Source organism: Neomonachus schauinslandi, chromosome 6 (genome assembly GCF_002201575.2).
Source record: "Neomonachus schauinslandi chromosome 6, ASM220157v2, whole genome shotgun sequence".
Taxonomy (NCBI): domain Eukaryota; kingdom Metazoa; phylum Chordata; class Mammalia; order Carnivora; family Phocidae; genus Neomonachus; species Neomonachus schauinslandi.
The window spans coordinates 125,974,342-126,118,520 of record NC_058408.1 but is presented as its reverse complement, the minus strand read 5'-3'; the positions used below and the strand labels follow the sequence as shown (position 1 = coordinate 126,118,520).

The 144,179-nt window shown below is 41.6% G+C and overlaps 4 protein-coding genes and 1 pseudogene across 12 annotated transcripts in view; 2 read left to right on the top strand and 3 right to left on the bottom strand.

Annotated features, from left to right (window-relative positions):
- The window catches only part of LOC110589166 (dynamin binding protein), a 95,908-nt gene extending 85,372 nt beyond the window's left edge, over positions 1-10,536 (top strand). For all 3 annotated transcript variants that reach the window (XM_044916126.1, XM_021699616.1, XM_021699617.1), the window contains 6 exons: positions 94-222; positions 1,481-1,813; positions 2,474-2,653; positions 4,223-4,421; positions 6,481-7,028; positions 8,895-10,536. In XM_044916126.1, the coding sequence (XP_044772061.1) occupies positions 94-222; positions 1,481-1,813; positions 2,474-2,653; positions 4,223-4,421; positions 6,481-7,028; positions 8,895-9,080 (1,575 nt within the window). In that variant the 3' untranslated portion in view covers positions 9,081-10,536. The remainder of the gene's footprint in view (positions 1-93; positions 223-1,480; positions 1,814-2,473; positions 2,654-4,222; positions 4,422-6,480; positions 7,029-8,894) is intronic.
- An 18,403-nt stretch (positions 10,537-28,939) lies between these two features.
- ABCC2 (ATP binding cassette subfamily C member 2) lies at positions 28,940-89,328 on the bottom strand. The gene is made up of 32 exons (XM_021699979.2): positions 89,182-89,328; positions 87,172-87,345; positions 74,558-74,683; positions 72,355-72,489; positions 72,033-72,140; positions 71,532-71,587; positions 70,166-70,400; positions 67,699-67,862; positions 66,698-66,875; positions 63,095-63,349; positions 61,591-61,656; positions 59,595-59,732; positions 58,899-59,045; positions 57,224-57,311; positions 56,453-56,519; positions 54,487-54,613; positions 52,296-52,472; positions 51,177-51,344; positions 48,104-48,284; positions 42,954-43,077; positions 42,529-42,664; positions 41,612-41,831; positions 41,316-41,470; positions 39,957-40,112; positions 38,296-38,495; positions 36,793-36,919; positions 34,843-34,944; positions 34,267-34,410; positions 33,210-33,368; positions 32,038-32,204; positions 30,061-30,255; positions 28,940-29,410 (listed from the first exon to the last, which is right to left on the bottom strand). Exons 1-32 carry the CDS (start codon positions 89,212-89,214, stop codon positions 29,281-29,283), a joined length of 4,638 nt encoding a protein of 1,545 aa, XP_021555654.1. The 5' UTR covers positions 89,215-89,328; the 3' UTR covers positions 28,940-29,280.
- Positions 73,527-74,205, bottom strand: LOC110589371 (annotated as a pseudogene).
- Positions 89,329-101,111: 11,783 nt separating the features above from the next.
- On the bottom strand, positions 101,112-130,592 carry CUTC (cutC copper transporter). Of its 5 annotated transcripts, XM_021699743.1 has the most exons (10): positions 130,400-130,537; positions 127,552-127,623; positions 124,700-124,759; positions 119,728-119,937; positions 118,988-119,023; positions 116,392-116,525; positions 108,618-108,645; positions 106,626-106,731; positions 105,789-105,843; positions 101,112-101,152 (listed from the first exon to the last, which is right to left on the bottom strand). In XM_021699743.1, the coding sequence occupies exons 1-10, from the start codon at positions 130,458-130,460 to the stop codon at positions 101,138-101,140; spliced, it is 777 nt and encodes a 258-aa protein (XP_021555418.1). In that variant the 5' UTR covers positions 130,461-130,537; the 3' UTR covers positions 101,112-101,137. The 5 variants fall into 5 exon arrangements, with proteins under 5 accessions (XP_021555418.1, XP_021555417.1, XP_021555421.1 ...); XM_021699742.1 differs by lacking the exon at positions 101,112-101,152 and having other exon boundaries at positions 105,313-105,843; positions 130,400-130,592; XM_021699746.1 differs by lacking the exon at positions 101,112-101,152 and having other exon boundaries at positions 105,348-105,843; positions 119,728-119,853.
- A 59-nt stretch (positions 130,593-130,651) lies between these two features.
- LOC110589237 (cytochrome c oxidase assembly protein COX15 homolog) lies at positions 130,652-143,967 on the top strand. 3 transcript variants are annotated; one of them, XM_044916578.1, is made up of 9 exons: positions 130,652-130,846; positions 132,056-132,246; positions 133,922-134,044; positions 134,525-134,711; positions 136,501-136,668; positions 138,881-138,935; positions 140,724-140,878; positions 142,413-142,526; positions 143,535-143,967. In XM_044916578.1, exons 1-9 carry the CDS (start codon positions 130,757-130,759, stop codon positions 143,664-143,666), a joined length of 1,215 nt encoding a protein of 404 aa, XP_044772513.1. In that variant the 5' UTR covers positions 130,652-130,756; the 3' UTR covers positions 143,667-143,967. The 3 variants fall into 3 exon arrangements, with proteins under 3 accessions (XP_044772513.1, XP_021555423.1, XP_044772512.1); XM_021699748.1 differs by having other exon boundaries at positions 138,881-138,962; XM_044916577.1 differs by having other exon boundaries at positions 138,881-138,962; positions 142,395-142,526.
- The last annotated feature ends 212 nt before the right edge of the window (positions 143,968-144,179 follow it).

Genomic DNA, 144,179 nt, shown 5'->3' with positions numbered 1-144,179 from the left:
TTATGGACCCCTTTTGTCCCATTCTGCTGTCCAGGATGAATGGTGACGGCTAGAAAGTTCTGTCTGACTGCATTTGTTTCTAACCGGCTCTAGGAATCGGCGTGTGTGAAAGTGGTGGCTGCCGTGAGCATGTGGGATGTGTGCATGGAGAAGGGACACAGAGACTTGGAGCAGTTCGAGAAGGTGCATCGCTACATCAGTGACCAGCTCTTCACACATTTCGTAAGTGACTCTTTCTTCCACCCTCTTTTCATAGGGTGGCCTTCTTCCTGGGGTTCTCGGACATCCAGGTTGTGGAAAAGTTAATTCCACAGAAGACATGCCATGTGCATCAGGAATACCAGTCATCCTCTAGCTCTATCCATATCGGGGTTTTATATTCAGAACAATGGCTTTTAATTGGTTAAAAGGACAGGTTGGGCCTCTGTTATTCAAAGAGATTTTTTATAGCTTGTGATCAGTCTAGTTTGAAGAGACAGAGGAAAACTGGGAAATTTCATCTGGTATCACTGTTGACAACTCTGATGAAAGAAAACAACTATAGGAGTACTAACTTAGAAAGGAATATTTAGTAGTTTCGAAGTTAACCAATGGATCTTTGAGATGGCATGTGCTTCCTTATAAAAACAGTACTAAAGGTCAAATTGTTCTGGCAATTCTAAACATAGATGTGGAATTGTTTGATGATGAGAAAGAGATGAGTGAGGTTTGAAGGTTTCTTGGAAATTTTTGGATGGCTTGAGGCTGAAGAAAGCCTTTATTCACACTTGGGGAACTTACAGGTGTTCTAACAACAGCATCTTACTAAAAGTAATGTACCAAGTACCTATTTATGTTCTTTATGTGGCAATATCCTGCCCCTCAATGTCTGTCCTTCTAAACAAAGAGAAAAATCTTTTGAAAAGTAGAAACAGGTGTTAACAAGTAGTTATGATTAGAAAAGGTATTATGGGTGTACAAAAGCTTCTCTACCTCAGACCTATGTAACAACTACATCTTCAGTTAAATTCAAGCCATGTAGACCTGTGCACATAAGAGGTGATACTGGACAAACTGTCCCATTATCAACTATGGAGCTCAGGTGAGCCCAGCATATTTTGCAGACTCTTTGGCATGTGCATATGATTGGTGAAGGTTTTAAATTGAGAAGTTTTGTAAGATGTGTGAGTCCATCTGGTGCTGGATAAGTAGAACGCCGTTGGATCTGCATGGGTTTAGCTTGTGCGCTGGGAGCAAAGCAGGTGGTACAGGGTATCACAAATCAGCCTGAAGGGTATTTCAGAGAAGGACAAATATATGTGGTGACGGGTGCGGGTGTTCACTGGACTTACCGTGATGATGGTTCTGCAATATATACAAATACTGAATCATTATGTTGTATGTACACCTGAACCTGATGTTATGTCTGTTATTTCTCAATTAAAAACCATAAATATGGGATACGGGACAACTGAGCCACGTGATTTTCTTGTCCCCACAGAAAGAGAGGACAGAGCGGCTTGTCATCTCTCCCCTCAATCAGCTGCTGAGCATGTTCACAGGGCCCCACAAGCTGGTGCAGAAACGCTTCGATAAGCTTCTGGACTTCTACAACTGCACGGAACGGGCAGAGAAGCTAAAGGACAAGAAGACTCTGGAGGAGCTGCAGTCGGCCCGGAACAACTACGAGGCCCTGAATGCGCAGCTGCTGGACGAGCTGCCCAAGTTCCAGCAGTTCGCCCAGGGGCTCTTCACCAACTGCGTACACGGCTACGCCGAGGCCCACTGCGACTTCGTGCGCCGGGCGCTGGAGCAGCTGAAGCCGCTGCTGTCGGTGCGTGTGCGGCGCCGGCGGGCCGGCTGTCCCTCCGTCCGGCCGTCCCTCTGTTCGTCCATCCCTCCATCTGCCCCTCTGCCCGTCTCTCCGCCCGTCTGTCCCTCCGTGCATCCCTCCGTCCATCCCTCCGGCCGACCCTCCGTCTTCCCCTCCGCGCGTCCGTCCCTCCGTCTGTCAGTCCGTCTGTCCATCGTCCCTCTGGCCGACCCTCCGTGTGTCCCTCCACCCGTCCGGCTGACCTTCCGCCTGACCCTCCGTCTGTCCCTCTGCCCGTCCATCCCTCCATCTGTCCCTCCGCCCCTCCCTCCGGCCGACCCTTCGCCCCCCGCCCCCGCGGAGGAGTCTCTGAGGCTCTCCTGGTGTCTTTCTGGGAATGCGCATTTGGGTTGCTTGAGGAATTCTTCGCACTAGAGATTAAATGGGTCCTTGGTCAAGCCCCTCCGAATTCTCCCTTGCCGGTGCCTGTGGCTTCTAAGCCCAGCCCTAACCCCCCCCCCCCCCGCCCCCGCTGGCTGGCCCGCCTGCGGTCGTGCACCAGTAACCCGCCCAGTAACGGGGAGCTGGGTAACAGGGAGCTGAGCCCGAGCCGCCCGTCAGGCCTGCGGGCTTGCGTCATCTCTCTCCCCTCTCTCTCTCTGCCCTGCCCGCCGACTCCAGTCACTTAAAGTCGCCGGCAGAGAGGGGAACCTTACCACCGTCTTCCATGAGGAGCACAGCAGGGTCCTGCAGCAGCTCCAGGTTTTCACCTTCTTCCCAGAGTCGCTTCCGGCTGCCAGGAAGCCATTTGAGAGGAAGACCACGGACCGTCCGGCGGCCCGGAAGCCGCTGCTGGGGCTGGTGAGTGGGGGGCCGCACGGGGGGCTTGGGGAAAGTGGGGACTGTGGGCGGCTCAGGCCCGGCCCGGAGGGGGACTTGCCCCGTGTCCCGGGCAGGCCGCTTAGCCTCGTGCCGTCTCCAGGACCCGGTATCGTGCTTAACATCATCGAGCTCTTACCAGGTTCAAATGAGTTCATATGCGTGAAGCACTTAGAAATTACCTGGCACATGGTGAGCACTGTACAGATAAGCTATCATCGCTACCAATGATGCACCCAGCTCTGTCCACAGATGAGCAGCTTCACAGGAGTTTTAATATCTTATAATAATGCCGAATAAAGGTCATGGAGTTCCCTCATCTGTCCCGGGCTCCGTCTCTCAGTATTCCCGCGCATCACGGCTGCTAAGGCTAGGGACTGCCAGTAGCTTTTTCACACTCGATATGCACCTCAAAATACCTTCTGAAAAGCCTTCTCAGATTTTAGTCTGTACAGTGAATGCAGTTCCTGAAGGATTCATATTAATACTTTGACCAGTTAATTAAGGAAACTGATTTAAGGGTATGTCAATTTTGCCAGGCTTCCCTGTGTTGGATCATGTATTGGAAAAGGTAATTATCTGGGGTGCCAGGGTGGCTCAGTCTGCTGGGCATCTGCCTTTGGCTTGGGTTATGAACCCGGGGTCCTAGGATCAGACCCCGAGTCGGGCTCCCCGCTCAGTGGGAATCTGCTTCTCCCTCTCCCTCTGTCTGCCGCTCCCCCTGCTTGTGTGCTCTCACTCGCTCGCTCTCTGTCAAATAAATAAAATCTTTAAAAAAAAAAAAAAAAGGAGAAAGAAAAGGTAGTTATCTGATACATGGCCAAACCGTTCATGGCTGACTGCTTTCTTACCTGGAGTTACATTCTTTTAGAACTCAATTTTTCCGTATTTTGAAAAGTCGAAAAGGTTATTGATCTCTGTTTACAACATTTTGCTCCATATAATCTCATAGACATTAATTTATATTAGCTTGAAAGGGAGAATCAAATTTATTATTACTTTTATTTTTTATAATTTTTACGAATAGTAATTGTTTTTATAGATGGGGAAGTCAAGATAAAGAAAGTCTCAGTTTTTTCAATTCATATAGCAAAATAGAAGAAGATCTTGTAACATTACTTAGATATTTTGACTCTTTTGGTGGTTCTTTTTTTGGAAGATTTTATTTTTAAGTAATCTCTACACCCAGTGTGGGGCTTGAACTCACAACCCCGAGATAAGGAGTCGCGCACTTTACCATCTGGGCCAGCCAGGTGCCCCACGTGGCACTTTAATCACATTTTTTGGTCACAAGATAAGCAGATGTGAAACTAAGTGTGTGTTAAATTTTCTTAATAGCTACCAAGGCACTAAAACATGAACTAAGATCATGATTTTTACCCAGCTACATGGACTGACTCAGGCACAAAAACATCCAACGGGAGTAGCGAGTGGCTGGCTGTCATTGCCCCCATTTCTGAGACTCAGACTGTGAGTTGGGATTATATATGGCCGCTGGGCTGGTGGCCAGGGAGGGCTTTTGTTGATTGCATCTCTTGTGTTGCCTTTCAGCCAAGTTACATGCTACAGTCGGAAGAACTCCGGGCCTCCCTTCTGGCAAGGTATCCCCCTGAAAAACTCTTCCAAGCAGAACGGAACTTCAATGCAGCTCAAGACTTAGATGTCTCACTTCTGGAAGGTGACCTGGTGGGCGTAATCAAAAAAAAGGACCCCATGGGCAGTCAGAACCGCTGGCTGATTGACAATGGAGGTAGGAATGCTACACCTCAGATTACTCTAACTCTGAATGAGGAAAAAGTTATTTCTGGCTGTACCCGAATCCTGTCTAGGCCAAAAAAAAAAAAAAAAAAAGTCTTTGATTAAAGGGGAAAAATAACCTTACAAGTTCTATCCATCTGGGGAGAGTGTAGTGCCCAAGTCATTACCAAAACAAAACCTGTCTTTGGTTTTGGTTTTATTTGTACAAATTCCAGAGAGGGCTCCATTTCTTACCTTGCAGGATCTTGCCATGCTTTACAGCTCTTCCAGGCCGTGCTTACTGGGGCCTGAGTCCTCTCAACCTGTTCTAAGAGAACCCCAAAATAAGCTGCCCTCTTCCAAGCTCTGTAAATGGGTTTTGAGAGTGTGTGAATTTAAAACCTGTAAGAAAGGATTTTTTGTTTGCTTTTTGAGTTTTTTGTTCCATAATGGTTTTACCTCATGACTGGGAATGATTTTAAAAATAGCTTATAGCTTTTTCTAGTGGGGGGGGGCTTGGGGAGGGTTGTTGGGTACAGAATTTAAAGAAAAGTAACAAGAATAATAATCCATGTAATTTCTCCCTGATTCCAAAAATCCAGAAAGCTCTGAAAAACAAAGGGCTTTTTTTCCAGAACTCATTTGCCAGAACCTTCCCTGATCTGAACTTATTTAGTAGCAAAATCCAAGCAAAGTGTTATGAGGCTGTTTATAATTGTTACTCCTCTCTTTTGATGTGAATAGTCATACATTATAGAAACATTAATGGGTTTAATTTTGAGGCAGTGACCCAGACCCTGCTGGGGATGTCATGCCAAAAACCGTATAGTACTTGATTACTTTTCCCAAATTCAGAAAGTCTGAATTCCAAAATCCATCTGGCCCTCAGCATTCTAAATAAGCATTTTAAATAAGGACTGTGGGCCTATACAATAAACATCTCTGTTCACACTACTGGAATGGAAAATTGTGCCATTCTCAGTTTGAAAGTATTTTGTGACTCCCATCACCCCCATCCCTTCCCGCTTACCCAAAAGAATGGAGATTGGCAGTGGGGAAGGAAAGCAAAGATGGAGGGTGATGGGCAGGGGAAGCCGCTGATGGGTTCACAGAAGGACTCCTAGTAACGATCCAGGCTCTTCAAGAAGCTGTTCTACCCTTGGGGCTTTTATCTACACCACCCTGGTGAGTGGTGGCAGGAAGCCCACAATATTAGGATCAGCTGCTAGACCCTCTACTCCTCACCATCTGCCCAGGCCTCCCCCACCCCCCCCCATTCAGCAGATGTAACAGAGTGTTTTTAGGTACAGAAAACACTTCGAAGATGAAGACGGAGATGGCCCTTGCTCGCATGAAGGTTACCTGCTCTGGGTCCCTGCCTTCACAGATACTTCTTTCTTAATAGTATCAAAAAATGTTCCCGTGGATCAAAGATTTCAGTCTTTTATGTTTAAAAGGTTGAGCTGAGGGCCCTCTCTGTCATCATCTTAGGCAATTTATTAAAGTGATCATGTGCTGTGCATGTGTTGTGTACATACTAACCCCTACAAACCACTTCCTACCTTAGACTGTTCTCACGATATGCCCACCACGTTCCCAGACCAGAAGCAGAGATTCAAGTGCTCTGGATGGCAAAAGGGCCAGCGGCCATCTCTGAGGGGCAAAATCCCTTTTTCCATCCTCAGTGTATCTGAACACATCCTTAGTTAAGTCTCTCCTAGCCTTTGTTTCCATGATGCAGATATCCTGTTAAATTTTCTTCACATGCTCATTCTCAAACCCAGGGCCATTTTATTACTGTCCCCTTGAATCTCCGCAGGGGCTCGCGTCCCTCACGTGTTAGGCGGTCGGTTAGGCCGGGCGGTTAGGTGCTGCCAGGTAGCCACAGAGTTGCGTCTGCACCCACCCACGGTGTCCCCTGGGATTGAGGGTCTCATCTTTTTTGTCCCTAGGCATCTTGTTTTGTGTCTCTCACTACTGACCTAGCTTTTCAACCATAGTTTTTTCTCTGTTGACTCCGCCCGCCATCCCTTCCATTAAAAGCCCTTCGTGTTGATTTTTCCGCCCCGTAGTCAGCACAGGCTTTGTGTACAGCTCCTTCCTGAAGCCCTACAATGCCCGCCGCAGCCAGTCTGACGCCTTCCTTGGCAGCCACTCCTCCACCGAGTCGGAGCCCGGCGGCTCCTCTCCCGGGTTCCCACGGCAGAACTGCAGCAGCACCTTGACCTTCAATCCCAGCATCATGGCTGTGTCCTTCACCTCAGGGTCTTGTCAGAAACAGCCTCAAGATGCCACTTCATTGAAGGAACCGGACCAAGAAACTGCCAGTGCATCCTTAAACTTGGGTTGTTCGGAGAGCAGTCCTTCCAGATGCCCCACAGACCCAGACTCCAGCTCCCAGCCCAGGTCATGGGATTTTCCGGAGGCAGCCAGAGACATTCACCAGCCCGCCCCTGCCCTCAGGAGCTCCAGAAACTCGAGGCATCCAGAAACGGTTGGTCACTCCCTACCAGGGCGAAATGGGCAGGGAAAAGACCTCATGAAAGGGTGCACAAGAACGACCCAGTGTCTGGAAGACAAAAATGAAGAACCAGAAAGCAGGGAGGCAGAAGGCAACCAGGTCAGTGCTCCCTGGTCTCAAGTGTTGGGTGGTAGGTGTAGGAGTGGGGGAGTCCGAGGCACGAGTCCAGTCCCAGGGCCTGGGTGGTGATCTGGACTGAGCTCACGGACAAGTCTTAGAAAGCCCACATGGAAACTCGCTCTAAGAGTGAGCACCTCCAGGGCGCCTGGGTGGCTCAGTCGTTAAGCGTCTGCCTTCAGCTCAGGTCGTGATCCCAGCGTCCTGGGATCGAGCCCCGCATCCGGCTCCCTGCTCAGCGGGAAGCCTGCTTCTCCCTCTCCCACTCCCCCTGCTTGTGTTCCCGCTCTCGCAATCTCTCTCTGTCAAATAAATAAATAAAATCTTAAAAAAAAAAAAAGAGTGAGCACCTCCACACCTTCTGGGCACTTTCTTTGGCTGACACCTTGCAGGCTATTTCTGGGCCCTTCTGCAGTGTCACTGGGCATTTACAAGGTGTTATATTGAAAACCTTTTCCACTCTGCCAGCTCATAATTCCTCATTGTATAAAGTCTGCCGTTTATCCCATCTATTTAGTTTTTTATTTATTTATTTATTTTTATTTTTATTTTATTTTATTTTATATTTTTTCCCCCTGGACTTTAGAAAGAACATTCTGACTCTGTTTCAGTTTTTCTATTCTTTTTATAATGGCCTATTTTTGTCTTATGAATTTGAATATAGCTTTTGTATCTTGAGCATATTAAACCTACCTATTTTAAAGTCACTTTCACATTCACGGCTGAGGAACCCTTGGTTCACCCACTTGTTCGCTTTGCTCCCTCTTGCAGCAGGGAGTTTCCATGGGTGTCTTACACCGTCTGTCTGTGAGCTCATCTCCAGCAGGGTTGCCTTTGAGAGATTCAGACACGTCCTGGGTTGTGCAGGTATTTGCCTCTGCCAAGCTCGGGATTCCAAAAGGCCAGTTTTCACACGAGCTTCTCAGCTCACTCTCTCTGTGCCACATTCCTCAGAGCTACAGATGAGCATAGGGCATGCCTGTTCCTCTGGTGATTCTGTTACTACCCACTGCCCAGGACAGACATCCAAGTTCTCCCATCAGTGGACACTTTTTCTGGACACGTGGAAGGAGAAGATGGCCCTTTTTTCAATTCTGATTTTGTTTAAAAAGCTCACTTCTAGCTTCATTGACTCCTCCAAGTCCTAAGAGTTTGTTTTCATCCTTGTGCCCCCATGGGCCTCATGGCTTCCCCTCCCAATCACTGAACACGACCCGTCTGCCATATTGACTGAAGGTTCCTTCTTCCACTTTTTAAGGCAACTCTGAAAAGAGTAAAAGGATATGAATTTTGGTTTTCTTTGAATCTGCCCTGTTCATTATGGTAGCCACCAACCCTATGTAGCTATTTAAATTTAAGTTAGTTAAAATTAAATAAAATTTGGGGCGCCTGGGTGGCTCAGTCGTTAAGTGTCTGCTTTCGGCTCAGGTCATGGTCCCAGGGTCCTGGGATCGAGCCCCGCATCGGGCTCCGAACACAGTGAGAGAGGGGGAGTGGGAGAGGGAGAAGCGGCTTCCCGCCAAGCAGGATCCCCGCATTGGGCTCGCTGATCAGCGGGAAGCCTGCTTCTCCCTCTCCCACTCCCCCTGCTTGTGTTCCCTCTCTCGCTGTGTCTCTCTCTGTCAAAAAATAAATAAAATCTTAAAAAAAAATTAAATAAAATTTAAAGTTAAGTGCCTCATTCTTACTGGCCATACTTCAAGTGCTTGATAGCCACATGTGGCTAGAGGCTGCCATATTGGGTAGCGCAGGTATAGAACATTCCTATCACCATATAGGAAGTTCTGCTGGACAGTATTGCTCCAAGCAGTTTCCTGTTTCCCAACTCACTTTCTCTCCCTCTCACAGGTCTATTTTGCTGTCTATACCTTCAAGGCACGGAACCCAAATGAGCTGAGTGTGTTAGCCAATCAGAGACTCAAGATCCTGGAGTTTAAAGATGTTACGGGAAATACAGAGTGGTGGTTAGCCGAAGTTAATGGGAAGAAGGGCTATGTTCCATCCAATTATATCCGCAAAACTGAATATACCTGAGCCTATTCCCTCTCCCGTTTAACCTTGCTGCCTTCACTTCCTTCTGCTGAAGGGTTCTGGTGGCCCTGCAAGAGGGCACCTGCTCCTGGGACACCGGCCCCGTCTGCATTGTTTAACCAACCACGGCACGGCGCAGGGCACAGGATGAGTCTTGTTTCCTGACATTGGGTTGTCAACTTTGATGCTCACTAGACTTTCTAGAATTTTAAATGGACCCTGGGGCTTGTGAATGATTCTGTGACCATGAGAAGAAAGGCAAGTCTTGGGTCAGCCTTTGGAAATGAGAAATTTCCAGTGGGAAGACCAGTATCGGATATATGCTGGAAGCTGTGCTCCAGCATGAGAAGATGTTGGCGTGGGTTGTACCATACTGAGTTTGGGGCAGTCCCATGCTCCACGAAACTGACTTGGATGAAGAGAATTCTCTGGGAGCCCTTTTAGACTGCGCCTCTGCACGTGGCAAGAAGTTTGTTGAGATTGTACCAAATCTGGTGTTTCAACGCTTCAGTGTTTAGCACGCATTCACACATACACACCCACCCCTAATTTCTAAAAGTCCCTAAAACACTATCATCTGTAATCTTATTTATTTCAAATACTGCATTTCCAGATCGGCTAGGCAAAATTTAATTGCGTTCTCTTTTTAAAAAGTGTTTAGGGTCTTTACTTCCCTTCAGTCTTTCTATGAATGGGTCTCTTCCCTTTGAGGTTTACAACCTTCTGTCCCTTTCTAACAGTCACCTCTGCTTTATCGAGTCCGTGTGTGATGTCTTCTGGCCCTTCACCTGCAACCCAATAACTGATAGCTTTTCCTAGGAGAACAAGATCAGAGCTCCAGCCACCCCATGGAAAGAGCTCGCCCTACAGTAAGCTGAAACCAATCTGGCCTGGTGGAAGATGGGATGCCTTTCTCCTTCATCCACACTACTGTCCACAGATGCAGAAAGCATAATGCTCGTGTATTGTATGAATGAGAAGCAGTCCCAGAGGTAGCTTATCCAAGACTTGGAAATCAGCATTTTCTGTTTCACCACTAACCTCCATGCTTCAGGGACCGTAGTCTAAGCCAAACAGATCCTAAAGTGCCTGATCGTCCCTCCCTCTCGCCTCAGGAAGATCTTTGCTAATCCTTACACAAAGAATCTCCCCCTGAAAATTCTATTTAAGCAGGGCTCTTATTCTTAAGGTCTTCCCCAGATATGAAGCCTACCTTGGAATAGAAAACTATGAATTTTGTCTTAAAGGGAATTAAGAACACCTTACAGCCCCTGCTCCTTCAAGTGCACCTTTGGTCTTAAAATCCTGATGAGCGGGGAGACACCTGTGGGACCCCTTAGCCCTCTGTGTCTGCGGGTTGGTCAAAAGGCAGCAATGCGAGTCTCCTGTGAACAGTGTTTATATTTAGAGATGTTTATATTTAAGTAGTTATTTTATAAATAAAGGCATTTCTAAGGGCCACGAGTTTGTTTTCTTGATTTCCGTCCACGTGTTTAGCTTGAACCTTATCGGATTTCCGAGGGTACCTTTTGGACAATTCAAAAACGATGGTAAGAAAATAGGGGAGGCTAACTGAAGAAATTCAAGTCAAAAATTCATTTTGTCAAATATAATTTCAACAGAATGACTGTCCCCTCAAAAGATGCCTATGCTGCAGGTGGTTGCCTGTGTATCTTCAGCTGTTTTATACTATAAAAATCCTAGCACAACGGATGAACTGAAGGCTCGAAACTGGAGTCCCTACAAGGTAAGTACTTTGCTGGTACCACAGAGGTGGAAACTGATGCCCTAGAGGTGAAGTAACAAGGCGTGGAGTGGCTGCTGGGTGGGGGTGAGATCGGGAGGGGGAGAAGTAGCAGGAGCCCTGGCCGTTGTGGGGAGGCGGGGGGGACCGTGCAGCAGCTGCCTGATACTGTGAAGGGGGAGAAAACGTGACGGAATAGGTGGACTCTGAGGAAAAGAAATTTATCGATCAGCCAGGCCAACTCCTATTTTATGGACGAGGACAATGGGATCTAGTGACATTGTGACTTCCCCGAGCCACACATCAAGTTTTTGATGGATCCTGAATTGAAACTTGGGTCTCGGGTTTTCTGGCTGAGTCTTTCCACCTTGTTCTGGAGCCAGACTGTCTGGCTTCAGACACTTAAGAGCTTTGTGACTTGGGCAACTTACCCAACCTATTCTTCAGCTTCCTCATCTAGAGGAGATAGTCGTACTACCAGCACCATGGGTTGTTGTATGGATTGAATGAGTTAGTACGTGGAGAGTGCTAGAACACTGCCTGATGCAGAGTAATAAATTGGCGAGCCTTGAGGTCCAAGTCAAGGAATTTAGATTTGATGAGTCTGGTAATAAGAAACTGGTAGGTTCTTAAGTGGATTGCCTGTTTTAGGAAAGCTAAATGTTAACAGGATGATTGAGAGGAAGGACAGATCAAAGGCAGGAAAATCTAATTAGTTGGAAAAAAGTTAACTGCTTTGGGCATCAGATTGCTTGAGAGTGGAAAAAAGCATCCTATAAATACTATGAAATTGAAGAAATGGGATCACTGGCAAAAGGGAGGTCACTGGGGTGGGAGCAGGTTTATGTTTTAAACACTAGATGTCTGCTTGTCTTGCACCTGCAAGTGTGGCCTTCAGCCCAGTGGCAAAACTATAACCTGGGAGCTGCTGGAAACTCAGGCCCCTCCCGGGCGTCCCAGGGCTCAAGATCCTGATATGATTTGTGTGTACATCAAAGTTTGAGAACCATCTGTCAGGCCAATTTTTTTTTTTTTTTAAAGATTTTATTTACTTGCTTGAGAGAGAGAGAGACGGAGAGGGAGAAGCAGACTCCCTGCTAAGCATGGAGCCGGATGTGGGACTCGATCCCGGGACCCTGAGATCATGACCCGAGCTGAAGAGGTGAACGTAGATGCTTAACTGAGCCACCCAGGCGCCCCCAAGGCAATTTTTTAAATGGAACTTTCTACTGTCAGAAAAGAATTACAAAACCCATTGAAGGAAAGGGTATCAGATGTTTCAGACACAACAGAAGGAAATGTTATTGAAGAAAATTTCTAAATCCGACTTGTCTGCTTGCTTCATCTCGTGAATTTTTTCCCTTTCCTGCCTGGAAGTAGCTGTTCAGTTGTGCTTTTATCCAAGAGTCCTAGGAGAACGGAGCAGTGGTGGGGATAGCCATCTATAAAGTCTAGATTTCTGGCTTTCATCTCAAGATTATTGTGAGAACCAAGTAAGATGACACATGTAAATTTTTGTGCAGTGTGAACTCTAGGAGTACATGGTTCTAATAAGGATTGAATTTTGTGTCACCCTGTTTTAATTAGTTGCAAAGCTAGGACTCTGCTTATGTGGGTTTTGTTTCAGGATCAGGAATACAAACCGGCCCTAGAAGAACACAGTTGTTTCACGTGGAGAACCTTAGCCCAGAGGACCAAGAAACGTCAAGATGTGTACACATCATTCTAAATCCTCTCTCTAGTTGCCACAGCTGGTACAACTGGGGATTTTAAGCTCTTCTGCCTATTAAGACATTGTACTGATGGAGTTTTTACTGTTACACGTTTGTTGGGTACAGCAGTAGCTCTTGCTTTATCTCACCCAGCCCACTGGAATCTTCTTGCAGTTGTTACTGAAGATGATTAATAGTATTTTGCCTGTATCAAGAAGGGAGTGTTCAACAACAAATTGGGGGCCTTGCAAGTTACATAGGGCTATCTATTCCTTCGTACCCCTCCGAGGTGACCCTCAAAGAGAAAGGAGCCAATTTAGTGTCTTCCCAGAGGTAAGTTCTGGTAGTGTGGTGGGAGGGAGCGAATGTTCTGGTTAGGGCAATGGCGGGCTGTTCATTCAGGAAACATTGATTGGGAGCAGGGAGATGCATGGGAATGCTCTGCAGACCTAGACCATGGTATAAGGCACTGCCTGTGTAGCGCTGTGCCTAGCTGTCCCTGAGACACCAAGGTTCGGCTCCAAACCTTTCCCCTGGCAGCCACTCCTCAGGTCTAGGATCGGGGATGCTGAGAGGGACTGCTGATCCATCCACAGCCTCTCTTGTCATTGGAATTACCATGTCTCACTTTAACAAGGGACCTTCCTACAACCTCTCAGCGGAGATCAAGAAAAGATAACCTCCCGAAAATGATGAAGCTGAGTAAGACCTTCGCAGTTTGCTAGAAGGGATGACAGGCATGAGCATTGAAACCCATTTTCAGCAGGGCTAAAAAGATGGCATAGTCCTCTACAAATTCAAACAACAGGATTTATTGAAGATCATGAATTATTAAACCAACTTCAGTTGGAGAATATTGGCAATTCTGTCAGAGCTACTTGGACTTGGGGTAGTGTATGTTTCCCACTGTTGCTACAACAAATTACTACAATCTGTGGCCTAAAACAACACAAATTTATTATCTTACAATTCTGGAGGTCAAAAGTTCAAAATCAGCCCCACAGGGCTAGAGTCACCATGTCAGGAGGGCTGGTTCCTGCTGGAGGCTCCAGGAGAGAATCTATTTCCTTGTCCTTTCCAGCTTCTAGAAGCTGCCTACATTGGCTTATGGCCCCTTTCTCCAGCATCAAAGCCAAAAGAATAGTGTCTCCCAATGTCTCCGTCATCACATCATCTTCATCCTAACTGTGACCCTCCTGCCTCTCTCGTGGGGATCCTTTTGATGACATTGGGCCCATGTGCATAAGGTCACCTCAATATCCTTAATCACATCCGCAAAGTCCCTTCTGCTCTGTAAGGTAAATAAATCCTCATGGGTTTTGAGGGTTAGGACATGCATATCTTTGGGGACCATTATTCTATCTGCTGCAGGTATAAAGCCACGTGATATTTTTGAGGCAAATGATCTTTTTGAAAATGGAAACATGATCCAGTTTAAGCTACACTGGTGATTCTGGAATAGGGGTCAGCAGACCTTTCCTGTAAAAGGCCAGATAGTAAATATTCTAGACTTTGCAGGCCATACAGTCTGTCACAACTCCTCAACTCTGCCATTGTAACCCCAAAGCAGGCATAGATAATAAACAAGTGAGCACGGCTGGGTTTCAGTAAGTCTTCATTTACGAAACAGCCAGCCAGAGTTGGCCTTGAGCCATACCCCTACTCTAAGTCTGGCTAAAACAAAAGGATTTGCGTCAACCATTAACATTGAAGTTAAGTATGCAGGAAAATGAGACCTTTTGATGAAGGAAAATGAAAAGCTAGCAGAAGCGTAATTGGTTTACAGATCGGAACTAACGTATCAGCCAGGCAGATATTTATGGGGCTAGGAGGTGTCTTTATGATACCAGGATGTAAACCATGACAAACCAGATCACAGTTTACCTGCAGCTGGGTGCTCACAACAAGAGAGCCAACAGGCAACGTTGTTAGCACCAGGTCTGGGAGAGAAATCTCTGTCTAGATGTACAATCAGTGGATAACTTGACAATCTCTACAGAAGGAATCTGTTTCCCAGAGAGGAGTGAGTGGCTGTGAGCTTAAGCAGCAGTGGCCCAAAGATTGCTGCTCCTACAGAGCCCGTCATTTGCAGCGGAAGCCAAGAAGAGGGTAAGTGAACCTGAAATCCGAGACCGTGGTTGTTGGGAAGAATAGAGGCTATCACAGGACCAAGGTGACTAACCAATAGGGTGGCCAAGGCCTTGATTGAAGAAAGGAGCTCGCATATTAGTTCATTTCTAAGTTCAGTAAAAACCAAACTAGTCTTTAGTAATTTTTCTTTTCTTCCTGAAACTTTATTTTTCTGCCCATTTTACCTAAAAGAAATCCTGCCTTTACATATACCCCTTTTTTACTTTTTGCAACTTCTTTCCTAAGTGGCTGCTTTTCCACTTGCAGCTGTTAAACACTACAGCATAATGTATAACTTGCCTATGAAGTAAAAAGGAATACCACGGAAATGGACTGCTTCTTATAGCCAATTCCTTTATGCATTTTTACAGTCTTTTACTCTCATATCTTCAAGCATCATAAAGCCTTTTATTTTTTAATTTTTATTCCGGTATAGTTAACATACAGTATTATTATAGTTTCAGGCGTAAACTGTAGTGATTCAACAGTTCTGTACATTTCCTCAGTGATCATCATGGCAAGTGTGCTCTTCATCTTCGTCTATTTCACCCATCCCCCCCCCCATCCATCTGCCTTCTGGGAACCAACCATCAGTTGGTTTTCTTAAGAATCTGTTTCTTGGTTTGCTTTGTTAATTTGGTTATTTTTACATATAAAGATTTTTAATTGACTGCGCATGAGCACAAGCAGGGGGGAGCGGCAGGAAGAGGGAGAAGCAGGCTCCCCACTGAGCAGGGAGCCCTATGCGGGGCTCCATCCCAGGACTCTGGGATCATGACCTGAGCCGAAGGCAGATGCTCAATCTATTGAGCCACCCAGGTGCCCCTGTTCAGTTGGTTCTTAAATTCCACATAAGAGTGAAATCATATGGTACTTGTCTTTCTCCGATTGACTTATTTCACTTAACGTTATATTCTCCAGCTCCATCCATGTTGTTGCAAATAGTAAGATTTCATTCTTTTTTATGGCTGGAATAATGTTCCATTGTGTATATACACCACATCTTCTTTATCCATTCACCAGTCGATGGACATTTGGGCTGCTTCCATAATTTGGCTATTGTAAAGCTGCAATAAACATAGGGGTGCACATATCCCTCTGAATTTGTGTTTTTGTATTTTTTGGATAAATACCCAGTAGTGGAATTTACTGGATCATATGATAATTCTATTTTTAACTTTTTGAGGAGCCTCCATACTGTTTTTCACAGTGGCTGCACCAGTTTGCATTCCCACCAACAGTGCAAGAGGATTCCTTTTTCTCCACATCCTCACCATCACTTGTTTCTTGTTTTTGATTTTAGCCCTTCTGACAGGTGTGAGGTGGATCTCATTGTGGTTTTGATTTACGTTCCCCTGATGATGATATTAAATATATTTTCATGTGTCTGTTGACCATCTGTGTGTTGTCTTTGGAGAAATGTCTGTTCATGTCTTCTGCTGTTTTTAATTGGATTATTTGGGTTTTTTTGATGTTGAGTTGTATAAGTTCTTTATATATTTTGGATACTAATCTCTTATTGGATTTGTGATATGCAAATATCTTCTCCCATTCAGTAAGTTGTCTTTCAGTTTTGTTGACTGTTTCCTTTGCTGGGCAGAAGCTTTTTCTTCTGGCGTAGTCCCAATAGTTGCTCTTTTTCCTCTTGCCTCAGGAGACATATCTAGAAAAATGTTGCTGCAGCTGATGCCAGAGAAATTACTGCTTGTGTTCTCTTCTAGGATTTTTATGGTTTCAGGTCTCACATTTATGTCTTTAATTCATTTTGAGTTTATTTTTGTATATGTGTGAGAAAGTGGTCCAGTTTTCTCAACACCATTTGTTGAACAGACTTTTTCCCATTGTGTATTCTTCCTTTATCCAAGATTAATTGAGCATATAATCATGGGTTTATTTCTGGGTTCTCTGTTCTGTTCTGTGGATCTTGTGTCTATTTTTGTGCCTGTACCATACTGTTTGATTACTACAGCTTTGTAGTGTATCTTTTTTTAAATAAATCTTTATTTTTTTAAAGATTTTATTTATCAGTGAGAGAGCACACAAGCAGGGGGAGTGGCAGGCAGAGGGAGAAGCAGGCTCCCCAGTGAGCAGGGAGCCCGATGTGGGGCTCGATCCCAGCACTCTGGGATCATGACCTGAGCCGAAGGCAGACACTTAACCGACTGAGACACCTAGGCGTCCCTGTAGTATATCTTGAAATCTGGGACTGTGATACCTCCAGTTTTGTTCTTTTTCAAGACTGCTTTGGCTATTACGGGTCTTTTGTGGTTCTATACAAATTTTAGGATTGTTTTTTCTAGTTCTGTGTAAAATGCTGTTGGTATTTTGATAGGGATTACATTAAATCTGTAGATTGCTTTTGGTAGTATGGACACTTTAACAATATGAGCATGGAATATCTTTCCATTTGTTTGTGTCATCTTCAATTTCTTTCACCAGTGTTTTGTAGTTTTCAGAGTACAGGTCTTTCACTTCCTTGGTTAAGTTTATTCCTGGGTATTTTATTATTTTTGAGGCAATTGTAAATGGGATTGGGGTCTTTTTGCATTTTTTCCCTTGTTTTGTTTTTTTAATTTTTTAATTTAAATTTAATTAACAGATAGTGTATTATTAGTTTCAGAGGTAGAGTTTAGTGATTCATCAGTTGCATATAACTAGTACTCATTACATCAGGTGCCCTCCCTAATGCCCATCACCCATTCCCCCACCCACCTCCTCTCCAGCAGCCCTCAGTTTGTTTCCTATAGTTAAGAGTCCTTTATGGTTTGTCTCCCTCTCTGATTTTGTCTTATTTTTCCCTCCCTTCCTCTGTGCTCTTCTATTTTGTTTCTTAAATTCCACATATGAGTGAGATCATATGATAATTGGCTTTCTCTGACTTATTTCACTTAGCGTAATACCTTTAGTTCCATCCATGTCATTGCAAACAGTTAAGATTTTATTTTTTGGTGGCTAATATTCCATTATATATATATGTGCCACATCTTCTTTATCCATTCATCTGTCGATGGACATCTGGGCTCTTTCCACAGTTTGGCTATTGTGGACATTGCTGCTATAAATGTTGTGGGTGCAGGTGCCCCTTCAGATCACTATGTTTTTATCTTTTGGGTAAATACCTATTAGTGCAATTGCTTGGTCATAGGGTAGCTCTATTTTTAACTTTTTGAGGAACCTCCATACTCTGTTTTCCAGAGTGGCTGCACCAGTTTGCATTCCCACAAATAGTGTAAGAGGGCTCCCCTTTCTCCGCATCCTCACCAACATCTGTTGTTTTCTGACTTGTTAATTTTAGCCATTCTGACCCATGTGAGGTAGTATCTCATTGTGGTTTTGATTTGTATTTCTCTGATGTTGAGTGATGTTGAATGTTTTTTTCATGTGTCTGTTGGCTATTTGGATGTCTTCTTTGGAGAAATGTCTGTTCATGTCTTCTGCACATTTCTTGACTGGATTATTTGGTTTTTGGGTGTTGAGTTAGATTGGATTGTTTCTCTTTTTGCTACTTCATTATTAGTGTATAGAAATGCAACGGATTTATGTATATTGATTTTGTATCCTTCAACCTTTCTGAATTCACTTATCAGTCCTAGAAGGGTGTGTGTGTGTGTATGTGTATGTGTGAAGTCTTTAGGATTTTCTATATATAGTATCATTCCATCTGCAAGTAGTGAAAGTTTTCCTTCTTCCTTACTGATTTGGATGCCTTTTATTTCTTTTTGTGATCTGTTGTTGTGGCTAGGACTTCCAGGACTATGTTGAATAAAAGTGGTGAGAGTAAACATACTTGTTTTGTTCCTGACCTTATGGGAAAAGCTCTCAGTTTCTCCCTATTGAGTATGTTTGCTGTGGGTTTTTCATATATTGCCTTTATTATGTTGAAGTATGTTCCCTCTAAACCTACTTTGTTGAGGGTTTTTATCGTGAATAGATGTACTTTGCCAAATGCTTTTTCTGCATCTATTAAAATGATCCTATGGTTTTTATCCTTTCTTTTGTTGATGGGATATATCATGTTGGTTGATTTGTGAATATTGAACCACCCTTGCATCCTGGAAATAAATCCCACTTGATCGTGGTGAACGATTTTTTCAATGTATTGTTGGATTTGGTTTGCTAACATTCTGTTCAAAATTTTTGCATCTACATTCATCAGAGATATTGGCCTGTAGCTCTTTTTTGTAGTAGCTTGTCTTTATCTGGTTTTGGTATCAGGGTAAAGCTGGCCTCTTAGAATGAATTTGGAAGCTTTCTTTCCTCTTCTGTTTTTTGGAATAGTTTGAGAAGAGTAGGTATTAACTCTTCTTTAAATGTTTGGTAAAATTCACTTGTGAAACCATCTGGTCCTGGACTTTTGTTTGTTGGGAGTTTATTACTGACTCAATTTCATTGCTGGTAATGGGTCTGTTCATATTTTCTCTTTCTTTCCTTATTCAATTTTGGGAGCTCATATGTTTCTAGGAATTTATCCAGCTCTTCTAGGTTGTTAATTTGCTGACATACAATTTTTCGTAATATTCTCTTATAATCCTTTATTTCTGTGGTGTTGGCTTTTTCTCCTCTTTCATTTATGGTTTTTTTTTTTTATGAGTCTGGCTAAAGGTTTATCAATTTTCTTGATTTGGGGCCATTGTTCTATTTTCACTTGTTTCCATGTATTTTATTTCCTCTTTGATTTCTTGGTTGAACCATTCATTGTTTAGTAGCATGTTATTTAATTTCCATGTATTTGTGCTCTTTCCAGATTTTTTCTTGTGGTTGATTTCTAGTTTCATAGTGTTGTGGTTAGAAAAGATGCACAGTATGACGCTGATCTTTTTGAATTTGTTGAGACTTGTTTTATGGCCTAATATGTGATTGTTTTGGAGAATGATCCATGTACACAGAATGTATATTCTGATGTTTTAGGATGGAATGTTCTCAATATATCTGTGAAATCCCTCTGGTCCTATGTGTCATTCAAAGCCACTATTTCCTTGGTGGTTTTCTGTTTGGGTGATCTGTCCATCTATGCAAGTGTGGTGTTAAAGTCATGATCAATGTGCATTTGTGATTAAATGTGTTCTCATCCTATGACCTAAATGGAACAAATTTCTTCAGAGAGTATTTCAAAAGGCACTTATACAAAACTAGCCTGCAAAAACTTGAGGTTTGATTGGTGTGTTTATTCCTCCTCTTTGTGCCAATGTATCAACGTGGAGTTACTTTTCTTTCCCTATTGCTGCACTGTTAGCACACATTTTTCCCATTGTGCTTTTTATGAAGATTTTCTGAACATTGGAAAAAATGTACTTGCTATATTCTAGCCACTAGAGATCCAAAAAATATGAAACTGTTCTTGTTTTCAAGAGGTTCACAGCTTAGTGAGGGAGACCCAAACAGAAAATTATCTGACAAAGTGATATAGTAATAATAAATTAGCTGGGGAGTATTTTTAGTTGTAAACAACAGCCCCAATTCTGGTAAACTTAAGCAGAAAGGAAGTTTTCAAATGATAGCAGGTAGCTCACTGACTCTCTGGGAGAATAAGAAAGCCCTATTTGAAGTCTTTGAACCCAGGAATGATGCTCAGTATCACACAATATCACTGGCCCCCTGGTGCTAGAAACCCCACCAATGGAGAATAGCTGTGACTGTCACAGCTATCAGCAGATGTCCCTGCCTCTGTGTCCCCAGCATCTGAATCAAAGTCTGGTTCTGGTGTATCTGATTAAAGGAAAGACTTTTATAGGCAGAAGGAAATGGGACAAGGAAGTTGTACTAGCAATAAGCAGATTGGTTGTGACAAGGTCACCTTCCTTTAGGGGACACGGGTCTGTCAAGCAGATTACCTCAGTAGTGTTGACTAGGGAATTCCAGATTGACTGGTTTAAGATTCCATTCCTGGGAAAGGCTGAAACTATAAAGTAGGTATTAAGTCTCAGTTTGTTGGCATGAGGCTTAGCATAAGTGACCCCATTTTGGGCTTGTTATCTCTTTCTTTAACAGGAATTAGAAGAAATGTGATTGGACCAGATGTTTGGGAGCTCTGTGATACCATACTCTGGACTGCCACTGAATGAAGGGTTTAAACAGAAGAGTAACCTGGTCAGTTTTGCATATTTGATCACTCTAATAGCCATGGATGGATATATTTAAGAAAAACAACACAAGATGCAGAGATACCTATGCCCTTAGATGTTATGAGAACCTGAATTGTAGCAAAAGGGTTGGGGGTAAAGAAATAAAACCAGAAGGGCCTGGTGGTCTATGTGATCTGAGAAGAAAAAGTTAAGAGTGATGCCCAGGGTTTTCATTTTGTAGGACTGAGTGGACAATGAAGTCATCACTGGAGGTAAGAAGTAGAGGAAAAATCTTTTGAGTGGAAGGAGTAGAAGGGTCTGTCAAAGTAGGATGAGTTCAGTGTCAGACGCCTGAAGGATATCCAGGTAAGAATATCTGCAGGCAATTGAATATATGAATGTCATAATTGGATGAGAGGAAGGGGCTAGAAATGAGAATCAGAGAAACTGGAAGGTCAAGGACCAAAACATAGGAATATCTTAATGCTTCAAGGGCAAGTGAAAGAAGGGGACCTTCAGGAAGGAAAGTAGGAAAGAGCAATCATATTATAAGTGGCCCAGAGTGGGGATTCAGTTATGCAGGGTCTGGGCCAACAAGATTTGAAATGGGAGGAGTCATCACCAAAGTTTTAGATCCAGGCTCGTTCTGGTTTCCACCACCATCACTGGATGTCTTAGTCATCACTTCTGAGAAAAGAATGACCTTTACCTTCTCTTTATTTGCATCAGTAGGAGTAGGTAGGTCAAAACCCCTCTGCTATTGAAGGAAAAAAAAAAATCAGCAAATTGGTTTCTGGTCCTGGCTCTGCCAGAAACACCCATGTTTTGACTTTGGATATTCTAACCTTCCTCAGGCATGTGCTTATCTGAAAAATAAGAGACTTTACCCTGATAATCTCCACAGGTTCTATCAGTTAGTTGGGTTAGTCAGGAGACAGAAACCATTCATTATTTTAACAGAACCATATAAAGAATTAAGTAGGCATTGAAGAAAGGGCCAAAGGAAAATAAGTATCAGAGAGCTAGCACCTGCCAGAAGCAACCGCCGCCCAGAAGACACACTGCTCGAGTCTCTGAGGAGCACGATGACCCTGGTTCCAGGAGTACAGGACAAACTGAAATCCGAGCTGCTGCCTGTATGCTCGGGTGATGCTGCTGGGAGCAGAGCAAAACAGGACAAATCCCTTCCTCATCCAGCCTCGCAGCTATTGTACTCTTCCTACAGGAACTTTCGGTCTCGGAGCATCTCAACAGCTAAAATGATGAATAAAGGAAAATATAATTTCCTCACTGAAATGGAAGTAAAGAATATACTGAACCCAAAGTAATGGGACACAAAAACCCTGGAAGATAAGAAGGGTCAAAGCTTAGGGTGACTTCTGAAGCCTGAAGACTTTGACCTTTGTTGACATACAGGATGCCAAGGCAAGAGATAAAGCCAACGCCTGTCAAGATAAAGAGTGTAACAGGAGACCCTCCGATAAACCTGGACACAGAAGCTATATAAACCTTTATCTGCAGTATATAGGTAAATGAGGAATAAACCCCACCCTGCAGAAGGAGTCAACAAGGCAATGTGTCTATCTCCAACTTGACACTAGGTCAAGGGGAGGAATCTCCCTTCAGAATTTGTAAACCACAAGTTGGTTCTTGTGCCAGATTATGGTCTGAAACCCCTAGTGGAGAATTTAATTCAAATTGGTTCTGGGTAATGCCCCCAAGGGACAGGCAAAAGCTTTCCCAGGAGAACTCAGCTTTCAAAGAATACCCACAGATAAAATGCTAAGGAGAGTGAGCAGCTTATGGTCAAATTCACAAGGCACACAAGGAAATAAAACACCTTGAATACGAACCAGTGGAAACCTCAGTAGTAACCAGGGAAACATAAATTAAAACCTCAATGAGATACCAATTCATACTCAACAGATTGACAAAAAGTGTAGTAAATTGGCATTACCTAGTATATGCATGTAAGCATGTGCATACCCCCCATTCCTACCTTATAACCTAAAGAAACTCTTATACATGTATCTCATGTGTAATGTCCCTAGCAGTATTGTTCATAATAGGAGAAAAATCCCTAGAAATAACCCTACTGGCCAACATTAAAATGGATATACTGTGGCATATCCACACATTGCCATACTGCAGAGGAGGAGAATGAACCAACCTCACTGTGCATCAACATGGATGAATCTCAAAAATAATATTGAACTAAAGCCATATAAGAATATGTCAAAGGGGATGGAAAAGATGGCAGAGGAGTAGGGGACCCTATTTCAGCTGGTCCCCGGAATTGAGCTGGATATCTACCAGACCACTCTGAGCACCCACGATACCAACCTGAGATGTAAGAAGATCTGGATCTCTACAAGCAGAATATCGCAGGCGGTTGGTTTTGAGGTACGAAGTGGGGAGCCATGATTCCGTGGGCAGATATCGGACGGTAAACGGCAGCGCGATGCCTGGCCGTGGGGATCCTACACCACAGGTGAGCGACAGCCTCGCGCGCTGTGGAAGGGCACAGGCTTGCAGACTGGTAGCATCGGGGAAAGGACTTTAGGGCAGCCCCCAGGGTGGAAACCCAGAGCGGCAGGGTTGCGCCTGCGAACTGCAGCCCCTGGGGCGGAAACCTGGAGCAGCCGGGGTGCGCGCGAACTGGGAGCGGCTGGCGGTTTTAGAAGCACAAAGGGCAGAGACGTGCCCCGACCTGGAGGCAGGACTGGAAGCGCTGCAGAGGGGCGCACAACCCAGGACGCTGCAGTTTATAGCAGCACGGACAGAAACGGAGACGGTGTGGCCTGGAGAGCTCACTGAAGAACAGACTGCGGTCTCTCTGCTCTGAGGCAGAGGGTTGGAAACGGTCTCTTCTGCTCTGACTCATGGAAGAGATGCGGAAAGCCACCAGGGAAAGCCGCCAGAGAACAAAAGCCCCAAAAACTGATTCCCGCTGAGCCCATCCCCCGCCACGGGTGCAGGACAACTCCGCCCAAACAGGGTTGCCTGAGTAACAGCGTGGCAGGCCCCACCCCCAGAAGACAGGATGGGAGAACAAGAGGCCAGCAACCCTAAGGTCCCAAGAAAACAGGTGCATCTTGCTTGGGTTCTGGTCAATAATTTGGACTCTATACATTCCCTCAACCACCCATCAACAGAATGACTAGGAGGAGGAGCCCCTGAAATAGAAAAGACTCAGAGATTATGACTTATGCTGCAGATTTACAAATGGATGCAGATATAACCAAGATGTCGGAGATGGAATTCAGGCTCGCAATTGTGAAGACAATGGCTAGAATGGAGAAATCAATTAATGGCAACATAGAGTCTCTAAGGGCAGAAATAAAAGGTGAATTGGCAGAACTTAAAAATGCTATCAGTGAGATCCAATCCAATCTAGATAATCTAACAGCTAGGGTAACTGAGGCAGAAGAGAGAATAAGCGACCTGGAAGACAATATAATAGATAAAAAGGGAAAAGAGGAGGCCAGGGAAAAACAACTCAGAATCCATGAAAATAGAATCAGAGAAATAAGTGACACCATGAAGCATTCCAATGTCAGAATAATTGGAATCCCGGAGGGGGTGGAGAGAGAGAGAGGACTAGAAGATGTATTTGAGCAAATCGTAGCTGAGAACTTCCCTAATCTGGGGAATGAAACAAACATTCGAGTCCTAGAGGCAGAGAGGACCCCTCCTAAGATTAAGGAAAACGGGCCAACACCCCGGCATGTAATAGTAAAACTTGCAAATCTTAGAACCAAGGAAACCATCTTAAGGGCAGTTAGGGGGAAGAGATTCCTTACGTACAGAGGGAGGAACATCGGAATAACGTCAGACCTATCCACAGAGACCTGGCAAGCCAGAAAGGCCTGGCAAGACATATTCAGGGTACTAAATGAGAAGAACATGCAGCCAAGAATACTTTATCCAGCAAGGCTTTCATTTAAAATGGATGGAGACATGCAGAGCTTCCATGACCGGCAGAAGCTGAAAGAATATGTGACCACTAAGCCGGCTCTGCAAGAAATATTAAGGGGGGTTCTATAAAAGGAGAAAGACCCCAAGAGTGATATACAACAGAAATTTACAGGGACAATCTATAAAAACAATGTCTTCACAGGCAACATGATGACAATTAATTCATATCTTTCAATAATCACTCTCAACGTGAATGGCCTAAATGCTCCCATAAAACGGCACAGGGTTCCAGATTGGATAAAAAGACAGGACCCATCCATATGCTGTCTACAAGAGACTCATTTTGAACCTAAAGATACATCCAGACTGAAAGTGAAGGGATGGAGATCCATCTTCCATGCCAGCGGACCTCAAAAGAAAGCTGGGGTTAGCAATTCTTATATCAGACAAATTAGATTTTAAACTAAAGTCTGTAATTAGAGACACAGGAGGGCACTATATCATTCTTAAAGGGTCTATCCAACAAGAAGATCTAACAATTGTAAATATCTATGCCCCCAACATGGGAGCAGCCATCTACATAAGCCAACTGTTAACCAAAATAAAGAGTCATATTGATAACAATACGTTAATTGTAGGAGACCTCAATACTCCACTCTCAGCAATGGACAGATCATCTAAGCAGAAAATCAACAAGGAAACAAGAGCTTTGAATGATACATTGGACCAGATGGACCTCATAGATATTTACAGAACATTCCACCCTAAAACAACAGAATACTCATTCTTCTCGAGTGCACATGGAACTTTCTCCAGAATAGACCATATTCTGGGTCACAAATCAGGTCTCAACCGATACCAAAAGATTGAGATTATTCCCTGCATATTCTCATACCACAATGCTCTAAAACTGGAACTCAATCACAAGAAAAAATTTGGCAGAAATTCAAACACTTGGAAGCTAAAGACCACTCTGCTCAAGAATGTTTGGGTCAACCAAGAAATCAAAGAAGAACTTAAACAATTCATGGAAATCAATGAGAATGAAAACACATCAGTCCAAAACCTATGGGATACTGAAAAGGCGGTCCTAAGGGGGAAAAACATAGCCATCCAAGCCTCACTCAAAAAAATAGAAAAATCCTGAATTCACCAACTAACTCTACACCTTAAAGAACTAGAGAAAAAGCAACAAATGATGCCTAAGCCACGCATTAGAAGAGAAATAATTAAAATTAGAGCAGAAATCAATGAATTAGAAATCAGAAACACAGTAGATCAGATCAATGAAACTGGAAGTTGGTTCTTTGAAAGAATTAATAAGATCGATAAACCACTGGCCAGACTTATCCAAAAGAAAAGAGAAAGGACCCAAATTAATAAAATTATGAATGAAAGGGGACAGATCACGACTAACACCAAGGAAATAGAAACAATTATTAGAAATTATTATCAACAACTCTATGCCAATAAACTGAGCAATCTGGATGAAATGGAGGCCTTCCTGGAAACCTATAAGCTGCCAAGACTGAAACAGGAAGAAATTGACAACCTGAATAGGCCAATAACCAGTAACGAGATTGAAGCAGTGATCAAAAACCTCCCAAAAAACAAGAGTCTGGGGGCCTGATGGATTCCCTGGGGAATTCTACCAAACATTCAAAGAAGAAATAGTACCTATTCTACTGAAGCTGTTTCAAAAAATAGAAACAGAAGGAAAACTTCCAAACTCATTCTCTGAGGCCAGCATTACCTTAATCCCCAAACCAGACACCCCATCAAAAAGGAGAATTTCAGACCGATATCCCTGATGAATATGGATTCCAAAATCCTCAACAAAATCCTAGCTAATAGGATCCAACAATACATTAAAAGGATCATCCACCACGACCAAGTGGGATTTATCCCCGGGATGCAAGGGTGATTCAGCATTCGCAAATCAATCAATGTGATAGAACGCATTAATAAGAGGAGGGAGAAGAACCATATGGTCCTCTCAATTGATGCAGAAAAAGCATTTGACAAAATACAACATCCTTTCCTGATTAAAGCTGTCCAGAGTATAGGGATAGAGGGAACATTCCTCAAGTTCATAAAATCCATCTATGAAAAACCCACAGCGAATATCATCCTCAATGGGGAAAAGCTGAGAGCCTTTCCCTTAAGATCAGGAACACATCAAGGGTGCCCACTCTCACCACGGTTGTTCAACATAGTACTAGAAGTCCTAGCAACAGCAATCAGACAACAAAAAGAAATAAAAGGTATTCAAATTGGCAAAGAAGAAGTCAAACTCTCTCTTTTTGCAGACAACATGATACTCTATGTGGAAAACCCAAAAGACTCCACCCCCAAATTACTAGAACTAATCCAGCAATTCAGTAATGTGGCAGGATACAAAATCAATGCACAGAAATCAGTTGCTTTCTTATACACTAACAACGCAACTGTAGAAAGAGAAATTAGAGAAACGATTCCATTTACAAGAGCACAAACCATAAGATACCTCGGAATAAACCTAACCAAAGAGGTAAAGGATCTGTACTCTAGGAACTACAAAACACTCATGAAAGAAATTGAAGAAGACACAAAAGGATGGAAAAATATTCCATGCTCATGGATCGGAAGAATAAACATTGTTAAAATGTCTATGCTACCCAGAGCAATCTATACCTTCAATGCCATCCCGATCAAAATTCCAATGACATTTTTCAAAGTGCTGGAACAAACAATCCTAAAATTTGTATGGAATCAGAAAAGACCCCGAATCGCCAAGGAAATATTGAAAAAGAAAAACAAAGCTGGGGGCATCACGTTGCCCGATTTCAAGCTATATTACAAAGCGGTGATCACCAAGACAGCATGTTACTGGCACAAAAACAGACATACAGACCAATGGAACAGAATAGAGAACCCAGATATGGACCCTCAACTCTATGGTCAAATAATCTTTGACAAAGCAGGAAAAAACATGCAATGGAAAAAAGACAGTCTCTTCAATAAATGGTGCTGGGAAAATTGGACGGCCACATGCGGAAGAATGAAACTCGACCATTCTCTAACACCATTCACAAAGATAAACTCAAAATGGATGAAAGACCTCAATGTGAGACAGGAATCCATCAAAGTCCTAGAGGAGAACATAGGCAGTAACCTCTTTGACATCGCCCACAGCAACTTCTTTCAAGATACATCTCCAAAAGCTAGTGAAACAAAAGCAAAAATGAACTTTTGGGACTTCATCAAGATAAAATGCTTCTGCACAGCAAAGGAAACAGTCAACAAAACAAAGAGGCAACCCACAGAATGGGAGAAGATATTTGCAAATGACACTACAGATAAAGGGCTGGTATCCAAAATCTATAAAGAACTTCTCAAACTCAGCACCCAAAAAACAAATAATCAAGTCAAAAAGTGGGCAGAAGATATGAAAAGACACTTCTCTGAAGAAGACATACAAATGGCGAACAGACACATGAAAAAATGTTCATCATCATTAGCCATCAGGGAAATCCAAATCAAAACCACATTGAGATACCACCTTACACCCGTTAGAATGGCAAAAATGGACAGGGAAAGAAACAACAAATGTTGGAGAGGTCGTAGAGAAAGGGGAACCCTCTTACACTGTTGGTGGGAATGCAAGTTGGTACAGCCACTTTGGAAAACAGTGTGGAGTTTCCTCAAAAATTTAAAAATAGAGCTACCCTATGACCCAGCAATTGCACTCCTGGGTATTTACCCCAAAGACACAGATGTAGTGAAAAGAAGGGCCATATGCACCCCAACGTTCATAGCAGCAATGTCCGCAATAGCCAAACTGTGGAAAGAGCCGAGATGCCCTTCAATAGATGAATGGATAAAGAAGATGTGGTCCATATATACAATAGAATATTACTCAGCCATCAGAAAAGATGAATACCCAACTTTTACATCAACATGGATGGGACTGGAGTAGATTATGCTAAGTGAAATAAGTCAAGCAGAGAAAGTCAATTACCATATGGTTTCACTTATTTGTGGAACATAAAGAATAACATGGAGGACATTAGGAGAAGGAAAGGAAAAATGGGGAGGGGGGTTGGAGGGAGAGATGAACCATGAGAGACTATGGACCTGATAAACAAACAGGGTTTTAGAGGGGAGGGGGGAGGGGGGATTGGTTAGCCCGGTGATGGGTATTAAGGAGGGCACATACTGCTTGGAGCACTGGGTGTTATACGAAAACAATGGATCGTGGATCACTACATCAAAAACTAATGATGTATTGTATGGTGACTAACAACATAATAAAATTAAAAAAAAAAAAAGAATACGTCAAGTATGAGTCAGGCCATTTACATAAATTTAAAAAAGATACAACTTGTTTAAGGGTATATACCAAGCAGTAAAACTAAAATGAAAAGCAAGAGGATATGATTATCACCAAATTCAGGATAGTAGCTATCTCTGGGAAGGTAAGTAGGAAGGAGGTATAATCAAAGTGGGATCATCAAAGCAGGATTGGCGGGGGTCTACTGTAGCTGGATATAACAGGATCCTTCTTTAAATGTACATTTTACACACTTCTGTGTGATATCTCTCACAAAAAATAAGCAATGGTCCTTACAGTCCTTTCCAACCCCTGGAACCTACTGTCAGAATGATGTGCTGTTCACACTTTCAATGCCAGCTTCTTTGGCCATCAAATAAAAGGGGCCTGAATTTCTCAGCAGTTCTTGAGGGCTGCCATACTCTACAATCTTCCCATTGTCTAGGACCATTATCCTGAAACAAAGGAGAAAGAAAGGTCTTAGCAGCATCTTAAATCTGGGCCTTTATAAGAACAACCAGGACTAAGTCGTGGTATATTCATTCATAAAAGGCTACAAAGCAGTGAGAACGAATGGACTGCAGCTGTCTGCATTAACATGGGTGTGTTCCATATATAATGCTGAAGAATCAAGTAGTAGAAGAATATATACAGTATAAGTCCATTTACATGTTTTTTTTTTTTTAAGATATACATTGTTTAAGGGAGCCTGTGGTCTCCAAACAGTTTCCAAGATTACTGGCATTACCCCCATATTTAATGTACTGTGCCAGAGTTGGGAAGAAGCAGAAAACTTCTAGTCATGGTTCTGGGGCAGCTGCTGAGACCCAGTGTAGTTGAGAGGATCTGTGGCTGGGCCTCCACCTCCCCACACTCCCTTAATAATCATATACAATTGCCCATTTTACCCTCAGGTCCGTTCCCTTAACCCTGTTGGCTTTCATTAGCTTGGTGTATAATTGTGGACAAACTACTGGAACTCTCGGTTTCCTCCTCAGTAAAATGATGGTGGCTAGACCTTCAGTTGTGGGAGATCTTACGACTAATGCTATTCCTGTCGCTCAAGGGCTCAGTGGTGTCTGTCAAGCTCCGTCACCACACTCACTTGTCGCTGTCCATGATGGTGTGCAGCCTGTGAGCGATGGTGATGGTGGTGCAGTGGGAGAACTCCTTCTGGATGGTCGTCTGGATGAGGTGATCAGTCTCTAGATCCACGGCGGCCGTGGCCTCGTCCATGACCAGAATCTTGGATTTCCGAAGCAGAGCGCGGGCCAAGCACAGCAGCTGCCTCTGCCCTATGCTGCAGCCGAGGGAACAAGCTGAGCATTAGCCCCGATGGACCAAGGCCTAACGGGGTTATGTGCACACACGCACGTGCACTGCTCACGTTCCAGATCCGACTTTTGAAAGCCCTACTCCGAAATTCCCCCAGAATTAACACCTAACAGAAGAGGCTAAGACGAGGTTTTCCAAACGCTCTCCTACCGCAGGTGCTTCATTTTAAAATTCATATTTCTGGGCTCTGCTCTTCTCAAGCAGAATGGGGAGGAGGCTCAGGATGTGTATTTTTAATAAGCACCCCAGGCAAGTTCCATGTTTAATGAGTTTGGAAAACCCTAGCCTGGGAACGGTTCTTTGCATCACTAGGTGATATCCCAGCACATCAACAGCAATTCCAAAGTAAGATGGAGCAGCAGTATCTGACCTGACACCGTTAATATAGGGTGACACTGCATCAGAATGCCCCAGTGGCATTTCTTAGTGGCCTTAGCAAACCCACTCATTATTTTAATGTGTAATTCTAGTCTCAAGGCTAATTATTTTTTCAAGGCCTTCTGCCTTGATTAGAGATGTAGCTATCTAATGAACATGATGTCTTGGTGGGAGATGCAATGTATGTGGAATTCGAATATGCTTGTAAAATGCAAATCGCTTTAATTTGCTAAAAGCCAGTAATGAAGGCTGGACCTCTTACTTATATAAAGCAGCTTTGGGAAATGATGTGGAGGAAATATTCGGGAATTCGCTAATCGCTCTTTCCTGCTGTGGCCATTAGGTAACATATTAAACAGAGGGTGGCTAAAGTTCTGTAATTCTCCGTAAGAAAATTTCTGCGGGAGATGAGAAGTCACCCAAGATGAACTTCCAGTTTTCCTCTGTAGTGTCCACACAGAGACCAGGCAAAACTGTAGTTTGGTTGTACCTCACTCCTGCCTGGCCCTGGGGGGCTTTCTAGAACAGCCTGGGGCCCAGGTGCCAGTCTGGCTTTCAGCTGCTGTCTCTCTCCATGTGACCCATCTCCCATCACTCACCAGAGAAATGGAAGCTTCAACACCTCCAACCCAGGTTTGAAATCAAGGCCCTGGTCATGCCATTTAGGTGTCCCCCAGCATGGACAGAGAAAGCGGGTAGGATTTGTTGTTTTCACAAACCAGATGTGTCAAGGCCCCCATGTCACATCCTGCCAGAGGGGCCCACACAGCCCCTCACGGCTGCGTATTCGCTACATGACGTTACTTTGTACACAATCAATACGTATTTGTGCTAAAGGGTCTTTTCCATAGGCCTAAAGACCCACTTACATCCTGCTTGTTCCTAGATCTGTTGCTGATGGAAAACAAACAGGATGGCATTCTATACCAAGGCTACACACTGAAGTCACCTGGGCCCCTGATTCAACGGGTCTGGGGTAGGTACTGCCTGGGCTTTGGGATTTTTATATATTTCCCCAAGTGGTTCCAGTGTGTAGCCTAGTTAAGAATCCATGCTCTAGGTAGTGCTTCTCAAGCTGTAATGTACACACAAATCACCTGGGAATCCTGCTAACATGTAGATTCTGATGAGTAAGTCTAGAGTTAGAGTCTGTATTTATAACAAGTTCCCAAGGGAAGCCAGAGCTACTGGGCCTCCCTTCTGTTCTGAGCTTCCTCAGCTCAGGGTCCATGCCCTGTCTACCACTCAAAAGGCACCCAGGTCTGCAGGAATTCTATGATACCACGGACTACCTAGCACCAGGAACAAAGGGGTGCTTCCCCCCACCCCCTCCCACTGCCTGTGGGGGAAGTGGGTTATGAAATGTTACCTGAGGTTGTCACCAGCCTCTGTCACTTCGTGAGACAACCCAAGTTGCAGCCCAGACACAAAGGATTTGAGGTGAGCCAGCTCCAGGGCCTTCCAAATCTCCTCATCTGAGTGGTTGTTAAAAGGGTCTAGGTTCATCCTCAGGCTTCCAGAGAACAGGATGGGATCCTGCAAGTCAAGGGAGGAGGGGGGCTATTGAGGCTCATGACAAAAAAGGGTCTAGCAGTTTTTTGTGGCCCGGAGAAGGCAGATAGGACTGGCCTGAGATGCAAAGCTGGCTAGTTGTCAAGCTTTTGCCAAGTTTCTGCACTGAAGACTAGAGGGGCGGCCACAGGATTAAGAGGAGTTCTTGGTTTTGTTTTTCATTCTGAGATTCGTTTATGGATTTCCAAGTTTGCCTCAGCATATTTTAAGAAAGTAAGAGGAATGCTCCACACCCTCAAAAGAAACTCAGGCCATGGAAGTGAAGGGATCAGGAGTGGGCAGGGGAAGGGACAGTACAGTCATGGAAGAATTTATTAGGCTTTTGAAGAAGCTGGAGAAAAGATTACATCAAACTGAGTGAACACCAGACAAACCAAAACCACCCCCAGAGACTTGGCTACAAGAATAGAGGAGGAATGGTTCTAATTAGGACCCACATACGGCACCGCCCGCCCCCCACCCAAGGAGCCTCCAAGGCAGACCTTATTTGGTAGAGTCCAGAGAGGAAGCCAAAGGGAAGCCTTTTTTGCTGATGCACTAAGCGTTCCACTTGCTGGCAAAAACCTGCCGCAAATTCCCTCCGCTATCTTTTAACCGTATCAAATGGGGAGTATAATGCTTAATGGTTTCAAGCTTCAGCAGCAAAACTGCTAATGTTGATTGCAAAGGTCTTGCTAACCCAGGTTGGGCTATAGAAATGCTAAATAATCATCTGCTCTATTGGACTTCTGTTGTGTTGCTGCCACCTAGCGGTTAGACACTGGCAGTCACACAAGCATATCCCCACAAAATGCCAAAGTTATTTTTCAAGTTCTGGAAAGGATGTGTCTTAGGGAACTGGCTTAGGTGTCCCAGGTAGCCTGCAGAAATGACACTGATAACTGAATATACATCAAGAAGAAGATGCATATGTTTCCTGCAGAAAAAGCTGTCCCCTGCCGCATGTACAGAGTAAGTTCTAGAGCTCACCTGGGGGATGATGGTCAGTTTCTCTCGGAGGTCATGGAGCCCAATGGAAGCAATATCTACTCCATCAATGATGATCTGGCCACCTGCAGCCTCTAGGATTCTGAAGAGGCCATTCGTCAAGGATGACTTCCCAGCTCCTGTCCTGCCGACCACACCAATCTGTAAATACAGTTCCTTTGCACATTAGTTCACCACGTACTTCTTTGTTGGGGGGGGGGGGGAATGTAGCCTGGGGCATTCATAATCCCAGGTGGAAAGAGGAAGTGATTGACTACTTCATCTCTAAGATGTTCAACTGATTTTGGTTTTGGTGAGAAAAGTGCCCAGATGTCAGAAAAAGATGCCTTCTCATTCTACCTTCTCAATTGTTGGTTGATCAGAACTACAATGACTGTTGGAAATGGACACATCAGCAACCGTTGTTCTAATTATGACGACATTATAGTTTAAAAAAAAAATCTTTGTTTAGAAGTGAAGAAAAGGGAAGGATCAGGCCTCACATCAGTTGAGAACCTCATCAGCAGGACCTCAGCATCTTTACCCAGACTTTTTTTTTTTTTTTTTTTTTTTACACATTTCTACATTTTTACATCAGACCCCAAGTCCTCGGAGAACAGGAACCCCATAAGAAGGTGCAGGACTTTGTAGACCAGAGAACTAAGTCATTCTCTGCAGGGATCACCTCCACATTGCTGTTCTCACCAGTTCCTTCACTAGGCTGGGTGTTTCCGGACTTCCCCTCTACAGGTCATGGCCCTTACAGGAAATGAGCACCCATCAGCCAGAGGGGAAGATGCTGCTGTGCCCGGTGCCAGCAGGGAGACAGGAAGGGCTGGGCAGAAAACCCTTCCAGCCCCGGTCAGTCTGATCCCTTGTCAATATTCTGCCCCCCTGGTGGTGGCACTGTGTCCCTGCACCTCCCCAGGGCCGAAGACTGCCCTGACCCTCTCATTCCATCCCGATGATGAAAGCCGAGTACAGCTGCTTTCCACCCCTGTGTCCAACTGTGTTCTGATCACAAGGACTCACGTTCAGGCCTTTCTTCCGCTCCACCTACCTTCTCCATGCTCCTGATGTCACAAGTGATCCCTCTCAATACAAGATCCAGCTCCGGCCGGTACCGCACTTGGTAATTGTTAAATCGGATCTCCCCTTTGCTGGGCCAACCTGGGGGGGGTCTCTTATCAGTCACCCAGGGTGCCTGGCAAAGAGACAGGAAGAGAAGTGCTTTACATGGTGGCAACTCACTGAATAGTCCCCACAGGACTCATGTCACAGACTTCTGGATAGCAGTGTCCCAGCCATCTGTGGGCATCTGCATCGACTAGAATGAATTAGACGAGTACTTCCAGAAGGTTCCTACCCTATTCAATTAAAGAAACTCCATTCCATGATGCTGCTCTGCGGACTTCCAGAATGAAGACACCTTTAACTTGGTGCATTCCAAGACCCGACCTCCCCCTAAACCATTTCCTATTCTTAAGTTTCAAGAAATTGGGTTAAATTAGAGCAAGGTAAACTTTAGGAGAACCTTTATGACTCCATGTGAAATCACTAGACAGGGTAAAGATGCTCTCTTTAAGGAAACATTTTCCTTTTGCCTTGTCCCCGGGTTCTTCTAATTCCTCCTTACCTCGTTTTCCACTTTTATGTACTCATTTATTCTTTCAACAGCCACAATGTTGGTCTCTATTTCTGACGTCATCCTCACTAGCCAGTTCAGGGTCTGTGTGATCTATAGAAAAACCAGAAGACTAAAGATCGTCCCAGGCTCCGAAACCAACTCAATTGGTCAAACTGTAAGGTCAGTCCAGTGCCTACTTTGTACCTAGCACTACGCCGAGCTCTTGGAGAGGGCAAGGAAAAGTGTCAGTGACAATCCTCACCTCCTAGGGGGAGGCCATGAGACCAGTGTGATCTGGAAGACAATTAAGTGCACAACTGTGTGATGCTCGCATGAAAGACAACATGAGCTTGGAGGGGCTTGGGCTAACCCGGGGTTGGAGAAGCCGGCAGGCGGTAGAGTGGGACCAGAACTCCAATCTCCTGCCTGTAAACCTAATGTTCTTTGTGGAAGGAGTAGTGGGTGGCATTCTATAAATGGGGAAAGCATAAGAAGAGGCACAGGGTAGGAAAAGCCTTCCAAAAAGCTGCTTCCACTCTCTGCTCTCAACAAGAGCCCAACCCTCAGGGTGGAGCATTCACACGGACCCTCCTTTACCCCAGTAAACTCCTACCTACAAAAATACGTCTAACCAGCAGTAAGAGGTTGTCAAAGTCTGAGCCAGTCTAGAGTCTAGGGAATCTGTGGATTACTTAGAGGCAAGCTTCTTTCACATGTAGACTTAGACCAGGGAGTTTTTGTTGAGCAAATGGTGGTTAAAAAGAGGGAGAGTACAGGATGTTGGAGAGAAGAGTAACCACTTTGTGTAGGTCGAACGAAATGAAATTGTTGATATTTGAATGGTTTTGTTTTCATTCAGTCTAACAGTTGTCTTTGCCCCATCTTCCTGAGGTTAATAAGCGTAAAAATGGGGGCGGGGGGATGAAGGAGCAGTGGCACGAGGAGCTGACTCTGGGTGCCCACCATGATTGCCTTGGGCCTTATTAACTCCTCATGAACATAGCACCGTACAGAACTCACTGGTAGTTGTGTAAACCAATGTATTAGTTCCAAAAGTTATCATGAAAGATGGCCAAATGACTCATTGAGTATCATTTACTGAATATTGATTGTAGTGCCAGCCACAGTTTTGGACACTAGGAAATGTCTAACACGTATTGCCTAGTCATGCTAGGGATGCATTATATAGTTTTATTGGACTCTACCTTCTTTATTAGAATTAACTCTATTCTGTGATTTAAGAAAAACAAAAATAGAAGATATTCAAAAGACTTTCTGTTACTACTATATTATGGAAAAGAACTGGGGACGCCTGGCTGGCTCAGTTGGTGAAGCATGTGACTCTTGATCTCGGGGTCGTGCGTTTGAGCCCCACGTTGGGCACGGAGTCTACTTAAAAGAAACTCATTTATTCTCTTGACTAGAAACAAGCAAAGAGGCAAAGAGAACTATCAGATTAAGTCACATTGAATTGCTTTCTTTTTTTTAAGATTTATTTGAGAGAGACAGTGAGTGAGTGAGAGAGAGAGAGAGTGTGTGTGCACACGAGTGTAGGGGGAGGGGCAGAGGGAGAGGGAGAGAGGATCCCAAGCCAACTCCACACTGAGCAGCACAGAGCCCAACGCAGAGCTCTATCTCACGACCCTGAAATCGCAACCTGAGCCGAAACCAAGAGTTGGACACTCAACCCACTATGCCACCCAGGCACCCCTCAGATTGCTTTCTTAACTCCCAAGGGCAACAGAATTTTTGTCCATTTTTCCAGATGACACTGGTACCTACTTAGCAAGGAACATGTCCATATGTTACACAATTAGTAAGAGACAGAGCCAGAGTTTGAACCTCAGTCTTACCTAGTCCCTCTGGATCTAGAAAGGAATCGAACACAACTTCTGTGGTATACTCTAGACTCAATTTAAGAATAAATGCATTAATTTAACTCCCAACCTTCAGACTCACATTAAGTGCATTGGACAGAACAAAGCCCACAGTGTCTCCACTTAGGGCATCTCTATAAATAACCATCATCAGGGATGAAAAGAAGACAATCAGGTTCCCAATCAGCTCCAGACGAACTGCAAGCCACCTGTAGGGCAACAGAACCAGACAGAAAAGGGTCACTGATACTCACCTCCTTGCCTTAACCAGCAACCTAGGTGTTCATGCAACATTTTGAGAGGGATTGAGTTGGTTGGGCTGTGTTCTCACAAAATGCCTCAATTTGACTATACCATATGTTCCTAAGGTCTTTTAAATAAATTGCATTTTAAAAGGTACTAGAGAAGTTTGCTAAACTAAGGGAATCCTATGATTCAGTGTCTCCCATACTTGCCAAATCATAAGAATCATCTGAAGTAATTGTTAAAAATACAAAATTCATGCAAGAAAATTCCTAGACTCTTCCCCAGGAGATTGATTCAGGGAGCCTAGGGTGGAGTTCAGGAATTCACTTTTTCTTTCTTTCTTTTTTTTTTTAAGTAAACTCTACCCCAGCATGGGGCTCAAACTCACAACCCCAAAACTGAGTGGCATGCTCTACCGACTGAGCCAGCCAGGCACCCCAGGAATCTGCATTTTTAAACAAATGTTCTAAGTGATTTCTTTTGATTAGGCAGGGCAAATAATGCCAGAGAATCCATTTGTAAGGTTAGAAAGTAAGCACCGCATGAAGGTTCAATGTACCCTGATTTCATGATTTTATTTTTTAATTTTTAATTTTTTCATTCTTGGAAACTATCTAATAAAGTATCTTTACAATCAGAGTCCTGTCCTGACCTCTCCATGTTCCAGATAATACCGAGCATCATGAGTCTGCCTTTGACACTTTAAGAAAATGTGGAAGCCACTCAGGAATTTTCACTTCCTGAAAAAGACCTTCTTCATTCAAGGACATATCACTTCTTGCCAACGTCTCATAATGTTGCAGAAATGAAGAATGCTCACCCTACCTGGGGATTCACCTCATAGGATATGAGCTTTCCATTTATGTCATCACTGGAGTGACGACTATGGAGTCTCTTCCCTCCACCCTCAGCTTCTTTCACCACCCTACGAAGAGTGTCCTGCCTATGGAGAATCTCACATCTGCTCTCAGGGATGCCAACCACGAATGCCCAGCTCACCCAGCACTTGTTCTATACTTGGGATACCAAATGCTTATAGAGGTTATTTGACTTCCACCAGAACTCTCTGATATAGGTTGTGTTCTAGTCATTGTAAAAACAAAAAATGAGATTTTTCTTAGAAGGTCAAGGCATTTTACCTATAGCTTGGTAAATAGCATAGTAGGCACAGGGACCCAGTCTCTGACTCCAAAGCCCATACTTACTTCTACTTACGTGACAGGCATGACTGGCCACAGTGAAATTCACATCACTGGCTACACCTGCCCTCCCATAGTTAATGTCAAACATGTAGAACCCCAAAGCGCATATTTGGGTAAATACCCTGGGGCAGCCTCACCTGTTAGAGGTAATCCAGGAGAAGACACATTTCTGGTTGGTGTCAATCCCCACCTCATTGTGTTTCAGAAATCGCTGCTGGTGCTCAAAGGCACGGATGACGGACAAACCTGACATAGTCTCACTGAAGTGAGAGTAGATTGGGGACCTGGTGACAGAGTCCAGACGTTTCAGCTGGCGGGAAGTGGCCACATAAAATATCTGGACCCCAAAAGTAAAGAGTCAGTCACATAATCATGTTGCATATGCAATACCTCTTCCTTGGTGGCCCTGACCCGGTGTCCTTCACCTTGATGGGCACAGCCCATATTTGAACAGGACAGAAGCCTCCAGCCTCACCTCTGGCTAGAGGAATGATGAGAGAGGCCCAAAGGAAGAGGTTGGTGGGGAACCAAGTATGGGATGAAAGTGAGACTATAACCACATGAGGAATTTTGTCAGCCTAATCCATATTCTCCCAAAAATCTGCATACATTGTCCAAGTGACAGTTTTTGTAGCAGCTAGAAAAATGGTCTCCAAATGGATTTTGTAAATTGCAGCTGGGACCTAAGGGGCGTGGAAAGTGGAGATGGGCAGGAAATGGCCAAAGGTATCCTGAGGTTTAGATAAAAATTCAACAGAGTCAGGTAAGTGATCACACTGTGTTGCAATGGTGTGTGAAGGTAGAGATAGTTCTGGAAATGTGTGGAGTGTTGAGAGTCTAAGAACTAGAACTAAAAGTGTGCAGATGGACTTTGAGACACAAGGGTTGAAGGATGAGGTTCAGTGGTGCTACTAGATTCTGTGAAGATTTGTTGAAACCAGGGAAGAGCTGGGCATTTGAGAGTCAGAATTCAAAATGTTATAGCTGGAAGTTTCCTTAAATATCCTGATTCTTATTTGTTGGTTTGTTATTAACGGCCAAGAGGCTGTTATTGAGATAACAAGGTACCTGAGGAACTTAACACAAATACCAGGGGGTGTCACCTTACCATAGATGACAAGGCTGCCCTTGAATGCAAGAGTTTCAGAATTGTTTTCCCAAGGTGAACAGGTCATCCCAAAGAATCCTCTCCACAGCTTGCCTCCCCTCATCAGTTTTTAATAGGGGAATGGAGTCCCTTCCTCTTGCTCCAGTGTTTTTGTGAGGCTTGGCTTTCAAGCTACCTGTTCCCTCAAGAACATATTGACATTGAACCTAAGTCATCCATAGACATCCCAGTGAAACTAGAACTGCCCTGAGGTGAAAAGAGATCTAGCTCCTGCCGAGAGACATCTCCCAGCAGATAAGCTTAAGCCAATCAAGGAAGCAGCCATAGCATAAACCTTCTAGAAGCAACCAATGACCTACCCATTACGGGGGATCTTACAGAACTTCAAGATCGTCCAGAGCCAACCTCAAGGTCGTCTTGGATCCAAACATAAATCTGCCTCACATAAGCTTCCGGGGGGGCAGCAGCTAAGGTGAGATTTGCTGTGAACCATATACCAAGTCTATTGGTGCTGACACTTGAGCTTTAGACAGTGGCCTATGTATCCTTGGTATATCAATAGAGGACTAAATGACAAAGATGCTGGAGAGGACTGAGTGACTAGCAATAGACAAAAGAGAAGATTCTCAGGAAAGAGCCTGGGCTTTTGTAAGTAGAGAGGAGAGGAGACCTAGCTATTTCCAAACCTACCTGAACAGACACATAAATGAGGCCAAGGGGAATGATGACGACAATGAAGATTGGAGTGGCAGTGCAGATCATGACAAGGGTGCTGATTATTCCCAGGAAGCACAATATCCAGCTGCGCAAGGATAAGGGAAGGGTATCATCCACTGTGGAAATATCCTAGGAACACATAATTAGAAGAATGGTATACTAATGGATTCCTGTGCTATTTTCCATCATCCTGATTCCAGCAAAGAATTTGATTCTGGGTTCCCAGTGACTCCTTCATTTAATCATTTCATGACATTCATTTGCAATATACTGTTCTGCTCCTCCCAATAACCAATCTCATTTCTCTAATTTCTTCATCTTTCTAAATCCCTCCAAACAGATATGCAGGTACCCTTCACTTTTTCAATAGACTTGGTAAAGGTTTTCGCTCTTCTCAGGGAAATTCGCATTTGTCAAATTTATTAAACCATTCATACATTGTAAGCTAATAGGGCCTTACAGGTAAATCCTCCTATAACCAAGCCAATTCAATTAATCTAACTGTACACAGGTCCTAATTACACTGAGTACCTAAATAGAACCTGGCACATAACTAGCATTCAATTTGTATGAACGCTCCAGCCCCGTCAGTAAGCATTCTAGTGCTCCTATCAGGTGCTCAGTAAGTGCTGTTGAATAAATGAATGCGAAGAGCTCCAGGGTCTGCAGTACATGGACACCATGTTTTAGACCCTCATTAAAATTATAGGTGGCTCTCTTCCATAGTCCAGACCCAATTTATTCTTAAAGTAGCAAAGATAGAAGCAGGAATGGAGCAGAGACCACGCCAAGGGTTATCCTCTTTTCTCTTTTATTCACCATCCTAGCCAGTGATTATGCTTTTACTTGTGTTTTTCCTTCTGCAGAATAATCCTTCTCATTTTGCTTCTACCACCAACCCCCTGCTCCACCATCTCCCTGGCTAAGTAATTAGTTCCTTCTAGGACTTAAGTTTCATGTTTTCTGACATTTCCCACCTTGTCACCCAGGCTGAGCTAGTACTGCTGTTCTCTGTCACTGTTTTGTACTCGCAGAACACCACTATATACACATCATTGTTACTGGTTTTATTGTCTTCTATCATACTCCTTTATTTCCTCTGTTGTCTCCCTCACTAGATGGTGAGTTCCTTAAAGGGCCAGAGCTTTTCATCTCTGTGTCCCCAGGATCCTTGGGACCTCACACAAGTTATGCAATAAACATTTGCATGCTAAGTGGACCAAAGAACTCTAACTGCACGGTGGTGCCTAGGGGGACAGGAGAATTCTGTCCCTGTCAGAGTGGAAAGATCCTCAGCATAAAAACACATCATACAGCGATTTAGATACTTACACCAGAAAACCTGTTCACAATCCGGCCTGTGGGTGTTGTGTCAAAAAAACTCATGGGTGCTTGAAGGATATTGGTTAGCAGTTGCCTATGAAGGATGTTTGATGCGTGAGTGGAACCATAGGCATTCCAGAGATTTGCTATGATCACAAATGCACCTAGAAATGGAACCAGTTTAGTCAGCACCATGCACAGGACTTGTACCAAGGACACAATGGCACTTTTTTCCCCCTGAGTCTAGGTAAAGTACATAGACCAGACAGATTCTCTAAGAGATGGCCGTCAACCATCAGACGTACCTTGTACTAATCCCAGAGCTCCATAGACGCCAATTCTCAGGTCCCTCTGAGACGCTGGATAGTTAGTGCCATTAAAGGTTTTAGAGTCATTGGTCCAAGCACTGAGCCAGAGGTTGGATCCAATATAAGCCACAGAATTGATCACATAGGCAAAGATGATGAAGAATATCGAAAACCATCCTACTGCTTGTAGGTACTTCAGGTAGATGGAGAACTTCACCTGAAAAGCCCCCACCCTCAGTGTTAGAAATCCTAATGGCTTTTCGTGAGGAATTACCTAGAATATCAATCACAAGGGGGAGTGGAGTCCCCTGGAAAAGTGGATAGCAGCTAGCCAAACTTGGTATTCTGTGGTCTATTTCTGCATTGGGCCAGGGTAATATCAATGCTGAAATATAGTGCAGGGGAAATAACATCACATTATTAATGAGCTTCTAGATGCAGTTAAGGGAGAAAGAGATAAAAACAGTGGGACAACCACACACACACAACAGAGTGGGATGGGGGTTATACTGCAGACCTTGGAATTTGTCTTCATTAATTTGGACTTAAGTTAAAACCAGGTTTAAGGTCTTAAGTTTTATTAATTTGAATTGTGTGTTCTCAGATTGATTAGTGTTCTCTGGCTCCCAGACTTGCATCTCAAAGCAGTTTTGTTGTTCTCTCCACGTATCAGAATTGAATTACTCATGAAATGTGCTATGAGGATATTCACGGGAAACCTGTCATTCTTGGAAATATGATTTGATAGAAAGCCCAAAGCCTCTACCAACATTTCAATGACGAATTTAATGATTTGCAAGGCACACGAGACCTATCCCTCCTGTAGGTATGTATTCAAGTCATCAAACTTTAAAATGTTCAGATCCCAAGCCTTATAGATCACCACAAATGGTACTTTTTATTGTGGTGCTCACCTTCCCAGTTTGTATGAATTCCTTCTTAATTAGTTTCTGTCCTTTCACCGGTTCTTCCTCCTCCTTCAGGGTGTTCACATTCCGAGTTTTCAAAGAGTTTCTTAGGGATTTCCGATGCCTGCTATTGGACCTAGAACTGAGAAATTGAGAGGGAGGAACACATTCTTGAGTGTGCAGGCACATCCTGGGGTCTTCTTGCAAGCACATGTCACAGTCGCTCTCCTTACATTGAAGTGCATTTCAGAACAGACAGCTCTGGGGAAACACGCCACCCCACCCCTCCTCTCCTCTTCATTCAAAGAAACAAAGCAAGAGCTGGGAGTGTCCCGGGGTCCCCTCCCTCAGGAAAAGCCCACAGATAAAAAGAGAATGATCAAGTGGAAATATGGAAGTGACAAAGGCTGCCAGTTGACGAAATGACCAACTTGCGACTGAGTATTTGACGAAGACTGTTCTCTCGTTTCATGGTTAAGGAGGCCACATCCTCAGGGATTTCCTCCACACTGGGCATCAGCCCACAGTCATCTTCTTCTTCAGTGTCCTCTTTGACTAGGGAGATACATCAAAGGTTAGGGAGATGGCGACATAGAGCTGCAAAGTTCTATGAACAAGGAGAATTCTTTTCTGATCTTGCTGGCCCCTGAGCAAGAGATCCCAGATGTACACACAGGCTGGTAATTTTGCTCCAGGAATATTACTGATTAGTACATCTTCTCGTTGAGAAATACCAGGATAAAGGAGAGAGGAGTTTCTAGAAGAAGAGAAAATGGTCAAAAGGAGAGAAATATTCCCAGAAGCTTCTCAGTTTCTTTGCAGCAGGAAAAGAACTTTTTAAGGGTCATAGTAGATAAGCAGAAGAGTCCCAATTCTCAGAATTGACTAAAGAGGTGAGCGTAAATGAAAAATGTTCTTTTTTTTTTTTTAATTTTTAATTTTTATTTATTTGAGAGAGAGAGAGAGAGAGAGAAACAGCATGAGAGGGGATAGGGTCAGAGGGAGAAGCAGGCTCCCCGCCGAGCCGGGAGCCCGATGTGGGACTTGATCCCAGGACTCCGGGATCATGACCTGAGCCGAAGGCAGTCGCTTAACCAACTGAGCCACCCAGGCGCCCGAAAAATGTTCTTGAATTTCAAATAACTTTACAAAGTTTTATGAATTTAAAACATTGTTTATTTTTATTCCTTTTCCTTTTAGAGAGGGAGAGGGAGAGACAGAGAGAGAGAGGGAGGGAGAGAATTCCAAACAAGCCCCAGGCCCAGCATGGAGCCCAACATGGGATTCGATCCCACAGCCCTGAGATCATGACCTGAGCTGAAATCGAGTCGGACGCTTAACTGACTGAGCCACCCAGGCGCCCCTGAATTTAAAACATTTTAAAAACATATGCTGCAATAAGAAATAAATTTTTAAAATTAAAAATAAAATGTAAAACAGCCTGGGCATCAGTGGCAATGGTAAGGACTTCTGGAAATTGGTAACTCCATAAAAGCAATGGCAAAATATTATTAAAATCAACTTTATAACTCTGAAATTAACCAGTCTTGCAACAATCCAAGGAACATTTATTTAAGAAAAATGGCTAAATCTCAGTAAGAACAATAAGTTTTGTGATAGTTTACCCCATTCCCATCCCCTCTTCCCTTAGATCTGCTGGAGCCTAGAATATTAATAACCTTACAAACATAGTAACTACAAAAAATCAGCAGCCTCCTAACTGCTGGAGGGAACAGAATGTGTTCAAAACTGTCCCAAAAGCCTCATCCCAGAACCAAATCCAAGTCTGTCTGCCCCATAAACAGCAAAGGCAATCACTGAGATATTGAGTATTCAGCAAGGAAAGGGTTTATGCAAGAGGAGGCCAAATGAGGAGATAGGAGGACAAACCTCAAATCTGCCTCCCCAAAGGAGGAGAGTCAGGGGAATTTAAAGGCAAATGAAAAAGGTCTGGGTAAAAAGTTGCAGTTGTGGTTACCAGTCCCATTAACCCTTTGGTTACCAGTTTCAATCCCTAGAGAACTGTCATTATTTGACCTGGCTGGCATTTCTCTAGAAAACCACATTCACAGGGCTTGTCTTTATTGGCCCGGACTTGGAGTTAGCTTAAATAATCAGCAGCAACTATTTAACATCACAGCTGCCTGAGGGATGATTACAGTTGGGGCAAATAAGAAGCTAAACAAAAACTTAAAAGGAAAAGATACCCTTAGGGAGCTTTGATATTTTTAATGTATTCCGAGCAATCTAGAGTGCCATACACATTGGTAGCGCTGTGCACATGCTTAAGAAAGAAGTGAGAAGGCCCTATTCTCTTACCCCTGGCTAACCTTCAGACTCTGGGCAAGAAGGAAACAAAAAGGTGAAGTAGAATCATGAACTGCCTGCTGGAGTGTTAAGGACATGCCTTCCCTCCCACCACGTGCACATGCACACAAAGCCTTTCAGAAAAAGCTGAGTGACTTATTGATTCCAGGCCCTTAAGGAAATCTCTGTCCAATCATTAGCTGACCAACCAAGCGGAGACTTCCATGGCCACATATGACAAAGAATACAGATTTCCTAAGAACTAGTTCAGAAAACTAGACAGGAGGAACAACAACAAATCCTGGCAGGGGAAGGAGGGGAGAAAAATCTTATTTCCAGAGTTGCATTATTTAGAGTGACCAGTTTTCAACAAAAAATTGTGAGACCTACAAAGCAAGAAAGCATGGGACCATATACAGGAAGAAAAAAAAAAAAAGCAGTCATCTGGGAAGTAAGTTGGAATTACCAGAGAAAGACTTCAAATTGACTATTATAAATATATTCAAAGAACAAAAGGAAACCATGTCAAAGATCTAGAGTATGAGTTCTCATCAAATAGAGAGCATCAATAAAGAGATCAAATTTAAAAAAGAAAATAGAAATTCTAGAAAAGTACAATAACGAAAATGAAAAATCCACCAGAAAGGCTCAAGGGCAGATTTACTAAGGAGATTGAGCCTGTGACTTAATTCGATCGACCGTCTTGGCAGACATGCTGCCGGCTTGGATTGGAGGGGACAGAGACAGGACTAAATGAAGGGACCCTGCCAGACTTCTAGGATTCTACAGGCAGAAAATGTACCAATAGAGCTATCCAATTGTGAACGTGGGCTATCCTCCAAGAAAAGGGAAACATGACCCCGGGGTTGGCTCCTCCTCAGTTCCAGAGGGTGGGCCCACTGCCCAGGGCTGGAGGGTTTGAAACCACCAGCCCAGGTTGAGCCTGAACAACAGACAGCATTGGCCAAACAAAGTCATTATCAAACCTTAAAATCTGGTGGAATTTGCCCTGTGAGATTTTAGATTTGCTTGGGATTCATGACCCCTTTTTTCCTACTGATCTTTCCCTTTGGAATGGGAATGTCTATCCTAATGCCTGCCGGTCTTACTACTGAAGCAGTTATCTGATTTTGCAGCTTGACAGATGGAGAAGAATTCTGCCCCAAGACTCCAAGTCTCACTCACAACTGATTTGCGTGAGTTAGATGATGAAATGTGGGACCTTGAATTGACATTCAGATGAGATTCTGGACTTAGAGTTGATACTGGAATGATTAAGGCATTGAGGATGTCGGGATGGTACGAATGTATTTTGTACATGAGAAAGATATGAATTTGGGTATGTCAGAGGACTGGTGTGATAGACTGAATTGTGTCCACCACCAAATTCATATGTTGAAATCCTAACCTCCATTTCCTCAGAATGTGACCTTATTTGGAAATAGCCTCATTGTAGATGTAATTAGTTAAGAGGAGGTCAGACTGGAGTAGGATGGGCCCCTAATGCATTATGTCTGATGTCCTTATACAAAGGGGAAATTTGGATGTAGATGCACACATGCAAACCACATGAAGATGAAGGCAGAGAACAATGTGATGTGTCTACAAGCCAAAAATGCCAAAGATTGCCAACAAAGCCCCAGAATCTAGGAGAGAAGCCTGGAACATGTCCTTCCCCATTACCTTCAGAAAGAACGAATCCTGCCAACACCGTGATTTTGGACTTCTAGCGTCCAGAACGGTGAGAAAATAAATGTCTATTGTTTAAGCCACTCAGTTTGTAGTGCTTTGCTATGGCAGCTAATTAAGAAACTAATACGGCAAACCAGTATTGATACAGGTCACCTTGCCCTCCTGTCCTTCCCTTCATTCTGCCATGTCATGGCCTATACCTTGAGTCCCAGAACCAACAACAGCAGCATGCCAGGCATTGCTCAGAAATAGATAATCAGTGTTTACCAGAACAAAGGCTGGATGAGCTGTTTTGCAAACTGACCTTTGTACATAAAGGACAGGATTCTTCAAAGGAGACATCCACCCATGGGGGTTTATAACAGAATCCAGAAATTCAGATCATGGCCAAAGGCGGCAGGGGTGGGGGTGGGGGGAAGGCTAGACTTAGCATAAGGAAACTGTTGGAGCAGGTCTTGGTGATGTGGTTGACTGAGCAATGACTCAGGGGAATTAAGCATCAGCCACTGCCCTTTGGCTTGGGACATTTGGTCCCCAAGCAGGTGGCTTTTAGTTTTCTCCAGGCCAGTGCCTAGAGTACATAAGGGCTGATGGAAAATTCTGGCCTCTTTCTTTCTGCTGGTTCATGGTGCCCCTGCCCCCGTTTCCTGGGATGGCTGCCAGTCACCCATAGCATCCTGTTCTTTGCTCCTGCCGTATCCCCACACTTACAGACTTTCTGGTTTAGACTTCTCTTTCCATCTCTTGTGCTCCCCAGGGTGGTTTTGAACACATTTCCTGACTTCAACACCTGCATGAGTCCCCACTTGCAGGCTCTGTAGCTATTCCTTCTCCCAACTGACTTTTGGGATGCACCCTCCAGATCTTGCTTTCTCAGGCTTGATCTCCTGCTGGTGACTGCTACCCGAAGCAGATACCTAGAACTATGTACAGGACTACTGTTGGCAGATTCTTGGGAAGGTCCTCAGGGATCAGGGCCATTGCTGACTAGAACTAATTGATGACCCCAGTGGTGGTGGTATTAGGGTCTGTTCCTGTGGTATACTGTGAGACCATGCAACTGCCATGATCTTTCCTGATTTGAAACACCCAGTGGTTTTTGGTATATTGGTCAAGATGCCTTTGTTAGGGCTTATCAAGAATTTTGCAGTACACTGTTAGTACCAGCCTATAAAGCTGTCCAGGAAGTGGTTTTAGTGGATTCAGGGTAGGTGGGGTGGGATGTGTCATTTGAATCAATAGAAGCACAGCACCCCTAAAAAGGGGCCCCTGATGCCACTAGTGTTTTTTCCACAAGGGCTAATCACCCTAAATCTTTAGTCATGCCCTTCTAGTGTCCATCAACTGCATGTCAGAGACCATATGAGCAAGATGAGCCCCCAGTTTGGCTCAGGCACAGAGTTTCTATGTCTGTGTTTCTTTACAGAGACATAATACAGAAAGAACAGATTTTGGATCTCTGGATAATTCACTTCCAAATCTAATCTACTGGATACTTAATAGTTCAGGAAGTAAATAGCAGTTTATCACTCCTACCCTTTCCATACCCAAGCTTTATTTTGTTCCAATCTTCCTTACATACCTGTGGCCTCTTCCACAGGACTAGTCTGTTTTGTGAATGTCTTCAGAATCTTAGCAAACGATCCTTTCTTGGCCAGCAGAGTGCTGTAGGATCCCTTCTCCAAGATGGTGCCATTCCCCAGAACCACGATCTCGTCCACTTGGGGAAGAAAGTGAATGCTATGCGTCACCAAGAGTCGAGTCTGAAAAAACAACAGTAAGTTGTACCACTGCCTTCCCACTGTGAGATTCTCTGTCCACAACCATCCTTGGCTTGCTCTTGAAAAGGAAAGGAAGTAATCTCCTTGGGTTAGCTAACTTCTCCTATGAGTAGCTAACTTCCAATTACCCAGAATGTCTACCACTTTCCTTGGCTTGCTCTTAAAAAAAAGAGAGAGAAAAAGAAAAACAGTCATCTTAATTCACTGTAGAGCTGAATGTAGCCCTGACCATTTGACCTCTTTTACTTCCTCTTTCCTTCCCAGTACCTCATCCTAACACCAGACCCTGTGTGTAAGATGAGACTCCTTCCCTTGTGGATCTATTCAGTTATTTTCCTGTAGTGACATCGAGGTTTGTCCTACACACATTCTTCCAGCTTCCTGGGAGCTTAGGAATGTCACTTGAGATCAAAGCCTATCAATATAACCGATGCATACAAACCTAATAACTAGCTAACTAACTTCCCCTTCAAATAACCAGCTAACCAACTGAACTAACAAGAGCTGCTCAGATTCTTTCAGCACATTAGAGAAACTGTAGGGGCATCAAACTTTGTCTTCAGCTCAGGCCCTCCCTGGTGTGGGAGACTTGGCATCCCTTGTATTCCTGTGTATTTTTTAACCACACCAACCAATGAAGAAGGGACTCCAGTCGGAGAAAGACAAAGGCTCATGGATCAGAAATGCAGTTCAGACAAGGGTCATGGGGTTGAAAGGGCCTCTGGAGAGATAACCCAAGCCACCGCCTCTGCTCTCTACTTCATAGCCCCACAGAGAGTAGATCCCTCTTATCTGGAAGACCCAGGAAATGCTTACCCTCCCAGTCTCTGCTCAAAGCCAACTCTTCTGAGAGCCTTTCCTGAGTCCCCAGGTAAGACTTGGGTATCCCTCTGAAGCTTCTATTGTAGTTTGTATAGACTGCCATTAAAATAATTCTTTTTTTTTTTTTTTTTTTTTTTTTTTTTTTTTAAAGATTTTATTTATTTATTTGACAGAGAGAGACACAGCGAGAGAGGGAACACAAGCAGGGGGAGTGGGAGAGGGAGAAGCAGGCTTCCCGCAGAGCAGGGAGCCAGATGTGGGACTCGATCCCAGGACCCTGGGATCATGACCTGAGCTGAAGGCAGTCGCTTAACCAACTGAGCCACCCAGGCGCCCTAAAATAATTCTTGTATTACAATATTATTGTTTGCTTTTCTGTATATCTTCCCATTAGATTGTATGTTTACTTGAGGGCAGGGACCAGACCTTTTCATCTGTGCACGCCCAGGCTTTGCAACAAATCAGGCACAGAGTGGTATACAGTTCATGAATGAATGGAGCCAAGAGGGCTTACGGACAGGAGCCAGAACCAGGACTAGCAGGGAAGGTGAGTTCCTGTTGACTCACTGATCCAAGAGAGGCAAAGGCCCTCAGAAGGACAGCAGCCCACCTATCCTTTAACTGGTAGTGAGCAAAAAATCTTGAAAGAAACAGGCCAAACACAGATGGAGTTTTAATGACCAGTGCTGAGGGAGATGTTCTTGACAGCCCTCATCCTACACTTGCTGTTGGTGAGCAACACATTCAAACCATCAAGGGGCTCTGTCAGCCCACTGTGTCTGGACAAATGTGCTAACTGGCCCTTGGTAAGGAAAGCTTAGTCTTCACCTACCACCGGCTCTTGTGACTTGTTCTGCCTGCCTTATCTGTGCTGTCTCTCAGGAGCATTGTGAGAACCAACGAGGCAACGCAATCAAAGTGCTTAGCACCGGCCTGGGACATAATGAATACTCAAGAAATGTTAGCTTTTTTTTTTTATGTTCAAGTTGAGTCATCCCTTCCAGGCATAAGCATTCCTACGTCCTGCAAGGGATCCAGGGAAGTGCCTTCTTAGAGCATAGCTCTAATACCGGCAGGATGACCTCTGTCCCACCAGTGAGGTGAGTTGTTGGGTCCTCTGGGAGGTTTTTGGACACCAACCAGGTGTCCAACAATTCAATTCAATTCTGACACTGACTTCCTAGAATTAGCACAAACCCCACAGCTTACGGGCTCAGTCCCATGAGACTGACTGGACTTCAGATGCCAGTTGTAAGTCTTGGGCCACCCATACTTCTGACCAACTAGCTATAAAGCCCCTTCCTCGTGAACAATTACTTGCTAGAATGGCTCATAAGATCTCCAGAACACACTTGACTTATGTTTGTCGGCTTGCCGTAAAGGATACAACTCAAGAAGAGTCAAATGGAAGAAATGCACAGGGCAATGTATGGGGGGTATGGGCTGCACCTGTGGGGCTTCCCTGCTCTCACCACCTGTGCCATCCTCTTAGCACCTTCACGCCATCACCAATCCAGAAGCCCTCTGAATCTCATTGTTCACAAATTTTTATAACCCTGTCTTCAGCCCCTCTCTCCCTCCCCAGAGGTCTGTAGGTGGGCTGAAAGTTCTAACCTGCCCATCACCTGAGCTTTCTCTCCAACAGCCCTGTACTGAGGCTATCAAGGGGCCACATCCTAAGTCACTCTTTAGGCTTATGAACAAAAACCACTCCTACTATTACTCAGGAAATTCCAAGGGTTAGGAGGTCTGTACCAGGAATCAGGGACAAAGACCAAATATAGGTCTTATTATACCACAGGTCTCAAAGTGCCTTTTATCACAATTGATCATCCTAAGAGGCTCAATGTCAGAGCCACAGAATAAAGCTTAAATTAGCCAGTTCCAGCACAAGCCATGACCTCAAGATGGGAGGTTTCATGGGTCCTCTCCTGGGAGACCACGCCTCAGCAGCCTAGGAGGCAGGTAAATAAGGAAATTTGCTTCAGGATAGCAGCAATCCTAGGAGATGTGTCTCCCCACCCCAAGGTCTTCTTTGCTTTAGTTTCTCACCTTGCCTTTCAATAGGCCCTTGGGACCTAAGATCTTATTGAAAATATGTTTTCCCACATGAGCATCCACGGCTGACAGGGGGTCATCCAGAACATAGATGTCTGAATTCTGATAGATAGCTCTGGCCAGGCTAATCCGTTGCTTCTGACCCCCACTGAGATTTATACCCTGAAGAAGAAAATAATTTCTATTAAGCACTACTCCATAGTTCAGCCTTCACAGAGACTATTTATTAAGGAGGGGAAAGGAAGAGATTTGCCTCAATAAGGTATCAAGGACTTTAAACTCTTACAAGTTCCTCTATATAAATAAATAACTTTGATTCAAATAAATTACTTCAGGCCCAATTATTAAATATATGCCCAAATTACCATTTTCTATTATATGATTTACTTATGATTTTTGTTTCCTGCCCCGTAGGAATATAGAGCTAGACCAGGGCAGATTTTCTCTATTTTACTCATGGATGTAACTCCAGCACTTAAAATAGTATGTGGCACATAGTAGGTCCTCAGTAAATGTATGTTGAATTAATGAACAAAATCATTCTAGAGCCGTATCTTCATTAGTCTGCTAATATCTGAAGATCCATGTCCCCCAGAGACTGCTCTATTCATTGTTAGTGATAGGGAGGAAAGTTGAAAACACCCTAAATATGTTACCAGTTATGCTGTGACCACATAATGGATACAGTAGAGTCATTAAAAATCTATTTGTAAGAAAGGCATTCAATAACCTGAGAAAATCATTCACACTAAATTTCTAAGTGTGTGAAGGAGATTATCGGGACCTTTCTCTGGGCTTCACTCATATCCAGAGGTAGAGTCAGGACACCTAAGTTCTGGTCCTGCGTCTCTGCTCCTCCCCCTGTGAGGTCAGCCTTGGGCCAGGCACTGGTTAGTTAACCTCTCAGATCCTCATCAGCTTTCTTTTAGAGGACACAAGTCCAGCTACAAAATTTTAAGTTTCAAATATTGTGTAAACTCGTGTTTTCTGGTATTTGTTCCAACCCGACTACCCAAACTGGCAAGCTCTTCTACTCCCATCCTCTTCACCATCCTCACTTTTTTGTCTTCGCTATTTCTTCACCCTTTCAAGGTTCCTTGGGGTTCCAAGTACCTTCTCTCCAATCTCAGCCAGGTCTCCTCCAGGCAGCACTTCCAAGTCTTGGAGGAGGGCACAGGCTTCCAGAATCTGCTGGTATCTCTTTTCATCCAGCTCTGATCCAAAAAGGATGTTGTCCCTTATGGTGCCATTCTGGATCCAGGATTGCTGCGGGACATAGGCTATGGTGCCCTAGATGGGAAGGATCAGAGCACATGACAGTTGTATCTCCAGGAAGGCAGGGTTGAAGGAGGGAATGGCAGGATGGGGAGGAAAAAACAGAACTTAGATTTGAAAAAATGAATGCTAGGCTAACTGAGCATCTGATATTTATAAATGTGCTTGTATTTATTGCACCAAACAGGGAGAAAGATTCGATATTCTATTCATCACTTAACCCCCCCCCCTTTTTTTATTTTTACTATCACTTTCTAGCCATGATCCTAAAAATTGGGGGATGAACGCACAAGCTGCTTCTAGAACAAGGTTTTAGTCAGACCCCAGTGAGTTTCCTAAGACCAACAGAGGGCTAACACTGACAGGGGAGATGATATAGATGACATTTTTAGGAAGAACCAAGAGATTTGAATTAGGGTGCCAGGCTGATGCATGAAGCAGATCATATCCAAAGAGAGATGGAGCCTGACAAAGGCCTCTGTTTGAGAATGAGCTCACTTATGAGGTAGCAAGAAAAAGCTTCCTAATATACCTGAAACTAATGTAGCATGGTGTGTCAACTATACTCAAACATTTTTTTGAAAAAGCTTCCCAAAAGAAGTTAGGAAACATGGGGCACCTGGTGGCTCAGTCGGTTAAACATCCAACTCGATTTCAGCTCAGGTCTTGATCTCAGGGTCATGAAATCAAGCCCTCCCCCACTTGCTCACATGCACTTTCTGTAAAATAAATAAATAAATCTTAAAAAAAAAAAGGAGTTAGGAAATAGATTTTAATCTGTAGAGTCTGTTCTGCTATACTGCATGTTTATTTAATGTAAACTAGCTCATAAGTGATTGGTAATCAGGGAATAATGTCAGTATAGTGTGGAAGAAGCATTAGTTCTTAATTTTCTAAGCATGTCGGTGTCAAGCAGAGGGGCAAGCTTTCTCATAATTAAAAAGAAATGCTTAGCAATATACGAAGTTCTTAAGGAAAAAAGCTAAAAAATCTATTGACATGCCTTTTTTTTTTTTTTTTGATGCAAGTAGTGTCTGGTTAAATGATTCCAAGTACTTATAACTTCCCCTAAATTTAACTCTCTAGGGAAGCAGAGAGTGCTAATAAAGATACTATGAAAAGATTTATTCTCTGTTAAAAAAAATTGATGAAGATGTCTACACCCTCTATCAAATTTCTGTATTTGAAGCAAGTGCCCTCAAAGACCAAGCTCTCAAAGGAGGAGGAAGGTGGCCCAGGACTAACTGTGATGCTGAGTGTGATTTACAGTGCTGCTGTTTTAGTTGTTGTTATTGTTATTGGTTTTGTTGGTACCTAGGTTACAAAATTATGTTTTTTTTTTTAAAGATTTTATTTATTTATGAGAGAGAGCACATGAGCAGAGGGAGGAGCAGACTCCCTACTGAGCAGGGAGCCCAACTTGGGGCTTGATCCTGGGACTCTGGGACCATGACCTGAGCTGAAGGCAGATGCTTACCCGACTGTGCCACCCAGGCACCCTGAAAGTTATGTAAGTTTTTAATGACACTTTAGAAACATAGATAAAGCAGAATTGCCTAAGATTATTTATTTGACAGAGAGAGAGAGCACAAGCAGGGGGAGCCGCAGGCAGAGGCAGAGGGAGAAGCAGGCTTCCCGCCGAGCAGGGAGCCGGACGTGGGGCTTGATCCCAGGATCAGGACCTGAGCTGAAGGCAGACGCTTAACCAACTGAGCCACCCAGGTGCCTCTACTTTGAAGGAAGAGAGCTCTATATAAGTTTTCAATCTGAAGTATACATATGGGAATCACCTGTGAACCTCATTAAAAATGCAGATTTTTAGAATCTACCCCAGAGTCTGAGTCTATGTGTGGAGTGGGGCAAGAATCTACAGTTTACAAGTCTAACAAATGTCTCTAAGACCGCACCTACAGCAAAACAACAACAGTGGTTATCAGATTCTCCTCCTCAGAGCATTTTCCCAAACAAGAAAGCAGCACTAAGTGGCCCACATTTGAATGTCAGAACTCTTCTTGGCATCCTCTCTCACCTTGATGGTGATGTGCCCATGGACATTTTCCATTTCTCCCAGCATCGCTGACATCAAGGAGGACTTCCCAGAGCCCACAGTGCCTACCACAGCCACCAATTGGCCTGGCATAATGTCCAGGTTCACACTGAAAAAGAAGAGTATTTGAAGGAGATGAGGAGAGTTATTCAAGGGTAGTTCAGGCCACTTCTCAGACTGTCCATGGGAAGTCTGGTATTAGGAAATTTTCCTTCAAGATTGGAAAATTTGTCTTGTATATAGAAGACTCTGAAGTGTTTAATACTTTTTTTTTTAAGCTCTAAAGTGCTAGAGAGTAAATCCTAACTTACCCAACTATATAAGCTGTTTGTACCATTGTAGCTTTCAACTGGAAAAATTCTCTTAGCACCAACATGGTATCGTTGAACAAGACCTTAATGGGAGCCTGGAGACCTGGGTTCGAGTCTCAACTCTGCTACTGCTAAGCTGTATGATCTTGGAAAGTCACTTCCTCTGGACTCTCATTTATGAGCTAATGGGGTTGGAATAGATCCGTGTTTCCCAAACTTGGCTATTCAATGAGAATAGCCATTCAGTGGGACACCTGCTGAAGGCACAGATTCCCTGCCCCGTCCCCTGGAGACCTGGCTGTGTCTGGCTGGGGAAGGGCACACACTGGGCGGGACTCCTAGAAACTCTGTGCCCACCCTATTTTTGAGTCCCTAGAATATTTGGAACATCAGGAACTTCACAATCTTTCTGAACCTTCCCATTGCTAGTATAAGTCTAAAAGAAGTTCAGTTCAAAGTGGGAGCTCTGTCCAGTCTTCTCTCTGCAAAGGGAGGCTTTCAGGTTGGGAGGGTTCAGAGGAGGGGCTCCTGGCCTGATGCCTCCTGGGGCAGGTTCCAGAATCCATATCAAAGCCTGTAGGAATAAGAGAGAAGTGTGGCAAGTCCTAAGTGTAACAGGGAGAAGATAAGGTATGCTGATCTTTTGGGTTGGGAAGAAAGATCTGGCCTGCACAAGCTTCCTGGGGTATCATGTGTGCTATGTTCAGTGGAGTTGGGTGTATGCTATGTATCTCACCCTGTATATACTATGTTTTCTCCTATCCAGACATCCCTATGATAAAGTTAAATTTATAAATTAGGCCCAGTAAGAGATTAACAATAACTAATAAGATGGAACAATTGGAACAATATACTGTCATAAAAGGTACGTGAATGTGGTCTTACTCTCTTGTGGTACTGCACTCACCCTTCTGATGATGATGCAAGAGGAGACAATGTCTATGTGAAGAGCTGAAGGGAGGTGAATAACGTAGGCGTTGTGACCTAGCGTTAGGCTACTACTGACCTTCTGACTGTTGGTCAGAAGGAGGATCACCTCCTTCCAGACCAAGGTTGACTGCAAGTAACCGAAACCATGGAGAACTAAAGTGTGGATAAGGGAACTCCTGGGCAAGGAGCAGCATGGCAAGAAAGGGCTGGCTTAGGGCAAAGGAGGTGGGATGTGGAAATGGGTTATTTAGATGTCAAACCCCAGATCTCAAGTTGAGTCTTAGAGGCAACTCCCATTGTTCATTTTGGGGAAAGAAGCCATATTCTTGATCACTATTCTTGAACGAATGAATAAACTGAAGTGGGTTCCGGATTCTTGTGTGTATCCTTTCCCACCAGAGCCCCAGGCCACTTGCCAGCGCTGCGCCCCCTCCATCCACAATCCAGAGCACGAAAGCTTCGTGGGCTCTTTTGCTGGAGGTGCACAGTCCCACAGGAAGATGGCTGGTGGCAGAGGCCGTGATGGGGAGAGAGGCTCCGGAGTTTTGCCGTCAGCTCGTCCCTCCAGGGGTTTAGCCTGCACTGATCTCTAACTGAACGTGGGCCCATGGCCCATTTCCCATGTGCCCTATTATGTGGACTTCCCCAAGAACAGGACTGGCAAGGAGAATCCTGAAGAACAGCAGGATAGAAAGGAGGCAACTCACTCTCGGATGGTGGCTTCTGAGTCCTGGTCCCAGGTAAAGGAGGCCTCTGAGAACTGCACTGCTTTGTCTGTGGGGAAGAAGGCCCTCTCTTTTAGTCAGACAGACGTCCCCATGTGTCTGTCTGCCCCTTCTCAGCTCTCATGTGTCCCTCCTCACTTCCTTCCGCGGCTCCTGAGATCAGCTATCAGGTGCTGGCCCCTCCATTAACAGGAGGCAAAGGAAACCTCCCAGGGTGAGACCAAAAGTGGCCTGCCAACAAAGGCCCTTTTGCTCAGATGTCCAAGCCTGTTAGGAACCCAGATTCCTGAGTTGCAGACACTCTGGGTCCACTCTCAGGCGCTCTGTTGCCTAGTGTCCTAGTAAAAATTCCACCTCCAGATAGAAATCTGGCCACTCCCTGGACTCCAGACACACAGCTCGGTCCAGTTTGTGGCTGCCCCCAGTCCTCAGATCTTCAGAACCTGCGTATGTTCTTCCCTCCAGCCTACCTTCCCCAATTCACATGCTTGGCTCCATCCTGACTTTTGCTTTCTAGATCTTTTGTAGGACTTCCTGCTTATCCCCAGCTGGCCCAGCTTTGTTTAGCAATCTGGCTGAGCATGCTGTTCTAAATGAAAACATCATTTAAGTAAAAACAGTAAGCTTATGCAAATGTCGGTTCAAGGTAAACCCTCTAGCTCTCCCTGTCAATCAGTTGGCTGCCACTAAGCCCCTGAATAGCAAAGTGCCAGCGCTGTGAAGAAGCTTGGGGAGCAACTTCAGAACTCTTACCAAAATTGCAGTCAAGGCGGCAAATGGCGGAGGGGTCCAAGTCATCCCCTCCCAGGTACTGTTCTAGCCGGTCTCTGGAAACGCTGGCCTAGAGCAGGACGCAAAGGAGCCGAAGAGTAAAATATCCATCGGCAAACACAAGCAGGGAGAGGATTTTGACTTTGTCATCGGCCCTGGATGTGGAAGCCAAGCGTCAACTTGCCGGGCTGCCCACAGCTGATTCACAGCCAGCACCTCTGGACGCCCACCAGCGACTCAGCCACCCCGCAGCCTCAGGGGACAGAGGGCCATTAAGATGTTCTGTGTCAGCCCTTTAGAAAACTCGGGGCTCAACTCTGTTGCCATCTCTCCAGTCTTTGGACCCAGTTCCAGAAACTGTCTTCTGCCTTCTTCTAAGACAAAAGCCTAACTTCTGTCTGGTTTTGATAACTGGGCCCCTGGGGTGCTCTTCTGTAAATGACTGAGTCCATGCCTTGGGCTCATCCGGGGTCCTAACCGAGCCACGACTGGGACCCTTTATAGAGGAATTGGCCATGGCACCACAGTGACCTTACAAATGTCCACACGGGCCAGGTTTAAACTGCAGCTGACCTAAGCATTGGCAGAACACCCTGTGGTCTCCCGAAACAGGAGAACTTGGGAGGATTCCCAGGAGGACATTTCTCACTTGCCTCCCTATCCCCAGGGAGCCTGCCAGGAGACGGTTTCTCATTGCACCTGGGTTCTAGTGAAGTCGCGGACTCTCTGCCCTGCCGCCTCCTCTGAGCACAGCTGCTGCGTGGGTCAGCGCCTCAGACAGGAGCGCCCCACTGCCCATGGTGCGTGGTCAGCTGGCCCCTTTCGTGTCAGGGTCAAGCTGTGAGACAGGGAATGCGGGGAGCGGACACCTCTGCTGATCTTGCTTTTGCGATCTACGTGAGAAACTATCTGAATCTAAAATGAGCCGGTTGTTTCTTCATCAGCCAAACTGGTAGGCCTTTCTTAACACCCTCCAGGACAGGGAGGTCTTAAACTCATCATTCTTACGGCCTGAGCGGTCTGAAGGCAGCCAGCCCTGGGGTCGATGCACATCGCCACACTCCATCTTCCTGGCCCCCTCACTCTGGTCTACCACCTGCCCCGTGAACATCCTCCTGAGGTCTGGTACCTGGTCCATCTCACCGACTGTGCTCATTTTTCAGGACCCCATCCGAGGCCTCCTGAACTCCAAACTCAGTTTCTGACAGCTCGAAGCTCAAAACTGCATTCGGTTTTACCACCACATGGCTTCACGCAGAGAGAATATTTTCTTCCCCTTCGTGCCATATTTCCTGAATGCTGTATAAATACCCCAAAGCCTTGGATAAATGTGGGGGAAACTGGGCTGGGAAAATGGCTTAGGAATGTTCCAGGTATCAGGGCTTGTCATCATCCTCTCACTAAATGCTTTCACAGCTGTTGTCTCCCTGTGAGGTAGAGGAGATTGGTATGATTATCCCCATTTTATACCCAGATAAACTAGGGCTCAGACAGCTTGTGATTTTAATAAGATCAGACTTGGTCTCCAGAGACCAAACATCTCTCTAATTGAAAGTTCACCCACAGAAGCTAGAAGTGAGCTATGATAGGCCAGTCATTTTGGAATGCAAGGCTTTTAACCAGAGATAATCAGTTAGCAGTGAGAGATCCTACCCACCTGGAGAATGGAGGAGATTACCATGGGAAACATGCTCAGGGGAAAGCGCAGGATATTGAAGAGGGTGATGGAGGTGAAGGCCTTTTCTGCATCCAAAACATTATTGCTATCCACCAGAGCATAAACTGAAAATGTGATCACAGACACCTGGAAAAGCAAGGTCATGAGGAATTCGTTCCTAAACAGGTTCAAGCAGCCTTATGCTTTCTCAGGAACAAAGTATATCAGAGTTGAAGGAGCCTTAGGGACGATTATCCCAACCTTCTTGTGTTACAGATGAGAAAACTGAGCCCAGAGAAGAGAAAATATCTTGCCTGGGGTCACAAGGTCGATTAACAGTATTGCTGGGACCATAGTTCGGGTCTCCCAGCTCCTATTTTGGTGTTCCTGCCCGCTCTAGACCCACACAGCCTCCTCAAGAAGAGAAGATACTCTCCTCTGCAAACCTTTGCTGGATACCACATTCATGTGGACTATCCTGGAGACTTGCTCTGGGCTGCCAGGCCACCAAACTGTACACCAGGGTGAAACTAGAGCTGGGGGCATAAGGTAGGAATAGCAGCTTCAGGAAGTCGAGGAGGGGGCAGAGCTCCCTGGATCTCAGGGTTAGGCCTACAGGCACTGGGCAGTCAGTCTATCAAGAACAGACCTTCCTCTTCAGGAAGCCCACCCGACCCATTGATTCCTGTTACTCACCAGGACTGGAGTTAAGTATAAGAGAAACACGATTACAGACTGCATCTGCCCAAAAGTCAGCAGGTTCTTGAGTTCTTTCTTCCGAAGTTCGTGAACTTGGTTTTTGAATGAAGGTTCCCAAGCAAAATATTTCAGGATCTAATAGGATAGAAAACAGCACAGCTCACACTGTTGTCCCACAAGGACACCAGGGAGGTCTCATCCACCCAGATTTTAGGCTATGTTCTCCAAACTGGGGGACGGAGGGTAGAAATCCAGATTATAAAGTATGATTATAGAAAGGTAGGTTGCATTTGTTGACAACCTGCTATGTACACAAACGGTGTATACACATTATCTTACTCAATCCTTGTAACAACCTTAGTGTGATCAATTGTCCCAGTTTGCGTGGGTCTAAGGAGTTGCTCAGGACATGGGGCTCTCAGAGTGCTAAGCCCAGAAAGTTCTGGGCAAACCAGGGAAAGTCCCCTACTTTTGTAGAATTATTGTATCAATTTTAGTGATAAGGAAACAGGCCGAAGAAGCTAGTTAACTTGCTCAAAGTTACCAAGCTAGCAAGTGTTAGAGCTGAGACTCCAAGCCAGGGCTAGCTTTTCATTTTACTACATTTAGCAGAAAGGCACATCAGAGAAAGATCAGGGAGTTAAAAGAGGCCTCTGCATCACAACACGTGTGAGATGAGCACTGGGTATTATATGCAACAATGGACGGTTGAAGACTACATCAAAAACTAATGATGTATTATATGTCAAACATAATAATAAAAAAGAGGCCTCTGTTTCATTTTCAAAAAGTTTAGGGTAATGCTTAAATCCTTAAATTCAAAACAACACAAATATTAAAAAGTAACTTCTTGGTGACCTTTGCAGGAGGAAATGCACTATTTTGAAAGCTGGCCAATGGAGGGAAAGAAGTAAGCATTTATCTTGCCTATCCTGTACAGACTTTATTTTAGGGCAACCAACTTTTTCATGACCGTTTTCAACCTTGGCTGCATATTAGAATCTCTTGGGGAGCTTTAGAAATATATATATGCCTAGGCCTCAACCCCAGAGAGTCTAATTTAAATGGTTTGAATTAGGGCCCAAGCCTCAGTGGGTTTTACAAACTTCCCAGGGGGTCAAAATGTGCTGCCCAGGGCCATAAATGACCGCTCTAGGTGAAAGAATGGCAGGAAGCCTAATAAGGGGTCACTCAGGCTGACCACACCTGGACCCCCTGCAGAGTACCACCTGAAAGTATCCTTCCTCCCTAGCCCCACTGAACAAACAAAACCAACAAAAAACTTATCTAATCAAGCCTCTAGATCTGATCACTAATTTGTAAGAAATACAGGAAATAAGACAACCTTGTTTCTCCAATAGGACAAAAAAAGATTAAAATTAAAAAAAAAAAAACATCAACAAAGGGAGTCTATTGTAGATTAAAAGCACTATCATATGCCACGTGTGGACATTTTTTGGATCCTTATTCCAATGAACTCATAGCAAACAAATGACATAGGAGGCAATTAGGAAAATTTAATGGTACCAAAAAATGACTAATTTTTTTTTTAGGTGTGATAATGGTATTGTGGTTATGTTAAAAAATAAAGTCTTTTAGAAACACATACAATGCATTTATGAATGAAATGACAAGATATCTGGGATCTGCTCTAAGTATCACCTAGCAGAGCATGAAGAGGGTACACAGATGAAACAAGTTAGATCATGCTGATAATTGTTAGACATGGGTGAGAAGTCCATGGGGTTAGTCAGATCATTCTCTCTACTTCTGTGTGCGTTTGACAATTTCTACAGTAAAACATAAAAACAAAACAAACCATTGAAGGTAAATAATACAGAAATCAAGATTCGAAAGAGGGCCTGAAACAGCTAGGAGGAGAAGCCGGAGACCTGGATACTTGTGGGCAGATGAGTGGGGGGGGGTCCTGCAACGCGAACCCACTGCTGCTGCCATTTTACACGGAGGGCCATCCTCCCGCCGGGCTTCTCACCTTTATCCCACTGAGAATTTCATTCATGATCTTTAACCGTTTGTCTTTGTTCTTCATATTTTTTACCTGCCAGGAAAAAGTAAAACAAAACACACTTCCTTGTGAGAGGGTCCAGATTTGGCACAAATGCCAGGTCGTGCTGGCGGCACTGTGGATGTCACTTGGTAGGAACTTGAGGTGCCGAGTGATGGGATGCGTCTCTCCCCCACCCTCCTCTTTGCCCAGGCTGCTCCTGTCAACCCCGTCTTCGTTCTGATCCTTAAAACGTGCCAAGTTCATTTCCACGCCCACAGGCTTGGCCTGGCTTGGCCTCTTCCCAGGGAGTACTTCCCGAGGCTCGCTCCTTCATAGTCTGGCTCCTGCTACTCGGAGTTGAGCTCAAAGGTACCCTCCTCACAAGGCTTCCCTGACCCTGTAATCTAAAACCACCACCCACTCACGTGCTGTCCTATCACCCTATTTCATTTTCTCCATAGTGCTTATCATGACCCGATAGTTTCCTTGTGTACTTCTGTTGACGGCTTGACTCCCCACCCCACGGAGAATGTAAGCTCCACAAGAGCAAAAGCATCCTCTAGTTTGCTGCCATATTCCCAGAATAATACGCACAATAAACCTTTTAAAAAGAATTATTTGTAACTAAAGGAATGCAGAGTGAATGAGTGACCATATCACGTACACCATCAAGCCCTCCCACCCACCCCACGATTTCTGGCGGATCAGAGGACTGTCCACAGGGAGCCCTGCCCCCGTAGTAGCCGGGCCGATTGCCAGGATTTAGGCTTCAGGATTTAGGCTTCAAGTTTGGGTAACTCATGCATCTGCTCTGTATGATTGCTTTGTACTGCTATGATGGCGAAACAGGGCCAATCACCAGAACTCTAAGAACAGCCCTGGGGTACCCAGCTGCCTCAGTCAGTGAAGCGTGCAACTCTTGAACTCAGGGTTGTGGGTTTGAGCCCCACGTTGGGTGTAGACATTCCTTAAATTTGTTTTTGTTTTTTAAAGACGCCCAGCAGAGCAGGGTACAAGAGTTATGTGCAGGGTCCCTGGGCAGCTCTCCCCTCTCTCTTTTTTTTTTTTAAAGATTTTATTTATTTATTTGAGACAGAGAGAATGAGAGACAGAGAGCATGAGAGGGAGGAGGGTCAGAGGGAGAAGCAGACTCCCCGCTGAGCAGGGAGCCCGATGCGGGACTCGATCCCGGGACTCCAGGATCATGACCTGAGCCGAAGGCAGTCGCTTAACCAACTGAGCCACCCAGGCGCCCAGCTCTCCCCTCTCTAATTAGGCTCTGCCCTCTCATATGAATAAAGATGGAGTATATAAACCTGAAGAGTGGCCAAAAGATGAAAAGGGAAGATGGAGTAGGCCATGTTCGTGTGGGATAGTGGAACATCTTCCATCAGCTTTGCCTGCCCAAACGCCCAAGAATTAGAGTAAGCCAAAGACTTTAGACTTTGAAGAAGGTGTGTATATCCCCAGGGTGACTCGGTTTCTTTACCTGAATAGCTCTACTCTTGGCAGCAAGTATCACATTAACTGGAATTAGGAGTACCATCACCCCAACACCTGCCAAGATGGAGGGTCCCAGCTCTGCCCATAGGAAGTAGATAGATAAAGTAATCTGCAGAACATCTGACCACAGCAGATGAAAGTAGCTAGTCACATCCATGAGCTTCTGGGCATCCACAGACATCAGGTTCACTGTTTCTCCAATGGTGTACTGCTTCCTGGCCTGGTTGGATAGGGTCAGCGCCTATAGATAAAGATTGGAATTGGGATTTATGGACAAGGCCAACGAAAATGGGGAGTAAAAAGGAAACTCGGGAAGTGAGAACACAATAGAAGGATGGTCTCCATATGGACACAACTTTTCCCAGGGGCTCTGCCTTCTTGCCTCCAAATCTTACACACAGCATTCTCTCGTTCTTGACTACTTTTTCAGGTTATTCCCACTTCCTTGAACCCCTTGCCACCCCCTCTCCAACACACACATTTCTTTGCTCAGAAAATTCCTATTTTTTTTTTTTAAGATTTTATTTATTTGACAGAGACACAGAGAGAGAGGGAACACAAGCAGGGGGAGTGGGAGAGGGAGAAGCAGGCTTCCCGCTGAGCAGGGAGCCCGACGCGGGGCTCGATCCCAGGACCCTGGGATCATGACCTGAGCCGAAGGCAGACGCTTAATGACTGAGCCACCTAGGCACCCCCAGAAAATTCCTATTCTTTAGTGTCAGTTTAGATGGAATTTATTCAGAGAAGACTTCCCCGGACTCCCAAGTTTGGGTTAGATGCCAGGACCTCCTGTGTACTCCCAGAACATTCTGGGCTTACCTTGGTCATTGCATTCATCACACTGAACTGTAATTGTTTCATTTTTCTACTCCACCAGATGTAAACTCTGTGGGGACAAGGGCTACATCTGTTCATTTCACTACTGTATCACATGGCACACAGTAGGGCATCAGATACTGAAGGATGACAGGAAGGGAGAAATCATGTATTGATTCTGGCCCTTCAGACTTTGGGTATGGCAGTGTTATTTGGAGTCATGTTCTTATGAGGAAGCTGCAACCATTTCCAAGAAGGACAGAGATCTCAGAATGAAGAGGAGAGCTGCAGGTTCACACATTTGAAGCAAAACAATTTGTTTATTGTCAGGAATTTGCAGGCAATATCTAGATGCTGAATCATATAGCATGGGCTCCTGCTTTCATGTTAGATCAAAAGACTGATCTCCACAGGTCTGTCACTTACAACAGTGCCTTGCACAAATGCACCCAGCCAAGGGACTTAGGGCCGGGGCACTGAAACCAGTTCACACCATGCTCACCAAACCACCACCTGGCATGGGCTACATCTTCCTGGAAGAAGGAGAACCTTCTAATTCCCACAAAAGATAGTGTGCGGACTAGGGGTGGTCCTAGGGATCCACCTCCATCCTCTTCCTAGAAGCTCTACTGTCATCTTAATCCACCAAGACATGCTTCTTTGGAACATAACAGGATTCTTGGTTATACGGTAAAATGAGGGAAATTCCCCGAAATGTTAGGCCACTAGGTTTTAGAGACATCAGTCCACTGCTATGTCTCCCTTTTGGTATGGGAGAGCAAAAACACCCCCTTCCCCAAAACAAACTAAAAAGCCAAAAAAATTAATTACCCTTCAAGGTCATCATTTTTCTATTCTCAATAAAAATCTCAATACAGGGCGCCTGGGTGGCTCAGTTGGTTGGGCGACTGCCTTCGGCTCAGGTCATGATCCTGGAGTCCCTGGATCGAGTCCCGCATCGGGCTCCCTGCTCGGCGGGGAGTCTGCTTCTCCCTCTGACCCTCCCCCCTCTCATGTGCTTGCTCTCTCTCATTCTCTCTCTCAAATAAATAAATAAAATCTTAAAAAAAAATCTCAATACAGTAGAAAGGACATTAATTTAGTGCCAGGAGCCCTTATCTGAGGGCAAGACCTGGCTATGTGATTGTAGGTATTGAAATGACCTAAGCCTTACTTCTCTGTAAAATAGGGAGAACGCAGTTACTTCACAGGGCCATGAATTGATAATCGATATAAAAAAATGTTTCATAACATTTCATAAATGAAGCATTGTCTAAACATAGGAAATCAATTTTCAATTCTTAGTAGCGATATTTATTTGAATGAAAGTCTAATAGGGTTCCATTTTACAAATTCTTTATGGATTGTAACAGTTGTAAAACTTGGCATATATTAAGAATCAAAAATAGTGGGGATGAATCACCACAACTGTAAAAGTGTACATTCACAGAAATGGCTGATATAGCCTAGTTAGGGACCCTGTATCCTGCAAACAAGTAGAAATCCAGTATCTCCAAAAGAAATAAGGGGATTAAAAACCAGTGGCGGCGGCGGGGGGGGGGGGCGGCGGCGGTGGTGGGGAGAGACAAATTCCAGTGTGAGGCTACTCAGGAGTTCAAAAGACTGGACCAGACTTCTGATCTAAAGACATTTTGGACTACCTGTCTGGGTCTCTGGACGAGTCAACATCTGCTCAGGGAAGACAATGACACATTAGTTTTAACAGACAAATGCAAAGGAGAAAACCAGGAACCATAAGAGAGAAAGCACTATGATGGAACACTCTAATGGTCCAAGAAAGAGAGGAAGAAAACGCAAATGGTGTTTAATGTTCTATTCTATAAAAAGTCCTAGCTCCTCATGTATGAATTTTTTCCTCAGGCTTGTAGTCACTGACGGTAACTCCTCTATTCTCATTTCTTTTTATTTATTTTTTATTGAGATAGGATTGATTCTATTTTCAAGGGACAAAATGATATTTCACCTTGAATCTAGGACATAAGGAAAATACAGTGGCTCTGAGAAAGTTAAATGTTAAAAGCAAACATCAGAGGAAGATTAGCAAAATCATCATATAGAAATGGGAAAGTTCCCAAGTCTGCAGAACTCAGTAACCAGAGAGCATGTGTTTACAAAGTGAAAAAATGAGTTAGGCAGTCAGGCAGAGAAGGGGTGGGCAGATGCTAAAGATTAGAAAAAGCAGTCTCTAGGCAAAAGTGGGTCTGGGGAGATGGAGCCCTGGCCCACAGAGCATTCTAGTCTATGGCAAAATTGTCACCGAGATGGATGCACCAAGTCTTACGAACCCAGTTTCATGTAGTATCCAGTTTAAATGTTGGTGGTTTTAAGAGTTTGCCATGGGTCAGCTTCGTTTCTGATCTTGCATTCTTTCCAATTTTAGTACATGTGCTGCCAAAGGGAGCACTCTAATCTTACATACTTTTCCAACGTGTTCTCACTTTGTCAAGAGAGGCAAGAAGAGAGGGACAGGTATGCAAGCCTTCAAGGCTGAAAGGCAGATCCAGGGCGGAGACCAGCTTGCCGGGTTTCCTCTGGAGTACATCCTCCCCTGCGTCCCTGAACACACACATGCCCTAGGCCTGTGAATCCACTTTTCCACAATTTGCAAAGAAAAATCCAAAGGAGGCTATCTGGTTAGTCAGAATCAAGTGTTAAGATCAGTTATCATTTCCATCAAATTTTTCTCGGTCTTGGAATAAATGCTCACATTTAAGGGGATTTTCTTCAGTGAGGTCTGACGCAAGCCACTCACCTTCCTATATATGGACGCCATGACGGTTGTCCGTACGGAGACACCCAGCTTGAAGCATATTTGAAAGTAGCACTGAAGGCAAAGAGACTGGATGAGGGCCACAACAAAGAAGAGGACTGAATAGAGATATGCAGTCCACACATGTGTGTCTCGGTCATTTGTGAAGGAGATCAGCAATCTGCCAAAACAAAACCAAGTCACTGCTGCCCATCAGGTCTCCAAGGACTCTTCACACTCTTCATGCACAGCCGGCTACCCTCCCCCTGCCCTGTAGTTAACAAAAGTGACCAGAATTGTCCAAAGCTGTTGGAAGACCTGAACTCCACAGATGTGCCAGTGCTCTTGCTTTTGCTTACAGGGCTAGCAGCAAGCAGCAAAAGGTTCGAGTTGATGACCCATGGCTGTGAGCAGGATAATGAATGAAATGCTCCTCACACATGCTGCTGCAAGGCTTTGGCCCTGCCTTCCCCCGCCCCCTGGTAAAAGAAGTTGTGTGGGAGAAGTGGATATGTTCTTGGACAAATCAAGCCTGAAAAGTAATTAAGACATGTATCCAATGCAAGTTAGAACTTCCCATAGAGGAGAATTCATCCCAGAGATTCCAGCAGACTGTGAAGTCTTGTTATGATTAAGCTGAACCTCCCACCGAAGGCTGCGGCTGTAGAGATGGGGTTACAGACACCAGGTACAAGGCTCTCTTGCGTTGTGCTGCCCGCCTCTTGGGCATGGCTCCTCCCATATCAGTTCTGTTTAACAAGAGCTCCTAACAAGTATCTGGCTTCCTGGGAGGGAAGGGATGTAGAAACAAGGGAAGACCTAGCATTTTAGATCCTGAAAATTGCCTTGTGCTTTTCATGAACACACGATAAGGTGGAAGAATATTATCAGCATTTTAAACAATGGGAATTTAATAATAAGCTCCTGCCTGCATATCCAAGGGGCCAGCAAGGAGGAGAGTGGCAGAGGAGGCCCTGCAGGGAGAGCCAAGGCCCAGGACTCACTTCAGCAGCTGAGGACTCAGAAACAGGAGGAGGTCATGCACCAGCTTCAGGAGGAATGATTTCAAGAGCATGATGTAGAAAGTCTTGAAGAGAGTCTTGACCAACCAGGACTTGGGAAAGTCTTTTGTGGTCCCAGACTTCTTTTTTTTCTTTTTAACTTCTTCCTAGGTATAAAACCAAACACCAACAGTGCTTACAGAGCCATGTGGTGTAAAACTTTGTCTTGCACTGCTCGGCTCCAGAGTGTTAAGCCCCTGAGTCCTGTTGCTTTCTTTGTACAGATTTTGGTCTTCTCACTGCCTGGTCACCACCCACCCTTTCAGCTGCCATCACTGGTTCCTTTCCCCCATCCTGATACTCCTAATCTATTTTGGGTGAGAAAACCAGACAACTAAGCTGGTGAGAATACCACATAAAAACAAAACAAAACAAAACAAAACAAAGAATAGACCCTAAGTAGGGGACCTGCAGGGTAATCCCAGAGACTGAAAGGCATGGACATGAGGATACGTATTTTTGATACTCAGAGCCTTTTTGTTTGTTTCTGCTTGTGGTTGTTGTGGGATGTTATGGGTTGAATTATGTCCCCCCAAAAGATGCTGAAACCCTTACCCCCAGTACCTCAGAATGTGCCTTTATTTGGAAATATGGTCTCTGCAGATGTAATCAAGCTGAGGTCCTTAGGGTGGGCCCTAGTCCAATAGGACTGGTGTCTTTATAAGAGAAGAGCCTCAGAGCCAGAGAGAAGATGGCCAGAGATTGGAGCGATGCCTCCACAAGCCAAAGAACAGCCCAACTAGAAGGTAAGAGAAGCAAGGAAGGTTTCTGCCCTCCAGGTTTTGGAAGGAGCATGGCCCTGCTGATACTTTGATTTGGGGCTTCTGGCTTCCTACCTGTGAAACAGCACATTTGTTTTAAGCCCTGCCGCTAGCGGTACTTTGTGAGGGCACAACTTCCACTGTCCCATCTGAGCATCCAGTACTGGGGCAGTCCCGCTCCCTCACCAGCCTCTTCCTCTTCCTGTGATCTGGCCTCTTCATTACATTCTCCAGGGGCCCATCAGGCCCCCAATTCAGCTTCTCAGCCTTAGTTTCCAGGCTTTTCTACCAGTGACATCCTCTTGTAACTTTGTCACTGAGACCCCATCTGATCAGTCTCTCTTGCCCGGGCAACTGCCCCAGCCTGCCCCCCAGCTTCTACTCTTGCACCCCAACCATCTGTCCTCCTGGCGGCAGCCCAAATATGCTTTTAAAAGTACAAATCTGATCCCATTACTCTTCTGTTCAAAACCTTCCACTGGCTTCCCATCCTTCGTAAAATAAAACCCAGACTCCTTACCATGGTCCACAAGGGTCTACACAGCACGGTCCCTATCCACTGCCCTGAGCACCCCCTACTCAGCCTCTCTGTCCATGCCCCAGGACCTTCTTGCAGTTCTCTGAACAAACTGTGTTCCCTTAGCCTCACACCACTGCTCCCTTGGGACGGGATTACACTGCCTTCTTTTTTTTTTTTAAGATTTTATTTATTTATTTGACAGAGAGAGAGAGATAGCGAGAGCAGGAACACAAGCAGGGGGAGAGGGAGAAGCAGGCTTCCCGCGGAGCAGGGAGCCCGATGCGGGGCTCGATCCCAGGACCCTGGGATCATGAGCTGAGCGGAAGGCGACGCTTAACGACTGAGCCACCCAGGCGCCTCTACACCGCCTTCTGATGGTCCCCCAGGTGGGCTCTTCTCAGACTTTGGGTCTCTGCTCAAATGACACCTCCTCTGAGAAGTCTCTCCTACGACCCTAAAGGCACTTCACTGCAAAGACATTAACATGTTTTATACATTCTTAATAACATGTATTACTCTCAGAGAGTAACCTGTATTGGTTTATTATTTTCCAGCTCTCTAAAGAGGACTCTTTCAGGCTATTCCTTGTACCCAGCGCCCAGAATAGTCTGACACTTGGTACTTAATACTTTTGAGTGAATAAATAAGTGAATTAGCTGCTAGTGCTAAAGCCCACCAAAGTGCAACTTCTGGTAATGCTAAGATACTATTTTTCTTTTTTTTTTTTCAGATTATTTGACAGAGAGAGAAAGAGAGGCAGAGGAAGAGGGAGAAGCAGGCTCCCCGCTGAGCAGGGAGCCCGATGCGGGGCTCGATCCCGGGACCCCGGGATCATGACCCGAGCCGAAGGCAGATGCTCAATGGACTGAGCCACCCAGGTGCCCCCTATTTTTCTATTTTTAAAGATATGGAAAATTTCAAATATACCCCAAAAGAGAGAGAATAGCACATTCTACCCAAATGTATCCATCACTAAGGTATTATTAGTATTATAACTACTACAAATAACATAAAATGCACTGCAGTGTATACAGGGCTATCAAAATATAAGGACAGAATCACTAGGACACGGATATCCTCATGCCTGAAACCTAGAGCACATTCACACAGACACTCATGGGAATGTTACCAGGACAATGATATCTTGGCTTTGACTCTGATTCTTGTTCAAGCCATGCAGCCCATCTCCAGAGTCCCTCCAGGCCTTCCTCCGCTGCTGTCCCTGGAGCGCCTTCCTGGCCTTCTGCAGGTCTCCTACCATATGTTTTTCAAACGTGCTGACCAGTGCCTTGGTTTTAATCTCTTCATCAACATCCCAGACATCTTCAAGTGTCAGAGGTTGCTTGTAGCCTTTCATAATGATGCTGGAACCAGAGCGATCCACAGGCTGAGACCCTACAGGCTGGGTCAGGGGCAGTCCCCTTGCTGCTTCTGTCAAAACCTGCCCCCCCCTCCCCGCCTCAGTTCAGAGATGGAGGGACAAACGGATGGGAGAGGTGATGGAATGTGGAATAAGATGAGAAGGGCAAGAGGAGCAGTGCGACTGAATTAAAAGCCAAAAGAGCATCACGTCCTCCTGCCCCTTCCTCCTCGAACACTGGCTGCCTCTCTGCATCAGCATCTCCCTGAGGGGCCTTCACGATGCCCTTAAGGAACTGAGCAGCCCTGGAGGCCTCCTCTATGCTCTCTCTCTAGATCAGGGCCCACCAACCTGGTGTTTGAGAACATGGATACAAAATAAATTACATCTTTATTTTCACCAGCTTCTAACTGAAATCTAGCCTTTCCTTAGAACATGAATGGAGGCAACCAGACAGCTGGAAACAGGACTGCACGTTCCTCTGACACCAGGGGACCCCGCAGTGTTTTCATGGTACATGTACACTCAGGGCTACTTTGAGATTGTGGTCATTATTAGCCCTATCGCTCCTTCACTAGATCTCGTCATTTAACATGTTTGTAAAGAAGCGCTTGGGTTACATCACAAATTTGTTTTTGTTTTTTTTATTTAAGTGATTTTATTTCAATATATTTGGTTTCCTTTGTAACCTGTGTCTTTTTCTTTATGTGCTGAAGTCATTATCTGAGAAGGGGTTCACAGGCAGTACCAGCTGCCAAGGGATCCATAGAACTACAAAGGCCAAGAGAGCTTGCTGCAGATCCTTTGGTAGCCCAGGCCAGCTGGTGCATCTCTTACCCTTCAAATTGTGACACACTGCCTACCCCCAAACGTCCCTCTTCTTATCCTTCTGCCTTTTTCCTAACATCCTTCCTTTTCCCCATGGAATCCCCAGGCCACCAAGAGCAAAGCCCCCTCCATCCTCTCCTCCACATCTCAGTCTGAAATAAATAGATCTATTAAGTCAACATTCTCAGACTCCAAGTAGAGGAGAAATGGAGGCCTTGGGAAGCATTTTTAAAATTAATAATTCCATCACTTTCAGAAGAATGAGGGGGTAGGGATAGGGACAACCCACACTCCAGGCATTTCTTACCTGTCATACCAACTAAATGTAATGCTACTCAGAAATGAGGCTGTGAATGATGGATTCTGCAAGACACACATACACACACACACACACACAAAATCAAAAAGTAAATCAGCTTGAAACAGGAACTTTGTGGACTCTAAAATTGGAAACTGACTTTTTCTAGGTATGCTTTGCTAAAAAGTAGACATAAGACTGAAGTAGACTGAACGACATAGGTTTATCTGGTGACCCTAAAGTCACCAGGAAAAATAAGATTTTCTGGCATAGATAGGTGAATGAATTGTCCAGGCTGAAGATTGGCAGGTCAATGTAAAAGTATTTCCATACTCATAAAAGAGTATTTCTGTACGCTAGCCACTTTTGGTTTCCTTAAGCCATAAATGGTCCACACGGCTATATTCTGGGCTAGTGGGACCCCCATGAGGCCTAGGCATCTCAAAGTTACATGTGTCAAAATACCATCCAATGAAATAATACATGAGATGGGCATATTTAGAGTCTCACAGTTGATGAGGCATCTTTTTCTGAAAATGCTGAAAGGATCAGGATCAGGATCTGCAGTGCATAGCAGATGAAGAACAAGCAGGAATAGGCCAGGTTAGAATTGCTGCCCTATGGGGAGGAAAAACAACAACAAAAAAACAAAGAAAATGAGCCTTTTTCCAAATTAAGTCTAAATGGCCCACATAGGTCAATGCTTGTGATTGAAGCCTATCATCAAATCCCCTAAACAAATTCTATCCCAGAGTTCAACTGACTCTATGCCATTCACTTTTAGAAGTTGATCACCACTACCTTCTCAAGTCACCCTCTCTTTCCTCCTTACCTTTAAGAGTGTCCGGATCAGAGTCTGTAATTGGAAAATGCCACAGAGTATTGAGAGAATCCAGAATAGGGACAGGAACCAAGAATCCTTCTGCATGCACCATCGCCTGCTATGTTGGATCAGCAAAACCAGGAGCTGGAGAGAAATTCACAAGTTTTGAAAAATACTGTCACCAAGGATGAGAGGCAAGAAAGAGGCCAGAGAGACAGGGAAAGAATGGTGGGTTAGAGGAGGAGATTGTTAGAACTAATCTGGCCAAGCAGAAAGCACACAAATGCCAAGTTGTAGACTTCCTCCCTGATACAATCCAACCTCTTCTTTTAGGGCATCCGTGCTCTTCCTGGGAATCCCTTCCCCACCCCATCTCCCCATCACACTTGGGTGGGGAGTTAGCCAAGAAGACAGAGGGTCACATTCTGCATTTATGGAGTTACTTTGGGAGACAGAAAAGTCTTTTCAAGACCCAAGGAAGTTAATTTCAGGTGCTGCAGTAGTCCACCTGGGAGGCAGTTTCTGCTGGACAGGTGCAACTTGTCTATGTGATTTTCTAATAATATCAAACTAAGCAATAAAAAAAAAAGCTTGCCTTGTAACATCTCACTTAAATATAATAAGTGTTCGTTTCCTAGACTCAGTGCTGAGTTTGTAAACTAACATTCTGAAAACAAAGCCATGATTAGTAGCATTTGTTCATTTCTGTGCTATAGATATTACTACCGTGGTAGATTTCAAGCCCCAACACAGTCACTAAACACAGCATTGGGAAGAGATGCACACACAATGGCTGACCATTGCCCTATGGGGATATAGGCCCATAGATACCAGGCATTCTGATTTTTCAAGAATATTTAGATAATCCAAATACTTATGTGGCATCCTCCTCTTTTAAAATGGTAGCAACTAATTCAGTTGTTTTTATTTATTTATTTATTTTTAATTCAGTTGTTTTTAAAACACTGTGCAGGCCTCCCCAAAAACCAAGCCTGCAGGAGAGATAGCAGCTTCTGTTATCGAGTTTATACAAACAACTCTAGACTCAGGGATCCATTGATGAGTCATTAGTCAATTTAAGAATAATATTTACAGCATTTAGAAAATTATTTTACATCAAGAAACTTGGCTTTCATGTGTGTATATGTATATTTATTTTTACTTTCCAAATACTGTTTACTTCACTGAAGCCTGGAGGCAGGGAAAGGGTGTGTGAATGTTTGGGACACCAAGTCTAGGACTGCATGTTGACAACGGTGACATACAGGGCCATAGAGTGCTGTCCAGCTGCCCAGGGAACAGAGATGGACAAAGGTCTCCATGACAAAGGCCTCACAGATGCTAAGGAACATCAGTAGGAGTACTGATGGCTGAAAAGTGAGGTATGGGTGGTAGCGTGTTATCATCCAGACCTGGGCAGATGAGATGATGTAATGGACCAGACTGATGTTGGAGTCCATGCTCTTCTGGATGTCCTTCCAGTCAAACTCCATGCCCTGGGCTCCAACTCAGATGGGATGCAGTGGGACATAATGAGCGTGGCCATGGCCCAGCCTAGGGCAGTAACATGATCTTGTATTCCCTCTTGCATACATTCCAGGACATGACAAGGTTTAGGCCTAACAGGCCTGCCACATCCACGTTGACCTTGATGACACCTCAATGAAGTCAGGGATGCCACCTTCCCAGGTGGGGAAAAACAAGGCCAGGAATAGCATCTTGCACAGCTGCATGAAGAGGTAGGTGACCCTGGCCTGCACGCACTTCCAGAAGGCATTGCACTCAGGCCACAGTGCTTGTAGGTGATGAAGTAGTGGAAGTAGGCCAGGGTGAACCATTCCAGAAGTGGCACAGGGTCATGGCACTGACCTCCTGGGCCTGCCAGAGCGTGGGTCTCTGCCTCGGCTGGCCTGCCACTCACTCATGTATAATTATTAGGTGGAAAGATAGGAGGGCATAAGATACATATCTTAGGCATCAAAGTTAGTATTTACACTAGGAAGAAGGATCTATAAGTTAGTGTTCAAAAGAATATACAAAACTAAAATTTGATTCAACCCCATTACAACCAAGTTTTGCCTCATCATAGGCCCCTCAAAAAAGGTAGATGAAATTGACTTAATTTTATTCCAAAAGAGTACATTTCAACTAGATAACTATGAATAGGAAGAGGGAAGAGGATAAACAGGGCAGGAGTGGAGGTAGGACTTACCCATGTGCCCAGGTAAAGGCTTGGATTGGTGTATCTAATGGCAGGGACCGTGGCTTGTCCAGAGTCTTCTGTGAGTACAAGGGCCAGCTCTATGGCTGCTAGAATAAGAAGAAACCCGACAAGCACCTGAGAAGGAAAAAGACCACTGTTAAGAGGATATCATGCTTTAGAATAGAATGGTTCCTGATAACAGATGAAGTTCAATGTATGCTAGGATAGGTTTTTGAGGAATGTTGAGTGTGATGGTTTTAAACTATGTTCACAAATTCTTTGATATTCCTCCCCTCAAAAAGTAGATCTTGGTACCCCTCCCCTTGAGTGCGAGCATTAACTTAGTGATTCAATTCTAAAGAATAGAATATGGTAGAGGGTCATAAAAAACAAGATGCCTGCCCCATTCTCTTTCTCAGATCACTCACTTCAGGAAAAGCTATCAGTGCCATCGTGAGGACGCTCCAGTAGCTCTATGGAGAGATCCACTTGGTAAGTAACTGAGACCTCTTGCCAACAGCCATGTGAGTGAGTCATCTTAGAATTAGATGCTGTAGCTCCAGTCAAGCCTTCAGATGACCTTAGTCTCTGCTAGCATATCAGCTGCAAGGCCATGAGAAACCCTGAAGCAGAACCCAGGGAAGCAGCTCCCAAATTTCTGATCCATGGAAAATGTACGAAATGTGGTTTTTTTAATTGCTAAGTTTTGGAGTAATTTGTTATACAACAATAGGTAACTAATAAAAATAAATTGAAAAAGGGAGCCCCCTTACCCCAATTGGGATTTCCAGTTTCCTTGGTCATATTCCCATTTCCTTGGTTATTCCCAGCCTCTTCCCCAGACAACGTTTGAAGTTAATGTTGCAAACAATTATGACTATGTCACCCTAGGAGGACTCCAAGCCAATCAATATTTGTCCTATGAGTTCATAAGACGTGCTACACATTGTATTATTCTAAAGCATCACCTCCACCCATCAGGATAAAAAATTACTACTTCCAGTGAGGAGGTCCACCAGAATCTTAGGCCTCAAAATGAGGATCTTTAGGACCATCTCCCTTACCCCATCTCTTCAACTCCCATCCATCTATCCCTACTCATTCCCATGTCTCATTCATCCAGAATGGTTCAGGCAGAAATACTGGGCTGCCTGTAATGAAAACCAACCAGTGAGGGAGATTAATGCATCTGTAGTAGGACTAGTGTGGTTATTTAGCAAGGCATAAAGTCAAAGACATGTTGATAAAGAGAATGCGTTTCTCAAGCACATCTATATTGTGCTTTCTTACATGACACTGAGGTTTTTTCTGGAAAAAAAATAACAGCTTTTGAAGTGGTAAGATATGTTTGCCTTTAGGTAAATTGGGCATAAAATAGAGCAAGGTGGAGCTAAAGCACCCAGTCAAGGAGGACTTGAGGAGAACAGGTGAAGAGACTACTAACCAGCTCCCTAGGCCAAGGAAAAAGAATAGGCCTTGCCACAGGCTTCCATATATTAAACTCTTACATATTGATTAGAAATATCCATATCAAAAAGAACAATTTACATTATAAGGGACTCCTACAAAGCATTTCAAGATGAAAACAATCCAGTGCAAAAGGCATAGAATGGAAAATTTAAAGAAAAAAAAAAAAACATGGCTTTTAAACATAGGAACAGATGCTTAACCTGATAATTAGTGCATTTTCAAATTATAATGATATACCATTTTTCACTTAACTGCTTAGCAAATATCAAAAAGTTTGATAAAAAGTTGGTGAGACTGAGGAAAAACTCTATGGAGGATAATTTTCACCATTTACAAAAGTTTAATATACTCTTCACCATAACTTCGTTTGTAGGAATTTATGCTTGCCGACACAGGTAAAAAAGTTGTTTACTGCAGCATTACCTATGATGACAGAAGGTTAAAACCACCTAAATTTGTTACGTAGGGCACATAAGTTATGGTACATCCAAATAACTGCATCACGAGTAGTCATTAGAAAGCAGATTTTTAGGTGCAAAAATGGAGGGATCTTCAAGACACGGACACTAACGTAGGACTCTAAATTTGTGTAAAGAAAAGTAGGCATTTTTATAAACATAGATTATCTCTGGAAGTATATACAAGGAACTGGTGTCAATGGTTGCTAATTCAGACAAGAATGAGTGACTAGAATACCATGTACCTTTTGTACATTTTGAGTTGTAATCCTGATTTATTCAAAAGATTAAAGTTAACTATAGTGGAATACTACTCAGCCATCAAAAAAAATATAAAATCTTGCCATTTGCAATGATGTGGATGGAACTAGAGGGTATTATGCTAAGTGAAGTAAGTCAGTCAGAGAAAGGCAATTATCATATGATCTCACTCATATGTGGAATTTAAGAAACAAAACAGAGGATCATATGGGAAGAGAGGAAAAAAATAAAACCAGAGAGGGAGAAAAACCATAAGAAACTCTTAATCATAGGCAACAAACTGAGGGTTGCTGGAGGGGAGGGAGGTGGAGGGATGGGGTAATTGGATGATAGATCTTAAGGAGGGCACTTGATGTAATGAGCACTCAGTATTATATAAGATTGATGAATCACTGACCTCTACCTCTGAAACCAATAATACATTATATGTCAATTAATTGAATTTAAATTTTAAAAAAGTATATGAAAAAAAATGTTAAATACAGTAACATGCCCATTTTAAAAAATGAGCAAGTGATGTGGACAATTCATAAATATGCTCAACCAATTAAACATCAATTGCATTAGTACTTCTAGAAATGCAAAGTGAAACAATAGGATGTCATTTTTACATATAAAAGAAAAATAGGTTAGACCCAGTGCTGGCAAGGGTGCAGAGACAAACTTTAACACACTTTTGGTGAGAAAATAAATCGGCAAAAAGCTTCCTAAATTATAAATATTTTCCAATTTTTCAAAAGCCTAAACTGCTCACATTCTTTGATATAGTCATTCTCCTAGGAAGCCATTCTAAGGAAATACTCTGAATTTCAAGCAAATACTTATGCACTGAATGTTAACCAGAGTCTTAGTTTTAGTAGTAAAGTATTTATAAAACCTAAAATAACCCAAAACAGTGGTGGAGAGGTTTGTTGGGAGGAATTAATGCTGCAAGAGTTGTTAAAATAAGTTATGGTATTCTCATGTGATGATTATGTAGCTATTAGAAGGTGGAGGAGGGTCGGTAATGTATCCTCCAGACTGAGAAGGTGCTTTCATATGGAAAAACGATGCAAGCCACTCTATACCATTTACACAGTATTATTCAGTTAACTTACTGACAGGGGTAATCAGGTAGGTGGATGGATGTACAACAAAGGGCACTATGCAGCTATTTTCCACCCCAAATTCCCCCCACTCATTTTCCCCAGCCACCCAGTCCTTAATCTCCAGCTTTCATAAAGCGAGGGGCATGCTGGTGAGGTCACAGGGTAGTTATCTAAAGTGGTACTACCTCTGCACCCAATGGCTCTCTACTAGTTATCTACAGTAGCCAGAGGGGAGAACAAATGGAGGGCCAAAGACAGAGTCAGTGTTGTCTACACTCCTACATTCCATCCCCAACATCTTTATGGCCCACACAATACCTGCACAGCATACTTCACTATGACCCTAGAGCCAGATTGCAGGAGATGACTTGCATTCCTAGGTCACAGCAGCAATACAAACAGCAATGCAAGATCCCCCAGGCCTGCTAAAGGGGTCCTTTCCTCAGACCCAACAGTTGAAGCGACTGTGAATTTCAACCCAAGAGGTAGCCCATGACAGGAAGCTATTTCCTGATGCAACAGGAGGGAACATCAGCAATGCTAAGCTCAAGAGACAAATGCTTTATGGGCAATAGACATGGAAAATCTTATTTCAGCAATAACCTAGTAGCTGTTTTGGCCCCATGAGCCAATACCACCCCTGCTTTTCATCATTCCTCATTCTGGAGAGATGGGGTGACAACCACCCTATCTTCTTCTTGCTGAAAATAGGTATAGATCAGAATTTGAAGAATGAAACAGCCTTGCATCCAATTAAAGATATTCCTTAGTAGTAAGTTGAACCCCCACCCTTCATAGAGCCATTATTTTGGAACTTTCACGGGTGGTTGTAGCATCTTATTCTATATTTCACATCAGGGTCGATTAGGTCAGTTCAATTAAACAGTGAATGGGGTCATTTCAGGAGGCGGTCCTGCAGGTGGACTTTCAAAGGCAAGTCCATAGTATGCAAGCAATCTGGTAGATAAGTAGCCAGATATACAAGGAAACCAGAAGAATTCAGAATCCAGGCTAGTTTTATAGGTAAACAATAAACATTCAAGACAATCAGAACTAGAATCTAATAGCCATAAAGATATGTTACTGAAACATTTTTTTTTCCTCTCTAAAAATCACCCTCAAAGGCAGCCAAGTTAAGACTAAGTTGTTTATAAACCAAGCCCAGTTTTAACTTGGCCTATTTACGTAAGTGCAGCAAGAATAGTGACTGGCCATTTAAGTTCTTTTAAATTTGGTTTGTGGGAACTTTTTTTTTTTCCCCCAAGATTTTATTTATTCATTTGAGAGAGAGAGAGAGGAAGGAAGGGAAAGGGAAAGAGAATCTGAAGCAGACTCCTCACTGAGTGCAGAGCCCAACAGGGGGCTTGATCCACAACGGCGAGAACATGACCTGAGCCAAAACCAAGAGTCAGACCTTTAAACTGACTGAGCCACCCAGGTGCCCCTGCTAGAACTTTTCATAAGGAATTTCAGATTGTGCCTTAAACAGCCTTTTGAGGCCAAGAGCCAAGCCAAATACTTGCTATTAACTCCCCTGCAATGCTTATAGATCTGGGTTACTTCCTCTCTTCCCCAAAATCTTGTGAACTTGCCAGGAAGTGACCTTCCTTACTTATCTGGTAAGGCTCCCAGGAACCCTATATGGAAGGTACCAGGCTGATTTTTTTTTTTTTTTCTCCAACGGTCATTCACTGGCTCCATCAAGTCAACCTTAGTTCCTTCAAGCTGTCTGGTCACATCTGAGTCTATGCAGGTCTCTCTCAAATAGGACACTCCAGTCAAGGCCTTGGTAATACAACCAGTCATTCCAACAGTGTCGTGTTACAAGGAAAACATTCTTATTGAACTTCTACAAATAAGTATAATTGATTTCCCTTCAGACAGATTGTCCTGGTTTCACTTAAGTCAGCCACCAGAGCAGCTACTGTAGCATTGGGTTGATTGATCATAGGGGCAAGGACAGATCCTAAGGTCCTGCACGATGCCCCAGGGGTCCTTTAGCCTCCCGGTATCCCACGGTTGTAACACCCAAGCTACCACCCCCTCTCGGCCCTTTTGCTTAAAGTGGCTCTTCAGCTCCACTAATTTAGTTGCAGAATATTCCCTCAGTCGCCGACTAGTGGGAATTTCCTCTCGGTCATCTCTGGTACATTGTATTGTTTTTTGAATGACTACAGTATGGACAATTTGGAAAAAACAAAAACCCCTTTGAAACGGTGGAAACGAAAACTGGTAACTCAGTGAAGTGGATGAATAGTCTTGCATTTTAAAAGCTTATGGAGGGGCACCTGGGTGGCTCAGTCGTTAAGCGTCTGCCTTCAGCTCAGGTCACAATCCCAGGGTCCTGGGATTGAGCCCCGCATCGGGCTCCCTGCTCCGTGGGGAATCTGCTTCTCAGTCTCCCTGTGCCCCTCCCCCCACTTGTGCTCCCTCTCTCATAAATAAAAATCTAAGAAAAAAAAAAGAGATGAGGAAAGCTTGAAAACATTTTGCTATGTTAAATAAGTCAGGTGCTAAAGGCTACATAGTATATAATTCCATTATATGAAATGTTCTGAATAGGCAAACCCATAGACAGAAAGTAGATTAGCAGTTGCTCAGGATTAAGGGAGAGGGATGACAGGGGAGGGAATGGGTTGTTACTGCGTAATAGGTACTGAGTTTCTTTTTGGAGTAATGAAGCTATTCTGGAATTAGAGGTTATGGTCACACATTTTTGTGAGTCTACTAAAAACCACTGAAATGTACACTTTAAACAGGTGTGTTTTATGGTATGTAGACTATGTATCAATAGAGCTATTTTTTTAAGTGGTATATAGGAGTGTCTGCTATCTTTATCTGCCTCTGGACAGACTTGAGGGTGTGATACCTGGAGCTGCTGCAGCCATCCTGCAATCATGTGTTAGCTTAATAACTGGCTTGACAGGCTGAGCCAATCAGAAAAAAGATGAAAATAATGAGCTATCTGCTGAGGTTGTTGAGCTTCTAAAGTAATAAGTCCTGGGGCTGCACTGCTTCTGGTCTTCTTGTTATGTAAGAGAATCAATTCTTTATTGTCTCACAGGTATGACTTGCAGGTGAGATCTTGCACTGACAGAAATCTATCCTTTGTGGTCAGCCCCAGCTGCGAGTAAGACTGGAAAAAAAGGACCGAAATCAGAGTCTTAATTGAAGTTCAGAGTAAACTCGTCTTCATTCAGCAGGCATGCAGTAAGGGTGGAGAAGTCCCGAAGCTCTTGGGAGAAGCCAGAAGCTCCCACAGTTGTCCAGGACTCAGAGCTCAAAGGCAGTCCTCCCCGCAAGAAGAGGCCAGCTTGGGGGGAGCTGACTTACAGAATGGCAGAGGGGTCTACTCCAGTCACATATATTCATTAACTTAGTCCTTTGCTTATAAATGCAAAAAGAACACTAATAACATAAGAAAGTTGAGAAAAACCAATACCAACAAAGAAGATAGCCAAGATAATTAAACAGAACAACTGATTCTGGGATAAAACAAATTATTAAATGAACAGAAGATACTTTTAAATTATTTTAAAATTAATGTCCTAAGAGAGGTCTGAAAAGACATTGCATCCATTAATAGGTTGATGTTTTAAAAAAGGCATATTCCGAAATTAAGGATAATTCTTAGAAATCAAACCCATGATTGCAAAAATAAAGGCTCTTTAGGATGACTGAAAGAAAAGAAATTGGGGAATATCACAGAACATAGGTGAAAATGAAAAAGAAATTTAAAAAAGAGAGAAGTTGAGAAGGAAAATCAATTCAGTGTCCAAAATCCACCTAAAAGAAGTTCTAAAGAGATGGAATTTCAAAATTGGAGGTAAGAAAGTAAACGAAGTAATATATGAAAATTTCTCAGAGATAAGAAAGACACGAGTCTTTAGGTTGAAAGTGTTGAACCCATTGCATGAGAAAAGACCCATCTAAACAGACTCTCATGAAATTTCAGGATGTCAAGAATAAAGAGGATAAAACCTTCTACAGAAGATAACTCAGTAGCACAGGATGTTGGGGAGCAATATAGCAACATTTTCAGAGTTAAAAAAATGTTTTTGAAGCTAGCATTCCATATCCAGATGAATATTTTCAGAAAGCAAGGACTTTGAGATTTATTTATTGTTGCTCTCTCTGAAAATTTTATATGAGGATCTTCTTCAGATCCAAGAAATGTGGGGGCACTAATTCTCTTATTTTACACAAAGAGGTATCAAGATGTAGAATCTAAAATTGATGGCAGATTATTTTTAGGAATAAGGGTAACCAACAGAAGAACTGAAAACAATCATACAAAATTAAAAGACTGAGAGAAAGATGAGAAGAAGAAAAGAAAGGTGAGGGTAGGGCCAATGAACTGAATTCCTTGTCTTTCACAGAGGGCAGAAATAGATCTTTTTTAAAGGTGTTAGATCAAGAAATGCAGGTACGAACACATTATTTGCAGATACAGAGGTAACCATCAAAATAATTTTAAATGAAGGCTCTGGAGAATGGTACTGGGAGATAGAAGGGTGAGAAAGAGACTTTTACTTTTCATTTTCTGTTTCTTTGTTCAGTTTTTTTTTTTTTTTAAGAGTGGCAGGAAACATACCAAAATGTTAATAGGAGTATACAGAGTGATAACAATGATCAGTGGATTTAATTGGCTTCCTATTTCTAGAGTTTCCGAACTTTCTACAATAACCATGCATTTTTTTTTTTAAGATTTTATTTATTTGTTTTACAGAGAGAGCGAGCGAGCGAGCGAGAGAGAGCACGAGCAGGGGGAGCGGCAGGCAGAGGCAGAGGGAGAAGCAAACTCCCCCCGGAGAAGGAAGCCTGATGGCGGGCCCGATCCCAGGACACTGCAATCATGATCTGAGCCAAAGGCAGACACTTAACCAACTGAGCCACCCAGGTGCTCAACCATGCATTATTTTTATAATCAGAAACATGCACACACTTTTATTAAATAGGATCAGGGAAATATTATGGTTGTCCTTAAACAGTCCTTGTCTTTGATCTCTGATTTATTGGAGGGGCTTCAAGCATGCATGGAATTTACTAAACTTCTTAAGGAAACACAATCTCACTGGTATTAAGAGAGAAAGGAGAGTGGTTTGGCCATATTTAATATCTCTCCATCTCTGCAAGGTCCTCCTTTTCCCAGAGTTTTATGAATGATAGGCACTCTGGTTGAATCTTCTATCCATTGCAGAGTGTCTATTTCTACCACTTCCCTGGCATATAAGTGTCTAACTTCAGCATCAATATTTTCAGGGAATATGACCCCCAGCAGTCTATTTTATTTTCAAAAAGTCAGTATTATTAGAAAGTCCTTCAATATATTTAGCCAAAGTGGACTTCCCTGGAATAATCTCCACCCACTTAATCTTGATCCTGCTCTCTGAAACTTTTCAGAACACGCCCTGTAATCCTCTATGTTATATTCTGCAATCACTTAAAGATGATTTCCACATTTCGCTGGCTCAACACCAAGTCTATTTTTGCTGCACATCTTTCTTGCTCTGACCTCAGCACTTCCACAACCTCCAGAACCAAATTCCTCTTTCATTTCCCTGGGATTAAGCTCATTCATTCATTTATTTTGTAATTCAATTCATTCAATTACCTACTGTGCATCAGGTCCTTTCAGTAAGAATGTACCTTTAACCAAACAAACTTGTAGAATCTCTCACCTTGGTCAAGCAAACTGACTTAGTTCAGACAAGTATAGACAGTTCAGGAAAGTCAGAGAGAAACAGCCCAAAAGCAGGTAGAAGAGGAAATGGAGAAATAAAATCAAGTTGAGGAATGAGCCAAGAAGTTTCTCATAGAAGAAGTAAAGTTTTATTGTGTGAGGAGTTATACTTCAGTCTGTTTTAGAGAAGAGACCAATTATTTTGAAATTTTTAAGAGGTAGCTAATTTGTGCTTGTTACTCTCAGGGTAGAGAACAAAAAAGTAAAGTATAAATTACGAATGGAGCTCCTGAGACTATGAGCAAGGATGAGTGGATTATTAGCTACAGGAAAAAAAAAACCCAATACATTGATTTTCTTTTTCTCTATAGAGATTTGTATTTATAAAGGTTAGACAAAATGGGTTATATCCATATAATATAATATAATTCAGCCATAAAATGGGAATGAAGTACTGACACATGCTACAATATGGATGTACCTTGAAAATCTTATGCTAAATGAAAGAAGCCAACCATAAAAGACCATATATTATTATAAGATTCCATTTATATGAAATGTCTGAAATAGGGAAACCATAGAGATAGCAAGTAGGTTAGTGGTTGCTTAGGACTAAGGAGGATGGGGAGATAGGAGGTTTCTTTCTGTTCTAAAATTGATTATGGTGATGGTTGTACATATCAATATGCTAAAAAAAAATTGTATTTAAATGGGTGAATTGAGTCTCCAAAGGCAAGGGAAACTAAAGCAAAAATGAACTATTGGACTTCATCAAGATAAAAAGCTTTTGCACAGCAAAGGAAACAGTCAACAAAACCAAAAGACAACCTAAAGAATGGGAGAAGATATTTGCAAATGTCTCATCAGATAAAGAGCTAGTGTCCGAAATCTGTAAAGAACTCAACAAACTCAACACCCAAAGAACAAAGAATCCAGTCAAGAAATGGGCAGAAGACATGAACAGACATTTCTCCAAAGAAGACATCCAAATGGCAAACAGACACATGAAAAAATGCTCAACATCACTCAGCATCAGGGAAATATAGATCAAAACCACAATGAAATTCCACCTCACACCAGTCAGAATGGCTAAAATTAACAAGTCAGGAAATGACAGATGTTGGTGGGGATGCAGAGAAAGGGGAACCCTCTTACACTGTTGGTGGGAATACAAGCTGGTGCAGCCACTCTGGAAAACAGTGTGGAGGTTCCTCAAAAAGTCAAAAATAGAGCCACTTATTATACTACTAGGTATTTACCCAAAAAATACAAATGTAGTGATCTGAAGGGGCACCTACACCCCAATGTTTATAGCAGCAATGTCCACAATAGCCAAACTATGGAAAGAGTCCAGATGTCCATCAACAGATGAATGGATAAAGATGTGGTATACACACACACACGCACACACACACAATGGAATATTATTCAGCCATGAAAAAATGAAATCTTACCATTTGCAATGATGTAGATGGAACTAGAGGAAATTATGCTAAGTGAAATAAGTCAATCAGAGAAAGCCAATTATCATATGATTTCACTATGTGGAATTTAAGAAACAAAACAGAGGATCATAGGGGAAGGGAGGGAAAAATAAAATAAGACGAGTAGAGAGAGAGAGAAAAAGCATAAGAGACTCCTAACTATAGGAAACAAACTGAGGGTTGCTGGAGGGGAGTGGGGTGGGGGGATTAGATAACTGGGTGATAGGCATTAAGGAGGGCATGTAATGTAATGAGCATTGGGTGTTATATATAACTGATGAATCACTGAACTCTAATTCTGAAACTAATAATATACTATAAGTTAATTAATTGAATTTAAATTAAATTAAATTAAAAAATAAATGGGTGAATTGTATGATATGTGAATTATATCTCAATAAAGCTGTTTTTTTAAAAGTTAAAAGTTCTTTTTTTAAAGATTTTATTTATTTATTTGACAGAGAGAGAGCAAGAACAGGAACACAAGTAGGGTGAGTGGGAGAGGGAGAAGCAGGTTTCCCACTGAGCAGGGAGCCCGATGTAGGGCTTGATCCCAGGACCCTGGGATCATGACCTGAGCCGAAGGCAGACGCTTAATGACTGAGCCACCCAGGGGCCCCTAAAAGTTAAAAGTTCTTATAGTTAATAATTATAAGTAGGATAGGATACTGATTTATTCATTACCCAGCCTTTTCCTGGAAGTCTCTAACTCATTCCCAAGGGTATTAAAGCATATTGTTCCATATTCAGAATCTAACACATTCTTGACTCAACCTCTACTTCTAGAGACATTTAATATTAGCATTTAACAAATTCATACTGAGTGTTAAGCCCTGTGCTTGGCACTTGGATCAACAAAGAAGACAATGACCCTGCACCTACTCTTAGGGACTTCATTCTTTCCTATCCAGAGTCCAACAAAACTCACCACCAGCCCCTGCCTTGGAGTGTCAATGAAAATCACATTTCATTTGGCCAAGTTCCTTCCTTCCATTTAGATTGCAGATAACCTAAGGTCATTGGTATGTGTGCTCATAGAACATCAAATCTAATTAGCATTTTTAATTAAACCCTGTTTAAAGATCAGGATGGATAGGGAAAAACAAACCACCACCACCAACAAAAAAAACTAGTGCAAAAAGCAGATGGTGGAGTTTATGAGGTGGCTTTTCAAACTCAATTGAATGTCTTGGTTCCCACAAGACCCTTTCTGCATTAATCAGTGCACGTGGCTGACAGGCTCCTCCCCTAGTTCCTCTTGGGCTCTCTCCTGCAGCTCCTGTCCTTTCGATATTTCCTTACTCAGGCATGTCACTGTGAGCACTCACCCTACCTCACTCTACTGTGAGTGACTGTCCAGACTCATGGAAGACTTTGGGAAAATGGAAGCCTTATTTCAGACCTGAGTTATGGGAGATGAATGATGGCTGGATTACCTGAATGGTACAGAGAAAATGGTGCATTTTATTTTCACCTCCTTGTAGGTGCCAACCGAATTACAGTCCCCTGATTTATTAAAATAGTTTCAAGACAGGTCATCCAGTATTTGCTTCTCAAATATTAAAAAGACAATAACTATTTGATTGTTTACTCATCATCGGTGTTTAAAGAGTCTGATATCAATAAGATTTAAGAGTCACTATCCTTTTACTTTTTAAAAAAATTTTTTATTGTTATGTTAATCCCCATACATTACATCATTAGTTTTAGATGTAGTGTTCCATGATTCATTGTTTGTGCATAACACCCAGTGCTCCATGCAGAACGTGCCCTCTTTAATACCCATCACCAGGCTAACCCATCCTCCCACCCCTATCCTTTTACTTTTTAAGATTTTATTCATTCATTTGAGAGAGAGAGCACGAATCAGGGGTAGAGGCAGAGGGAGAGGGAGAAGCAGACTCCCTGCTGAGCAGGGAGCCCAAGACAGGGCTGGGTCCCAGGACCCCAAGATCATGATCTGAGCCGAAGGCAGACACTATCAACTGAGCCCCCCAGGCGCCCCAAGAGTCACTATCCTTACGCAAAAATTAAAGTTACCTTAACTAAGAAATATGACAAAAGGCCAGTGAGCACCTGTCTCAGGAAAGCTGATTAAAGATAGGGAAAAGACACTTTAACCACCAAAAAATCTCTCTATCCTGTACCAAGTAATTAGAAAATAGTGGAGTTCCCATACCTGCTTAGCAAGGTAGAGTTTGGTTATAGGAGATCTTTTGATCTTGGATCTATACACATGAAGAAGCTGCCAAGGGGCCAGGAACCAAAGGAAACCCAAGGGAATCCACACCAGAACAGTTTGCTCAAAACAAAGTGGCAGGTCCGCTTCTGGGCTATCCAAGAATGAAGAATTCTGGGGGACCAAAACAGAAAGATTGTTGAATATACTCATTTTTTGAAGACAGAAAACAAGCGTGAGCGCATCCTCCACTTTCCCAAACAATTTTAACTCTGTTCTCTATCCATATCCAACCTGACCCTTTACCTAGATGCATTTTCCTATTTATCTCCATTGATATAAAGTCAACATTTAATGACAGTGACTTTTCTGGTCAATCCAACCTTTAAAAACCTTTCGTTCACCAGCTATTCTAAGTAAACCTCACCACTGCATTTGCGAAGTTGTGGGAAGAAGAGGAATGGACTGTTCTTCAAATAGTTCCCTAGGATACAGACACTTGTTCTTATTTTTGTTTCTAGCACTAATTAAACTCCCTGACGGATGTTCAAACATGCAGGCAGCAGGATGCTTTAGTCATACTATGGCATTTCGCCTCCTTTGGGCCAGAGGGCTTACAGTGATTTGAACCTGAGAGGACCTTGGGCCCAAGAGCTGTAAAGGCACTAGTGCATGGAAGGCTCATCCCCAGCAAGTCTGTACTAGTCTTTACATTCTGTAATAGAAGTATCTTGTGAGGGCGCCTGGGTGGCTCAGTTGGTTAAGCGACTGCCTTCGGCTCAGGTCATGATCCTGGAGTCCCGGGATCGAGTCCCGCATCGGGCTCCCTGCTCGGCAGGGAGTCTGCATCTCCCTCTGACCCTCCTCCCTCTCATGCTCTCTGTCTCTCATTCTCTCTCTCTCAAATAAATAAATAAAATCTTAAAAAAAAAAAAAAAAGAAGTATCTTGTGAAGGGAGGGTGGGGAGCACCAGTTCTTATTTCTTGAGTCTTGTGAGGGTAGATTTTTCTCTCCTCATAAAATTTTTTTAGTTGTTTTTGTATAGTCGTTCACACAGACTCTTTAAAGCAAACATTGCAGTGCTCTGACCAAGATAATCTGTCAGATATTCTCAGAGAGAATTTCCAAAGGATGGCCTGGTAAGATTCTGGGGCCTATTAAGACCCATCTTCCTATGATATACATGTCCCAGCCTTGAGGCCCTTGGGGCCCAGGTTCTTTCTAAGATGTGAAGTGTTAACCACCTGCTCTGCTATCTCATTCCCACTCTTCTTATCTCTCCATAAAGTTATCTAACTTTACAATTCAGAAAAATTACCTAAGATAGTTAGACTATTTTAACAAGCCTTCCATGTGATTCTGATGCTGTGCCTAGGCATTTGCAGACCACACTTTCACAGAATCACTGAATCCTAGGTTCCTTCTCATTTTCGATTCCACTAAGCCATTTGGTACTGTTGCTCACTCTGACCTGAAATTCTCTACTCTAATGGTTCAGAAATTGTCTCAGTGCTCATGGTGCCCATCCCTTACCTCAGTTTCCACTCCATACCACTCATTGCCAGTCCCTCTAAGAAGATATCACTATCATTTCAACATCAGCAAGATTCAACCTTGGGTCTTCTCTTCTTCCTCCCACCCCACAAACTACACAACAACAACTTTCCCTCCTAACATTGTTGAAATTGGAATCCTTTTCCCTATTTCTCTTTAGAGAAGACAATTTTACAGCTAGCTAGTCTGAGAAAAGAATCTGGATACAATAAATATACGTTAGAGAATACATACATTACCTCTTCCACATAGAATATCCTCTGGAGATACTATGACTTATCTTTTCTTAAGCGCCCCCCCCCCAAAAAAACTTAAAAAACCCCCCAAACCAAAAAACTCTGAGCTTTAGACCACCTGCACATCTAACTTTTCTGGTTCTTATTGGTAACCACTGAGGCTAATCTGTTAGTTCTGTCTGAGAAGAGTCAACAGTGAAAATAAGTATTACTTCTCACCCAAAACGTAGAGTTGCAGAACTTCTCCAACATGATTCCTGGAGCACTTGTGGAATGAAGACTCTTCTGTGACTCTCATTTATTTACTCTTTTCCTCAGAGAAGGTGGACTGCAAGTAGCAAGGCGTTATCTCCCATTCTGATGTTCTGATGTTCCTAATAAAAGCAAGTCTCCTGACCTTTCATCCTAACAGTTTACTCATTAACCTTCCTCAGATGTTTATTTACATTATCCCAGTGGATAGACAGTGACTGAGGATTGAGGAGCCCCAGGGGCAGGTAGACTCACCATTTCCCAAGTACAAGAAGCCTCTGTAGGTATGGTCATATCTAAAAGGAACCACTGAAAAATGTTAGCAGAGCTGGCAGACAACTCAGGAGTTGAGGAGCCTTTCCTTCTCCTGAAGGCATATGACCTAAAAAGAGAAGCATCAATGGAGGGGCAAGTACCCTTAAACATGCAGTTTCACTTCCATTTTAAGGCCTTAGAATTTATAGGAATGTGAAATATCCTACTCCTTTGGATTTTAAATTAAGACCATAAAATTTAAGGGGCGCCAGGGTGGTGCAGTTTTGTGAGGTCAGATTAGGCACCTGACTTTTGGTTTTGGCTCAGGTCGTGATCTCAGGGTCGTGGGATTGAGCCCTTCATCAGGTTCCATGCTCAGCATGGAGTCTGCTTGAGATTTTCTCTTTCTTTCCCTCTGCCCTTCCCGCTCGTGCTCTCTCTCTCTCTAAAATAAATAAACAAATCTTAAAAAAAGACCGCAGAACTTAAAATATACTTAAAAGTAGTATAAATTTTATTTCAAAAAGTCAGGTTATAAAATAGCGTATCTAGTGTGAACCTATATATACATATATATAATTTATGCAACAAAGTGTTAGCCTTAGCTGTTAGGATTGTGGGTGGATTTCCTTTTTGTTTGTCTGTATTTTCTGATTTTTCCGTAATTATTAGGTATTATGTAATAATATTTTAAGGTATTTTTTTGGTATTGTGGTAAAAAATGCATGACATAAATTTTACCATTTCTAAATGTATACAGTTCAGTAGTGTTAAGTATATTCAAGTAGTTGTGCAACCAATCTCCAGAACTTTTTCATCTTGCCCAACTGAAACTCTATACCCATTAGTCAACAGCTCCCCATTACTCTCTCCCCTAGTAAAGCAAATGCTCTTTTAAAATCGGGTCACCTTAAATTAACAGCAGCCATACATGCTTGCCAACACATTAAAGTGCAAATGTCATCATTTGGGGGTTCGTGTGAAACCATTTTGGTCACTAACGTAAAAAAAACACTTCTTTGTTCTATGTTATATACAGACTATACTTACAGGGAGTAATTAACAAGAGCGTAATGTACACTTTAATGTATACATAATACATACATATTTCGTGTATACTTTAATGCCTGGCCTGAAGTTAACTATACCTTTGGTTACCTTAAACTCACAAATGATAGTAACATTTACCACTAGTACCAGCGGATATGTTGTGAATTATTAACATCTGAAAGATGTATAACTTTTATTAGGACAGTCATTCAGTTCTCTTCTTAAGATAACCATAAGATGAACGTCCACACTTTTCTATGTGTCTTTAACAGTGTTAAAATGATTTAGGTCTTAGGGTGTCCAAATATATTTGGATGGATATTTGCTACTGTTTACCACAAACAACATTTTCTAGTTCCTCAATATGCACACACTAAATTATTCTTATGTAATCAGATGGCATCACCATACTTACCACATAAGTGTATAAATGCATAAATAAAACCTGGATAAAAACATGGTGCCAAATATTTCTTATGGATTTGCGATTATCCTCATACTTGTTGCCTGCTTACACTGTTGAATATCAGAATGATTAAATGTTATATTTATATATTTTCCCCAGTTGACATCCAACTGATATTGTCTCAAAAAAAAAGAATGAAATCCTCATGGTTGAATCTGTTCCTTGAGGAGTTACTTTGACCAAAGGGGGGAAATGAGAAATTCTGATGAGAGAAACAAATAGTACAAACCTGGCTTACCTAAAGTGGTGATGCTAATTGTACACGGGCAGATATTAGACAACTGGTCACACATGCCCCATGGCCAAACTCTAAGGGCTTTTCAGAAAAGTCATAAATATCTGAAATTGTTTTGTCTGTGAGCTGGCCTGCTCAACACCAGGCTTTCCATACTGGCCTCTTTGATCCCCTCCAGCTAATTAGCTTAATCAAGAATAAACCCTTACTCTCCCCAAACTGTGTGTTTTCCTCCTTTCCTGTCTCTTTTTTATAAGTCCTGGCTTTGCCTTTGTTTGTTGACAATAGTGTAATGACAGTTTCCCTCAAGTATGAAAAAACTAGCATACAAACATCTAACGAAATGTCTCAGTTACTCCTTGACAACCATCTCAATCCTCTATCTTTCTAGCAGATGGAGGATCTATTGACTGCACTTGTCTAGCAAGTAGTTGTGAAAGCAAATTAGCTATGATTGGAAATGTTCGTTGAGACCGAAGAGAGGACCTAATGAGTGGTATGGTGTGAGTGGAATTATTTTCTCTAGATAAAATGTAATCCCTCCTGTGATGTCTATTGCCAATAAGAGGAACAAAATGACTGATAGAAATTATAATTATGTTTTCAAATGAGCAGAATTTGTATTTGTTTGTACTTAAAACATTTTGAGTAGCCAAAAAAAGAGACGGGAGAGGATCTAAATATTCATCAAAACAAATGCTGAGATTATTGGATATATACTGACATGGATGGAATAAACATATGATGTATTATTAAATGAAAAAAGAAGTGGGTGGGTCTGGTAATGAGCTTGGCAGTTACCATTCCATCCTAACAAGTAAAATGCTGAGCAAACTGAAAAATCAACAATAAGAGAAGTGAGGTCACACAGCAAAATGCTGCCCCCCAAATTGAAAAGACAGACAAGCAAATGCAGAGCATCACAATTTAATAGAATAAAATCCCATGAACTAAAACCTCTACAGGATCCAGTGCCGGGGTAGGGAATACTGAACTATAATTGACCAACTGATAGAGTCTTAGTGTCTGAGAGTCATGGAGTCACTGAGAGGTTGTTTTTTGTTTTTTTTTTTAACTACCATGAAATATTTATTAAGGGCTTTGCCAACAAAAGTACAACACAAATAGACAAAGTCCTCCTGAAATATAATTAGTGTACACATCATCCAGTTGATAATTTGTAGTAGACAATGCAGGAATATGACCTGTGACTGGCTTCCCACATCTGAACTTGGGTAAGTGCATGGGGGAAGATTCTGCTCTAGGAGCCACACTGTGCAACTGTTCTGCCATTGTCTCTGCCAAGTCTGTTTGGCAAGCTCAAAAGTACAAGCAGGACTTACTCTATATAAACAACCACCCCGAGGCAGGGAGTACGCAGTTGACCCCGTCAAATCTTTGTGCATTTTCCACAGCCGTGAGAAATTCTTCTCATAAATCTTCAAAGGTTTCATATGGAGTTAAGTCAAGGCAGTTAAAGCATGTGTGAACTCTGGGCAGTTTTTCAGAACTCCACTATTGCTCTGTTGTGAACCGCTGAAAACCACTGGGACAAAAGAGTGAGGCAAATTCATAGGTACTTGGGATGTCCCTGTGACAAACTGTAGTAACCGGAGACACTTCTTGGCAAGCATCAGCAGCACAGCCTTTCAGAACCACGGAATGACAGGAGGGTTTGGGCGTTAGCCTTTCCTGTAAATAGAATGTTGTCCCCAATCATTCACGTCCACACTGCCAAGGTTGCACATCAACAACTCCAGCTCGTTTTCATCAAATATTTTAATCAAATCAATAGGAAGCAGTTCTGTGACTCGCTCCAAGGTGTTCATTTGCTGCTGGACCCTGTTCATGAATCTGCGCTGGATGACTCAGCCTTTGCCTAAAGTCCAACTGAAGTCTCAGTCAAGTCTGAAAGATAAAAAAAAATCCAGGGGGACTCAGTTATAGGGGAGCTCCACCCTACAAACACTTTTGTGAGTTTTACCTTCAGGAGCTTTAGGAGGTTCAGACAGTGAATATTGGAGAAAAATCTCCTTCTTCTGGCAGGAAGAGAACAAAAGCCACTTGAAATATACCAGCGCATTCTGTTCTTCTTAACAAGGGTCTGCTCTCAGAAGTTCTTTAACCAGAACTTAGCCTGTTGGGGTTTCATCAGAGCCTGACCAACCTGGGGGAAGAGAAAGACCCAAATCCAGCCTATTCTAGCCTTCTTGTTCCATCTAAGGGAGGGGGCTGGGAAGCACGTGTCGAGTTCATAGTCCAGAGGCCTAGGCTCACTAAAAGACTGAGGCTTAGAACACCTCACCACCACTCCACTAAAGGCCTATTTTCAGAGGTTCCTTTTACCCAGTACATCAAGTCCACCTATCAAGAAAAGATTACGAGGCATACTAAAAGGCAAAAAACAGTTTGGAGAGACAGAGCAAGCATCAGAACCAGACTCCGATATGGCAGAGAGGTTGGAATGATCAGACTAGGAATTTAAAACAACTATGATTCATATACTAAAGGCTCTAATGGATGAAATAGGCAACATGCAAGAGCAAATGGGCAATGTAAGCAAAGAGATAGAAATTCTAAGAAAGAGTTGAAATACTGGAGATAAAAAGCACTGTAAGAGAAAGGAAGAATGCCTTTAATGGGCTTACTGGTAGACTGGACATAGCTCAGGAAAGAATCTCTGAGCTTGAGGAGATCTCAATAGAGAATTTTAAAACTGGAAAGCAGTGAGAAATTAGACTGAAAACAGAATAGCTGAGAACTGTGGGACAACTACAAAAGGTGGAGTTCGAAGAGATGAACAGAATGATGTAACCTGGGGGAGAGCTTTACTGGCATGCCAAGAAGACCCTCTTGCAGTCACTCCGGCACCTTAAACATCTGTATCAATGGCTTACAGGCATTAAGATAACTCTCACTTAATGGATCTCTATTATACATCAACCTCACATAGGTTTCTTAAATAATGAATACATTTCTATGTTAGACACTAACAATTTTGTCTTCCTTAATCCTCATAATAATGCTATGAGATAGGTACTTTTATTACAATTTCACCTATTAGGAAACTGAGGTTCGGAAGGTTTAAGAAAATAGGTCCACAGCCCACAATTTCTAAAGAATAATGTTCCATATCTGCATAGTAGAAACATTGTCAGATGTCCTTCTACCCTTTCATGAGGTAGGGAATACTGGACAAAAGATATATGCTCTGGGGAGAAGGTCTGACGAGAAGATTTCCAAGATTTTATGATTTAATGTATATGCAATTTTCCATAAAAGACAAAAATAGTGTAATGATTCCCTTTACCTGAGGATACACTGTAGGATTTCTTTAAGTCAAGCTGTCCTAGTGCCCTGAAGATGTGATCTGAATGTGTCAAATACAAGCAAGTTTGCAGGAATGCTCCTATCCTAGCAGATGAGGTGTTCTCTGAACACTCTCCTTTCGTGTTATCATTAACGCGTGAAGACTGTACTAAGAACGATTGCAAGATGGAAAGCAGTCAGGAAACCTGGATCCTGGCCTTCCCTCTGCTGGTCTTATGTAAAATAATCTCTCCTAAATCTCTTCCTAATGGTCTCCAAAGATCTCTTTTTAATGGTTCAAGTTGTGTACACTAAATGTGTTACATAGAGATAATTCAGTTGGAGAGAATGTTTGGTCAGAATGACCTGGCAAAAAATATGCTGTATCATTTTTATTTAGTAAGCAAATGTTGATTAATAAATGATTACATTAAATAACTTTGAAAAATCTGCAAAAGTTCAATGTTCAAGATAACCAAAGAGTTATATACTTTCAGTTAATGATTACAGATAAACTTAAGAAAGGTTTTCTTTCTTGTGCAATACCTTAAAATAGATATCGGGATTTAAGTGGTAACAGTAAAAAGATTGCTTTTTCTTCATATTTTAAAATGTGGCCTAGCGGGGCGCCTGGGTGGCTCAGTCGTTAGGCGTCTGCCTTCGGCTCAGGTCATGATCCCGGGGTCCTGGGATCGAGCCCCGCATCGGGCTCCCTGCTCGGCGGGAAGCCTGCTTCTGCCTCTCCCACTCCCCCTGCTTGTGTTCCCTCTCTTGCTGTGTCTCTCTCTGTCAAATAAATAAAATCTTTAAAAAAAAAAATGTGGCCTAGCAATTTATGTTCCTACAGCAAAAACTAAAAACTATAATTATAAAGTAATAAGATAATTACTCCCCAATTCTCCCACCAAAGATAATCTGTATATTTTTGTACTGCTAAAACAAAAAAATCTTTTTAGAATAACCAGAGACCAAATAGGATGTACAGATGATTCAATTAGCACTAATTTTTAAAATATCGTCATTTATTATAGCCCTATACTCCTTTTAATTATTAAAACCTGAAATATAGTGAAACTCTTCTGGAAGAATAAACAAATTGCAAATAGATTTAAATAATGAATGAACTCATTGAATTAGACTTAAAGCCTCCCCAGAAAAGAGTCAACTACTAAAAACTTTCATATAGTTTTAAAAAAGAGTATATACTTAAAAAAATAGTAAAAGTTATTGATGATACAGAATAATGTAAACTCAAAGGATAATCTTTTAACTTTTGACAAACTGAAGAGAAACAGGATGAATTGTTTAATGTTTTTTGGACAGCAGCATATTAGTATAGAAAAGAAGTAATTAATTTAGGTCTTTATTTCATATCATCTCATAACATATATATTTTTTCTTTTTTCTTTTTTTAATTTAAATTCAATTAGCCCACATATAGTACATCATTAGTTTTTGGTGTAGTGTTCAATGATTCATTAGTTGTCATAACATATATTCTTGATAGGTCATAAGACAACAGGAAAAAGTGGACTAGCATAAAAAGATAGACAGTAGAGAGAAAAATACTCTTCTGAGTCCTGGGGGGAAAAAAACTGATACCGAACATAGAGAAATGTTTCTAACACTTTTTTTTTAATTTCCAAGAGAATTTTATAAAACAAATATTAATATGAAAGCAACCAAACAGGAAATACATCTGACAAAAATAACATGGGGGCAACATAAATAGTAATTATCACACAGAAAAGCACATAGCTTTACCAGCAATTAAATACAAGTAAATTATAAAAATTTCTCAAGTATACACAAGAAATTGTTAATAGTTGTTGATTTCAGGGGAACTTGAGGAAGGGAGGAAACAAGTGAAAATATGTGTAAGATGTTGAATTCTGTAGAACACTGGCTCCCCGAAAATAGCACAAAAGCAATTTGTTGATCAAAACAAACTGTGCACGTATTGCAATGAGCATTGGGTGCTATACGACAACAACGAAATCATGGAACACTACATCAAAAACAAATGATGTACTGTATGGTGACTAACATAGTAAAAAGAAACTGTTGATAAGGGCACCTGGATAGCTCAGTCGATTAAGCGACTGTCTTCGGCTCAGGTCATGATCCTGGAGTCCCGGGATCGAGTCCCGCATCGGGCTCCCCGCTGAGCGGGGAGTCTGCTTCTCCCTCTGACACTCCCCCTTCTCATGCTCTATCTCATTCTCTCTCTCAAATAAATAAATAAAATCTTTTAAAAAAAAAGAAACTGTTGATAAGAGAAATCTGAATTTATTTTTATCAAGTAAGAGAAAGTACTGCCTTCACATATGTTGGCCTTTTTAATATGAAGTTATTTATTTTTTTTAAAGATTTTATTTATTTATTTGACAGAGAGAGACACAGCGAGAGAGGGAACACAAGCAGGGGGAGTGGGGGAGGGAGAAGCAGGCTTCCCGCTGAGCAGGGAGCCCTATGCAGGACTGGATCCCAGGACCCTGGGACCATGACCCGAGCCGAAGGCAGTCGTTTAACCGACTGAGCCACCCAGGCGCCCCAATATGAAGTTGTTTAAATTCATAATACCAAATGCATTCTTTTTTTTTTTTTTAAGATTTTATTTATTTATTTGACAGAGAGAGACACAGCGAGAGAGGGAACACAAGCAGGGGGAGTAGGAGAGGGAGAAGCAGGCTTCCCGCCGAGCAGGGAGCCCGATGCGGGGCTCGATCCCAGGACCCTGGGATCATGACCTGAGCCGAAGGCAGACGCTTAACGACTGAGCCACCCAGGTTCCCCATACCAAATGCATTCTTATAATTTATGGTTGGACTATTATTATTGCCAGTTTTGTGAATTGAGAGCATAACGATGGCCAAATTAGTGGGCCCAAGAAAATTTGCTGGATAAATACCTTTAAGCCTACTGTACGACTGTAAAATGCATTTCTCTCTGTTTACATATGTCCACACATGCATGTAGCAATTTTGGGAGAATGTTTTTATTTGCATAAATAAATGCAAATAAAAAGAGGACCTACCAAGTGGTTTTTGCAAAAAGAGTTTGAAGAGGCTCATATTTTATTTAATTTAAAATGTAAAATTTCAATCATATAATGTCAACTTCAAATTCTTGTACTGTGGAGGCTGCATGTATAGAGCAGGAGTTACAGTGCCGGGCATATGGACAGAGGCTAAATAAATAAAATGTGCTATTCCCATAAACAGTTGACATGAGAGACAACTGTTTCCCTTTGATCTATAAAAACGGAAGGGCTATATCTTTGGCATCATGTGAGCACACACTTGTGAGTGGGTTAAAAAATCTCCAAATAGGATGACATTATAAATGCCCTATCTTCACAGAAACAATAACGGACTTCTTCAAGGTATGTAAACACAGAGAGAAATGATATACATAAAATATAACAAGATAAAATACGAGTAAAGAAAAGAAGAGTAGAGAAAGATGAAACAAAGGACAAGCCCGTTGCACAAAATTCATTTAATATTATCTTATCAATTTGCTACAGGTGGGATGCAAATTTAATTCTGAGGCTCCTACATGTCAATTAAAGGAGGAAAATGTACTCAGTAACTGTATTAACTACAACTCTTTTGTTTACAAGTGATAGATCCAAATCAAACTGGTATTTTTTAAAAAAGGACATGTATTTGCTCATTTAATAGAAAAGACCATGAATGGAACTATCTTTAGGTACAGATGGTCCAGAGAGTCAACGTCCATAGGACATTTACCTCTGTGTTAGTTTCATTCTCGAGTAGGCTCTTTTTACTTGCTGGCAAAGATGACTACAAAAGCTCTAGGCTTACAGGGTTGTTATGGCCAGTAATCCTAAAGTAAGGAGAGCATCTCTTTTCTGAGAGCTCCAGAAAAAAAATCCTTGGTAGGATTCTGAATGGTACTCTCTGTGTTATGTTCTCTCTGGATCAATCATGTGGACAAAAGAATGAGGCATTCTAACTGGCTAGCCTGGGTCATGTGCCTTCTCCCACGGGCAGGGGAAGTGAAACTATATGATTGACAATCCCACCAGGAAAGCATCATCTTTCCAGGGCAGCTTCAGAAAGGAGGAGTTAGGCAGACAAGAAAATAATGGCTTGATAGTGACATGATTCCATATAAAATATAAATTATTTGTTTAGAAGCCCAGCTACTTTTCAGAATAACACTTAAGGGAAAAAAAGTCTCCTCTAGGGCCTCAATAACACACCTCTATAAATATTTTATACAACTGTTTTCTATTACATCTCCAATATAGACCAGTGGCATAATGCCAACATGGTTTGATTAAAAAAAAAAAATTCTATGAGGGATCAGAGCAATGCAATCCAAATATACAATTTTTGTACTTTTATCCAAGGATGAAACTTAGCATCTATACAGGAAGATGGAATGGGTATTCCTCAGGTGTCTTAGCCACAACTTTTGGTGGCAGGGTACAGGAATCCATTCAAACTAGTGTAGCCAGTTTATCAAGATGCAAACGAAACAGAAAACAAATAAACAATATTTTGCTTCCACTGTTGTCCTCAACCATGCTGTATAAAACCTCCTTCCCTGCCCTTGACCACATCTCAGGCAAATCCTATGGCTTTTTGGTCTTCCTCAGGCACTAAAAGGTTTAAACTAATCTAATTTAAAACTCATTTTTTAAAAACAGCTTTATTGAGTTATAAATTATATATAATTCACCCACTTAAAGTGTACAATTCAATGGTTTTTGGCATAGTCACATAGTTGTGCAAACCTCACTGTAATCAATTTTGGAACATTATTATCACCCACAAAACAATCTCACATTCATTTTATTTTTATTTTATTTTTTTAGGAATAATTGTTTTCGTTTTAATATATTTGAAGAACAAATCAGAGGAAATAATTCAGTGTCTCACATTCATTTTAAAGGCACTCTCTTTTCTTGGCTCAATGACTTCAGTGACTGTCAGGGAGAGAAGTGTCATTCCTTTTATCATTTTTCCTTGTTATTCAATTCCTTGCCATCTAATTTCCAGGATTGGGGCAGGGATGTGAGGACTGAAGAAAAGAGGCAAACTGACTGGTAGAGTGACTGAACTTTCCCAGTTTACTTGGCACTGAGGAGTTTTCCAGGCTATGGGACTTTTCAGTGCTAAAATTGGAAAATTCCAAGCCGCCCTATGAGCTGCTGCTGTAGTTCACTCTTGCTTAATCAACAGCTAACCATCACACTTTGTTACAGCTGCTTTGCAGGTAGTCCAGCTCTTCCTTGAGGCACACTGGAGACCTCCAAACTGCAATTCCTAACATAGGTTGTGCACTCTGGATGACCTCTTCCCCTCTCAAATTCTGTCTTTCAGTAGTATACTCTCCCACTGCTAGTAATATTGTTTGTCTACTGGATTAAGTTGATAACCACCAGAGAGCTCGATTATAACATTAAGTTCCTACTTTGATGAGTAGCAAATAATCTATAGGATATTCAGCTCCTACTCAACCTTTTACCTGATGGTTTTAGTATTGGCGGTCTTGAACTGATTTGTCATTAAGGATTGTAAAATGGTTATTCTCTAATTCTAGAAGATGAATGATGGTGCTAATGAACATTTGGATACAGATTTTTGTGTGAGCATGTTTTCAATTCTCTTGGGTATATACCTATGCATAGAATTGCTGTGACATATGGAAACTCTATGTTTAACATTTCGAGAAACCCCCAGACTATTTTACAAAGCAGCTTCACCATTTTGCATTCCCACCAGCAGTATGTGAAAGTTCTAGTTGCTTCACATACTTGCCAACACTTGGTATGGTCAGTCTTTTCCATTATAGTCATTCTAGTGGGTGTAAAATGGTACCTCATTGAGGTTTTGATTTGCATTTCCCTAATGACTAATGACGTTGAGCATCTTGTCATGTACTTGTTGGTCAACTGTATACCTTCTTTGGTGAAATGTCTATACAAATCCTTTGCCCATTTTAAAATTGAGTTGTCTTATTGTTGAACTATAAGTATTTTTTTATATTCTGGAGGTAAGCCCTCTATCAGATATGATTTGCAAACATTTTCTCCCATTCTGTGGGTCGTCATTTCAATTTCTTGATGTTATCCTTTGAGCCTAAGTTTCCAATTTTGATAAAGTCTAATTTACCCATTTTTTTAATGTCATTTGTGCTTTTGAGGTCATATCTAAAGCTTTGCCTAACCCAAGGTCACAAAGATTTACTCTTGTTTCTTTCTCAGAGTTTTATGTTTTAGTTCTTTTATTTAGGTCTATGATCCATTTGAGTTAATTTTGGTACTTGATGTGAAGTAAGGTCCAACTTCATTCTTTTGCATGTGGATATCCAGTTGTCCTAGCACCATTTGTTAAAAAGACCTTTCTTTCCCCAGTGAATTGTTTTGGCACCCTTGTCAAGAATCAATTGACTCTTATTTCTGGACTCTCAATTCAATCCATTGAGTTATATATTCATCTTTATGCCTGTACCACATTATCTTAATTACTGTAGCTTTGCAGTAAGTTTTAAAATGTAGGTCTTCCAACTTTGTTCTTCTTTTACAAGATTGATTACTCTGGGTCTCTTGTATTTCCAGATAAATTTTAGGGTCAGCTTGTTATTTTCTGAAAACAAAACAAAACAAAACACAATTGGGGTTTTGAGAGATTGCACTGAATTATTGACTAATTGGAGAGTATTGCTATCTTAACAATATTGTCTTCCAATTTTTTTTTTTTAAAGATTTTATTTATTTGACAGAGAGAGACACAGCGAGAGGGAATACAAGCAGGGGGAGTGGGAGAGGGAGAAGCAGGCTTCCTGCCAAGCAGGGAGCCCGATGCGGGGCTTGATCCCAGGACTCTGGGATCATGACCTGAGCCGAAGGCAGACGCTTAACGACTGAGCCACCCAGGCGCCCCTAACGCTTTTTTTTTTTTAAGATTTTATTTATTTATTTTTATTTATTTATTTTTTTAAAGATTTTATTTATTTGAGAGAGAGAGAATGAGAGACAGAGAGCACGAGAGGGAAGAGGGCAGAGGGAGAAGCAGACCCCCTGCTGAGCAGGGAGCCCGATGCGGGACTCGATGCAGGGACTCCAGGATCATGACCTGAGCCGAAGGCAGTCGCTTAACCGACTGAGCCACCCAGGTGCCCCAAGATTTTATTTATTTATTTGACAGAGAGAGACATAGCGAGAGCAGGAACACAAGCAGGGGGAGTGGGAGAGGGAGAAGCAGGCTTCCCGCTGAGCAGGGAGCCCGATGCGGAGCTCGATTCCCAGGACCCTGGGATCATGACCTGAGCCAAAGGCTGACGCTTAACGACTGAGCCACCCAGGCGCCCCTTGTCTTCCAATTTTTAATATAGGATGTCTTTTTTTTTTTTTAAGATAGGGAGAGGGGGAGGGAGGGGAAGAGGGAGAGGGAGAGAGAGAATCTTAAGCAGGCTCCACACCCAGCACAAAGACCATCTTGGGACTTGATCTTACAACCCTCAGATCCTAACCTGAGCTGAAATCAAGAGTTAAACATTGGGCACCTGGGTGGCTCAGTTGGTTAAGCGACTGCCTTCGGTTCAGATCATGATCCCGGAGTCCCCGGATCGAGTCCCTCATCGGGCTCCCTGCTCGGCGGGAAGCCTGCTTCTCTCTCTCCCGATCCCCCCTCTTGTGCGTGCTCTCTCTCATACAAATAAATAAAATAAAAAAAAAAGGAGTTGGACACTTAATTGACTGAGCCACCCAGGCGCCCTGGGATGTCTTTTATTTATGTTAGGTCTGTTTAAATTTCTTTCAACAATGCTTTGTAGTTTTTAGGGTACAGTCTAACACTTCTTTAAATTTATTCCTAAGCATTTTATTTTTTGATAATACTATTATAAATGAAATTTTCTTTTTTTTTTAAAGATTTTATTTATTTATTTGAGAGAGAGAGACTGAGAGAGAGAGTATGAGAGGGGGGAGGGTCGGGAGGGTCAGAGGGAGAAGCAGACTCCCTGCCGAGCAGGGAGCCCGATGCAGGACTCGATCCCGGGACTCCAGGATCATGACCCGAGCCGAAGGCAGTCGCTTAACCAACTGAGCCACCCAGGCGCCCTGAAATTGTTTTCTTAATTACATTTTAAGATTGTTAATTGCTGGTGTATAGCAATACATCTGATTTTGTATATTGACTTTATATCCTGCAAACTTGCTGAACTCATTTAACTTTTGTGTTTGTATTCCTTAGAATTGTCTATATACAAGATCATGTCACTAAAAATAGAAAGTGTTTTCTCTTCCTGTCCAATCTGGATGCTTTTCATTTCTTTTTCTTGCCTAATAGCCCTCACTAGAACCTTTAGCACAATGTTGAATAGGAATGGTGAAAGTAGATATCTTGTCTTATTTCTTAAGTAAAATATTAAGTATGATGTTAGTTGTGTGTTTTTGTTTTGTTACAGATACTCTTTTATCAGGGTGAGGAAGCTTCCTCTATTCCAAGTTTGTTGAGTGTTTTTATTATGAAAGGATGTAGGATTTTGTCAAATGCTTTTTCTGTGTTGGGTAGATTGTGTGACTTTTATGGCTTATTCTATCAATATGGTGTTTGACTTTCGGATGTTAAATGAGCAATTGTATTCCTTAGTGTAAGTCCTACTTGGTCATAGTGTATAATGACTTTTATGTTGCTGGATTCAGTTTACAGAACAAAGCGAAGAATGGATCTGGAGGGGTAAACCAAAAATACCCAGCATAGTTACCAAAGGTAGTATAGTCAGGACTGACAATCCAGCACTCTTATTCCACTAGCAAGGTAATCAATACTATGAGTATACAATTTGATGTGTGCAATGAGAAATATATAAAAATATAAAGACATGGTCCCTTAGCCTCAAAATACTTATAATACTGTTGAGAAGAAACTTATACATATGAAATAATCAGTAAATATTTAAAAACAGGACTAAAGTGTAGAAAAATAAAATCAAGGTAGGAATTACCTTATGCTTCTTTTATATTCACATAGTAGAAGGCAAAGTGTTAGCTTCAATACTCAATGCCTAGCTTCCCCCGGAAGGGCTTTTAAACTATCAAAGACTGATACTAGAAAGCTAAATTAAAATAAAAGAACTAACACTTAATGGGTACTCACTATGTATTTGGTGTTTGAATATATCGTTTAACCAGGAACCATGGTTTAGTTATTATTCCTGACTTACAAATGAGGGGATTAAAGTTGAAAAAATTAAGTCAACTTTCTCATGCTTAAGCTGGAACTTGGATATCCCAGGTGTGTCTTATTTGCCCAGGAGTATTGCTCTCTGTACCACATCCATATGCCAGAAACATCTTAAAGCAGAAGACCTGAAGGCTAGTAGCCTAGCATTCAAGTCTCATAAACAACATTAATTTTGTTAAAGTTTGAGCAATTCATACTACCTCTTACATCTCTAGTTAATTTGTATTTTAAATAGAAATGATAAGATGGCTTGCTGTTGTCTTTGGAAGATCATACAGTGAAGTCCAAGCATGGGGTAGGGTTGGGCCAAAACACTAAATATGATTATATGTGTGTATGTATGTGATACTTACATTTCTGTATCTATATTTCAAGTCAATAATGAAAACTATTTTTTGAAATATTTATTATCGTTACTAATAGTCTGAACAAGCAAGAAAAGAAACAACTGAGATTACTGTTAGTTTTTAAATTTTTCATAAATTACTCAGCAAATATTCTACACTAACTTTCTAAGTTGGCAAGCTCTTTATATTATGCTTCAATTACTCTCTTAAAATAGAAACAACAGTTCTATTACCAGTGTGTTATTAATATAAAATGAGATTATAAATATGAAAGTGATAGATAAAGCTAGTGATTAACTTCACAATTTGGGACCTGCTCACAGGAAAAGCATCTTTCATCACTAGAATCCATTCTCCCTATCTGTGGCCTCAGTTGAAAGAAACAGTTATTTTGCTAACATCTATAACCTCTCCAATTTTTACTATAGGTCTTTGTAAATTATTATATGAACCTTCTGGCTAAGTCATTTCTCTATCTGGGAATAGAGGTAGAAGTAATCTGGTAAACACTAGAGATCACTTCTGCCTTTATAAGTCTGAAAACTTTTATATCCTGCTTCCCACATCTGGAAATTTTTATGCTGTACCATTTTACTCTGTATCCTTAGTGTCTTGCCCATCTAATGAGTACATAATAAAAAGAAAAAATGAAAGAAAAAAAATTTTCCCTTTTATATTTGGCTATAGACCGTATTCAGCAATGTCCACAATAGCCAAAATATGGAAAGAGCCCAGATGTCCATTGACAGATGAATGGATAAAGATGTGTTTTATACACACACATACACACACACACAAACACACACACAAATGGAATATTATTCAGCCATCAAAAAGAAGGAAATCTTGCCATTTGCAATGACGTGGATGGAACTAGAGGGTATTATGCTAAGTGAAATAAATCTGTCAGAGAAAGACAAATATCATTTGATTTCACTCATATGTGGAATTTAAGAAACAAACAGATGAACATAAGGGAAGGGAAGAAAAAATAAAATAAGACAAGAACAAAGAGGGAGACAAACCATAAGAGACTCTTAACTATAGGAAACAAACTGAGGGTTGCTGGAGGGGAGGGCGGTGGGAGGATGGAGTAACTGGGTGTTGGGCATTAAGGAGGGCACGTGATGGAATGAGCACTGCCCGCTATATGCAACTGATGAATCACTAAATTCTATACTCTGATACTAATAATACACTACATGTTAATTAAATTGAATTTAAATTTAAAAAAAGACTACCATAACAGAATGGAAATTTTTATTTTACAAATGAAAAAGCAAAATACGGTTATTAAATTGACCCTGAAGTCACACTCTAAATTCATACCTTACAGTTCAGTTTTCCGAGTTCATCAGTTAATTCCACAAAACAGACTAAACCTCTGTCTGTGGAAGAAGCACAGACCATATTTAACCATGATAACAGAGATGGCTGGCAAGATTAAGCAAAGGAAGTGATTGTAGCTCCTGCTTGAATTCTTTGTCTTCTTGAAAACATTCTCCATGGCCATGTGAGACTTAAACTGTGACTGTCCTGGCCAGAGAAGAAGGTTAAAGCTGTGTCATAATTACAGACTACTCTTCTACCTTCATCTTGTGATATCCATGTCTCTCAGAGAGGTCTGGCTAAACCAGAATATTCTTTGCAATAGCATTCAAAGTCCTTACTTGTGCCACATCTGTTACCTTTTGAGAATATTCTGAGCTAGAAAGAGAGGCTCCCATGGCAACAGAGAAATTTCTGCAACAGAAATAATAAAAAGACAGATTGTTATATAAGTTGTTAAATGAGCCCTCCTACTGGCCCTTCATTTTATAGACTATTTAATGGTTCAAGAACACAGGTAGGTAGGTAAAGGACCCTGGATTCCCATATTTCATAATTTTTATTAATTACTTGAAACATCTAGTAGCCAAATATACTTAATATACTTGATTTTATATCTAGAAATGTAGTTCTAAGGATCTTGCTTCTTTTACATCTCATTTTTCCCAATTCTAAATTGAAATAATAAACTACTAACTATTAAATTACAGGATTCTTCTAAAGTATAATAAACACTCAATAGTTTCAATTTCTTAACAGTGGTATAATTTCAAAATAACTAAAAATAGCAAAGGTGAGAGAAGACTAAGTATTAAAGGTAGGAGGGATAAAAATGACTATGACTCTTCCATCCTTATACCATAATTATTAACTCTGCTAAAGGAAATCAGAGTTGAATGGGCATACATACATATCTGACTCATTTGAAGCTTAGCTGCTGAATTAGGGTTTATTATTAAGCGGTCTAAGTTCAGCAATGACTTAAAAATATAAAGTTCACCTATATTCAGAAGAGCCTGCTTATGTGAGGCAGGATAAAACCATTTTGCAGTTGAAAAACTGCAAAAATGATTGCAATACTTACATATTAATCACAACATTCCATTCATTAATCAGCCATCAACTAAGGTTTTCCTCTAACAGGATGTAAAGATTAATCTGTCCCTTCTTGTATGAATCAAAGAATACATTTTTACCGAAATTTCATTCCTGAATCTCTAGCAGACCGAGCAGAACAGTGAAATTCTGTAGCACCAGAACCCTCAAGGATCCTTTGTAGATTTCTGTCTGTTATGCCACCCCCTGTTGGAAGAATAAGTAATACATTAAGTAGAATAGAATTTTGTATAAAATTTAATGAATACTAGTGACTGCTTGCTCTACCTGAAATTCCCATACCAAAATTTCTCATTGACTCAAGAGTTACTCTCTCCCTACTAAGCTAGAATGAGATTAGAAAGAATGATAAAAGACATAGGCTACAGGCTCTGGAGAACAACTAATAAGGTCATAGAACCCGTATGATGGAATCTTATACATCCATTGGTTTATATAACAATACCATATGATACTGACTTTAAAAAGATTGCTCTAGGGCAAGGAAAAACCACTGAGTGCTCTATCCCTGCTCCCCCTCAATTTAAGCAAAATCAAATTAAAACAAAAAGTAAGGATACGTTTGAGGATGAAGCTACAAAAGCACAGCCTGAGAGATGTCTGAAAAACACAAGTACTCTCTCTAACCCAGGATTCAAAGAGCACACTGACTTCACTGGAAATGGGAGTAATGCAAGGCATTACACAGTTTATTCATTACAATATCAACTTTGCTTTTCACAGAAGAATCTGATTCTACTTTAGTAAAACTGCACAATCAAGTACTTTGTAATGACTCGTTTTGTTGAACAATCTCTTAATTAAATATTTGTATATAAACAATCATATTCTGAACTGATATCAGATTAAAAATATAAAATTACTCTTTATATCCTTCTTTCCTAATATATAGGATGTATTCAATAAAGATTTTTTAATGACTGATAAAATATATACTTGGTATTTCAAACTATTCAAGTTGCTGAAGTAACTTGACTTTACAAACTCTTTTGAACTCATTAACTTGTTTGTTTTCTTTTTTCGTAGTGGTAGAGTAATATCACTGAGCCCTAAGAAGCTGAAAGAACACAGACTTTTTTTTAGATGTGTGTAAAGGTAAAATGTCATGATGCTTTTCACTTTAAAATACTTAGGGTAAAAAATGATAAAAAATGTGGCAAAATGTTAAATCTAGGGAATGAATATATGAGTATTCATTATGCTATCTCCTACTTTCTTATATGTTTGAGAAAATTAATATGAAAAAATTAAGACTGTCTTTATATTTGTCTCACTCTGATTCTAGATCCCCTTATTAATTCTTTAAAAATTGTTCATCTTGGGGCAGCTGGGTGGCTCAGTCGGTTAAGCATCTGCCTTCGGCTCAGGTCATGATCCCAGAGTCCTGGGATCGAGCCCCGCATTGGGCTCTCTGCTCAGCGGGAAGCCTGCTTCTCCCTTTCCCACTCCCCCTGCTTGTTTCTGCTCTCGCTAACTCTCTCTCTCTGTCAAATAAATAAATAAAATCTTAAAAAAAAAAAAAGAAGAAGAAAAATTGTTCATCTCTAGTGAGCCAGTATGTACTGAGTGGATCTTAGGTTATCATCAGGAGCATATGCTCCAATTGTTCTGGCTATAAGGAAGAATTAGGTGATCAGAGATTTTGAAGAACCAAGAGAATATTATATTTGTCCATAGATATTGCCTAAACATTTGCTTATACCTTGTTAAGAGCTAGGACATTTGGCCCTAACTCAGTATAGCAGTATCAAACTTGGTGTGCCTCACCAGAGATGACCATCCATATTCACAAAATTCTATACTATGGGAGAGCAAACATGGAGAAACCCCAATCCCAATCAATCTACTTCCCTATTTGCTACTCTCTGAGCTAATTCCTGCTAGAATGTTCTCCTTATCTGAAGTTTTAAAATTCCAGCACAGATCTCCCAGTCTTAAATTTTTAATCAAATTACACATTTTTCTCTCTGAATACCATGTATTAATATTTTCTCCCATATTGTCCTGCCTCCTTTGTTCTTCCTCCACTGCACCTCAGTGTTATACTAACAAATGGACAGATAATTAAATACCTGGCATTACCACAATCCTCCCTTTTGCCTGAAAAAAGAAAAAAAAAAACAAATTTTAATATCTTTCTCTCAAATGCAGTAATAAGGCAGTGAGAACAGAAGCATTAGTGAAAGTATATTAAAATTTTAAAACTAGTAGTAGTGTCTAACTTTCAATAGTCATCTCTATTTCTTTGGGATCTTGGGTAAGAAAGATGTTTAGCATAGTAACTCTTTCTATACAGAAAGGTTCTTTTATTGTATTGCTTTGAAGACTTGTACGTGATGAACACAAAGAATAGGGGACTACACTATAAATACTGAACAATCACATCACCTTAAGAAAAGCCATTACTGAAAAATAACACTAATTTTGAGTTCTTGGTATGCAGTGGAATGGAAGTAGTTGAACAAGATTTAAACTAGATTTCAGCAGGGAAAAAAAAGAGCACAGCATAATAGTAAATTACTAGGAAAAAAACAACTTACTCAAATCTTATATCCTCAACTAAATTCCCTAGCTTATTATATTAGTTAAACAAAGCCACAAGTCCATTTAACTGGATTTTAAGTAATAAAACTAGACTATATGATTAATTTCTGATAATTCTGGATGATAGGTATTGAAATTTCCTTACTTGTATTAAAATGTTCATTACATTTCCTAAATAAGTTTTGGGCATATACTCAGTATCACTGGAAGTCAAAAGGATATCACCCAAATGCAAATTTAGTGGAACTACTAGTAGCAGGTAGGTAGTGAGGACAGAATAAAAACTACACATTATGCACCAGCATTTTTCACAGAGCTAGAACAACCAATCCTAAAACTTGTGTGGAACCACAAAAGACCCTGAATAGCCAAAGCAACTCCAGAAAAGGGAAAAACTGGAGGCATCACGATTCCAGACTTCAAGCTACATTACAAAGCTGTAGTCATCGACATGATATGGTACTGGCACAAAAACAGACAGATCAGTGGAACAGAACAGAGAGCCCAGAAATGGACCCTCAACTATACGGTCAACTAATCTTTGACAAAGCAGGAGAGAATATCTAGTGGAAAAAAGACAGTCTCTTCTTCAACAAATGGTGTTGCGAAAACTGGTCAGCCACATGCAGAAGAATGAAACTGGACCACTTTCTTACACCATACACAAAAAGAAATTCAAAATGGATGAAAGACCTAAATTTGAGATGGGAAACCATCAAAATTAACCTCTTCAACCTTGGCCGTAGCAACTTCTTACTAGACACGTCACTGTAGGCAAGGGAAACAAAAGCAAAAATAAACTATTGGGAGTTCATCAAGATAAAAAGCTTCTGCACAGCAAAGGAAATAATCAACAAAACTAAAAGGCAGCCTATGGAATAGGAGAAAATATTCGAAACAATATATCTGATGAAGGGTTAGTATCCAAAATCTATAAAGAACTTATCAAACTCAACACCCCAAAAACAAGTAATCCATTTAAGAAATGGGCAGAGAAGACATGAATAAACACTTTTCCAAAGACATCCAGATGGCTACCAGACACATGAAAAGATGCTCAACATCACTCATCATCAGGGAAATATAAATCAAAACCACGATGAGATACTGCCTCATACATGTCAGAATGGCTAAAATTAATAACAAGAAACAACAGGTGTTGGTGAGGATGTGGAGAAAGGGGAACCCTCTTGCACTGTTGGTGGGAATGCAAACTGGTGTGGCCACTCTGGAGAACAGTCTGGAGGTTCCTCAAAAAGTTAAAAATAGAATTACCCTATGATCCAGCAATTACACTACTAGGTATTTACCCAAAGGATACAAAAATACAGATTTAGAGGGGTACACGCACCCCAATGTTTATAGCAGCATTATCAACAACAGCCAAATTGGAGAGAGCCCAATTGTCCATCAACTGATGAATGGATAAAGAAGATGTAGTTTATATATACAATGTAATATTACTTAGCTGTCAAAAAAAGAAATCTTGCCATTTGCAATGACATGGATGGAGCTAGAGTATATTATGCTAAGTGAAATAAATCAGTCAGAGAAAGACAAATACCATATAATCTCACTTATATGTGAAATTTAAGAAAGAAAACAGATGAACATATGGGAAGGGGGAAAAGAAAAAAAGGAGAGAGGGAAACAAGCCATAAGGGACTCTTAATGATAGAGAACACACTGAGGGCTGATGGAGGGAGGGAGGTGGGAGAGGGCTAGATGGGTGATGGGTATTAAAGAGGGCACCTGTGATGAGCACTGGGTATTGTATGTAAGCGATGAATCACTGAATTCTACTCCAGAAACCAATATTGCATTGTATGTTCACTGATTAAAATTTAAATTTAAAAAAATTACATATTACGTCAAGCTCACTAATTTTTAGAATGAAACCATTGAAATTGTACGGAAATTGGATTTTTTCATGTGTGATTCTTGAGATGAGTCTTTAACACCAGATCAGCCAATTCTACCCCTTAACACAATTCCAAGTCATCTGCCTCAACTATGCAGCTTATGCTCTCAGGGTTGGGTACATAATCTTTCTTCTACTGGGTGCTACTGAAGTATAAGAAAATTCAATAAAGAACCACATACAGCTTAGTTTCTTTTTCCATAGAAAAAATGAAACAACTGCCTAATATATTCAATAAATACAATTCATGTTGAAAGTACTTAGTTCTATATCATGACCAGTTAGGACAAATAAAAAAAACAAAAAGATTGGCTTAGTGAGGGGAAAATGGGGAGAAGAGAAAAAGAGGTAGCATGTTTAATGTGAGAAGAGGGGCAGAAAAGGAAAGGAAAAAGAGGCTATGAGAGGACAGAAGAGAACAGAAACCAAAAGAATGGAGTAAAGTAAAAATTAGCTTAACACCAGGAATAACAAATGCAAAGAAGGCAAGAGAAGCAGAAACTCTCAAAAGCAATGATAGCATAAAGACAGTAAAAAAGGAAAGGTAATAAAAGTAGGGAAGATAGAGATGATTGTGAGTAGAGGGAGAAATAGCCTTTCCCATACTTTTCAGATGAGCTCTAAGTAACTAGCAGTGTAAAGTTAAGCATTCATTATGATTTTTGAGGATCTTTACGTAATAGCAACATACTCCAAAGATATATTATAAAAGTTATCTTGTGAAAAGCATTCCAAATTTTTTCAGTTAAGAAATGATATGCTGGTACAAAAAAGGAAACAGACTGATAAATTAGTTGCATATTACAATACCTTAAGGTGGAAAAAAAAATCTCTTTTGCAGATCTGAGGCAACAACTCATACTCTATAATGAGGAAATTAGAACCCCCAGACCAGTATTTAAGTAACAGGGACTCAGTAAAATAATCAAAAGTGATCTCAAAGTCCAACTTCTGGCACATCTGTCAGTGAAAAAGCACATAATTTTTCATGACGACTGAATTATATGTCATTTTGGAAAGGTAGCTCCAAAGTTACCAAAAAAGATTAGTTTCTTTTTCCAAAGGAAAATATCGGTAGACTGCCATTTTGTAGATTTTTCAGAGAACTTCCTTCTGATCATTTTTTTAAACCCCGATCAAATTGCTCTATCATGAAAGTGTTTATCAGTGTCACTTTACTCACTCATCTACCCATCCAACAAATATTTATTAAGTGCCTACCACGTTATCAAGCACTGTTCTGAGTATAGATAATATTGTGGTTGAAAGGACCCAGAATATGCCACTGTGTCATAAAAATTATTTTGAGCTGAAAGCATTTGAGTTCCTGAAATTCCTAAAAGCAGAGCCTCCCAAAAGAACTCAGAAAGAACTCAATTGTCAAAAATCCTCTCTCCGGGAGCAACTCATTAGCACCACATCCAAACAGATGTTGTCATAAAACTATCCTAACTCCCACTTATTCTCATTAGGGTCCATCTATTTATCTTTCCAAAGTTTTTCCCCACCATGCCATAAATGCTCTGTCTTCTTCCTCTTCTAAATTCCTAAGTGCCCTTCTCCCCGCTCCTCTTCACCTATTAAGATGGTATACAAGACCCAAATTCTAGGCACCTCTGAGTCACATTTCTTTGTGAACTCCAATACATATACATACTTGATTAAAATCTGTTTTTCCTCTCACTAATCTCTATTTCATCAGTTTACTTCAGAGGCCCTCAAACACAAAACCTAAGAAGGCAGAGAAATAGTCTTTCCTCCCTGACATGGTAAACAAGAGAATATTCCTACTGTCATGGAGCTTACATGTTCATGGAAGGTAGACAACAGATAGGTATATTTATATAATAAAATTTTAGGTAGCAGAATGCACAATAAAAAAACAATAAAGCAAGATAATGAAATTAGAGAGTAAAAGGGGGAAGGAGCTATCTCATAGAATTTAATAATTGTTCAGAGAAATAAGAACAAGACCGTTTAGAATTCTCAAATGTGCTAAAGCAAAGCATCCATAATACAAAATATTACTATCTGGAATGCTGAAATGATTTTAGGAGGAAAAAAAAAGTCACATTTAACTCTTTCTTCCAAGTGAAAGCTTTCCGAAACATGGACAAAATTAAACTAATTCTACCGTTTTTGGGAGGGGGCTGGTTTCCATAAAGACTATTGAGAACTATATGCTTACCTAAGCTGTCAAAGTGATTTAACAATATAAAGCACTTCCTAAGTATCAGACTTCGTGCTATTATCTGAGGTAATCTACAACTGTTCTAGGAGGTAGGTGCTATTAATATGCTAACTTTGTAAATGAAGAAACTGAAGTTTAGAATGGTTAGGTAATTTGCCCAGAGTTACTGTTAATAAGTGGCAAAGCCAGAATTTAAACACACCTTTCTAATCCCAAAACCTATGCTTTAACCAGTATATTACACTGCTAGGTAATTGCTTCAAAAAGTAAACTTGGCATGATCTCACTTATATGTGGAATCTAAAAAAGTCAAATACATAGAAACAGAGATTAGAACACTGCTATCAGGGGTGAGGAGGTGGGGAATATGGGTAGATACTGGTCAAAGGATACAAAGTTGCAATTATGCAGGATGAATAAATCTACTGATCTAATATACAACGTAACTATAGTTAGTAATACTGCAGTGAATACTGAAAATTTGCTAAGATAAACACACAATGAACAATAACTATATGAGGAGATGGATATGTTAATTAGCCTGACTGTAACCATTTCACTATGTATATTAATATCAAAATATCCTGTACACCCTAAATACACGCAATTTTTATTTTATAAAAAAGAAGTAAAGTTAGTATATGAGAATATTTAACCCAGTGCTTCCTGCCAACCAATGATTAAACTTCAAATCACATAAGCAACAGTGATTATGAAATGCAAGACATGACTATCGCATTATATCTACCTTATTGTCTCCTCCATAGTGAGTAACAGTTTTAAAATGAAAACCTGATTCATCAACTCTTCTATTTTTAAAACGCTTCAGACTTCCCCACTGCCCCAAGGATAAAATCCAAACTCTTCAACAGTTTTCAAGGCTCTGGACAGCATTCTTCTCTTTATATCCAACATTCTGGTTTCTTCAGTATCTTAGTAAGTTATGCTTACTTTTGTTTCCAGGCCTTTGTATATACTATTTCTTCTGCATGAAGCATTCACCTACTCTCCCTACCAGCTTTTACATAGATAACTTTTTTTAAATTAATATATAATGTACTATTTGTTTCAGGGGTCCAGGTTTGTGGTTCATCAGTCTTACACAATTCACAGCGCTCACCATAGCACATACCCTCCCCAACATCCATCACCCAGCCACCCCATCCCTCCCACTCCCCTCCACTCCAGCAACCCTCAGTTTGTTTCCTGAGATTAAGAGTCTCTTATGGTTTGTCTCCCTCTCTGGTTTCGTCTTGTTTCATTTTTCCCTCTCTTCCCCTATGATCCTCTGTCTTGTTTCTCAAATTCCACATATCAGTGAGATCATATGATACATATCTTTCTCTGATTGACTTATTTCGCTCAGCATAATACCCTCCAGTTCCATCCACGTCGTGGCAAATGGCAAGATTTCATTTTTTTGATGGCTGCATAATATTCCATTGTATATATATGTGTGTGTGTGTGTATATATATATATATATATATAAATATCCCACATCTTCTTTATCCATTCATCTTTTGATCGACATCTGGGCTCTTTCTATAGTTTGGCTATTGTGGACACTGCTGCTATAAACATTGGGGTGCACGTGCCTCTTCGGATCATTACATTTGTATCTTTGGGGTAAATACCCAGTAGTGCAATTGCTGGGTCATAGGGTAGCTCTATTTTCAACTTTTTGAGGCACCTCCATATTGTTTTCCAGAGTGGCTACACCAGCTTGCATTCCCACCAGAAGTGTAGGAGGGTTCCCCTTTCTCCGCATCCTTGCCAACATACATAGATAACTCTTAATCATCACTCAAATGAGTAAGAGTTATCAGTGTGTGTGAGGTCTCTTCTTCTGGAGAGCCAACTACTGCTAACCCCATGCCCAAATCTGGGGTTAATTCCTCTCAAATGTGCCCCCTTAGTACCTTTAAATTTTTTTTTTATTAAGTAAACTCTACCCCCAATGTGGACTTGAACTCACAACCCTGGGATCAAGAGTCACATGCTCTACCGACTGAGCCAAGCCAGGCACCACTTAGTACTTTTTTTTATAGCACTCTATTAGAATTGCCTATTCTATTAAAAGTGCCTGTTGTACACCAAACTGTAAGGGCAGTGACTAAACACACACACACACACACACACACACACATACACACACAGTGGTCATTACCATAGTACAAATGCCCTGTAGCTAATATATACTTAATAAATATTTACAAAATCAGTAAGTTCCAGACTAGCAAAGTCACATCAGATACTTAGATGAAATTTCTGAAAATTATTTTCACGGCTATAGAAAAGTAAACATATCAGATTTCTACATAGGAACACTAAAAAATATTAGTAACAGCAGTAGTAATAATGATGTAGTAAGATCTGTTATACGTCAAGCACTGTGCTAAGGCTCTTACATATCAGAATTCTCTCAAGGTCCATACTCACTAATTTAGAATCGTTCTGGACTAGTGTCAAAACAACAGATATACCACAATTACAAAGTCACCTTTATAATGCTCTACAAATGATGTTAACTCATCTTGGAAATTCATACAAGAGAAAAATATATTTCCTCCTATCTTAATAGATAGGGAAAGATGAAAGAAGAATATAATTTTGTTTTAGAATTCACTTCCAAATGATATTTCAAGTTTTATATGGTATCCCCTGAGTATACATAGGCTGACAATGAGATGATGTGGCTTAAAACTATGAAATGCTGATGGCAGAGAAAAGGTAAAATTTGCTGTGGTTATCCAAGTTAGATTAAATCCTTAAGCATTGTCTATAATTTGACCTCAAGAACCTTAACCATTAAAAACACTTATGTGAAAGAGGGGCGCTTCGGTGGCACGGTAGGTTAAGTGTCCGACTCTTGGTTTCGGTTCAGGTTGTGATCTCAGGGTCTTGAGATCAAGCCCTGTGTTTGGCTCTGTGCTGAGTGTAGAGTCTGCTTAAGACTTTCTTTCCCTCTCCCTCTGCCCCTCCCCCCCTCAAATAAATAAATAAATCATTAAAAAAATAATTTTAACACTTATGTGAAAGAAATAAGAATTACATAAATATATTACTACCTGCTTGCTTTTCTGTATAGGGAACTATTAATCAGTAATATTTAGTTTCCTAACCTAGCTGAACAACAGAATATCAGGAGCAACCACAGAGTTAGAAAGAAAGGAAAGAAATTATGTATACCTGATCTATGAGTCGCTTTATTAAGGGTAGCCCTTCTAGTGCTGAACTGTCACAGCCACTGGTCAATACTCGTTCAAATCCCAAGGTTAAGAGGGTCTCTAGAGCTGCCACTGGATCATGAACCATGTCAAAGGCTGAAATAAGTAAAACTGATTTGAATTTTGTACAGATATCCTCTAATATAGTGCTTTCCAAAATGTAGTATACACACAGTGGTGTGCTGGACTTAGCTCATACTGGTGAGCCAAAGCCAATTGTTAAATATTCAGGAGTTTTGCAAGCATCATTTTTAATCCATCAACAGCTTGAAATCAGTCAAGGTGGGAGAATTTAAACCACAGAAATCAACAAATACTATATATTAGAGCTCTTTTTGTCTAAGAACTAGTTCACCAGCATACCACAGTCTGCATACCACGGCGGTATGCAGAAACATTTTAGATGCTACCCATTTGAATAGATGTATTTACTTAAACACAGATTTGAAATGAAATGTTTCCATTTTTCACAAGTTATAAAAGTTTCTCTTTAAAAGAAATTCACTTAAGATTTTATTTAAAGAAAATTACTAAATAAATTTACACAGGTAGCACTCAGATATGGTAAAACTGTAAATGTGATAGGCAAGTGACTCAAATTTGGAAAATTCTGTTCTAAGACTTCAGACAAACTGGACTAACTGGAACTCAGACAAACATTACACTCACTGGTTCTAAAAAAGACCTTGGTTCATATTCTCATTATTGACTAATATTCTATGCTATTCCATTTACCCCAAATACTTAAGGCTCATAGTATAAGGACAGTTGTTTACAACAGACTATCTAGACTTACAATTCCATTCTATTTTCTAAGAGACTTTTCTCCTCCTCAGAGAAGAAAGTGGCACTAGGAACCTCAAAAAGAAAAACTACTTCTGCTTTGGTTCTCAGCACTGCTACATAATTTGGAAGTTCTAATCTATGGTGGATTAGGTGCTTGACCCCTTTACTTTACCCGTTAGTGTAGGCAGACAGCTAAATGTACCACAGAGGCTTCTCCTTTTTTGTAGCAGTGCCTCACCAGTGATTAAACTATCACTATCTCATTAAATACACGAGTGAAAAAAAATGCAGAACCCAGGACAATGCAAAATTTTGAAAACATGAAAATATTTTTGTTAAATGTATTGAAGGAAAAGAAATTTGAAGCGATTTTCTTAAAGAACAAAGAAACATACATTCTACATGACATCTTTATTTTTTAAATTATTTTGCATGCCAAACTTTACTTTTATTCTTTTATTATTTTTTTTATTATGTTATGTTAGTGTTATATGCAAACAATGAATCATGGAACACTACATCAAAAACTAATGATGTACTGTATGGTGACTAACAAACTTTATCTATTTTTCAGATAAATGTTTACTAATTTAAATTACTTTTCATTATTTAAAAATTGCTTTTTGGCCACTCTCAAGGTGCTGAATTTTAAACACTCTAACATCTTTTAGTTATTGCTATGTTTATGAGAAGCATTGCTAAACAGCAAGTCAAGAGAACAGTTTTCTGGTGGTATTATTCATTTCAAAAAGAAACAAGAATAACAAATGTTTTATCTCTATCTTCTATAAATAGATGCAAATGCCAATGCCCACTAATCTTTGAATGCTTATTCAAAAGGCCAGAAAAACATTCAACAATTTCTCAAGCATATATCATCAAGTTAAAAAAAATGACTTAAGACTTCTTTCTTTTCATGTATAAGAGAGCGCCCTTCTTCGGGCAAAACTGACACTTGTTCCTACATTTTACCAACCAAGGTTTGACAAAAGTGTACAGAAATTAGAACTACCTGATTTATAGGTAAGAGGTATTTTTTACATGAAATTATCAGATACTTTTTGGAAATCATTCTGATGTAGACAATCAATAATATAGTTTTGTGCACAACAGTGAACATCTCTTCATTGACTATCTCCATCTATTCCTTCTTTCCTCCTTCCAAATAGTATCTGATTCTTATGTAGATATCCACCCCTCTCTCTGCCCAAGAATCTGAGAAAGCTGGCTGCACCACTAGCTCCTAGAATGGTCTTGTCTGGCTTAAGCCAGGCAGTACATTTCATTTCACTGGCCACAGTGGTTTTTGGTGGTTAATATGGTCTAAGGCCATCTAATAAAAATGAATCTCAGGGGGCACCTGGCTGGTTCCATCAGAAGAGCATGTGACTCTTGATCTTGGGGTTGTGAGTTCAAACCCCACACTGGGTGTAGAGATTACTTAAACATAAAAAATCTTAAAAAAAAAAAAAAGAATCTCAAAATTCTTGCTTGGACAAGTGCATACACTTGTAGGCAATTCCTAATCTCTCCCTCTATTATATCCCACCACCACCACCACCACTTACTTTTAACAAATTTTCAAAACAAAGCTTCAAATTGTGCATCTCTAAATTTACAACAGTTAGTATAAAGAAAACAAGGTCAGTATAAAGAAAACAGCTGTGACACTGTAACACTCTAGTATTGTGTTCCATAAAAAGGTTATGGCATTTGGTGAAATAAGAAAACTGACACCGTTCAATAGAACTTCTAAAATGGAAATGACTCACCTCGGTGGAAAGTGACTGGTAGAGGACGGCATATAGCTATAAAAAGAAAGCCAAATAACAATATAAATGAAGAGATCATCACTGATTACTATACACAGAATTTTCCATGTTAGATGGGATTTTTCTATACTTTCCTCTCCTAAGAAGTAAAGACAGTGAACTAAAATAATAAAATCATAGCCTTCCAAATTCAGAATTCCTATGTTTCCATTAATCTCTGATTTTCATACCAAAAAAATGGTCGTCCACTCCTTAGCTAGACCAAATAAAAATTATGTGATCTGATTACTATAAACGCAGCATTATATCTACTACTTTAATCCCTCTGAGTATCTTCAAGAAATACTTTGGCCTAGTAATATAAGTAGTATGCTTCTGTCCTCTCCACGCCTCCCCATCCTCACCAACTACAATAGCTTTTGAAGTTTTTTCAAATCCAGGTAAACCTCCCTTAAACCTTCCGGGAACAGTAACAGAACTTGATCTACAGCAACTTCAACTTAGGAGTCAATAGGACTAGAACACATATACCCTCTGCCCCAAACATCTCGAGAACTACTGCTTAATATAGGTTAGTTTAAGTGCCTGCAGGTGTGACTGAAAAGCAATCAGAAAAACTTGCATTTTTCTTTCGTTTTTTAAAATTTGAGGTGACACACAATGTTATGTTAGTTTCAATATCAGGAGTATTAAATGCAATCATCATTAGAGGCTTTTTGGTCTCAGATACAAATTCTTACCCACAAGGGACATGCACAACTCTTTGTCAATGTTTCCATCTTCAGTCAATGCTCCAAATACCAAACCATCAGCACCATAAAGCTTGGCAAGACGAATGTCAGCCTTCATCACCTCAACTTCACGATCTGAATATAAAAAGTCACCTCCACGTGGACGAATCATCACAAAAACTGGGATCTGGACACACTGCTTCACTACTTGAAGGACACCTAAAAGAATAGAGAACAGACTGGGGCACCTGGGTGGCTCAGTCGTTAAGCGTCTGCCTTCGGCTCAGGTCATGATCCCAGGGTCCTGGGATCGAGCCCCACATCGGGCTCCTTGCTCAGCGGGAAGCCTGCTTCTCCCTCTCCCACGCCCCCTGCTTGTGTTCCCTCTCTCGCTGTCTCTCTCTCTGTCAAAAAATAAATAAAATCTTTAAAAAAAAAAAAAGAATAGAGAACAGACTAATTAAAATTCAAATGTGATGGGCACCTGGGTGGCTTAGTCGGTTAAATGTCTGCCTTCAGCTCAGGTCATGAACTCAGGGTCCTGGGCTCCAGCCCTGTATCAGGCTCCCCGCTTAGCAGGGAGCACGCTTTTCCTCTCCCTCTGCAGCTCCCCCAGCTTGTGCTCTCTCTCTCTCACATACTCTCCCTCTCAAATAAATAAGTAAAATCTTTTAAAAAAATAAAATAAAATTCAAATGTGAACTAACAGCTCAAGGAAGTCAATAAAATTTATTGGCCTTTTACATTTGCTCTTGTGTATTACTTCTACAAGAAAAGGAAGCATTGACTGAGGAAACCAGAGAAATCTGGTTCTAAAGGGAATGACAACATTAATTTAAAAATGTGCATATAGGGGCGCCTGGGTGGCTCAGTTGTTAAGCGTCTGCCTTCGGCTCAGGTCATGATCCCAGGGTCCTGGGATTGAGCCCCGCATCAGGCTCCATGCTTGGCAGGAAGCCTGCTTCTCCCTCTTCCACTCCCCCTGCTTGTGTTCCCTCTCTTGCTGTGTCTCTATCAGATAAATAAATAAAATCTTAAAAAAAAAAATGTGCATATAATGGAAGTTAAGTAATAAGAGAATCATGGGTAAAAAAGTAAAGAGAAGGCATTTACTGCATTTTTAAAAGCACTTGTCGTGTACTGCATGGAGCACTGGGTGTTATACGAAAACAATGAATCATGGATCACCACATCAAAAACTAATGATGTATTGTATGGTGACTAACGTAACATAATAAAATTAAAAAAAATAAAAAATAAAAAATAAAAAATAATAAAATGCAAAAAAAGAAAGCACTTGTCAGTTGACTAAAGAAAATCCTTTTGCTGGTATATGACGTTTGAAAGTATAATAACTAACAGGCTCAATATTCTGCCACTGTATTCCATAAGATCTGATTTTTCCTTTCTGATTGATTATAGCTCTATTTAGAACTTACTATAGAGATGTTTACATAGTTCTAAAGTTTATGACCCTTTAATGAACAAAGAAACTTATCAAGACCTTTTTTGAAAGAGTTATATAAAAAAGAGCAAAGTTCTACTTGTTTGTGATTTTATGTAGAGATCTATAAATAAAAATACCTAAATGGCACAATTCATTGCTACCTCAGAAACCCTCAATAGTAAAGATCTTCCATGACTTACACTGTAATTACATCTCAATAAACCCATCTTAAGCTGAAAAAATCCTAAGTCAAAATGCCTTTAATACACCTAACCTACTGAACATTACAGCTTAGCCTAGCCTACCATAAATATGCTCAGAACATTTACATTAGTCTACAGTTGGGCAAAATCATCAATGGAAAGCCTATTTTATAACACAGTATTGATTATCTCATGTAATTTATTGAATACAGTACTGAAAGTGAAAAACAGAATGGTTATATGGGTACAGAATGGTTGCAAGTTTATCAGTTGTTTACTCCTGTGATCACATGGCTAACTGGGAGCTGTGGCTGCCCAGCATCATGAGAGTATCATACTACAAATGGCTAGCCCAGGAAAAGATCAGAATTCAAAATTCAAAGTACAACTTCTACTGAATGCATATTACTTTAGCACCATCATAAACTCAAAAAATCATAAGCCAAACCATCATGTATCAGGAACCATCTGTATAAGGTCTGTGAGAAGCACAATGGATTTATTTCTTTTTCCTTGCTAAAAGAACCCCAATTTTCTATGGGATAGCAATATGCCCAATACCAAGCAATGAATCATGATTGCTGTTACAAAAAACAGATTGCACTCAAATTTAGCTATGTTCTAGAGATTTCACAGAATGGCCAGGGAATGCCTTCCTTTAGTGAGAAGATTCCAAAGAGCTATTGCATATATAAACCCTTTATACTAAATAATGCTATCATCAACCTTAGAATAACATGGAAGAGTCAAAAATTCATACAGAGACTTCTGCTTTTGACCAAGACAAGAGTAACAGGGACGGGATTTGCCCTCCCACCAAAAATAACCAAAAAACACACATGAATATGAAAAATATATGAAACGATGGTTTGCAAGAGATTGTGTGTCAAGCAACAAAAAACAATGATGTCTGAAAGAAGGGAAACAAATGAAGTCAGCTCTATAACTGACCGAAATTACTACCTTGAGGGTTTTCTAGGCTGCAGCAAAGAAAGGGGGAACCGAGGTAGAGGCCAGAGAATTCTGAGTTGAAGAGACAAAGCTGAGAGTCCAGGGAGATCAAGTGATTAGAGTTCCTAGGAAAGAGCACCAGGGAGGAGAGAAAGAGAATTTTGGAGATTTGCAGATAATCTCCCTCCAATATTCAGCTCAGTACTAATGAATGCATATATGCAAGGAAACCATACAAAGCCAGAGAAAAATCCACTGAAAAGAATTAGAAAGAAACAATACCTTTCATTCACACCTGTCAGGCCAAAAATAATGCCTATTCCCAACAGGCAGATAGGAAAATTTGAAGATTCATGGGGCAGTGGGTAGAGTACACAGAAGGGTCTTGCTTCAGTAATAGGAATAATTAACTCCAGACTGACCACTGTTCCAGGCCTGCTTAACAAATTTTAAAGGCAATAACCAAAAGGAACAAACTGTTTCCAAATAACCCAACTGCTTGAGAATGTTTATAGGAATACAAACATATCTAGGGCCCAATAAAGCAAAATTCATGTCTGGCAACCAGTAAGAAATTATCAGGCAGGAAAATAAGATGCATCATGAGGTGATAAATCAATCAAATGAAACCAACCTAGAACTGATACAGATGTTAGAATTAGCAGCCAAGTCATTAAAACAGCTATTATAACTTTATTCCAAATCTTCAAAACAGTTCAGAAACAATATATTAGATATAACAGACTCAAATTAAACTCCTAAAGATGAAAAGTACAATGTGTGAGATGAAAAATATACTAGGTGGGTTTAACAGCAGATTAGACATTGCAGAGAAAAGATTAGTAAACTTGAAAACAAACCAATAGAATCTATGCAAAATGAAACATAGAGGAAAAGGAGATTAATATAAAAAGAGGGGCGCCTGGGTGGCTCAGCTGGTTAAGTGTCCAACTCTTGATCTCAGCTCAGGTCTCGATCTCACAGTCCTGAGTTTAAGCCCCAAGTTGGGCTCCACACTGGGCATGGAGGCTACTTAAAAAAAAAAAAGAGTAGTTCATCAGTGAGCTCTGGGACAACTTCAAGCAGCCTAAAACAAGTATAACTGACGTCCCTGAAGGAGGGGGTGGAGTACACTGAATGATGAAAATTTTCCAAATGTGATGAAACTATAAACGCACAGGTCCAAGAAACATGAAGAAAACTATAATCAGGTATATTGTTATCACATTGCTCAAAGCCAGGAGTAAAGAAAAGAATTTTAAAGCAACTACAAAAAAGAGACATTACATAGAAAAAACAAAAAAAACAAAGGTATGGATGATATTTCATATGAGAAATAACATCAGCAAGAAGACAGTGGAGAAACATCTTTAAGGTATTGAAAGAAGAAAAAAAACCTATCAACCTAGAATTCCACACCCAGCAAAAATAGCTTTCAAAAAATGGTGAAAGATGATTTGAGACATACAAAAGCTAAAATAATTCATCCCCAGCATACTTGTACTACAAGAAAAATGTTAAAAGAACTACTTCAGACAGAAGGAAAATGAAATCAGATGGAAATATGGACCTACACAAGGGAATGAAGAACATCAGAAATAGTAACTATACATAGGTAAATACATGATTGTTTTCTTATTATTTTAATCTCTTTAAGAGATAACAGATTCTTCTTTTTTGGAAGATTTATTTATTTGAGAGAGAGAGAGTGTGAGAGAGCACTACTGGGGGGGGAGGGGCAGAGGGAGAGGGAAAGAACCTCAAGCCGACTCCCCTCTGAGTGAGGAGCCCAACACGGGGCTCAATCTCACGACCTTAAGATCATGACCTGCGCCAAAATCAAAGAGTCGGGATGCTCAACCAACTGAGCCACCCAGGTGTCCCTAATTGACTCTTTAAACAAAAATAATACTGGGTGTTATATGCAAATAATGAATCCTGGAACACTACACCAAAAACTAATGAAGTACTGTATGGTGACTAACATAATAAAGACTAATGTAGTGTGGAGTGTATGTATTTTTAACACATACAGAAGTAAAACGTATGACAACAGCACAAAGACCAGGATGGGAGAAATGAAGACTAAAGTCAATATGCTGAAGATGCCAGGATGGAAAGATAAAACCCTGACTGTTGATACTACTGCAGAGCAACTGAACCAACGTTAACAGTAACTATCTATCTCTCAACTTATTGATGTATAAGGATCTCATCTTTGATAGACAAGTTTATTTACAACCATAAGCACCTCTAACTAATTCAATATCCACAGCATTGTTAATATATCAGTAACATTAGTAAAGGATCTCAATGAAACATATTTTCCATTGTCTCCAGGCTCTATAAACTCCAACCAGAAAATAGGGAAAACACTTACCCATGCTGGGTGTGGTTCCTCCTTCCAATAAGCCAGAACATAATTCAATCCGGCCAGCACCTATGTGAAAAAAAAAAAAAGCATTGCTCAATACAATAAACTTTTAAAAATTAAGAAAAATTTTAAGAAGCATTTCTCAAAAATTATCATCCAAAATAAACATTTATGAAACAGTAAACAACATTTTTTTCAAACATAGAGCAAAGAGTCTTAGAAACTGAGAGATTATAAAACTAGAGTAAAACTCTATTGTTAATCCCAACTATATTCTGCAACCCACACTGTGTTACTGATAGTCAAATTTAAGAGTTAATTCAAGTTAAGCTAGGTCTCTTGAAATTTTGTATTACAGGGTTGCCTCTCCATGTACAAGGATGTGACTCAGAATAAATATGGTCTGGGTTGACCATAGTGGAACACTGACTCTTCATTGATAACAATCTTTTCCAAGAGTCTTATTATTATTCTAAGATTTACAAAACTACAAGGTAATTTTAAGTAGCTTAAATCAAGGTAATTTCAAGAATAAGAGAATGCTGAAAGCAGATTAACTATCAGACTATAGGGTCATGTCAAAAGAGTCTCAGGATCCAGGCTGAAGAGGCTAGTACCAGCCAAACATGGGACACTTTGAGAATCAGTAAGAAGAAAAACTATAGTGGAGTAAAACACATCAAATATGTCTAAATCTAGATTCATAATATAAAACAATTCACTGGGGGATAGAGAATAAACTCATTATCCTAAAATCAGTAAACAGAGGAAAAGGAGCAAGGATTTATCCTGCCTCTTATAGTAACTGGACCTCAATATAAACAAACAGTTGATGAGGGAAAGTTCTTTATAGAAGAAGCATACTTATAGTAAGTGAAAAGTAAATGTTCAACGTAATATAGTATGATATTTCAAACCCTACTAAAAGATGCACTGCTAAAATAATTAGGTAAAAAGATGAAAGAAAAGCTTATAAAGGATGGATCAGGCTGACAATATGACCTATTAATTAAAAATGTTTGTGTTTGTTTTTAAAAAAAATAAAAATCTGTATTGATATATAATTCACATACCATACAATTCACCCATTTAAAGTGTATAATTCAATGTTTTTTAGTATACTTAGAGTTTTGCAGCCATCACCACAATTAATTTTAGAACATCTTCCTCACCCCAAAAAGAACCTTATACCCTTTAGCAGTCATCTCCCATTCTCCCATGCCCTTCAACTCTAGGCAACCACTAATCTACTTTCTGTCTCTAAAATTTGCCTAATGTGGACATTTTATATAGGTGGAATCATATAGCATGTGGTATTTTGTGACTGTTTTCTTCCACTTAGAATAAATTTCAAGATTCATCTATGTTGTAACATGTATCAGCACTTCACTCTTTTTTATTGCCAAATTAAGAACCGTTTTTACATTTTCAGAGGGTCATTTTAAAAATACAAAGACTATTCCATGAAGACCAAATGTTGCCAGTAAAACTGAAAATATATACCACGTGGCTCTTTTTTTTTTTAAAGATTTATTTATTTATTTATTTATTTATTTATTTATTTAAGAGAGTGCAAGCACGCATGCATGAGAGCAGGGGATGGATGGATGGATGGATGGATTTATTTATTTATTTGTTTGTTTGTTTGTTTGAGAGAGCACAAGCATGCATGCATGAGAGCAGGGGAAGGAGCAGAGGGACAGGGAGAAAATCTCAAGCAGACTCCTTGATCCCCCCACCTTGAGATCATGACCTGAGCTGAAATCAAGAGCCAGATGCTTAACCAACTGAGCCACCCAGGCACCCCTATTATATGTTGCTCTTTATAAAAAGTGTCCTGACTCCCTGATATCGTGGAAATATTGGCCATGTGCTGAAACTAGTAGACACTGAGTGATGGGTACGTGGGGATTCATTATACTATTCTACTTTTATATATGTTTGAAATTTCCCATAATAAAAAGTTTTTAAAAATTTCTGATCCTAAAAAAAAAAAAAAAATTTCTGATCCTGAGATGATGGGAATTTCTATGCTTCCCCATTAAAGCAGGTTCAGAATGCAAAACAAACCTTGAGGTAAAAATAGATAATGCTAAAAAAAAAAAAAAAAAAAGATAATGGGGGTACCTGGTTGGCTCAGTCGGTTAAGTGTCTGCCTTCAGCTCAGGTCATGATTTCAGAGTCCTAGGATAGAGCCCCGTGTCTGGTTCCCTGCTCAGCAGGGAGCCTGCTTCTCCCTCTACCTCTGCCCCTCCACCCACTTGTGCTCTCTCTTTTGCTCTCTCTCAAATAAAATCTTTTTTAAAAGAAACATAATTATAAAAGTCTTGATGATGAAAATGGCAGCAAAACTCTTAAATCATCTTTAAGTCAACAGTTTAAAAAAATGAAGTCTTTGCTAAGTTCAATTTAAAAAAAAATGAAGTTGGTAGGTAAGCACTATTGTGGACACTTGACTCAAGATGTGATCTATTGGAGGAGTAAGATTAGAAGATGATAAAGATGATAATTTTCCAGTACGTTTTCCAGTTGGTTGGCTGTTTCCAAAAAGATTACTAGGATCCTTACTAGGATCACAAGGGCTCCCAAGATCAGTTCATAGGATTCCTTTTCAGACTTTTTTTTTTAGAGAGAGAGAGAGAAGGGCGGAGGGAGGGGCAGAGGGAGAGGGAGAGAGAATCCCAAGCAGGCTCCACACCCAGCGCTGAGTCCGACCTGGGGCTCAGTTTTACAACCCTGAGATCATGACCTGAGCTGAAATCAAGAGTTGGATGCTTAACCAACTGAGCCACCCAGGCACCCTCATTTTCAGACTTTTAGAAGGACTGCCAACTGCTATGCATTCTCTTTTGTCTTACCTCCTCGTTCTGCATTTACAGCTGACTCTACTGAATCAACACACACTTCCATGAGAAATCCATTTGTCGTTCCTAAAATACATGGAAAACAGTGCAATTTCATGATGATACTATCCATCCAGACCAATCTACCACCATTTTATTTTGCTGTCCAAAACCAATGTCCAATAATAGGCAAGTAGGTAAATATACCATGAATGCAATAAAATACCATACTGATTATTAAATTGATGTCTTTGAACTGTGAAATAAGAATACAGACATATGTATAAGAAATTATACTGAAGAAAATATACACTGAATGCCAAATTAATCTTCCTAAAACACAGCCCTCATTATAAAATTCTAAGTCAGATTTTTTTCAATGTTTCTCAATGTTTTCAGAATATGTTTAAATGTCTTTATAAAGATCATATGTTTAAGAACAAGGATGGACTTCAAATCTTGGCCCCACTACTTATTTGTGTGATCCTAGACAAGTTACTTAGCCTTAGTTTTCTATAAAACGTAGGCTTTAGTACCTACCTCAGAGTAGTGAGGACTAAATAATTCATGTAAAGTGAAGGGTACCCACCATATGTACAAAAAGTTATCATTAATAAACTACATATTATTTCTTCTATACATCTCCAGTTCCACTCAATTCTCATCTCTGCTCTTGCTTATGCCATCCTCCTCAACCCACAAAGTCCTGCCAGCTCCATCTTTGAACGGTAAAATCTTCCAAGGCTAACATTAAATCACATTTCCATATCTCTTCTCTCCCAAAGTAGGATCTCCCTCTTTGGAACTCATGTAACTCTTCATAAATTATATGTTCCTCTTTAAAACACTAATTGATATCTTTTAAAAATACTAATTACTTTCTACCTCTTATGTATGTAGATAGATGTCTGTTCACTTTTACTTGACCTGAAGTTCCTAAGTAAGGTCTTTATGTGAGAAACCTTTATCATCACCCACAGCAAGCACAGTGTCTACCTTGGTACACAATAGTCATGCAAAGACTTTCTAACGGCTGAATAATTACAAGTTCATAAATTTCATTCATGTATTTACACTAAAAGTGTGATGAAAATAAGTTTTGAGTTTTTCTGTAAGTTAAGCACATAAGGTGGTTGTTTTTTTTTTACAATTAATAAGAGTATTAAATGTATACTTCATGCAATACTTGAAAGAATCACCACGTGCTGATAATGCTGACTACTGGGTGGTAAGATTTGGAATTACTTTTACTTTCCTCTTTTTACCTTTTTTTTTTTTTAAGTAGGCTCCACTTAAAAAAGCCCAGTGTGGAGCCCAACCGCCAGGCTGAAATTAAGACCTGAGCTGAGATCAAGAGTCCAATGCTTAAGGGACTAAGCCGCCTTGTGGCTCCTCCCCTTTTTACTTTTCTATGTTGCTTTTTTCCTACCCAATATTGTTTTTATCATTTTTTAAAAGGCTATTTTCAATTTGAAAAACAAACATCATCTGCTTACATCAAATTGCAACTGCCTCACTTATTTAAAAGAAGACTGTCAGTCTCAAACTGTTTAAGAGTTAAGTGCCACTCTATGTTCTTAACCAACAGCACTGCATTCATTCCAAGAGTTTCCGGAGAGCCACCCACACCAGCTGTCACATCAGTCGAACTGGACAGTGCTGCTGAGGTACCATTTGCCTCACAGGAGAAAGGACCTTGGCCGGGAGAGCGTGGAGGTGCACACAGAAGGCTATGTGACAGAAGGCAGACTAAGATAGTTGTCCAGGAAGCGAAGTTATTTGCAGGAATCAAAGACATCTGTTTGGAGCAGTAGTTCTCAAAGTGCGGTAGCCCAGTTAGCTCCGGGGGCCTTTAAGACCCTCTCAGAGTCTGTGCAGTGAAAAGTATTTTCATAGTAATACTAAGACTTTATTTGCCTTGTTCACTCTCTTTCTCTCACAAGTGGAGTGAATTTTCAAGCGGCTCCCTGACAGGTCAGACTGAATGCAGAAGCAGATCTAACAGTTCCATTAATCCAGATCTTAAAGAGATTTGCAAAAAATATAAAACACTGGCATTCTATTTGTTTGTTTAGGTAGACAGTTACTTTTCAAACACACACAAATGTTATTTGTGCCATCATGTAATGGGTTTCTAATTAATATTTTAAAATTTGTTTTAACTTCGCATACCGTCAACACCAATAGACTTAGCTTATGTAAGTAAAAGGTCTCTGAGGTTCTCAATAACTTTTAGGAGGGAAAAGGAGTCCTGAGATCAGAAAGCTTGAGAACCTCCGGTCCGGAGGAACCAAGAGTTCACGGGGTTGGGGGCGGGGGGAGGGAGTCGGCCAAATTCCCTAACACCTGCCACGCCTGGCGCAGCAGCAAGCACTCGGCACTGGGCGGCCACAAGCGCTGGCACCGGCCGCTGTGCAGCTTTGGGGACAGTCCTCACCCCCGCCGCAGCAGCTAAAGGTTACCAAGCAGTCACCAGGGGTAGGCACTGAGCTCAGCGCTGGGCATCTAACTGTCCCAGCGATGCCACGGGGTGGGGACTGGTAGCCTCGCGTAGCGAGGGGAACTTGAGGCTGGAAGAAGTTAACCAACTTGAACACGCTCGCCGCACACTAGACGTGATGGCGCCGGGATTCGAACCCACACATCCGGTTCCAGAGCCCGGTCACTCTCGCTACAAGCCCCTTCTCAGGCCCTCAGCTTCCACACGTTTAAAGCCAGAATGACAGAACCTGCCGCGCGGGCAGCTGTGAGGAGGTGGGCAAAGTACTCTGACAGAAATCGCGACACCGCTGGCCAGAACTCCCGCAGGCCCGCCCGGGACAGTCAAGTCGGACGACCGCCCCCTCCCCGCCCCCTTCCGCACCGGCTTTCCCGGACGGTATGCGCGCCCGTTTCCGCTCCGAGGAGGACCCCTGCCTCTTCATGTTCGACGCGTTCCTCCCTCGTGCGTCTTCGGTTTCCTCGGAGTCTGGCGCGCGCGACCAAGGAAGCGCGCCTCAGGGCTGCGCGCACCCCTGCGCGTCCCCGACACCAAGACCCAGCAGTCCCCGCGAAAGCCGAGTCGTTGGCGCAGTCGCAGTCGCAGTCACCACTAGCCCTTGCCTTCTGAGAAGGAGGGGCTCACGCTGCATGATCCGGAAGTGTTTCTCTGTTCGGTGGGGGAGAAAGGAGACCACAGAGAGCTGGGGTGTAGAGGTGGTTTCTTTGCACTGTCTTCAGTATGCAGCGATTACTCTTTCCGCCCCTGAAGACCTTGATGGGGAGCCAGTGTCTCCGACTCCTGGTTCCTAGGGCCGCGCCTAGAACACAGGTACTGCACCGCAGAGGACTCGGTCGCGGAATCGGACAGGGGTCGAAAGAGTCAGGAGAAAGATAATAGGTAACCCCACATCAACATTGCCGTAGTTCCTTAGAATTCACAACACATTTCTTTGTGCCCAGAGCCCCTGAGGTAGGATCCGGACCTGCCACTTACTGGCTGTATGATACTAGCCAAGTTCAGTAACCTTTCTGTGCCTTATTTCTTCATCTGTAAAATGGGAATAGCAATACCTACTTCATAAAGTTGTGGTGAGGATGAATTAATTTCATATACAGCAAGCGTTTCGTACATAGTAAAAGCTCAGTAATTTTTACCTATATATTTGATTTTTGCTAAAAAGTCCCCAGGTAGTAGGTAAGGAACTATAACTCCATTCTACAGAGAAGGAAATTGAGGCTTAATTTGTTTAAAGTTAGGAAACAGAACACGAATCTTTAGACTCAGGGACAGAGTTAGAAGAGGACGTGCATTCGGTCAACAAGGAATTATTGAGTGATTACTATGTGTTGGGAACTGGGAAGCAAAAGATAAGTACCAAAAGGCTCCTGCCCTGGAGGAAAGCACAGTTAATTCATTTGTCATTCGTTTGTCAAATCTTTATTAAGGTCTTGTTATGTAAGGGAACTGTGTTAGAAACAAAAGCAGCAGGAGAGAAAGAGCCAGACTGACTAGACACCGCAGTCTGGCAACTCATAGCTTAGTGGGAGATGGAGACAAATGAACCTGAAGTACATTATCATGTGTTAAGGTCTGAGATAGGGAAGGTACAGTACGCTGTGGGAATGACCTGTTGCAGACCCAGGAGAATCTAGGAACATTTCCCAGGGGAGGTGACATCTGAACTGAGATCTATAGTAGATATTCTTGATCAGGGGAGAAGGAGCATCCCAGTCAGTGAGAAAGAAAATAATCCATATCTGGGTGTAGAGTTAAGTCTGGGGGAAGTATGCAGAGACCAGAAGGTTCATGTAGTGTGGGGATGGATTGGAGTGAGGCAAAACTAGAGGCAGGAAAACCAGTTGTGGGATGGATGCAGTAATCTAGATAGGAGATGATGATTTACTAGGGCAGAAGCAGTGGAGATGTGGCCATACAGGGTACTCCACTCTAGACAGAGTGGGATTGTGTGTGAGAGCAGTGGATTGAGGCCTTTCCCTCAGTCTCCAGTTGTAATTTGTCTGTCTTGTTGATCCTTAGTGTGGTTGCAGCTGTGGGATCAGGCACCCCTTGAGGCCGGGGCAATACAGCACCATCTCTGAAGTATCTTTGCAGTCTGGAAGGGGTACAGTGTCCCTTCCCGCAAAAGCTGCTGAGCGGGTGGTGGGCCGATGGCTCCTGGTCTGCAGTGGAACAGTGGCTGGAGCAGTTATTCTTGGTGGAGTGACTAGGTGAGTAATTCGCTTGTAGGGAGTCAGCTCTTTGGGTCATCAGTAGAAGCACAGGATGACCAAGGGGGAAGAGACCTTAGGAATCATCTAGTCTCGCTCCCTCATTTTATATGTGTAGAAACTGAGGCCTGAAGAGGGACACGCCTGAGGGCTTGCCTGCTGTAGAACAGTTTAGAGTTTTATTATTGGGAGCCCTTCATAAAGTCTGGTTTAGGTCTTGCCTGTTTGCTGTGCATTATCTGTATATATTTTCCCTCTACAAACAGTTTTCAAATTTGTCTCAAAATTTTTTGTACAGTTTGTTTGAATTAAATCCTCATAAATAGATCACAATTGGTTTGTATGCCTCTTAGGTCCCTTTAAATCTATAAAGAGATTTTATAGATTTAGATTCTTCTCCCGCCCTCCCCATTCCATGTAGTTTTTTTGCTATTAAAGAAACGTAACTGATTGGTCCTATGGAGTTTCCTGGCCTGGATTTTGCTAACTGCATACTTGTCGTGGTGTTGAACATGTCCCATTATCCCCAATATTTCCTGTAAACCGGTTTTTGCTTGATAAGATTCAGGTTGGGAGCGGGGGATAAAATACTTCACAGGTGATTACAACATTCATAAATATCTGGTGTCCATTAGAGATGCCAACAGCCATTGATGATCATTGCCTAGATCCATGATTTCATTACATTTGCAAAATTGTAATATTTTATTAGCTCAACTCTAAAGAAAAACTTGCCCTCATCAACAATTTGGTTATCATAAGGTACAGTTTGTATAAGAAAGGCAGGATAAGTACTTGAAGCTTTCTCTTTATTTACCAGTTTTGAAAATAATAAGTTGGTTCCCAAGCATCCTCCAAAGGTGATCAATAAAGGGTTTGGGTTTTTAAGTATTATAAGCTCATAGGTTTAAACGTATTTGATGTTTCAGTCCATTGCACTGATGATTTGCTCAAATTGTTCCATCTTTAGTCAATGGGAGCCTCTTCAGATTGCCTCCTGGGTCTTTTTGACAGGATCCTAGTAACCTAGTAATTAAATTCTTTGCTTTCTGGTTAAGATGTTCCAGGTTCATCTTCATTTCCTGCCTCTGACCTAAAATCAGCCTTTCACTTTAGAAACCCTCACTCCTTTTGGTGAAAATACCTTCTGGTATTAATACAGTATATGTTCCTCAGATTCTCTCCACATTCCCTGTGCTCTTATTTAAAATACCATATGCTATATAGACTGTTATGGGAAACTGCAACGAATTTAAGTTTTATTAGCTTTAAATTCACTCAAGAATCTAAACTGTTTATATCTGTAACAAATCTCTTTTCCTTCTGTAAATAATGTCACTTATTCATTGAGGGCATGTTTCTTTGCTCTAAGGGTTGATTTGACCTGTTAAGGAATGCTAGTGAAAGAAAGAAGTAAAGAGAGCTGAATGAAAGGATCAAGAGAACAAGGAATAAAGAAATTTGTACCTGATGGCAGCTGTTTCTGGTGAAATTTTAAGCAGTAAGAAGAAAGCAAGGTGTCAAAAAAGGATACACTGAAATGAAGTGTTTACTTTTAGAGGGGTTAAGTTCAGATCCATTTGTTTCTGTAAACCATTTACGAGAAATCCAGCATTGTGTGTGCATGTGTGTGTGCGCACGTACGTACACACACACACTTTTTACCTATCTTAAGGTTGACAGAGTCTGGTCTCTCAATGGTAGACTGGCATTTGATAAAGGAGATGAAGCCACCTACCAGTCAAGAGGAATGGAAAACAGAATTCCAAAAATATCAGCAATTTCCGGAATTTAAAATGTAAGTATAGGGGCGCCTGGGTGGCTCAGTCGGTTATGCATATGCCTTCGGCTCAAGTCATGATCCTGGGGTCCTGGGACTGAGCCCCATGTCAGGTCCCCTGCTCAGCAGGGCAGTCTGCTTCTCCCTCTCCCCACTCATGCTCTCTTTCTCTCTCGCTCACTCTCTCAAATAAGTAAAATCTTTTTTAAAAAAGTAAGTATAATAGAAAATCAGGTAAAACTCCCACTAGGCCCTTTTAATCTTTTGCTTAAACATTTCAGAATGGCTAGATTCCATTATTGCTCAATATTTGCTTCAGTTATGTTTAGTGAGCTCCCTACTCTAAACCTCCAGTTCCAGAGTGATCCTGAGGTCACTGATGAGGAAGAAGGCAGACCTTTCATTTCAAGTTTCAAAACTGAGAATGCTCTTGCATTCTGTCTGGAAATAAAAATCAAGATGTTTCTTCTTTCTTTTTTGACTTCCCTTTTCACCCAGCTTGAATCATGATATGACACTGGCCGAATTCAAGTTCATTTGGTACATGGAGTACTCACACCGAATGTGGGGTCGCCTTGTGGGCCTTGCATACATCCTGCCTGCTGCCTACTTTTGGAGAAAGGGCTGGCTCAGCCGTGGCATGAAAGGACGTGTTCTTGCCCTGTGTGGGTTAGTCTGCTTCCAGGTAAGATTTATTCAAGTTTGGGAAACCAGAGATGCTTCCAGGAGCTTCCTCGTTGGGATTGTTTTTAAGGAAGGAATCTGAGTCTATATAACAGAGTGGGAAGGAGGATGAATTTTAGTGTTATAGGCCTGACCCAACCCTGCCACTTAGTAGGGCCAGTTATCTACCTTCTGTAGGCCCCTTTCCTTACCCGCAAATAGGGATAATAAGAGTGCCTACTGTTCAGGTTGTGTGACTTAAATGAGAGAGATCATGCATATAAAGTACTTAGTTTAGTGCCTGGAATTAGTAAGCGCTCAGTAAATACATTTTTGTGTCACAAGAGGTTCTTTCCTCTCATGGCTTTCTTCCTGGGTTCTTGTCTCCTCCCCTTTTCTGACTTGTGTGCTAGATGGGGAATGGGATCCCTGTGTTCTAGCTAAAGAAGCGAATTTGAAGACTCCCACAGTTAAGGGGTTCGCTGAGACTGAGAGCCAAGAAAAGGAATATGAGAGAAGGTACATAGAAGTATTTGGTCATGATTATAGGCCCTCAAAAAGAGTCATAGAGCATCAAAGAAACATCACAGTTTGATCAGGAATAAGCTAATTGGTTAATTAGACTCAGAAGTAGTAAGAGTAAGAACCCATTAGAAGGAATTGAAGAGGGAGATGGAGGAGACAAAATAGAGGCAACAGAAACAGATAAAGAGACATTAATAAAAGTCTAATAACAACTAGGGGAGGGTTGGTGAAACAAAGTGAGAGTTTATTTTGGAATGAAAAAATAAAAAACACCCCGAAGACAGACTCCCAGGAAGGCAGCAATTTGAAGATGGCAGATAGGATTATGGGAAGAAGAAAGCAGGGCTGGCAAATCACACTGTATACTCCTTTGTCTTCCAGTGTCCTGTGCAGATGAAATCAAGATAAGTAGAACATCCAGGATAATCACTAAGGGGGCAAGACATGCCCCAAAAGATTTCCTGAGGAGATCTATTAGAAGAGGTGGGAGAATCCCACCTCTCTGACATGCTTCTATTGACTTGGGAGGGTGGAGTTGAAAGGGCTGTATCTTATCTCATAGAAGTGAAACTCAACAGTTGTTTGGTTAATTGAAAAAAATTAAAGCAGGGTATCAGAGTAATGCATACCTTGAACTTTTATGCTTAAACTTGTACTTTGATTACTTTTTTTTTAATGAAGAACTAAGGCCTGTTTTTTGAGTTCTCTGATTGGAGTTTAACTTTAGATCTCTTGCATCCCCATAAACTATCATTTCATTTCATTTTCCTTAAAGAGCAGCGGGAACTTAGCCATTTGCAAAGCCATCTGCCAGCAAAGCCTTACAGATTTTTATGATTCCCCTCCACCCAGGACTTTTATAATTGTCTGTTCCTACTAACTTGACAATAATTGTTTTTAAGCAGTTATCTTTATCAAAGCTTTTCCAAAACAATCTAGTTTTTATAGAAAAAACTCTCTTTTATTCTTATATTTCACTTTACATAATGTTAAATTATATCAAGTATTTTTAAGGCTTGCCTGTTGATAAGCTTCTGTGCACTTTTCTACATTTGGCTTATACTTTAATAAAATGTTAATCTAAACAGCAGTTAAGCATTTATGGTGCTATATTTGAAAATGTGGGTAGGGTATGACTCCTGGGATACTGGGGATATGGGAAGGTATGGAAAGGAGAGGCCAGGTGGGGAGTACTCCTGATAATTGACAACTCACTTTCTCACATAGTACAGTTGAATGGACAGATCCAGCCTTGTTTTATCTGCCTCTTCTGTTTTTGGTTCCAGGGTCTGTTGGGATGGTATATGGTGAAAAGTGGATTAGAAGAAAAACCAGACTCCCATGACATCCCTCGGGTCAGTCAGTACCGCCTCGCTGCCCACCTGGGATCAGCCCTTGTTCTTTATTGTGCCAGCATGTGGACTTCACTCTCACTGCTGCTCCCTCAGCACAAGGTAAAAGTCAGTCTGTATTGTTAGTATATCTGCACGGATGCTGACAGGGTCAAACGAACAGAAATTCTGTTTCTAATGGGAAATTTTAAATCAAAATGCACACACATCCCCTTAGTTACACCTACCAATTTACCAGAAATTAGATAAAACCAAAGATGACAGAAACATTGAACTTTGAGACTCTGGAAAGCTTTGGAACTGCAAAGTAAAATGTGCCATTATTCTTTTGAGCTGGAGCAACTCATTCAAAGGAAAATTAGTACAGGAGCCAAATATTCTATCAGCATTGCCTATTGGGAAAAGTGAAAACACAAATTTCAGGAATGGTGGGAAGGGGTTGCAGCAAGAGCAATCCCAACCATTTCTGACTCCCAGAGGGATGGTGGATGGCGAGGTGAGGAAGGCCAGAATGAGAGCTGTTGCTGGACCTTTGATGGTAAACAAGAGCCATGAGAGTTGTTTGTTCTTTAGATGGGGACCTACCATTCATCAAGTCTGACAAGTCTGATCTTGTGATCTTAGTGATCTTGCCTGAAAGTATTTCCCTTTATGCTGATTAAAGGAAAATATTAGTTTTTCTAAAAATGAGTATTATTTTAGATATTAAAGTCATGGTTGACTTGGGTAACCTGTTGATGGAATGAAGTTTGAGATGACAGTAGGACTTTTAAGTAGAATTATCCGATAGGTACTTGGAACCAGTAGCCTCAATTCCAATAAGGAAAGGAGTTGTGGACTTGGCAGTCATCCCCACAGGGAAGCCAGATGGGGTCGAAACATTGGTATAGTAGACAATCTACATCGGAATAATTCTTGTTCTCTGAATTGCCTACAGCTGTAACTGTACTTGCTGATAACCACTCTTTCTTTTTAATTCTTGTCATCTGGCACTCCCACCCACCCACCTCTGTACATACACACCCAAGCGTTCACCCACATGCCTGCACAAATACCCACACACTCCTAAACACACTCTACGGGAAATGTTGCTGTGAAAGGTTGCCAATGACTTTTTAATTATCAACGGTTTTTCTTTTTATTTATTTATATTCCACCAATTGCAGAAAGGATTTGAGATGATAGTCAAACATGTAGTGCTATTCTGTCCAACACAGTATCTACTAGTCACATGTGGCTATTTAAATTTTAATTAAAATTAAATAAAATTAAGCGTATTTTTAAAAAGCAGTTTACTTAAAGTTTAAATAAAATTAAGTTTTTATTTAGTTTTCAGGTGCGCTATGGCCTCGTTTCAGGTCCTCATTAGCCACGTATTGGCCAGTGCCGATAATAGAACATTTCCATCGTCACAGAAAGTTCTGTTGGACAGTACTGATATACAGTCCTATGATATCTTAGTGATGATACCTCATTCTTCATATACTAGATTATAGACCATTTAAGGGCAGCACTCTGATTAACTCCTTTGTATCTTTATGGTAATCTGTTTATAAAATTCTTAATAAATATTTGTTGATTCACTGATTAGTATCAGAAGTTGGCTATAGTAAAAATAAAATTTTTATCTTACCAAAACACTAAATGCAAGAATCCCTACCTTAGTGATTTTTTAAGATTTATTTATTTGAGAGAGAGAGAGTATGCACAGTGGGGAAGGGCGGAGGGAGACAGAGAGCCTCAAGCAGGCTCCGGGCTGAGCATGGAGCCCAACGCAGGGCTTGATCTCACGACCTGAGATCACTACCTGAGCCAAAACCAAGAGTTGGACGCTTAACCGACTGTGCCAACCAGGCGCCCCTCTACTTTAGGGATTTTATGCAGTTTTGATTCTGACTATATTTGCTAAACACGAAATATCACAAACGACATGAAAATCTAGTCCTATATCTTAAGCCACATCCTTTCAACCATGGTGAAGCATTTTTCCCTTGAATGATGCAAATCATTATTGAACAGATATGTGTTGAGTACTTACATACCAAGCACTGGGCTAGGATTACTTCACTAAGAAAGACAGATGGCAGTTCCTGCCTTCACAAGACTTACAGGAAAGCAGGGAAGACAGACAGTAAATATATAAATGTTGTAAAATGTGATGCATGTTAGACCAGAATATCTGCTGGGAGTGCTTAACCCATTTAGAGGGTCAGAAAAGATCTGATTGTTACTTGGGTTTGGCCTTGGAGATCTTTGCTGCCTTCCTTAGTTCCTGCAGTACAGTGTATCTGAATGGTTTTCTTTTCTTCTTTAGTTGCCTGAAACTCGTCAGCTCCTGTGGTTGAGACGATGTGCTCACGGAACAGCAGGCCTTGTGTTCCTTACTGCTCTCTCAGGTAGGACTCTTCTCATCTAGCGTGTCTAGTTTTGTTCCACCCTCAGGCGGAGGGGGGGTTCTCTTGCCAAACACTTTGTCCTTTCCTCCTGCACATTCATATTTCCCTATCACATCTGCCTCTCTCATACCCACTGTCTTCATTCTCTGTTTTCTGTTCCTTCCTCCCTTCCAAAAACTCTGCTTTCCAGTCGTTTGAACACAATTATTGAACATTTATCGGGATCCAGACTGCCTAGGTTCAAATCCTGGCTTTACCACCTATGAACTCTCTGACCTTGGGCAAGCTGTATAACCTCCTGGGCCTCAGTGACCTCATTTGTAAAATGGGGATGATGGTAATAGTATGAGTGATACATGTGAAGTGCTTAGAACAGTACCTGGCACGTAGCAAAGGCTAGGCGCAAATCAGAGAAAAGTCCTTTCCTCAAAGATGGTCTAAGATGAGCTCATTGGGGCAAAGGGACTGACACAGGACTTTTTCATTCTTTAAATCACACCTCTACCCTACCTCTCTCACTCGAGAGCTGTACCGTCCAATACATTAATCACTAGCCTCATGTGACTATTTAAGCTTAATTAAAATTAAATAAGATTTAAAATTTAGTTCCTCAGTCACACTAGCCACATATCAAGTACTCAGTAGCCACATGTGGCTAGCAGCTATTGTGTTGGCTGGCAGACCGAGAACATTTCCATCAGCACGGAAAGTCTTGTTGAGTAGCACTGCTCTAAAGAAAATCATCAAACCAGTGATTCACCTCCCCCCCTTTTTGGTGGAAGAACATGAATTTTGACTTTATAAATGCTATTTATATAAACAAGGAATGTGATCTAAACATCCCTGAGTCGTATTTGCTCATAAATAATGGATCAGTCATCCATTAACTCGTGGATACTTTATGTGTTTATCCAGGATTTAGTTTATAAATTTTTTCACTTCTGTGTTCACTCAACAAACATTTTTTTGAGCACTTGGGGAAGACACATAATAAACAATGAAAACATACGGCAGATGGTGTTCAGTGCTGTGGAAAAAATAAAGCAGGATAAGGGGATAGAGGTGGGTTTGGGGAAGTGCTGTCTTACACAGGACCATTGGGGAGATCTCTTTGATAAGGTGACATTGAGTGGAGACCTGAGGAAATGAAGGAGTAAATTATGCAGATACCTGGGGGAAGAACATTTCCAGAATAGATCGAGTTCATAGTGGGATAAGGAGGGCATCAAAATCACTAAGGGAATGTTTCCATCCAATGTGCCTTGTTCTAGAGCTTCTAGTTCACTCCTTTATGGGAGAAATGCCAGAATCTTGGGGTGGGAGAAGGTGAAGATGCACTTGTGTTGTGGTGGTTTTTTTTTTTTTTTAAGTTCCCATGGTGATGATGATGTATATTCTCTGTTTGAGAACCCCTCCTGTAGATCTTTTTATTCTCTGACTATTCCTTTTGTCTAACTCTGGGATAATAGACTTTTTCTATGTCAGAACTAGTATTTGAGGGATGCCTGGGTGGCTCAGTCCGTGGAGCGTCTGCCTTCGGCTCAGGTCATGATCCTTGGGGTCTTGGGATCGAGCCCTGCGTCCGGATCCCTGCTCAGCGGGGAGCCTGCTTCTCCCTCTCACTCTGACTGCAGCTCTGCCTACTTGTGTGCTGTCTATCTCTCTGTCAAGTGGATGGATAAAATCTTAAAAAAAAAAAGAACTAGTATTTGAGCTCTTTTCTACCTCATTTTAATAAATACCATTTTCCTTGGAATATAGGGGCTTTTGTGGCAGGACTGGATGCTGGGCTTGTTTACAACTCTTTCCCAAAGATGGGAGAATCTTGGATCCCAGAGGATCTCTTTACCTTCTCCCCCATCCTGAGGAATGTTTTTGAGAATCCCACCATGGTGCAGTTTGATCACCGGATTCTGGTAAGTCTGGCTGGTGGTTACTGGCTGCTGAGCACAGAGAGCCTCTCACAGGCTTTGGGGCGTCTGAAGCACTGATGGCAGCACCGAGAGAGGGTAGAGCAGAGTGGGCACTAGATTTCCTTTGCTTTTTCAAAGAAATTTAGCACCAGTTCTCTGATGAGATGTTTTTGTCCTAATCACCCACACCCGTTCCAGCCAAATTCTGGCTTTCGGGATACTGCTGTCTTCTTGAAGTTCAAATGTGCCTTTTACCATCTGGCAAAGGATAACTTCCCTCAATCCTGCACACACATAGGAGAGTCATTTTAGTGGAAATGAGGCTGAGTACAGAAGAGGGGGCACGGACAGTGGTTGCTGAACACATAATTGTCAGAGCTGACCCAAAACCCCAGGGAGCTAAGAGCATCATAAATCAATTATGATTTATATGATCAGTCAGTATTTCTCATCTTATTTAAGCTGATGTTTATTAAGGACCTGCCGGGGTCATGTTACGATTGGCTTGGTAGCCTGGGCATGATGCAGTGGAGCAGGGAAAGACACAGCAAGGAGGCCAGCAGGAAGCAGAGGGGCCACTGCAGTAATGCAGGTGAGAGTGGTGGGGCTCTAGGCTGCATGGAGGAGCAGGACTTAAAGAGAATGGTGGGTCACAGAGAGGCTCTAAGGAGTAGAAGGTTGGCTATAGGAATGAAGGTGAAGAAGATCCCAAAGTTTGTTCTGTGGCATGCTTAAGACCCACCCGGATATGGGACTATTGAAATGAGTGTTGGGCTGGAGACGGAGGATGTCATCAGATTGAGGTGTGTGGGGTGTGAGATGTTTGAAGCACACCCAAGACAGGTCCATCCAGAGGCCTCGGATCCCCAAAGGCAACACGGGCGCTTGGGCCAGTTACCTTGTGGGGGCTTAGGCCCCTCCACCAACCACATTTTGTAACAAGTAAAGTCTGGTTGAAATTGTCATCATGGACAGCTCTGAAAAGGAAAAGTGAAATAGAGGCAGAAAATGATAGAAAAACAATCTCCTTGACATCATGGAAGTGGGGCGAGGAGATCCTATTGCCAGGGGGGAAATGGAAATTAGACTTTAGGTTGTTCTCAGCACTAGCTGCCGGCACCACTACCTCCTCTACTGACAGCCCAGGAAAATAATAACCCTCACGTGCTGGGGTCAGCCCTACTTTAGAGCTACAGGATTAGAGAGGAGGTAAAATGAGGCATTAGGATGCAAAGAGTGATTTAAAACGTGAGGGCCGCACCTGGCGGGGGTGGTGCACCCACGTGAGAAGAGCCGGCAAGAGGTGCAGAAACCGCAGGTAGAGCCCTGGGGGACACAAGCATTTAAGTGGCAAGCAGAGGAGCTGGAGGAGGCTGAGGGGTAATCATAGAGGAGCCACAGACGGCTCTCCGTGTCTGGGACAAGATGCCTTCGTGGTTACTCACTGGTTCTAGAGGAGAGAGGTATCAGATGAGCAGAAACCAGGAGGGTGGAACATTTCTTCCTGGCACTCGAGGAGATGCCTTCCTCCCTGCAGGGAATCACTTCAGTTACAGCTGTGACAGTGCTCTACTTCCTCTCCCGGAGAATGCCCCTTCCTCGAAGGACCAAGGTGGCCGCAGCGACTCTGCTAGCTTTGGCATATACACAGGTAGAAACCGCTTCTCTTTGGTCTGAGGGTGTCCCCAAAACGAAGTTAAAAAAGAAAGGTGACAGGCTAGGAGAAAATATTTTCAATATTTGTAATATTGATTATATCTTTATATATCCTAATAAATTTTATGTATTATTAATTTTATTTATTTAAGATTTTATCTTAATGAAGAATAATCAGAAAATAAAATGAGGATATCAGTATACACAAGTTCTCACAAGAGGAACAGTGAATGGCCAATAAATATGAAAAGCTCTTTAGCCTCACTCATTATCAGAGGAGCAAATTAAAACAGTGCATGCCATTTTGTGCCTGTCAGATTGGGGGGAAAATTTTTTTAAAAGATAATCAGGTATTGGCATGGGCTTAGGAAAATGGATACCTTCATATATTCTTGGTGAGAGCATGAGTGGGTATAATTTTTTTCAGAGGGCAGTTTGGCAATAGCTTTTAAAATGTTAAATATATAATCCTTTGATCCAACAAACTGACTTCTTAGTGCCTGCCCTAGAAATATTCTAAGGCACACTGTGTACAAAGTAATTCATGATACAATTGCTGTGATAGTAAAAAAAACTGGAAACAACCTGAATAAACAACTATGGTACACATGTACTGTGTAATACTGTGTAGTAGTTAAAAATAAGATCTCAAGATATATATTAAGTGAAAAAAAAAAAAGTGACAGAACAATCCCATTTTTAAAAGCACTAAAGTATGTTTCTCTATAAACATAGATACAAAAGTACAAGTGTATAGAAACTGTCTTTGCGGAGGGTAGTTGGGCTAGGATGAAGGATAATTAAAGAGAATTTTAGGTTTATCTATTTTGTTTGAATTTCCTCTGCTGCGAGTATATTTACTTGTGAAAAATTTAAAATACATATTTTTAATGCTTTGATGGGAGAATGTGGAGGTTTATGTATCTGGTTATCCATGCCCAGTCATTTCAGTTCTGAATTTGTGGTTCCTGCTTTTTTGACTGCATTCTTTCCTCTGTAACAGGTGGGCTTAGGCATTAGCACTCTGCTGATGTACGTTCCAACTCCTTTGGCTGCCACTCACCAGTCGGGCTCCCTGGCTCTGCTCAGTGTTGCCCTTTGGCTCATGAGTGAACTCCGAAGAGTCCCAAAATAATTCTCAGAGGATCAGCTTCCTAGGAGTGAAAGTGCTTTTGAGAGCTCATCAGAGTGCACAAGAACTTGGGAGTCTTCTAAAAGGATGACCTTGGCATACCAAGTGGTTTCCAAATTGGTCAAGTTATTTAAAATTCTTTGTCTGTTTTTGACAAAGTCACTGGATCAGGAGTGTCATTAAGTACGTTTAACTAAAGAATCCTTTTTTAAATATTTGTACATTTGGTTCTCTCATTGAAAATCATGTTTAATGTAGAGAAAGAAATGTCTGCATTTGTTGCTTCTTAATAAACTGTCTCAGATTTCTTAATGTTGGCAAGCTCTTGATTCTACATGCATCATCTCTTGTTTCCTTGACCTCCTGAGTCCTAAATTCTGCCTAAGTAGAAATTCTTTATGATCTCACCTTCACTTACATCAGGTGAAGATTCAAAGGGAAGGACTGGAACACACCCTAAAGTAGCCAGAGAGCCTTCAGCAGGAAGTAGTGTCTTCTGGCGTCCTGATTTTCACA

Excerpts from the sequence above, each read along its gene's own strand:
- ABCC2 (XM_021699979.2), bottom strand. The coding sequence starts at position 89,214 with ATGTTGGAGAAGTTCTGCAACTCTACGTTTTGG. Across the intron at positions 71,588-72,032 it reads AAAAAGATGCCTCATCAACT|AATCCATCATTCACAGCCTC; the intron begins GTGAGACTCTAA and ends TGTGTCTTGCAG. Across the intron at positions 48,285-51,176 it reads AGGGCCTATTGAAAGGCAAG|ACTCGACTCTTGGTGACGCA; the intron begins GTGAGAAACTAA and ends TTGTTTTTTCAG.
- CUTC (XM_021699742.1), bottom strand. The coding sequence starts at position 130,460 with ATGAAGAGGCAGGGGTCCTCCTCGGAGCGGAAACGGGCGCGCATACCG. Across the intron at positions 119,938-124,699 it reads AGGAACCACACCCAGCATGG|GTGTCCTTCAAGTAGTGAAG; the intron begins GTAAGTGTTTTC and ends CTATTCTTTTAG. Across the intron at positions 108,646-116,391 it reads TAAAGCGACTCATAGATCAG|GCAAAAGGGAGGATTGTGGT; the intron begins GTATACATAATT and ends TTCTTTTTTCAG.
- LOC110589237 (XM_044916577.1), top strand. The coding sequence starts at position 130,757 with ATGCAGCGATTACTCTTTCCGCCCCTGAAGACCTTGATGGGGAGCCAG. Across the intron at positions 130,847-132,055 it reads GGGCCGCGCCTAGAACACAG|TGTGGTTGCAGCTGTGGGAT; the intron begins GTACTGCACCGC and ends GTTGATCCTTAG. Across the intron at positions 134,045-134,524 it reads CAATTTCCGGAATTTAAAAT|CTTGAATCATGATATGACAC; the intron begins GTAAGTATAGGG and ends CTTTTCACCCAG.